Raw genomic sequence first — 108954 nt, forward strand, 5'->3', positions numbered from 1 at the left:
CAGAACGACGTAGCCCTTTAGTAAGCACAGAAGTTTCTAGTATCGTGAAACCCACGAGAATATGTGCGGTGGGGACATTTTTTTAAAAAAAACCTAACAATGGATTCCCACGGAAAATCTAGGGGCGACTCCTAGAACCTTCACGGCGACGCAGAACAAGCTCGGAGCCTCCTGGGGGGGCTGGCGCCCCCTTCCGGATTGCTCCTCGCTTGCGCACGCGCACTCCCGTCCGCACGCAGAGTATGCGCACATGTACGCGCACGTTCCTCCCAGACGTGGGGACCGAGGCGTGTGGGAGTTCCTCTCTGTAACCCAGTTCCCGGCTCGGCGCGGGGACATGCGCACACTTGAGCGCCGGACGTGCGAGCCCACACGCAGACGCGTGCGCTCCCCCGCCCCTCCGTATGCTCCGATCCCGCCTTCCGTGCGTGTAGACATGTGCGCACCGCCCCTCGGGAGAGTGGGTCCCTGCGCAAGGAGCTGCGCAGAGTTCCAGGGAGGCGCGGTCCCCTAGCCCTCGCCCGCTCACCGTGACTCAGCATCCCCGGTGCGGGCTCCTTCCGGAACAACTCGTGAAAGCCCATCGTTGTGGATCGCCTCGCGCCCGACCTCCCGTGGGCTTCTTCAGCTCCGGCTCCAGAACTGCCCCGCTCCCGTCCCTCTTCCACCGCCCGTACCCCCTGATCCCCTGGTCTCCAAGCCCTGCCTGGACAGGAAGCCAGCGGTCCCAAATTAAGGCCTGGCCTACCTAAATGGTCATGCCTCAGTTTCCTCACTGGAGAATAGGGCTCTTGTTTGGAACTCTGCCTGCCACAGGCCAAGTAAGTGCTAGTTTCACAAATACTCAGTGGAAGTCAGTTGGTTTTCCAAGGCTGTGCTAGGCTCCAAAATTAATCTTTATCAAGAGTTAAGACTGTCCCTGGACTTCCTAATTCGCCTCTGCAGTCAGGTCCACCATCCAATCCACTCTCTCCGGGGCCAGGCTTGCTGAGGGCACTTGAAGTGCCCGGCGCTGAAGCAGGGTCTCTTGAACTTTTTGAGCCAGGTTTTCTTTCGGTTGTGGTTAGTCAGCCCCTGGTCTGGGCACATACGACCCCTTAAAGCTTCACTGCCCTCAGGATCCCCGGATTCGGAACCCTATGCTCTAAGACCCGGTTTAGCACAACACACAGTGCGGATTGCGGTGATGGTGGTAGAAAAAGTGGGTTTAACTTTTGTCAGAATGTAAGATTACCTTACACTGATACTTTTGCAAACTACAGACCCCACTCCACTCCCCAGGATTTTATGAGATACCACCCTTACATTCCAGTGACTAATCACGATCCCTCGTACTGCACTTTCTCTGGTGGGTTTCTTTCTACTTCCCTACAAAGATCCTGAGACCCGGGTGCTAATGCAGTGGCTGACTTCTAACTCTGCCTTTGCCTTGTTGCTGTCCTTCCCGTTTGAGATGCCATTCTTGGCCATGTCCACTTGTAAAATTCTACCCGGTCAATCAGACTGAATTGATGTTAAAAGAACGGGAATGATGGGGAAGAGCCAGGAAATGGCAGGCAGGACAGGGTTTGATTAAGAAGAGTGCTTAAAAGTCACAACGGTGGATGGATTTTCTACTTAGTAGCAGAGTGGCTGGTTTTAGATTACTTAACCTCTCTGTTAAATGGAGAGAACAGCAGGAACTCCCTCATGGGGCTGCTGTGAGGGCTGCATATGAGAGAATTTAGCACAGAGCTCTGCAGAGTAAACTGGCAGGGGTAGTAACCATGTCATTTGGATGACAAAAAGCTTTCAATTAATAACCGTCTTCCTTGTTCTACTTGGATTTTTCTCTCCTTAGCTGCTGTGATTTAGGACCTTCCAGGTAGGAACCTAGTTTTCTGCTAATGTAGATAATCCATGTAATTTGGAATTTCAAAGTACAGTGTTAAACCTAAAATACTACAGGGGGAAGTCTGGAATAATTGAAGCCACGGGGAATCACAGAGGCCACACTGCTGAAGGTGTGTACATTAAAGAAGGTCAAAAAGATGAAACTTTCAAACAGGAAATCATCAGAGGCTTCTGGTGATTCTAAGCTGCTCCTTTGGGTTTTGAGTGGACAAAAGAAGATACTGGAGAACACATTGTGGCGGTGGCCAGGTGAATACCCATAAAACATTTGGAAAGACATGGAATTGTAAATGACAGTGCAGCTCAAAACAACATCAGCACTAAGAGAAATCACTGATTCGTGTACCAGCTGCAGACAGAGGAACTTGGGCCCTGTAAGGTTCACTCTGGCATCTCTGGGGTCATTCTCTCCATTGTTTTTCTTGAGACCAGGGACTGAACCACAGGTTTGTCCTTTCAGAAAGGGAACAACACTACAAAAAGCTGAGTAACTGCTGCTGGCACCAGAGTCCCAGAAAGAGACCCCATTTGGCTGGCTTAGGTCATGTACTTATCTCTGATGCAATCAAAGAGGCAGAGAAACACATGGGTGGGAGGTATGGTTTTGGACAAGACATGAGATGTCCACCCTAGTCACAAAAAAGAGCCTACTAAGAAAAAGGAGTCAGTGGCTAGCGTTGGGCTAGAAGTCATCCAAGGAATCACAGTATAAGTAGATGATGGTTCAGTGGCTAATGAGACTGGCCTTCCTGTTGGAGGAGATTCTGTTCTGAAACACAGGATTTAGGTGTGAGAGTGTTGTTCTGTGCAGACAAGTAACTGGCTTGGATGGGAAACTCTGGTTGGAGAGTTTCTCCAGCAGAACAGAGGCTGTTCAGCTCTGTCAGAGTTGTGCTGGGTATGGGAAGCTCAGTTAAATATCAGAGTTGATAGTTGACCCAAAACTCCTCTGAGTAAATAAGGGCCACGTGGATGGGGCTGTTCCCTGCAAAGTCCTGTGACCACTCATTTCTTCAGTCTTTAGCCCCTCCCTAGTTTCCTTCTTCATCTTTAGGACCCCAGATCATTCTGGGCAGGGAGAGAAACGCCAGTTGCAGAGGCCAGTGGTGGCATTGAGTGCATGGAGCTGGGAGGTGAGAAGGAGGAAGACCTAGGCTTGGGACTGCAGCAGCACAGGGCACCCTGCTGGACAGCTGGGGGAACAGGGTGATGGAGAAGCTCAATCTGAGTGCCCAGTTTTTGGACCTCTTCTCCTCTCGGACTATATTCACTCCCTCATCCCAACTCTCATCTAGAGTCTCACTCAAAAGCTGTCTATTCACTGATGACTCCCAAGTTTTTCCTCTAGCTCGAACCTTTTCTCCAGACATGAATACCTAACTCAACACCTCCACTTGGATGTCTAATAAGTTTTGAAAACTTAACATGTCCAAAAACAAGATCATGATCTTGCCCCAAAACTTGCATCTCTGCAAGATGCAGTGATAATTCCATTTTTCTAGGAATTCAGTTAGAAAACTGGATGTCACCCTTGACTGTTCTTTATCTGTCTCTTACCAGGAAATTGTCATTTCTTCACTCAAAATAAAAATATATTCACCATGCCCAACTCTTACTATCTTGACCCAAGTCACCTGCTTCCCTGGCCTCATTCTTGTAGCCTCTTATCTGCTGTCCTTACTCACATTCCTGCTGCGTTGTGGATCTGATCCTTTGTAAAACATGCCAGATGACATCCCTCCTCTGCTTAGAACCCTTCGGTGGCTTCCCATGTCTCTCTTGGAATAAAAACCCAAGTTCTCGCCATGACTTACAAAGTCTATGTGATCTTGGTGCCTTCCTACCTTCTCTGACCTCATCTTCTAGCATTCTGCCTCCTTCATGCCACTCCAGCCATCTTGCCTCCTTCTGCTTCTGAAACATCTCAGCATGCTGCTCTTGGGAATTTCGCAGTTGCTCTTCTCTTTGCCTGAATACTTTCCCGCCAGATATCCCACTGGCTTGCTTCCTCACCTTCTTTAGGCTTTTGCTCAAAAGTCACCTCATGAGTGAGTTTTCCCTTGATCATTCTATTAAAAAGTGCAACCCCCACTCCCAGAGCCCTTTCCAGCTTTCCATTTCTCAATAACACTTAACAGCATCTGATTTACCGTATATTTTGCTTATATATTTGCTTATGTGTCTGCAGCGTCTGGAACACTACCTGTAATATGGAAGGTACCCGAAGGAGTTGTGTGAAATGAATGAATGAACGAACGAATCAAACACACCGGGGCATGGGGATCTCGGCCTCTGTCCACTAATCACTCCCAGGCAGAGGTCGCAGACGGCAGCATAAGTGGCCGCCTGTGGCACGGCGAGCCCAGCGGAGGCCCCGGAGCCCCACGGCTGGCAAAGTCGCGGGGCGGGTGCTGAGGGCGGAGCCGGGCGGGAGGGGAGGGGCGGGGCCGGGCGCCTGCGCCATAAAGATCGCTGCTCGGGGCGAGCTTTCTGCACGCCCGCGGTCCCTCTTCCTCCTCAGCTCACGACCCAGCCTGTGCACGCTGCTGCTCTCGCCATGGCCGCACTCACCAAAAACCCGCAGTTCCAGAAGCTGAAGGAATGGCACCGCGAGCACGGCTCTGACCTCAACTTGCGCCGCCTTTTCGAAGCGGACAAGGAACGTTTCAATCACTTCAGGTGCGCGCGGGGCCAGAGACTGGCGGGACGTGGCAGCCGGGATTGCGGTGCGCGGGGCCGCAGCTCAGGGTGTGCAGGGCCAAGGCCGGCGGCCGAGCCGGAGGTCCCCGGGGGCCCCTGGCCACGGATCGGGCTTAGGCCGCATTTTGTCCTTGACGCCTCCTTGAAGCAGCTTCCTGGGGACTTGTCGGGGGTCCGGGGCCGGCGCTGGCTGCTTAGTCATGAGAAGTGGGCGCCTTCATGGCTTTCCCTCCACGGGGACATGTCTCTCACCCTCCTCTCGTCTCCACCCCTCAGCCCCAGCGGTTTGAGAATGGACTCCTTCCGCTGTTGTGCGGAGGGGCCCTCGCTGACGCAGCAGGAGGGGAAGGGCTGTCTCTCCTTCCACCCCCTGCCGGATGAGAAGGGGCTTGGGACCGTCTGCGGGATGCGGTCAAAGTGGGGCAGACCCGGGGGATTTGCAGGGAGCCTGGTGTAAAGGGAGAGATGTGGGGGCATGATGCCTTCCGGCGACCTGGGAAGGACCAGGAAATGGAAGGGAGTCTGTCGGAGGAAACCTTGGGGGGCGGGAATGGGGCCGAGCGTGCTCTGGGCACTGGTACAGGTGTGTTGGGGAGGAGAGGTCTGTGGCTCCGGGCTGGAAGCCCTCGATGGCCAGCCCTGTCATCTGGGTCCTTCCCTGAGGAAGTTGAACCTCAGGGTGGAAGCTCTGGGAGGTGATGGTCACTCCCTGGGCTAGGCTGGGGCGGTGCACGCAGCTCTGTCTTCCCGTCCTCCGGCTCAGTTTTAGCAGAGGAATGGCTCCTCACCCTGAGGCTGCGTCTCCATTCGGAGAATGGCCTTTTTCACTATGCTGTTGCCGCTACAGGTCAGCCTGGTGGACAGGCAGGTAACAGACACCACCGCCGTGTTGGGCAGCTGAGGCCTGTTTGGGGTGTGGCACAAGGAAGATTTTTTCCTGGAGGCAGGTCTGATCAGGGAGCAGCAGGCTGTGGGAACCTGGGGGTGTGGTCAATGCTTCTGTCATTTTTCTGCAGCTTGACACTCAACACCAACCATGGGCGCATTTTGCTGGATTACTCCAAGAACCTTGTGACGGAGGGTGTGATGCAAATGCTGGTGGATCTGGTAATGTTCTCTTGTGGGAGGCTTGACCTGCGACCCTCGGTGTGGTGGGCAAGCTGGGCTCCTGGGAGCCCCCGTGTCCTTGAGCATCTTTATACTTCCTTCTTTCTGTGGACCTCAGCGACTGCCTGTGTGCCAGTGCAGGGCTCTGAGCTCCTGGCCCTGGCTCAGGTTCTGAGCAGACCCTTCCCTAGGCAGTGGGGGAGGGCGCCAGGCTGCAACCATCAACCCCGCTCAGGGCTGCACTGAGCCTTGTGCATGGGAGCTTGGCTTCTTGGGGCCAGGCCAGTGTGGGTGGGACCAGGCTTCAGTGTTATATCTTCTCAGGCCAAGTCCAGGGGTGTGGAGGCTGCCCGGGAGCGCATGTTCAATGGCGAGAAGATCAATTTCACCGAGGTGAGCAGAACTCAGCTGGTCTTGCAGGACCTCTTCCTTCTCTTTGGTGTTCATCTGACCGTTAGCCCCACCATTTCTTCACCCCTCCTCTTAGGCAATGCTTTTGCTTAATGAAGGGCCTGAAGGCCTATTTCCTCCCGTGGGTTGCAGGGCCTTGGGATGTGTCTGTCTTCCCCAAGATTGGCAGTCTGGATCTGGTGAGCGTGGAATGGCTCCCAGTGTCTGCCTAGGGAGAGCACATCTCAAGCCTGCAAGGAGAAAGCTTCTCAGGGCACATTTGGAGACCTTAACTCAGATCTAGCTTTGCTGCAAGTTTTATTAGTGAAAAGAAGAATCTTCTGTCAAAAGATCAACCTCTTCGGTGGTTGGAGTCAGTAAGAAGCAGTGGTGAGGCCAGGACTTAGGCGTTCCTGAATTGCTGTGGAAGCCGGAGACGCAGTAATCACTGTGCACTCAGAGGCTCCTTCTCATGATGTTATCATCCTCCTTTTACACACAAGGAACCTGAGGCTCAGAGGTCCCAGATGTCATATCTGTAAAATCAGAACCAGGATTCAAACTCAACCCGTCTTGTACTGCTGGGCTAGGCTGAGAGAGGCTGTAATCAAGGAGGGCTTCCTGGAGGAGTGCATTTGCCTATGGAATATGGAACAGGAGTGGGGTCAGACTTGAAGCTTTCCACCTTAGGGAACCTCTCCCTGGGTTGGAGTCCTGAGACCATCCCTTTCCTGCCCACCTGGCGTCTTTAGACCGGTTTCCGTCAAGGACTCCTCTGCCGGCTGCAGCTTGATGGGACGGTTGCTCTCACATGACAAGGCCAGCAGCCTGGCACCTATCACAATCTCAGGGGCTGGTTGGTTTCTGGCAGTTGGTGTGATGGGGCCACTGGAGGGAAGCTTGAGTTGCCTGCTTTGCTCCACATCCCAGGGGCCGGGGGGCACTTTTGAAGAGATGCCAGCAAACACCATGTATTTGCATCAGGAAGATGAGACTACGTTAGGCTGTGTGAGGCCTCGTCCTCTGAAGCCATTTATTGCGTGTCTCTGACCTGGGTTGTCACCACTCTCTACTTTTGCTCGCTCTGTGCTTCTTTCCTTGGCTTTCCAGACTCTAAACCCCGATGGGCCCTTGGGACCTATCCTAGGCTGATTCTAGTCTCCCTCCCCTTGGAACTGACCGTCTGCAGCACATAAGGGAGTGGCACATGGCTTGCCTTCTCCCTGGGGCCTGGGGTAGCCCCTACTTCCAGAGGCACTTGGTAGGTTCTCAGTATGAGACCATGGTACTGATGAGCCCTCAGCGCCTGCACGTCCAGTGTCTAGGGGTTGAGCTGACTGCACCACGCCCAGCTGGGAGTGTGGCTGCCCTGGGGCGGGAATCTCCTCATTCTGTCGCTTGTCCCCAGGATCGGGCAGTGCTGCACATTGCTCTGCGGAACCGGTCAAACACACCCATTCTAGTGGATGGCAAGGACGTGATGCCAGAGGTGAACAGGGTCCTGGAGAAGATGAAGTCTTTCTGCCAGGTAAGCAGCTACTGGGCTGGACTTCCCTTTAGCCATATGTGTGCATGTATTTGGGGATCTCGGGGCCCTGATGGGCCAGCCCTCCACTTTCCTTGGAGAGGACTCAGGCCTCACTGAGTGGGGGGTGATCTAAGCTGGAGGGTGACCTGTGATTGCGGGCCCTTGGGGGGCTCTGCTACAGCACGAATTTCCCTGACCCTGTTCTAAATGAGCCCACAACTGGCAGCAGTGGAGCAGCACCCTTCCTGAACTGTAGACTCCTATGGGCTCCTGGTGACAGTCTGGCCAGTGGCCGAGATCTGAAAAGTGAGGCTCCTGAGGGATGGGACAGTGGGGGAGAATCTTGCTTTTTCTAATCTCTTTCGTCGTATCCCCTTATTGCCTAGTCTAGAACTAGATAAGTGTTTTACAATTTCCTGGCCCATACCCCCACAGAACTGCATGTACTAGCATACGCATACATCTGTCATCTCCTTTTTTGAAATATACACATGCCCATGCGTATACGCAAACACACGGGGAACATTTTTACCTGCTTTTCTGCAGCTTATTTGTACTTCCAATATGTAAGAGATGTCGTTGTGTCAGCGTCAGTGCGCTTAACTTTCCCGTGTTGGGCTGTAGGGGTTTAGCCTTAGACCAGCGAGAGATTGCCCCACGTCAATCGCTGTTGCCTCATTTCTGTCCCAGGGGATATTCTGCAATGGGTGGCGGATGGCCTCAAGCCTAGAGTACAAGGGTGATTTCTGTGGGCTTGTTTGTCTGTGCGGGTGTGTGCACACCTGTATGTATGGGTTATGTGTGCTCTGGGAGTGATCACCTGCGCTCTGGTCAGCTTGTCCCTGAGAGCAGTGGTCCCCATGTGTCAAAACTGGTCAAAGTCTGGTTGCTTTGGCTAAGAGCCATTTGCAGACCTGAAATGACAGGAGGTGATCTGGTCTGGCAGCTGAGGGAGTAGGACTTCCTAGGGTGAGGAAAGCTTGGGATCCTGATGGGAATCTGGATTCCAGATGTGCCTTACCAGTGACCAGCATGTGTGATGGGCCTTGGGAGTGGGGGGTGGGGGTGCATTTCCAGCCGTCTGCTGTGAGTGGCAGAGCTGACATGCTCTGTTTGATCAACGCTTGTGTGCTCTGGCATGCCATGTGGAGAGTGTGCCACTAGCCTTTGGGGAGCTGTTTCCAGGAAGGCCTGGCCTTACGGCTGGCTTCTGGAGTACCTGACTCAGACAGATGGGGTATTTATAGTTCAAGAAAGCTGCTGAATGGCAGCAAGTGCACGGTGAGGAACACTCCCCATGACTGCCCTCTTAAAAGTTCTCCAAGGTTAGATGAGGATGTTTGCCATGACTTGGTTGTAGTGGCAAAAACCGAAACAACCTGAGCTTATTTATCAGAGGGGACTGACCGGGGAAATCATTGTATGTTCAGGTACTGTACTACTGGACATCATTAAGAATTAGGGGACTACGGCTGCATCGACCTGCCATGCTGTTCAGGATATACTGTGAAGTTAACAAAAGGAAGTGACATCATTGGCGTGTGTCGTAAAACTGTGACCATCTGGCCAAATAAAGTCTGTGTTATGTTAAAGATATACACATTTCCTCCTCTGAGATGCTTTATTATATTAAAATTTAATGGTTAGATTGAGGAGACGGGCAACTTATTTCCTTTCCGTATTGATGGAAAATTTTCCACAGGTGGATTGCTTTATTATTAATACACAAAGCAAAAATAAAAGTTGCTGGGTCTTCAGATGACTCCAAAACTTAGCAGCTGAACACAACCAACATCTCTGTGGATTAGGAATTTGCAATGTCTGCGCGGGGTGGTTCTGCCTCGGATCTCATAACGGGTTGTAGTCAAGTTGTTGGCCCAAGGTTACACTCATCTGAAGGCTTAATGGGAGCTGAGGATCTGCTTCCGAGGGGCTCACTAACAATTATTTGGGAGCCTTCGGGAGCCTTCGGTTCTACCCGGTGGACCTCCCTGCAGGCTCTTTGAATGTCCTCGTGACAAGGCAGCTGGTTTTCCTCAGAGTAAGTGATACAACAAAGAGAAAGGCAGAGTGCCTCCAGGTCTTTTATGAGGCAGCGTCAGAAATGACACTCTTTGATTTCTGTAATACCCATTGGTTTTACAAGTAGGCTCTGATCAGAGTGGGAGGGGACTACAGAAGGACATGAATTCCGTGCCGGGAGGTGAGGATCGTTGGGAACCATCCTGGAAGTTGGCCACCATAGTCTGCCCTCTGGCTCCTTCCACAGGCAACATACCCCACTCACCTTCTCCTAAGGTGCTATCCCATCGCAGTATCGGCTAGAAGTCAACCTCATCCTCTAAATTAGGTACAGGGATAGTCGTACCTGCATTTCCTTTAATAATTACAGTTCCTTTTGATCTGAGGACATGTGAATTAAGGAGACAAGTTATTTACCCCTCACACACCCAAAGACAAGAGTGGAATAGGCATAGGAGAGTGGATACAGCATAATTCCTTTGCAGAAAGGGGAAAAGTGGGAGGCATTACACAGGAGCCATTGGTCCGAAGCACTTCTGAAATCCAGCAGGACACATGTCAGTTGCTTGGCTAGCACTCAAGCCTGGGAATCATTCCTCAGGGCTTTTGGCTTTGTCTTCATTCATCTTTGCACAAGAAAGGTAGCCTTGTTTATCACTGCATAGTTTTCTGAGCCTGCCACTGCCTTCAGAAATGTGGGTATCTAAAGTCTTCTTTTCTCGATGTACCATCTCTGTCCCTTTTATTCCAAGCTGGTGGTCTTTCTGACAATGCAATTATCTTTAAAACCTTTGTGGGCCTCCTATGAAGCTTATGGGGGGGTTCACTTCATTAGACAAAAGCCACACCCACCAGGTTCTTCAGAATAAGGCCCTTTCTACCACTGCTTCTGAGACCACAGAGACAGTATCCTTGAGCTTCGTAGAAGCCTCCAAGTTTCTCTGTGTTACCGCCTTAGCTCTTTCAGAGATCTTAATAAAGGACTTTGCAGCTATTCTCCGCTTTGTCTTTTTACTATGCTTCTGTGAGTGCCCTGCATGTGAGCGTTTGCCAAGGAGCTGTCTCTTAATTTTAGCTTCACTTGTTGCCTGGAGAGGCTGGGAATTTTCAAACCCAACAATTCCTGGCCTCTTTTTGTTTAAAAGGTTTTCCTTTAACTTATTTCTTTCTTCTTGCATTTTACTGTAAGCACCGAAAAGCCAGGCAGTTGCTTTAACCCAGTGAAAACCTCTGTAGCTAGATTATCCGGATCATAACAGCATCTCTCTTACTCTCCCTGTTCATGCAGGCAAGGGTTGTTAAACTTTCTGTCCCTACATAAAAAGGATTCTTTTTCCTCCCATTTCCAAGAATGTTTTCCTCCCTTTTCTTTAAATCCACACTAGCAGCCTCTTTGAGGACTATCAAACTGTGCTAACAGTCTCTCCCAGTGTTTTTTTTTAGGTTTTCACTCCCTCCTCGAGGTTCTTTCAGCTTTGTCCACAAATTTTTGGTTTCTGTTACAGCAATACCCTACTTTGGAAGGGATTTCTGATACCAAAATCTGTGTTAGTTATTTGTCATTATATAACAGATTCCACCCAAACTTGGTTTAAAACAACAGTAAACATTTATGATCCCACCTAGTTTCTGTGGGTCAGAAATTCGGGAGTGGTTTAACTGGTTGGTCTTTGTTTGGGGGTCTGTTGAAGTTGTGGTCAAGATGTTGGACGGGGCTGTGCTTATCTGAAGGTTTGGCGGGTTCTGGGGGTTCCCATTCGTGAATGGTGAAGAGCTGGCAGCTGGAAGAAGAGCCCTCACCACATGGGCTTCTTCATGTGTCCTCACAGATAGTGGAGGGCTCCCCCCAAAATGAGCGACACAAGAGAGCAAGGCAGAAGCTGCAAGGTCTCTCAGGACCCAGCTTCTGAAGTCATGCTCCGTCCCGTTTGCAATATCTTCATGGGTGTGTAGGTCAGCCCTGTTCAGCATGGGGGACTATACGGGGTGTCACACCGGGGGCAAGAGCCATTGGGGTCCATGTGGAGGTTGCCTGCCTATCTGACATTCCTGTCCCAGAGGTTGGCATTTCACATCTCTTGGTCTCTGATGTATTAGGTTCTTCTGAGTGTTCACCCTTGTTATGTCACTACTGACAATGTTACTGTGGGGGGGGATGTCACTCCACTTTGCTAATGATGGGGTAGTTGAGGGTGAGTGTGGCAGGGAATCTGCCACCTACTGATCCACCACTCCGTAGGCCCCTGTGAGGGCCTGAAGGTCGGGACTGAGATATATGGATGCGAAAGGGATGTGTTTGAGTAGCAGCGTATCCTCAGAGGGTGCACTTCTCACATGTGCCTGTCTCTGCCAGCAAGTACGAAGCGGTGACTGGAAGGGATACTCGGGCAAGCCCATCACAGACGTCGTCAACATCGGCATCGGCGGCTCGGACCTGGTGAGAGGATGGCCTCGAGCTGGAGGGAGGGCTCCCATCCAGGGCCTTCGCTTCCCCAACAGTGGGACCTGGCTGTTCCCACCTCTTGTGGGCCCTGGACTCTTGTTTTCTGATTTCACGCCTCCCTACAGGGACCCCTCATGGTGACGGAAGCCCTTAAGCCATACTCCTCAGGAGGTCCTCGGGTCTGGTTTGTCTCCAACATTGATGGGACCCACATTGCCAAAACCCTGGCTGCCCTGAACCCCGAGTCCTCGCTGTTCATCATCGCCTCCAAGGTACAGCCTGGCTCCCCAGCCCTGTGTGCTGGGGGGGGGAGGGGCAGGGCGGGCCAGGTGGATGCTTTGCCACCGCCCTGGGCACGCGACCCTCCGCATCACTTCTGCGTGAGCTGTGCTTTGTGGATCAGGTCAGCACAGCTGCCCTCAGGCTGTTCCCTGTCTGGGGGCAAACACTGTTCACCTGATAAAGCCCGGACCGGTCAATTTGAACCTTGGTCTTCAGGCCGCACTTGCTCGCTTTGTGGAATCTGCTTAGCCCGGGACTGTTCTCGTCTTTCTTAGAGATCAGTCCCTTGTGTCTGCTTTCGGATCCCAGAGCCATATTCAGATGATGTAGGGTTTTGTTTGTTGTCATTTATGCCCTGTTTACTCATGTTAATACACATAAAATATTAAGAATGCTGTCTGAATTCTGAGATACAGCCTAACCTGGGCTGAAGGGAGCCCGAGGCGTGGCCGCAGCCCCTCTCCTAGAAGAAGCTCTGGCCTTTGACCTGTGGCAGGGATGGGGGTGGACAGAGGGGGTGTGGCTCTTACTGGGATTCCCCTCCCTCTGGTCATGGAGTCCTGGACTCAGGATGACACCGCTACTTCTAGGCCCCTTCCTGCCCCAGACACAGCCACTCGTCATGGCTTTGTGGACATGTGGGTGGAGGTTATGTGAAGTCACTGTCATTGACCCACATGCACTGCTCCCTGTGACAACTGGGTACCCACATGGCCTCTGCTGCTAAGTCCTTGCTGGAGGCTGCACAGAGCACGAGCTGGGACTGACTGCTGTACTCTCTGGCTGCAGACCTTTACCACCCAAGAGACCATCACGAACGCAGAGACAGCAAAGGAGTGGCTTCTCATGTTGGCCAAGAATGTGAGTGCTGGGTGGGCGGTGGGCAGTGCGTGTGGGCCCGGAAGGGCAGGGTGGGGCTGCCCATCCCCCTGAGTGCCCAAGCCTAGCCCTACAGCCCTGTTTCTGCAGCAGGAGGCAGCCTCTCTGGTGCCCGACTTTTTTGGTTGAGATACTTGGTTTTGCTAGCCCCAGACGCACCAAACATGGCAGAACCTGCTCGACTGGCTGAGGGCACTTTCTTGAAGGCCCCTTGGTCTTGTGTGAGCCTCTCTACCCCTGGCCACACCCACTTTATAGGGAGGGCCATTCCTGGGCCTTGTATGTGGTGAGGTAGCATGGGCTCGCTGGCCTCTGGGCCCTCTGTCCTCTCGACCTTGATGTGGGGCTCCTCCAACAGCCTCAGAACCGAGGACTGGGAACAGTCAGTCCCACCCAGGGCCTTGGTTTCTCTGGAGATGGGAGGATCGTTACCCGGGGGTGGCCCCCCAGGATGGGTTTGGTGTAACTTGGCTCTGTCTCTTGTAGCCTTCTGCAGTTGCGAAGCACTTTGTTGCCCTGTCTACCAACACGGTAAGTGCCCATATGGGCCGCAGACTACGTCCCTGGGATGGTTCAGGCCACACAAGGTCATATCTATTCAGAATATACGCACCGATGTGTGGCTCACAGGTTCGGGGAGCTTGGCTCCACTGATTGAGTCGGAGGGTGGGGAGCCTAGGAGGGATGTGAGCTGCAAACCCTCCTTGTCTTTTCTGCATTTTCCCATCAAGTCGCTGCAGCTCCAAGGAGGGGCTTGCAGTCAGGGAGATCGTGTCAACCCCATCCACCTCCCAGGGCTGACTGATGTTCAGAACACCCCACACACATGACCTCCCTCGGCCTCCGCAACCCTGTCACTGGCCTCTCCCCAAGTGGGACTGGGGTGGGGGCTGCATCCCAGTTCTCACATGAGGATGTTGGCCCCAGCGAAGGATGTAACTGTTTGCCCAGTGATTGCTCGGATTAGAATTCGAGTCACCTGCTTGCCAGTTCTCACAGTCTGCCTGGCCTGAGTTTGTGCAAGGTGTGGCCAGCGGGGCCAGGTGGGGCTGTGCTCCAGGAGTAACAACCACGGCAAATCTTGGGAGCACTTGCTGTGTGTTGGGCTTTGTGCTGGGCTGAGTCAGAGCTGGAACCACACCCAGGTCATCCTGACTGCTGCCTCCCGCTTCCACCCCTTCCTGCCTCCAGTACCGACCTGCCCCATGGGGGAGACAGGGCCATCTTAAGGCTGGCTAACCATAGTACCACTGTCCGGCTCCTGCAGGTAGAGCTCAGACTGGTTAGTAGGGCGTCTCCTCCTATGGGGACGGGGTAAGGGTTGTGACCCTGTCTGCCTGGGGGACTGGAACACATAAAGGCTTCCTGGGGCAGAGTCATCCCAGATTTTGGAAGGGCTGGGCAGATTTCCTGGCTGTGTGGCACCTGGCCTGGGAGGTGGCCCCTGCCTGAGCTCAGGTTCATGTCCCAGATGTCCTTGTGGGGGGGCGTTTCTGGTACCCCAACAGGCCCAAGAGGTAGCCCTTTTCTGAGCAGCGTGTGGACCAGGTCCTTACCCTGGGTGTGCTGCCCTCTCAGCAGGAAGGCTTTACAGGTGCCAGTCCACTGGTGTGCTGGCTGCGAGCTGGGGGGCGGACAGCTCTTGTCCCTGCCCTGGGCTCATGAGCTGCCTCAGCCCTGGCCTGTCTGGGGCTCTGCAGAAGGCGGGGGTGCTCCCACAGTTCAGGCAGCGTGCCTCCTTGTACCCTGGAGCTCCTGTTTTTGTCCAACTAATAACATGCTTCCTTCTTCCCCTCTCCCTTTGCCCATTTTAGACCAAAGTGAAGGAGTTTGGAATTGACCCTCAAAACATGTTCGAGTTCTGGGATGTAAGTAAAGGCACTTCTTTGTGCTGCATGAATTATGTGTCCTTTGTTAAATCATGACTGGACTGTTGAGCCACAGATGAGGGACCGTGAGGTCAGGTCAATGTTTATTGAGCACCTGCTACATGCCTGGCTTCGAGAAAAGCTGGGAAGCCATCAGGGAGGCTTGGGCAGGAACAGCCCAGTCAGGATGAGTGCTCCACTTCCACCAAGGGTGGGCCAAGCTTGCAAAGCCAGGGTGATACTCCCCTGGGTGCCTGCCAGAAGCACCCACTGTGGGGTAACCGGAGCTGCCCTTACCCGCTTCACTAAGCCAAGGTTGTGAGTTATTCTCAGTGATGACCTTTTTCCGGAAATATAGCCACAATCTGAAAAGGCCAAGGGGCGGGGGTGAGGCAGGAGGTATGACCGAGCAGGCCTGGAAAGGAGGTGCAGGAGCAGTTGGAGGGTGGCAGAGAGGAGGCACCAGGCCTGGGGCCTGGGTGGGGCCGTGGCAGAGCTTCAGGCCACTCTAGTGACAGGTAGTCACATGAACTTATCTCTGCTGGAGCCATAGCTGGTGCCAAGCAATGGGCTGGAGCTTTCTCTGCAGCTTGTTTGAGTGCAGCAGTGGTGTGAGAAGGGCTCTGACTGGAATGCAGGGAAGACGTGGGGTGCAGCGTGTGGGGTGGGTACTGTGAATGCAGTGGGCATGGCTCTAACACGTGACCCGTGCAGGCTCACCAGAGAGGGCCTGGTCCCATCGGACTGGAAGCTCCTTGCATGGCACAAATGGAACCTCCTTTGAAAGGTCTCCTGTTCCTGAAGTCTGGGAGAGAATTAAGCCCTATCCCCCAAAGGCACCTATTGTGTGTAATGAGTTAACCTCTTTCTACAATGGGACTAGTTATATACCATCCTGGGAAGAACTGAGAAGAGGCACTCAAATCGTTTTCTGCATCCAGTGGCTCAGACGAGGAACCCCGGTGGAGAGAGACTGCAGCTTCTGACAAATGCTGCATGCCTGATAAGGAGGGGAGGCACCTTCCACCTCCTCCCCGGGATCTGGAGCCTGAGCAGGTGGTGGTGTGGGACGTGTGGGTGCTCCTGCTAGCCAGGGAGCCCAGCAGAGCAGCGTTGTGTCTCAGTCTGGGTTTTCATCGCCTTAAAGGGCCCAGCATGCAGAGACGAGTTGGGGTGTGGCTTAGGGAGAGGCCTGCGTCTCCCAGGTAAGGCCTAGGAATGGCAGTTGAGCACAGGAACGTGGGGAGTGAGGCTTGAGTGAGTGGCCAGGCACCATGGGGGCCTCCTGGGCCACGCTAGACATATCGCATGCCACAGTAGCTGGAGGACGGACCTGCCTTGGTCACTAAAAGTATACGTGCATATTGCTGAATATGAGGAGCCAAGAACAGGGACAGATGAAGTTTCTGGAGCTCGGGTTTCTCAGGTGAGAAGGAGGAGTCAGGACAGACATAGGGACACTGCGTTGGCTCTGAGGTAGGTCGGAAGAGTCCAGTCTGGCAGAGGTACGTAAAGTGGGGCGGCCCGGTCTGTTGAGGTCGGTCATGGGACAGCCTCGAAGGCTGGGATCAGGGGCACGATGGTAAATTGTGGGGTATCTGAGAGGTCAGCCAGCGTCAGCACACCTTGGAGAGCTCATTTTGCCTGATGAAGTCTAAAAAGGAGTCAGGACAGGTACAGGTGTGTTCTAGAAGGAACCAGGACAGGTAAAAGTACAGGTGAGGTCTGTGAATTCTGGAGGAGACACAGGTATTTAGAGGTGGTTCTATCAAGTAAGGTCTGAGGAGCCAAAGTCACATACAGGTATTTAAGCCTGGATCTGTGGCTTGAAGTGTAGGTGTCTGGCTTGGGACAGGTATATACACATTGGGGTCTCTCTGATCAGGTCTAAAAAGTCAGCATCAGGTGGGTGGCTGATCACTCAAATAAGGTGATCAGAACTCAGAATTAGGGAAACATAAGTAAGTCCCCTGAACCAGGTCTCTCAGCATCCTGACCAGGTGTGATGGGCAGAGCTAAAGGTGCTGCAGAGGACTCTGAGGATCCATAATCAGTCCAAGGCATGTATGTGGCATTGGGTCTGGCTGGGGTAGCGTTTGAGGAGCCCACAGGATGGAGAGGTGAGGCTGGGGACTTGGGCAGGTGAAGAACAGACAGGTGAACCAACCACGGAGCTATGTCGGTAAGGTGTGGTCTGAGAGGCTCTTAGTAGACAAAGGTCTAGAGACCCGTGTCTACAGGATGAGATGTCCAAGGCCCACGTCCCTCAGACACTGTTCGGCACCAGTGGGCTCTTCCCAGGCTTCGGTAAGCAGCCAGGAATCTGTCACTTCTGAGCGAAGTGTCAGGTCAGCTTAGATTTTTACAGGAGACCACCCTTATCCACGGGGATACATTCCAGGACCCCCAGTGGATGCCTGAAATCACAGAGAGTACTGAACCCTATACATCCTGTTTTTTCCTATCCATACATACCTATGATAAAGTTTAATTTATAAATTAGGCAGAATAAAAGACTAACAATGATCATTTAAGATTAATAACAATAATAATAAAGTAGAACAATTATAAAAATGTACTGTAATAAAAGTTATGTGAACGTGGTCTCTCAAAATATCTAAAGGTACTGTACTCACCCTTCACAAGATTTTCCTTCTTCACCATTTCATGGACAGAAGATTCATTATTACTGTAGATCTTAGCAGCCTCAGCATATGATTTTTCTCTTTCTTTATTAAGTGGAGAACTTTCCTTTTTACTTAAAAGAAGCACTCTTCAGCTTCTCTTTGGCATATCTGAATTGCCAGCATCACTCCTCTTGCGCTTTGGAGCCACTATTAAGTAAAATAAGGGTGACTTGAACACAAGCACCATGACAGTCAATCTGGTAACAGACAGCTACTAAGTGACTAACGGGCAGGGAGCCTCTACAGCATGGAGACACTGAACAAAGGATAGTTCACATTCGGGGCAGGATAGAGCAGGATGATGCAAGATTTCATCACCCTACTCAGAATGGTATACAATTTAAAACGTGTGAATTGTTTATTTCTGGAATTTTCTATTTAACATTTTTGGACCATGGTTGACTGTGGGTAACTGCAGATCATGGGTGATTATCGTATAACGGAGTCACCCGGGGTGGTTATAGAGCCACATCTGTCTAAGGTCTCGGGAGCTGGACTCGGACAAGGTATGTGTAGCTAGGTTTCTTAAGGAGACCTGAGGAGCGAAGATTAGGCACATTTAGGTAGAACTGGGTTGGTCAGATAAGGACACGGGAGGCAAACAGGCACAGAACTGAGTCTGACTGGTGAGAACTATAAATCCATGGTCCGGTCCAGGTCAGAACTGCATCCTCAGGTGATGTCTGAGCAGTTCTGGTGATGCACAGAACTTATGGTCCTGGGTCTCCTGGGAAAAGACTGACAGCTGGAGTCAGGCCAAGGGATGTAGAACTGCATCCATCTGGAAGGTTCATGAATTCTGGGTCTGACTCAGGTATGTAGAGCAGGTTTGTCAGGTGAGGTTTGAGGGGTTGAGGTGAGATAAACAGGTTAGCACTTTTGGGTCTTGAATAAGTAAGGTCTGAGCTGTTGAGATCAGATCCTTGTTTATATTCCACATCTGAGGAGCTGGAGTCAAGCACAGGTGGGTAGAACTGAGTTTTTCAGGTAATGTCTGTGAAACCAAGGGCAAGCAGAGGTAGATTGACCTGAAAAGCCATCACTAGGTTCATTCAACTGTCTCCCAGTTGAGCTCAGACACAGGTAGGTAGAGCAGATCTGTAGGTGAGGCCTGAGGATCCAGGGTTAGGCTCATCTAGAAAGAACTGGATCTCTGAGATGACCTCTGAGGATATGAAGTAAAGACAGGTGATTAGAGTGATGTCTCCCAGGTGAGATCTGAGGAGCTGGGATTGGGTACAAGTGAATAGATCTGGATCTTCCAGGTAAGGTCAAGAAAGGCAGGGAGAACTGCATCTGTGCGTATCTTCTAGAGATTTCATATAAAGTTGAGGAGTCATGGCCGGGTACAGGTATATGGAATTGAGTTTCTGAGGTAAGGTCTATGGAGTCTGTGTCTCGCACAGGTTTGTATCCTAGGGTTGTCAGTGTGAGTAGAGCAGGGTTTGTCAGGTAAGGTCTATAGAGCCGGGATCAAGGCAGGTTAACAAATTGGGTCTGTCCAGTGGGATCTAAAAAGTCACAGTCAAGCTCAGGTAAGAACCAATGCCTTCAATGAAATTTAAGCAGATAAGATGAGGTATAGGTAGGCAGAGCTAGCCTTCCAGGTACACTTTTGGCAGCCAGGAGCAAGCACAGGTAGGTAGAACTGGCCCACCAGTTGGAGGAACCAAGGTCAAGCACAGGTCGGCAGAGCTGGCCCACCAGCTACCCTGTAATGAGCCAGAGTCATCTGTAGTTAGAGAGCTGACCTGCCAGGTTCAGTCTGAAGAACGAGGGCCCAGCGCAGATAGGCAGAGCTGGCCCACTAGTTACAGTATCGGGAGCCAGGGTCATGTACAGGTAGGTAGAGCTGGTCCACTAAGTGTGGTCAGAGGACCCAGGGTCAAGTACGAGGGAGATAGAACTATCCCACCAGGTGTGGTCTGAAGAGCCATGGTCAAGTACAGGTAGGCAGAGCTGGTCTGCCAAGCGCTGTCTGAGGACTCTGGGTCAAGCACAGGTAGGTAGAACTGTCCCACTAGCTGTGGTCCGAGCACCCAGGGTGAAGCACAGGTAAGCAGAATTGGCCTGCCTGGTGTGTCTGAGGATCCAAGGTCAAGCACAACTAGGCAGAGCTGGCCCACCAGTTAGGATTTAATGAGTCAGGGTCATCTATAGGTTTACAGAACTCGCCTGCCAGGTGAGGTCTGAGGAACCAGGGGCAAGCACAGGTCAGCAAGGCTGGCCCGCCAGGTGCTTTCTGAGGACTTAGGGTCAAGTATAGGTGGAGAGAATTGTCCTACCTGGTTTGGTCTGAGGAGCCCAGGTCAAGCACAGGTAGGCAGAGCTGTCCTACTAGGTATAGGAGCCAGAATCATATACAGGTAGGTAGAACTCCCATCAGGTGTGTTCAAAGGAGCCAAGGTCAAGCACAGGTGGACAGAGCTGGCCCACTAGGTACAGTACAAGGAGCCAGAGTCATGTACAGGTAGGTAGACCTGGCCCACCATGTATGGTTAGAGGAACCAGGGTCAAGCACAGGTAGGACTGCCAGGTACTCTCTGAGGAACTAAGCTCAAACACAGGTAGGCAGACGTGACCCTCCAGGTGTGGCTGAGAGCTAGGATCAAGCACACATAGGTAGAACTGGCCCACTAGGTACAGCTAGGTATAGCTGGCCCATCAGTTGTAATCTGAAGACCCAGAATCGATCCACAGGTAGGTAGAGCTGGCCCACCAAGTGTGGTTTGAGAAACTCGAGTCAGAGGCAGATAAGCAAAGCCCATTTGCCAAACACGCTGTCTTATGAGGCCTAAGGAGTTAGGGTTGAACACAAGTAGGTAGAGTTGGCTCTTTCAGATGTTAGATTCAGGGGAAGGTATGTACCTGAGGGGAAGGTATGCCCCTGGGTCATTCTGGTGAGGCGTGAAGAACCAGGGTACAGCCCGAGTGGGTAGACTGGCCTCCCAGGTCAGGCCCACAATGCTGGGGTCTTCTTCAGGTAGGCAGAACACGGTGGGGCTTGTAGGCGGTCTTTGGGCCTAAGTTAGACACAAGTAGGTAGACGTCTCATGCAAGGACTGTGGAGCCAGAGGTATGTATACCCGGATCTTGCAGGTGAAGTCCGTGAAGCATTGTTGTGGGTCAGGTATGTTGACCCAGGTCTTAGAGATGAGGCCTGGGGAGCACGGGTTAGTGACAGGTACGTAGAACCACATCTCTCAGTGGGGCGTGTGGGGCACAGATATGCAGAGATGTTCATACCTGATGAAATCTGACTCCTCAGTGAGGTGTTGGTGCCCAGGTTAAGCTGGGGTTGTTAGTGTTGGATCTGTTCACAAGATGTGAAGAGCCGAGTCAGACACAGGATGGAGACTTGGGTCTCTCAAGTTAGGCCTGAGAGCCGAAGTCAGGCTCATGTTGATAGAGCTGGATCTCTCAGGAAGGTGCGAGGAGTCTACCTGGGTCTATAGGTTGAGATGCAAGGGTCAGGCCCAGACAAGTATGTGAAGCCTGGTGCATCAGCTTAGCTGTCTGACTCCTGCCTCTGACACGTGTGTAACCCTTCAGTATGAGGTACTGGGGTAGGACACAGACAGCGCTAACCTCCCAGGGGAAGCCACTGCATCCATCCGATGCTGGCTTTGTCAGTGAGTTCCTGGATCCAGGGTCACATGGGAAGAGGTGTATAAACGTGATCTTAGGTGGGTTCTTGCCACATGGGTTTAGGTACAAATTGGCAGCCCTGGGCTTGTTAGGGGAAATGAGTAGGCGAGGCAAGTTCTAGCCCAGGAATGCATAATTAGTGTGGCAGGGAAGGCCTGATAAAGTAGGTCAGACACAGGTGGGACCTTCAGGGGCAGGATCGGACACCTTTAAATGGGTAGTGTGGGCTCTGACCACGGGAAAGACAGAGTCATCCTAGGTACGTGTACCTGGGTCTGCCTGGTCTTGAGAGACCTTTGGATCAGGCAGGACAGAGAATGCCCTGAGCCAGGTCAGCACCTGATCAGGTGTGATGGGCAGAGCTCTGGGTATTACAGAGGCCTGGGGATCTATAACTAGTCCAAGATGTGGTCTGCAGTGTTGGGGTCTGGTTGGCATAGGCACTGAGTCCCCTAGGTGAGGAAAAAGATAGGATTATACCTGGTTAGATAAAGTGAGCTCTGGGGCACGGGCAGGTGAGGCATAGAACGTTGAACTGACTTGAGGAGCTACATCTGTGAGGTATGGTCTGCGAGGCCCACTGTAGGTACCAGTGAGGTCTAGAGACTTGCATCTGCAGGTTGAGGTTTCAGAGGCTCAAGTCAGACACTGGCATTGCTGAGCTCTCCAGAAAAGGGAGGTCTGACGACCTGGCCTCAGCCGAGCTCAGAAGCCTGAAATCTGTCGGTCTGAGGGCTGGCTGTCTACTCAGTTCAGTTTCTAGAGTTGAGTCTGTTAGATGAGATTTGAGCGCCCATGTCAAGCATGGTATGGCCAGCGGGACTGTATCTGTCAGGTAAGGTTCCCCCAAATCTAGACTCCTTCCGGGAGAAGGGCCCCACCATTCTTTTCATTACCCAAACCAGAGACCTCTGGTCCACACTTGGTTCTCTCCTCCGCATTCATCCTGTTTCATTGAACCTCCCGAATCAGTCCTCTGCACTCCCCAGCGTAGCCTCATTCTCTGGATGACCACTGGGGTCCTAAGTGGTTTCCTGCTTCCATTCTCACCTCACCCACACTTCTTGGTTCTCCAGCCTTGCCTCTCAACTGCTACCCTCCTCCAATCCTCAGTTCTTCTTTCATCTTCTCGATTGTGCTCCCTCCTGGCCAGCCTGTCTCAGTGGGCTTCCAGCAGAGAATTAAGCCCCAATGTCCTAAGGCATCCATTGAATATAATGAATTAGCCTCTCTCCTTTGCATCTAGAAGGGAACTAGCCTCGGACCATCCGTTGGAGAACTGAGAAGTCACTCCAAGCATTTTGTGTGGGGATTAATTCTCTATTGAGAAAAGCTGCTCTTGCCCCAGGACTTTTGCTTATGCTGTTCTGGCTGCTGTAATGCTTTTCCTCTCGCAGTGCTTCCCTGGGTAATGCCTGCTCGTTCTCAAATCTTAGCTCAAGCACCCCTTGGATTCCTTTTATAATTGGTTTCAGTACTATATTTCCTTTCTCCCACGCTCTTATATCTCTTTTTCATATTAATTGGCATGATTGTTTCATTTACCTCTTTGTCTCCCATGGACTGTTTCTGTTGCCTGTGCTAAGAATGTGGTAGGTGCTCCATAAATAGCTGGAAGATGTGAATGGAATGCTGAGGTTTCTGATGATACAAAGTGGAATGTGCAAGATGGCATGAAAAGGCCCAGTGCGAATAGTAGGCCTCGGTGTGTCTTGGGGCGGAGGCTGAGAAGATCAGTGAAGCCCAGCTATGAACCCCTGGGCCTGTCAGTGTCCCAAGAGTCAGGCTAGGCACAAGTATAACGCACTGGGTTTGTCGGTCCAGCCTGAGGAGTCAGGAATGAGCCCAGGTAGGAGGTGCTGGGTCTGTCAGTTTCAGAAGGGGCCAGACCAGGCCCAGGTAGGAGGCCTTGGACCTGATAGTCTGAGGATGCAACGTATGGCACAGGTACGAGGCGCTGGGTCTGTCGGTGTCCCAGGGGGCAGGACCAGGCACAGCACTGAGATTCTGATCTGTCAGTGTCTAAGGAGGGGAGCTAGGCAGAGGTATGAGGCGCTGGGTCTGTCGACGTCTGAGAAAGTGGGGCCGCACAGTGGGCCTGTCAGTGTGTGAAGATGCCTGGCACAGATATGAGGCGTGTCCCAGGAGGCACACCAGGCGCAGGTGCGAGATGCTCAGGTATCATTGTCCGAGGAGGTGGGCTGGGCACAGGTACAAGGGGCTGGGTCTGTCGGTGTTTGAAGAGGCGGGGCCTGGCACAGGTATGAGGCGCCGGCTCTGTCAGTGTTTGAAGAGGCCGGTCCTGGCGCAGGTGCGAAGTGCTGTGTCTATCATTGTCCAGGGAGGTGGGGCCTGGCACAGGTATGCGGCGCCGGGTCTTCCGGTGTGGAAAGAGGGCAGCCAAGGGAAGGTGTTCAGCCGAGTCTTGTGCCCCTGATCAGGCCCACGTGTAGTCTGCCCTGTTGGTCAGCCCAAAGCGTGGCCAGCGCCTAGCCTGCTGTCTTGCTTCCCAGAGGTGGGTTGGGCCCAGGCCCTCTGAGCTGCACCTGTGGAAGAGCATTACTCTCAGGGGGCAAGTTTTGTGGTGGGGGGGTGGGGGGCGGGTATGCCCACCCTTCCTCAACACCTTTTCCTCTCTCTCTTAGTGGGTAGGAGGACGCTACTCGCTGTGGTCAGCCATTGGACTCTCCATTGCTCTGCACGTGGGTGAGTGTGTTTCTGTTTAGGGAGGTGATGGGGAAAGTCTAAGGTAGGGTGAGTGTCTCCTGTCCCTGAGCCCCTTCCTGTCCTCACAGGCCGCTGGCCTCTCTGCCCTTGACTGGAACATTTCTTTCAGGTCAGGAGGGAAGGCCCGAGTTTTCTTTTCAGTTTGCGGGTTACCCTTTCTCTCTACCCCGCCCATCTACAGTCCTATTTGTTTCCCATGTGAGGCGGAGTTAGGCCCACCTCTGAGCTCAGAGCCAACTCTGATTAGAGAGGCTTTCTGCAGGCCCAAGTCTTCCAGGTCCGATTTCTTCTGGCTCCACATCCAGCCTTTCCCTGGTTCCAGAAGAAGCTGTGCCCACTGCCAGATGGGCATAGGGCACGGCCATTTCTGTTGACGCTGCTTTTGTGTCGCAGGATTTGACAACTTCGAGCAGCTGCTCTCGGGGGCTCACTGGATGGTAAGTGCTGAGGCTTGTGTTCTCTGCCAAGCGCTGGCCAGAGGCATGTAGTTAGTCCGGCTTCCCCACCCCCTCCCCCCTTCCCTCCCTGGCAGCAGCTCAGCTCCCACCCACCCTGCTCTCATTTCAGGACCAGCACTTCCGCACAGCACCCCTGGAGAAGAACGCCCCCGTCCTGCTGGCTTTGCTGGGAATCTGGTACATCAACTGCTTTGGGAGTGAGACGCATGCCATGCTGCCCTATGACCAGTACCTGCACCGCTTTGCTGCCTACTTCCAGCAGGTACCAGCCACCAGCCAGGCCTTAGGGTCAACAGGGCCTATGGAGGGTCTGGGAGGCCCATGAACCCAGGTGCCCAATTTCCTGCCCCTCTAGGGGCCTTTTCTCCTTTCCCCTTGGGCATGACCCAGGCCCACCTCTGCTCCCCATCTCATGGTGAATCTTTGCATCCAGGGTCTGTTTGATCTGAGTTTGACGACCATGGGAGGGGCATGGCTGGTTATCATGGTGCCCTGGCCGGTCAGACCCTGGCTTGGCTCAGGGCATGTTTCTCAGCTGGGTCATTTCTTCTATGGACATCACTCCGTGTGCCTGCAATAGGGTGGGGTCACAGGTCGGGACCCCTATGGCTTGTACTGCCTTTGTCCCTCCAGAAAAGCAAGTTCGCACCCAGTCTCTGGTGCCTCTTTGGGCTATTCACAGCCCTCTGCCCCCCTGGAATCTCCAGAGCCTCCACTCCTAGTCCGGCTTCTGCTTCGGGCAACGCTTCCACATTCATCCCTGCTTTTATTTAGCACAACCCAGTCCCTGGCCTGTAGCCCTTGGGTCGGCACAGCAGACTTTCACCCAATACCTGGAGGTGAATCCTATGATTGAAGGAAGGGCAAAAGTGCCCTAAGGCCCACATCTAGTTGAGGTGACAGCCCTCAAAGGCCATACACTCTGGATGCCAGCCTGCTTCTCCCTTAAGAAATCAGTTGAAGATTTTGTGACCAATTTCTGCTCTTAAGGAGGTTCTCATACCCACCTTCTCCTGGTCGTGGGTCCTTCCTGCAGAGTGGTCTAAGCTAGAAACCTTGTGAGCCTATGTCCTCATGGATAAGGGGAGAAAAAAGAATTAAGGACATCTCATAGTGCCAAGACAGGGCAGGTATGCCTGGTGCACCCCAGGCAGGATTTGGGCACAGTACATGAAGGAACAATACTTACAAATAAGAGGACTGGGTTTCTGTCCCCATTGCAGGGTGACATGGAGTCTAACGGGAAGTACATCACCAAGTCCGGCACCCGTGTGGACCACCAGACGGGCCCCATTGTGTGGGGGGAGCCAGGGACTAATGGCCAGCATGCCTTCTACCAGCTCATCCACCAAGGTAGGGCCCATCTGGCCTGGGCACAGTTGCTGCTGGGGAGGGAGCGGGCTCCCCAGCAGAGGCTTCTCCATTAGGAGAGCTCTGACCTGTAGACCATACTGTGGCTCCCACGGGAAGACGCCTGGGTGACCACAGTGCCCTTCACAGGCACCAAGATGATACCCTGTGACTTCCTCATCCCGGTCCAGACCCAGCACCCGATAAGGAAGGGTTTGCATCACAAGGTAAGAGCCCCCGCCCAGACCTCCTCACACTTCCTTAGGCTCACATTACACCCAGACATCTTAAGACCTGATACATTCATGAGCTGGCAGTTAGACTAGTTTTCTATTCCTGCCACAGCAAATGACCACAAAGTTAGTGGCTTAAAACAACACCCATTTATTGTCTCAGTTTCTGTGGGTCTGAAGTCCAGCGGCTCTGCTGGGTGTCTGCTCAGGTTAGGACCAAGGTCCAGTTTCCTTGCTGGCTGGCGATGCGGGGGTCACTCTCAGTTTCTAGAAGCCGCCTTAGCTCATGGTCCCCTCCATCTCAGAAGCAGCACTGATGGGTTGAGTCCCTCTCAAGCTTCGATTCTCTCCGCTCCTGTTGCAGCTCCCTGACTGACTCTTTTGCCTTCCTCTTCTGCTTTTAAGGGCCCCCGTGATTACATGGGGCCCACCTGCATAACCTCCTGATCTTAAGGTCTGCAACCTTAATTCCATCTGTAAAATCCCTTTTGCCGTGGAATGGGACATACACGGGCATAACAGAAGGGGGCAAAGATCATGGAGCCAAGAGCTTGCCTAGCACAGCAGCACACGGGAAAACCATCCAAGTCCTAACCTGACAAAGTCCTAGAAGAGGCTTGATCACACCTTATCTCAGTGTGCAGAGTAGCATGGGTTACTGTGGGCACCAGCTTTGGACTCCGAGACCTGAGTTTGAATTCTGATTCTTCCCCGCTGTACTTCTTGGCTCAGCGCTGTTGAATTGAGGACACTCATCCTCCGCTAGAAGAGAGACATGATGCCTCTCCCCACAGGATCTTCCTAGATGTAGTGAAGTTCTTAGCAGGGCCCGTGGCAGGTAGTGCATATTCCTTAAAGGGTAGTTCTCGTTGTTACCTCCTGTCTGATGTCATCCCATGTGCCCTGCTGTCCGCTCTTGCTCCAGCTGAGCTCCGGAGTGGGGGCTGGCAGTCTGGCCCAGGCTGGGACTAACCACAACTAGGAAGTCTTGTCCTTCTGCCTGAAGCCCAGACAATGCGTCCCAGTGTAACTGGGTGTCTCTTGTCAGATCCTCCTGGCCAACTTCTTGGCCCAGACGGAGGCTCTGATGAGGGGGAAGTTGACAGATGAGGCCCGGAAGGAGCTCCAGGCTGCAGGAAAGAGTCCGGAGGATCTTGAGAAGCTGTTGCCCCACAAGGTCAGCCCTTCTGTAGTGGGCTTTGGGGGGCATAGTGGAGATGGAAGGGTCAAGTTGTGGGGCCAAGGCAGGGGCTCATGGTGTGCCTGGCTTGTCCTACACAGGAGGAGGGGCTGTCTTCACAGATCCTACACATCCCTGCCTCTGGGGCAGGGTGTGCTTCCCTTCTGAGGATTTAGGGATCACAACTAACTGGGGGACATTCCTGGGTGTTTTCTGAAGGTCTTTGAAGGAAATCGTCCAACCAACTCGATTGTGTTCACCAAGCTCACACCATTCATTCTTGGAGCTTTGATTGGTGAGTGGGGAAGGTCCCGCCTTGGGTAGGTTGTGCTGAGCTGCTGGAGCCCTAACATTGCCGTCTGTCACCTCTGCAGCCCTGTATGAGCACAAGATCTTCGTTCAGGGCATCATCTGGGACATCAACAGCTTTGACCAATGGGGGTGAGTGCTGACTCCAGGGGAAGGTGGAGAACGCCTGTGGTTTGACTTGTGCATTTCACTAGCAACGCTGGAACCTTCCTCATGCCATTCTTTCTCTTCTTCCTGGCAGAGTGGAGCTGGGAAAGCAGCTGGCTAAGAAAATCGAGCCTGAGCTTGATGGCAGCAACCCAGTGACTTCTCATGATTCTTCTACCAATGGGTTGATCAACTTCATCAAGCAGGAGCGTGAGGCCAGAAGCCAGTAAACTCATGCTGGGCTGAAGTCCCTAACGTGACTGTCCTTGTCCCTCCTCACCGGTCTGCACTGCATGGTCCCGCCCAAAGTACCTTCTGGTCAAGGGCTCAGACCACAAGCCCTTTGGGGGAAGCTGGTCTAGAATTGCCTCCAATCCCTCCGTGTCCATGCCCCCCTGTTTTACAATCAGTTGAAGTGTTTCAGTGCAGCTGATTTTTTCTGCCCCACGTTCACATTGTTCATATCCCAGATAGAAAAATAAAGATGCCACAAAGGAGGTGTAAGCTCAGCCTCGTCTTGTTTCCTGAGATGGTGGGTGCTCTTTGCAGGAGTTAGAGCACCCTGTAGAAGCGGTGATATGCCTCGATTGAGGCGTGACTATAAGTGGTGAGCAGGTCCAGAATGGAGAATGGTCCATGAGAAGAATGTGGGTGGAGCAGGGCACACTCAGTGTCACATGGGCACCTTAGCCTCTGTAATCAAACCCCTTCCCCATTTTCTTCCACTCCTCACCTCTGTGACTTTGCAGGAATTGTATCTACTTCTGTTCACTGGGTGGTGTTAAATACCACATTGAGATTACATCTGTTTTGGGTATATCCCTGGCCCAGATCAAGGATGCTTACCATCTCCTGGCCAGGTGCCCAGGTAATTCTTTTCCTTTTATAAGGTAGACATTGAAAAAAGGATTTTTTTTTTTTAATTGGGGAAGGGGAACAGGACTTTATTGGGGAATAGTGTGTACTTCCAGGACTTTTTTCCAAGTCTAGTTGTTGTCCTTTCAATCTTAGTTGCGGAGGGTGTCGTTCAGCTTCAAGTTGTCCTTTCAGTCTTAGTTGTGGAGGGCGCAGCTCAGCTCCAGGTCCAGTTGCCATTGCTAGTTGCAGGGGGGCGCAGCCCACCATCCCTTGCGGGCGTCAAACCAGCAACCTTGTGGTTGAGAGGACGTGCTCCAACCAACTGAGCCATCCAGGAGGCAGCTCAGCTCAAGGTGCCGTGTTCAATCTTAGTTGCAGGGGGCGGAGCCCACCATCCCTTGTGGGACTCGAGGAATTGAACTGGCAACCTTGTGCTTCCCACAGAGCACACTGGCCTATGTGGGAATCGAACCGGCAGCCTTCGGAGTTAGGAGCATGGAGCTCTAACCACCTGAGCCACGGGGCCGGCCCAACAAAAGGATTTTTGAACAAACTACCCTTTTATCTTCTAGTGAAGATATTAAATAATATTTCTGGCCAGTTGAGCAGAAAAGGAATTTTATTTAAAGAGTCAATGGGCAGAACTGATGGACAGGCTAGTGGCTGAGCTTTCAGGACCTACCCCCTTGACCAGGATACAGAATCCAGATGGGGAACCTGCTGTCCTTGACCCTGTCATCCAGGCTGCCTTCACCCCATCCTATTCTGGGTCACCGACTTCTGAGCAGCACTCTGGCTTGGTCACATGTCTTCCTTAAGACGGACAGCCAGGATTCATTGTTTTCCCCCTATAAGGAGAAGGCAAACCGTACCCACAAAGGCTCAAAGTGAGAAACACCCTAATTCTAGAAAATGACCATACAGGTGCAAATGTCTATTTAAAATGATACTTAGAGGTGCGGCTGGTTTGCTCAGTTGGTGAGAGCGCAGTGCTCATAGCACCAGGGTCACTGGTTCGATTCCCAATAAAAAAATATAAAAATAAAAATAAAAAAACAGTAAATTAAAAAGAAAGGATGATAAAAAAAATGATACTTAGAATTGTCAGCACTGCTCATCTTTCTGTGGAAGTGGGTTTCTTCTTTTCATTCCCATTTCTCTCCCCTCCTTTGTAGCGGGAAAGATATTCTTTGATAGTTGAGCTCTGTTTAGACCCCTGTGGACCCACTTCCTTTCTTAATGTAACTGATTAAAAATGAAGGCCTTTTCCCATTAGAGCCACTTCCTCTAGTACAAAAGAGCAAGCACAAAAAAAAGTCTGCAGACTGGGAGGAAAATCCAAGGTGGCAGATCCTCTCAGGCTAACTTGGCTTCACGTGAAGGATCTCTTAGCAGTGGGACCGCTGGCCAGCTGCTAGGTGTCATGTCTTCCCTTATGCAGGGGGAACTGGCACATGACAGTTGGCCACATGTCCCTTGGCCCTGTCCTGTTCTGCTGTCCCTCATGACTGCCACTGTCATCACTTGCAGATTCCTTTTGCTCCATGGCTGCCTGTAGTTGCAACTTTGAACAGTATGTTACAGTGCTCCAGAGAAACAGAACCAATAGGGCATATAGAGAGGTATTTAAGAGGAGATTTATTATGGGAATTGGCTTGTGATTATGGAGGCTGAGAAGTCCCATGATATGCTGTCTGCAAGCTGAAGAACCAGGAAAGCCAGAGGTATAACTCAGTCTGAGTCTGCAAGCCTAAGAACTGGAGGAGACACTGGTGTAAACCCCAGAATCTGAAGCCCTGAGAACCAGGAGCTCAGATGTCCAAGGGTGGGAGAAAATGGGTGTCCCAGCTTAAGGAGAGAGAATTTGCCCTTCTTCCATCTTTTGTCCGATTCCAGCCCTCAGTGAATTGGATGATGCCCGGCCACATTGGTGAGGGCAATCGTATTTACTCAGTCTGTTTCAAATGCTCTTCTCTTCTGGAAACACCCTCACAGACAATCCCAGAAATGATTTTGCCAGCTATCTGGGCATCCCTTAGCTCAGTAAAATTAACGATCACAGATAGCTCTTCAGTGTGAGATTGAAGCAGCTTTCAGTACCACACACACATCACAACTTAATGATTTATGTGTTTGTCAGGAGGTCCAAACCCTACAAAATCATGAATTAAGTCATATACTTCAAACTTCACACATATAGGCAGTTTTTTGTTACATTGTTCCAGGGACTCCATGATGATGGCAGTGTAAACTTTGATGTTGAATTGCCTCTGGAATTCCAGAATGTAGCAGCAATTAACATCTTGAAAATTTAAACCTTCATCCTGCAATCACTTCAATCAAGAAGTTGCAAGAGGTAGTGTCATGATGTAAACAGATGACTCATGTTGGAGACCGCTCAGTAACTGTTAGAGAATGTCTTGCTGTGTTAGCAAGAATAAGAATTTTGAAGTTTGTTTCTTCTTGCTATAATTTAAAAATATATCCTGGGGAACAAATAAAATAACAAACATCTGCCAAGTCACCCAGTTCTTTGGCTAGACCTGAAGTGAACACCAAGATCAGACTTTATAGTGCCTTTTAAAGCTATCAGATTGGCTGTGATAAACCAGGTGTAAACTGGTTTTTATCTCCAGGCCTTCTCTGGGGCTGGAGCCAAACATTGTGAAGCATCTGTGTCCTCTTTTGAGGTGTCAGTCCGTGAGAACATTCATTTCCTTTGCACACTATAGTATGAAGCCTGAAATAGTGCTTTTGCAACAGGCATTTTTTTAAAAGTCCAGTTTATTGAGATACAATTTACATATAAAATTCATTCACTTGGCATATAGTTCTGAGTTTTCACAAATGTATGCAGTCATGTAACCACCACAATTGAGATACACAACAAAAAAGTTCCTGACAGCCCTTTGTGGTCAATCCCTACCACCTAAACCCAAACCCTGGAGAACATTGATCTGATTTTAAAGTTCACCTTTTCCAGAATGCAGCCTTTTGTGTCTGGCTTTCACTTACTAGGATGGTTTTGAAATTCATCTGTGTTGTACCACAGGCATTTAAAAAACTATTATGGAAAATTTCAAACATAAAAGTCAAATAGTATAATAGACCTACATGTGCCTGATACCAAATTCCAACAATTATTAACTCATAGCCTTATTTCATCTACTCCCACCTCCATCATATTTTAGCAAATCACAGCTATTTCACTTACGCTTTTTTTTTTTTTTTTTTTTTTAAGGAGGTTGCAGCTCATAATGGCTCATGCCCGGGATAGAATCGGCAACCTTGGTGTTATTGGCACCACGCTCTAACCAACCGAGCTAACTCGTCACACCCACATCTATATATGCATGTTGAAGTGTATCTCCAAAAATTAAGGGCTTCGTGTTTTTTTTCTTGTGAACGATAATACCATTATCCCGCTTATTTCAGGTTAAGACTTTATGGCAAGACTCCTTCTTAGTAGAGGGTGCGTACTTCCTACCACAGCGCATTAGGAGTCAAATAATGCGTGGGGATCCCGGATTTTGAGTTGACCACAGGAAGGAACTCCAAGACGTCGTCTTCCCGGAGGACCTTAAGGGGGCGGGGCCGACTCGCCGGTGTAGGCGGTGCGCGTGCGCAGGGGCAGACCATCTCGGCCGCCGTAGTTCGCCTTTTCACGTGGGTGCCCTGTCGTCATGGCGGCAGTTCGGAAGCCGGTGTTGCTCGGGCTTCGAGACGCAATGGTGCATGGCCACCCCACCGGACCCGGCGCCTGGACTGCTAGCAAGCTGGGAGGTCTTCCGGTGAGATGGGGCGCCGGAGTCGGTGTCGGCGAGTGCTAGTGAGGGCTACGGGGTGAGGAAGGGGGCGAGGTCCCGGGCAGAGGCAGGGTCTGAAAGCCTCCCCTGCCCTCAGGACGCCCTGCCCACCGTAGCAGCGCCGAGGCCAGTGTGTGAACGTTGCCAGCAGTCGCTTGCCTTGGTCGTGCAGGTGTACTGCCCGCTGGAAGGTTCCCCGTTTCATCGGCTACTGCACGTGTTCACTTGCCCCCTCCCCAGGTGCGGCCGCGGCGGGGCGCGCAGGTAGGTGGGGCGTTCCGGAGCTGACCCCGGGATTTGCTGCCGAGTGGGCGGGAGCGGGGTGCGGCTGCCGGTGTACCGGCACGGGGCTGGCCAGCCGGCTCGCAGTCGGGAGGGAGCCCTCACGGCCGTTTATCCTTGCCCTGAAGCTGGAAGGTGTTCCGCTCCCAGTGCCTGCAGATACGCGCGAGAGAGGCGCCGGACGCTCAGGTAACGCGGTTGTGACGAACAGTACGATTTGCTGTGAGTGGGGGGTATTTTCCGGAATATCGCTTAAGACAGACTTGAAGCTGTGTTCTTTGAAGGACGTTGGAGTGTTGTGTGCTCTTTTCTGAACCATACAATGCTATTTCCTTAAGGTTTTGTCAGTTGTTTTAATGTACACTGAAGGTCTTGAGGCCCATAGCTTACCGATTTTTCTTTTTTGGGGAAAAGTAGGGGTATGTACATATACACGGTTGGGTGTAATACATGTATGTGTTTATAGTAAATATACTTACTGTGATAGGCATATAACACATTTAGTAAGAGGAAATCTTACGTTAATCAAAAAGTCAGGCAAGTTGGTAGCTGCAGAACAAAATTCAGCCTCTGTTTGTCTGTAAGTGTTGTTTTATATACAGAGAGTGCCAAAAAAAGGTACACATTTTAAGAAAGGAAAAAACGGGCGGGGGGGCAGCCGGTTAGCTCTTAACAACAAGGTTGCTGGTTCCATCCCCACATGGGCCACTGTGATTGAAACAACTACTTGACTTGGAGCTGATGGGTCCTGAAAAAACAGATTTAAATAAATAACAGTTAAAAAAAAAAAAGGGAAAAACTATTAAAATCGTAATAATCAATATATACCAATAACAAAAGATGAATATAAGAATACAAGTCACGTTTGATTTCTGCAATTTCAAGCGGTGCTCAAAGTGGTTACCGTCAGCGTCCAGACACTTCTGATTACGGTGAACTACTGCTTGAGCATAGATAACATCTCTTAAAATGTGTATACATTTTTTTTTTTGCACCCCTGGTATATATGCTAAGTTCTTAATGTGTGACAGGCATATTACTAACAGTACCGGGAATAAAAAGATGGTAGTGGTGTCAGCTTATATTTGTCAGGGTTCAACTGCAGATAATAGAAAAGCACTTGGACTTTTTAAAGGTGAGACAGACTTAAAATTGGGTTTTTGCTACCCGATTAGACAGCGTGGAAGAGGCAATTCCAGGAATGACCTCCAGAACCACACCTCAGAATTGGCCTGTCAAGGAGCTACTGCGCCTCCTCTGCTGCTGGCCGGACATTGAGGTGTGGTCTGGCGAACTGGAAGCTGCTCTTGTCAGAACTGTTGCCCCCAGAGCCTTGCTCTGTCTTCATTTACAGACTGGCTGCCTTTTTTGCTTCATGGCATCTTTTTCCACTTCACTCTGTCTCAAGTTTGTGTATCTCTCTGGTGGACCTGATTAGCAAGCCCCTGATCCTATCTGGACCCTTAGCTCAGGAGTCCGGGATATGTAGTTCTTTCTTGCCAGCTTCTGCAATACATGAAGCACAGCTGAAAGAGTTTGGAACAGATGGTTGAAGAAGCCACTGTGCTACATCTGCCACAGTGCCCGTGAAAATGAAAGGCACTGTTTGTCACCTTTAGTTTTTTTTTAACTAAACGGGGTCCAGGAAGTGAATCAGAGTGTGCCAGACTGGAAGTGGCTGGTGTGAAGCCTCCCTCAGGAAGGTGGAGGGATGGGAAGGCCAGTGGAATAGGTGAGATCACCTACGTGTGCTTGGACCTCATTGACGGGATATTCTTCCAGCAACAGGAAAATGGCCTGGCAGCCGAGGATTGGTGTGAAGGTGCAGACGACTGGGGAAGTGACAGTGAAGAGGCACCTTCACCACAGCTGTCCTTGAATTTTGGAAACAATTCTAACGGTGCCAAAGACGGAGACTGGACTGCCCAGCTCCAAGAGCTCCACCTGCAGGATTCTGTCCTGGGCGCTGCTCTTCCTGTGCCTCCTGGAGAAGGAGTGGCCTTGCCTTCTGTGGTGCCACACTTCCTACCCTACTACATCTGTGTCGTAGACGAGGACGATTACAGGGATGTTGTCAGCCTAGATCACGCTCATAGCCTTCTGAGGGAATATCAACAGAGAGAAGGAGTTAATGTGGAACAGATGCTTTCCCAAAGGTGAGAATGCGCGTTGCTGAGGTTGGGAGGTGACTTGATCAGGAAGCTGCCACAGTACAGACCCTTTGGTTTCACCCTATTACCTGGGGAGACTTTTTCAGGCAGAACTTGTGTATGTCAGACCTTTCTGTTTCACTCCTCTTGGATGAGAAAGTGAGGCAGAGAAGGGGATTTTTATCAGTCGCCCTTGAGTTAGCTTGAAAACACTTTGCCCTATATATAAGGACCCTTAAGAAAAGGAACAAACAGTAGTTAGGGATGTCACGTATTTACAGAAGAAGATGTGTTCACTATCTCTTTAACTTTTTTTGTTTTTGAATGTATAGCAGAGACAGGTAAGTTAGAAAAATGCCATTTGTTTATTGACTCAAGAACTGGCCCAGGACCTCAGAGACCCTTCCAGAGCCTCAGTTGTCACCTGTAAAATGGGAATGATATTGATACCTATTGTCTGTCTGATGAGATGGTTTTGAAAGTCAAGCGAGAAAATGGGTCTTGAAAGGCCTTATAAACCAGAGCCCTCTATAAAGATGTAAGAATGATCATTTTTGCTATTATAGTAGAATTACAACAGGAAATTTAGAGAGATGATTTGGTTCTTTACCAGAGCTGTTGCATTCATAAGCTTTTTTCAGAATAATGTGGGTTGCAGCAAGATGTGTTGGTGTTTGAAAATAATCCACAGTGGAGAAAGAAATGGAGAGAGTCTTTCTCTACAATGGAGAAAGAAATAGGCATGATGACTTTTTAAATTGCAAATAATTATCCCAGAGTTGAAAATGGGTAAGGAGCACAGCTTGGGAGAATAGTGGGCAGAGGATTACTGGTATACATTATAAGGTATTAAATTTGTGATATTTAAATTGTGTGCATATGTTAACTTTGGTAAAATTTTTAAAAATTATCCTGTTTTCTAAATATTCTAACTCTCTGGATATAGAGACTCAGAAGTATTTTCTGCTTCTCTTTTTAGTCTTCCTAGTGATGGTAGTGAAAAATATGAGAAGACCATAATTAAAAGTGGAGACAAGACATTTTACAAATTCATGAAGAGAATTGCTGCTTGTCAGGAGCAGATTTTGAGGTAAAGGCACATTTTCTTTTATTGTTTCTCTTGATTATAAAAGTAATACATGTTCGTTTGGAAAACATAGGAAAGTATAATGAGTTAACCAAAATCTACAATATTCCTCAGACCGAGAGGCTAAGATTTTAGTATATTACTTTCGCTTATTTTTTTATAAATTGGGATGCATACATGTATGTCGGTATTGTGTATTTAAAAAAAAAAATTGGGGTTCATAGAGTATTTATAACTTTTCTTTTTTTCAATAAACAATTGGTATTGAGGGTTTTCTTGTATATTAAAAATTCTTAAATGTTTTCTCTGCTTTTTTAAAAAAACTTAAATTTTTAATAGGTTATGTATTCCTAACGTTCAAAAATATATACCTATGCATATATGTATAAATACAATAAAATAATTCCTTTCCTAATATCCCTAGTCTACTGAGGTAACCACTGTTGTTAGTTTCCTATGTGTGTTACAGAGTTTCTTTATGCATTTGTCAGCAAATGTAGTTACTATTACTTCCTTTTTTTTTTTTTACACAAAGGGAAACATTCTAGGCACATTCTGTATTCTGCTTTTTTAACTCAGCTGTATCTAGGAGTACTGCATCTTTTTAGTACATTGAAAATTTTATTTTTTTAAAAAAGCTTTATAGTACTGTAGTCCCTTGTTCACTTTCCTTGATGGACATTTAATGTTGCTTCCAAACTTTTGCTATTACAAATTATGCTAATGACCAGTCTTGCAGCTGTGGTATCATGCGTGTGTGCAAGTACATCTGTGGGATACAGCCCCTGAAGTGGCATAGTGAAGCAAAAGGCTGATGCAGTTGTAGCTTTGATAGCACCACAGTGACTCCCATAGGACTTTAATTCCTACTGTCAGTGTAAGTGTCTGTTTCCCTATAGCCTTGCCAATGACGTGAGCTTCATGCTTTTGTATTTCTCCTACTTCAAGGTGAAAAGGGCGTCTTGGTGTAATTTCACTTTGCTTTAGTTTCTTATTATTAGCACCTTCCTCTATGTTTTTGAATTATTTCTATCTATATCCTTTATCCATTTTTCCGTAAGTTCTTGGTCCTTTTGATTTTTAGGAACTCTTTGTATGTTAGGGAGATTAGCCTTTCATTATGAGTAATTTTCTTGATTTGTTTGTTGTTTGACTTTGCTTATGAATATATCATTGGGTATGTAAGAGCGCCCATCCAATTTCTTTCACTTTTGCGGAGTTTAAGTGTTGCATTACACCTATCCTTCATAAATCTTAGAATTTTTTTATGATTCCCCCATAATCTAGTTCTAAAAGTGAAATTCAGGATCAAACGTTTGAAGTTTAAAAGTTCTTGATATATATCGTTAGACTATAGATTTTACTACTTAGTACCAAGTCAAACTTTACTCTTGATTCCTGCATCCTAATTTTATTGGTGAAAATCCAGTTTATTTTGTTTCTCCTTGTTTTAATTAAGAATGGCAACTAGAGATCTCATAATACACATGGAAACTGGCCCAAATTATGATACCTTCAATAGAATTTTCAGGTTAAACAAACATTTTTAAGCATGTGGCACCTCAGTAGTGGCAGTGATTCTCAGCTAGAGACCACTCCCTGGAGGGACCTCGTCACCAGTGAGACTCATGCCCGCAGGGAGCCCCTGATGCTAAAGGGGTGAGTTATTGTGTGCTGGGTGAGAGGAGGACCAGTAATCACTGCCCGATGCTGGCCACAAAAATACCTTGTCTGGTCAGGGAGGCAGCCAACACTGTGCTATGACAGGTGCCCAGTGGAGCTGGGAACAAGTATGCAGTCAGACACAGAGGAGGGATGAAAGCCCCATACCTGGCTGCTTCATGCTGGAGAGACGGACTTGGGCCCTGAGCCCTGCTGGAGGCACTAAAGGGCAAGGATGCTCCAAGTCACAGAGGGATCACCAACTAGGAAAAAGGCAGCCACGTGCCTAGCGGCGGGGCAGGGGCAATTCAGTGAGCTGGATGCCGTGGGGTCTGAAGTGACACCGCTTGATTGAAAGACTGTCCGTTCCCCTCTGCTCCTACAGCTCCATGCCTTGACTTCCTGTAGGACTTACTCCCTTGTTGTCTTTCTTCCTTGCCAGACTGGGTGCTCCACATACTTGGTACCTAGTATTGGCAGGGATTGGGTGTCGTCTGGTATGTTTTCAACCCATTTCCTGCTAAAGAATTTATACTTTATTCCATGGCCAGTGGTGCCAGGGAGGTGTGTGATCACTCAGATTAGAGAAAAGGAATCCGGGTGAGAGATGGTGAAAGGGTTTGGATCAAGGCAGAGGATATGGGAAGGAGGAGTAAATTTCAGGGATATTTGTATAATGACAGGTCTTGGTGACCATGGATATAAGAGTGAAAGATTGGAAGACAACAAAAGTGCTTTTGAGGTGCTGGCTGGTGAAGTTGGATGATGCAGATACTGTTTTGGAGATGGGGTTTCAGGAGGCCGTCATCTGGCATGCAGGAGTCGTGATTTTGTTTTTTGGGTTTTTTTTGGACTACAGAGTGAGTCCATTTGATTTGTATCTTTATAATTAAATCTTTGTTATTTAGAATAGTTTTTATTTTATTTCTCTCGTACATTCTACCTTAACAAGTTTCATAATTAAAGACGTTACTTTTGTAGTAACAAGTGCTCATAGGAAATTGAACCTGAGGCCTTGGAAGCTCAAGGCCTAGGTCTTCCATTTCTAGTTGTGAATCCTTGGGCAAGTCACTTACCCTTGTTACCCTCAGGGCCTCATCTCTAAAATAAGGAGGATGCTACAACTACCTATGTCGTAGGATTCCTATGAGAATCAAATGAGGTGATGAGTGAAAATGCTCTGTAAAACATACATAAATGCTAACTTCTGTTTGAAATCTATTCTGCATTTTTAGGGAGGAAGGGATCTGTTAGGATCTCAGTAGTATTGGTATATTTAGGAATTCTTCATGATCTTAGGACAAGAGTCTACTGAATTACCTGATATCTGTAAAGTCTTTGGCAGTGAGGAAAGTATTTAACTTGTGCAAAGCACAAGTAGAGGAACTGACAGCTATGCTTGGAGAAGAAGAAAAGAACAGACCTCAGATAGGAGATTGACAGGAAACCAGTAAGAAACCTCATTCACCGTTTTGGAACAAATAGATGGTCTGAACAGCGTTGCCCCCCTGTAGGCATGAGCTGGATGAAAAGGGACATACCACCCACATCATCCTATTGTGGGCAATAAAATTAAAGAAATGAATAGTACATGCAAAAATGAGCTGAGAACTGTGGCTGGAAGAACACATAATTTAAGAATTCCCAGCAGATTTACAAAATATAGGAGAATGAATTTAATAAAATCAAGAGCTCAAAGGTGAGAAAATAAAGTAACTATGAAATGTTAAGGGAAATTGAGTTGTTAAGGAAACCGAGCCACACAATATGATGTATCTAATAAATTTAGAAATAAGGATCATAATAGACTTGGCTAAAAATCACAGTACCGCTGTGGAGGAAGACTTGAGATAATCCAATGAATGCAGGAAAAAAAGACAAGCGATCAGAAGATGTCTGTGGAAGACGAATAAAGATAACTACTGTAAGGATAATTGGTGTCCAAAATAGAGAACCCAACAAATGGATCAAAAACAATATTCAAAGATGAACAGGAAATTTCCTCTAGATGAAATAAGAACTAAATCTACAAATATTAAAGTACACTGAGTACAGTTTCTTTATCCATTCATTCAGAGATGGATACTTACATTGTTTACGTATCTTGGCTAATATAAATAATGTTGTAGTGAACATGGGGTGGGTGTGCATGTATCTTTCTGAGTTAGTGTTTTCATTTTCTTTGGATAAATATCCAGAAGTGGAATTGCTGGATGATACAGTAGACCTATTTTTAATTTTTTGAGGGACTCCCATACTGTTTTCCATAGTGGCTACACCAATTTACAATCCCACCAACAGTAGTACACAAGTGTTCCTTTTCCTCACATCCTTGCTAACAGGTGTTATTTCTTGTCTTTTTAATAATAGCCGTTCTAACAGATGTGAGGTGCTGTCTGCAGTGTTTTTCTTAAACAGCTTAATATATGGGTCTTGCCTTTTTTAAAATACAGCTGTTTGCCCCTTAAATGGAGTTTTAGTCCATTTAATGTAATTATTGGTGGTGTTGGATTAATTTTATCATTTTGGTATTGGCCTTTTCCCCTTTTACTTTTTTTTGCCTCTCTTTTCCTTTATGTTTAACTTTTGCAGTGAATTGAGTATTTTTAGTTTATGATTTTATCTCCTTTCGTGACTTTCCGTAATAGCTGTTGCCTTTTTAATGTTTGCTTCAGTGATTATAATGTACATGTCTGAGTTATTGCCGTCTAACTTCACATAGTCATTTACTACTCTACGAACATAAGAACCATCCATAGATTCTCATTACCTTCCCCATCTTTGTGATCTTGTTTTCATATATCCACTTCCATGTATGCTGTATACTCCATAACACATTATTGGTTTTGCTTGAAACAATCAAGTTTTTAAGAAAAACTATTATATAGCGGGGGTGCCAAAAAAAATGTGTTCACATTTTAAGAGATGTTACTATTTATGCTCAAGCAATAGTTCGCTGGAATTAGAAATGTCTGGGCGCTGATGGCAACCATTTCGAGCACCTCTTGTAATTGCAGAAGTCAAACGTGACTTGTATTCATCTTTTGTTATGGGTGTATATTGAGTATTACAATTTTAATACAGTTTTTTCCTTTTTTAAAATGTGTATACATTATTTGGGCACCCTCTGTATATATAAAATGAAATAAAAATAACTATCTGAAGATCTTCTATATTTATTCACCTGTTAACCCTTTTGGTGCTCCACATTCCTTCATGTATTTCTGAGCTTCCATCTGGTTTTCCCTTCAGCTTGAAGAACTACTTTTAATTTTATTTATTTATTTATTTTTTATTGGGGAATTTTGGGAAACTGTTTTTCCAGGATGTCAAGTCGTTGTTGTTTTTTTCCAATCTACTTGTGGAGGGCGCAGCTCATTGGCCCATGTGGCACTTGAACCGGCGACCTTGGTGTTATGAGCACCACACTCCAACCGCTGAGCAAACCGGCCGCCCACCAGCGGCTCAGCTCCGAGCTCAAGCTGTTGTTTTCAGTCTAGTTGTGGAGGGGGCAGCTCACTGGCCCATGTGGGAATCGAACCAACAACCTTGTTACGAGCTCACGCTCTAACCACCTGAGCCATCCAGCCGCCCCTTTAGTTACTTTTTTGAAGTGCATTTGTTGGAGACAGTCTCTCAGGTTGTCTTTCTAAAAACGTGTTTATTAATATTTATTTTAATGGACATTTTCATTGGATATACATCGTAGTTTTTACTTTTCTTTTTTTCAGCACTGAAAAGATTTTTGTCTTCTTGCCTTTATTGTTTCTATTAGAAATTAGCTGTAATTCTTATCGGTGGTGTTCTGTATGTATGTGTACTTTATGTATGCTAGTGTGTGTATGTTTTAATTTATCCTCTTTGGGATTTGCTGAGCTTTTTGGATTTGTGGGTTGATGTCTTTTCATTAATTTTGGAAAATTTTTTACTATTATCTCTTTAAACATTTCTCCTCTCTTTCTTCTAGGACTCCAATTAATTGTAGTTAGACTATTTGGAATTGTCCCATGGTTTTTAAGTGTTCCTGTTCTTTTTTTTTTAATTTTTCACTTTTTGTGTCATTTTTGGATATTTCTTCTACTTTCCTCGCATTCACAGATTTTTTTGTTATTTCCAGTCTGCTGTTAACTTTTATTGAATGAAGTTCTTTATTTCTGTTATCACACTTCTGTTTCAGTCTCTTATAGTTCCCATTTCTGTGCTAAATTCCTCATCTGTTTATGCCTGTTCACCTTTCCACTAGATTATTTTACATGTTTATTATTGGTATTTTAAAGTTTTTGTCTGATAATTCCATCATCATCTCTGTGGGTCTTCTTGTATGGACTTTTCTTATGGACTTTCCTTCTGCTTTTTATATGTAATAACTTTTAAAAAAATTGTTTACCAGAAATTGTATGTTGAAGAAAGATGGATACCGAAGTAAATATTTACTCCTTAGAAGGGCATGCCAGTGCTGTGGGGGTTTGAGTTCATTTGATTTTGCAGTTGGGCTTTGTGGCAGTTTTAGATTCCATTCCACGTTGGCTTTATTGCCCTCATCCAGACTTTGAATCAAGCATTGATAAGTGTTTTGGGCCTTTGGATTTTCTTTTTCTCTGGTTTACTCCCAGTACTCTGCAAGAAAGAAAGTTTGCAAAGCATGGTCTTAGATGTTAGACTGTGACTTGTATGTGGTCCTGATTCTGTTCTTTGTTTCCTTGTCTTAGGTATTCCTGGAGTGGAGAACCACTTTTTTTGACCTGTCCTACATCAGAAGTCACTAAGCTCCCAGCCTGCACCCACTGTGGAGCCCAAAGGACGTTTGAGTTTCAGCTTATGCCAGCGCTGGTCAGCATACTGAGAAGTGCTAATTTAGGTAATAAGCCCTTTATTAATTTGAGTTTGTGAATTTCTGGCACTAATTTCGAATTATTTTTAAATGAAAGACTACTTCATTTTTGTTTACTTATAAAATATAAGCATATTACAGAAAATGAAATTGAAATTATTTTAAGGAAATTTATAAGCCAACCAATCTAATGCAAACACTGAGAGCGTTTTCGTTAATTTAAGGCCACGCCATTTTCTGTCCTTAAAACTATTTTCATCACATTATTTTATAATGAAAATGTATTACTCTTCTAAAAATAACTTTTACATGATTATAATTATCATTTCATAGTCCTTATTTTTAGAATTTTTTTAAAGGAAAATGAAAAGTTTTTATAATAAATGTTACACATGTGAAGCAAGAGTCAAACAGTGCAGAAGTGTGTGCAGTAAGAAGTAAGGGCCTTCTTAATGTCAGTTACTAGAGGGAACTTTTTTAGTGGCGAGTTTATTTTTCTATACTTTCCTGTAAACATGTTTTATGTATACACACATGAATATACGTGTAAAACATTTTTTTGGACAAAAATGTGCATTCGGTCTTACAGCCTTTGTTTCCTTCTCATATAATTGGAGAATTTTTTCCATGTCAGCATACTAGAATTTTTTGCAAATAGATTTATTAAGATGTAATTGACATATAATCAACTATAAGGTGTGATCAAACAATACGGTAAGTGTTTAAATTTAAAAAATTTATTATAGTAAAAGACATATTGCCATTATTCCGCCTCAAAATACTCCCCCTCACTTTGAACACACTTATCCCATCGTTCTCTCTGAAGCAGTTCTGAAAGTCCTCTTTCGTGATTGTCTTTAGTTGTGCTGTCGTGGCTGCCTTCATGTCCTGAATCATTTTGACTTTGGGGAATGGCCAGAAGTCGCATGGTGCCAGATCCGGGGAAAAAGGTGGATGAGAACACACTGTACTGCTCTCCCCCACTTTCTTCCGCCTCCCTCCCCACTCCAATTCAAGCCGTTATTTCTCAGTCTAGTTGTGTAGGACACGGCTCCCTGACCCATGCTGGTATTATGGGCCTTGCGCTACCCCCGGCTAAGGCAGTCAGTCGCCAGTCATCGGTCGGCTGCTCACGGCAGCTCTTGCCAGCTCTCGCCAGCTGCCGGCCACTCAGGGCAGCACACAGTAGCCCATGGAGAGCTGTTGTTCACAGTCTTAGCTGTAAAGGGTGCAGCTCCCTGGCCCATGAGGGTATCAGACCGGCGATCTCAACGTTAGGAGCACGGTGCTCCAACCACCTGAGCCACCGGGCCGTCCCAGTAAGCATCATTTCAGTCATTATTCCTGACAAATACAGATGGAAAGTGAGATGGATGGTCGGATGGCATGAAAAATTTTTTTCTAAAAGCAGAAAAATTCAGTACATACTAATTAAAAATATTAGAATACATTTATACAAATTTAACATAAGGAAAACAAAGTGTAAGTTAAGTGGCTGCTGGACTTTAGGTAATGGAATCTTCACTCAAAAGGCCCTAGTTTCTAAAAGATCCTTCGGAAATTAGGAGAATTACATTCATTCCATGATTCAATTGTAGGTAGTGTGCATGTGGCTCCTTACTATAATAGATACAGAAATTTATACCCTACTCTACCTCCAAATATTTTAGTATCATTTTTACTTTAACCAAGTTTGTAAGCCTGCATTTTTAACCATAATTCTCCAGCTTTTTAGCCTTAGTTCTATGTTTAAATGATTTCAGTGCTCCTACACTATTAACATTTTATCTTTACCATACCTCAGTCCTTTATTTTGATTTTTTGTTGGCAGCTAGGTTCTGTCAAGTAATAGCCTCAAGGATGACTTATAGGGATTGTTCTTATTTCAGAATGTATGTGCTAGTCTACCTTGGTATTTGAAGGACAACCCATGTATAAAATTCTTACGCCCCACTTTCTTCCTTCAGAACATGGTAGACCCCATGCTGTCATCTTACAGTAAGAGCACCGCTGGCCCTTTTATTTGTTGCCTCTTGTCATCTCCCGTGGCTGGGTCTCACTGAGAAGATTTTTCTGAAAAGCCCTGACATCTTTCACTTTTATATAGATATCTTTTTACCACTGAATGTTGCTATGTAGAAGTCTGAGGGTGGCCCGTTTTCCCCCATTGTAACTAACATTTATGTTAGGATGCCTGTAGAATTTTCTCTATTAGTGAAGTCCAGTCACTGAATAGTTATGTCTTGCTGTCCCATTGTTATATACTCCCTTTATTGTGGGACAAGACTGGTTTTTGGACCTACATATTTAGTTTTTCTTCCTTTTTATTTCTGAGTATCTTTTTTGTTGTTGTGTTTGTAGCTTTTCTACTGAACCAACACCAGTTTCTTTAGTCTCCTTTCTCCTCTCATATCCATGTTAACATCTTTTCCCTTTACCTCTGCATTCACTGAGATTCTCTCAAGCCTTTCCTTTCTACCTGTAATTAGGTTTCACCTGTCCTTTCTGTTGTTCCTTTTGGTTTCTGATATTTGTCTTTAGATGTGTAATGAGGCTATTTTGACCTCCATGTTTCCTCTTTCTCCTACCCCTTCCTTACTCCCCACCTGTGACAGGTCCCTCGGCTCAGGCCTCATGTACAGTCCTCAGGTACTTGGTATTTTATTCCATTGGAGTTCTTGTACCACCTTCTTTTCTATCCTGGTGGTTACTAGTTCTGAGGCTCCAGCCTTCTTCCGTCCTCTGCAAACTGCCTGTTCACATTCTTGTTAGAAATTATTTCAAATTCACCAGGATGTTTCTCCCAAATCAGCTCTATTTTTGCCTTCTCTGTTCAGTCTTTGATCATTTTCTTTCCTACATTTTTTTTATTTAACTACAGTTTTTAAATTATCTTGTAGATGTTTTGTTTGTTTTTTCTTTACACTTTTTTTTTAAATTAGTTTCAGGTATACTACATTTTTAAAAAATTGTTTTTCCGTGGCTTCTTCAAACCAGTTACCCTTCTCATCCTATTGTCCTGTCTTCCTGTTCTGATATTAGTGGGACTTCTCGTAGCTCATGTTTTCTTGGTACCATTCTTCATGGCTTCATCCATCCATAAATTTCTATAAACTCTTAGTATTTATCTTCTGTTTTGTCTGTGAATCCTTTTTTGGAGATAGTGTGTACTGTTAGTGGGATAATATTTTTAAATGATTTTCAGTGTCAGATAGTCTAGACAATTGTAATGAAGATTTGTTGAGATTTTAATTTATTTTTAAAGTATATTTTCCTGTTAAATCAGCTTTTCGTCATCAGTGGTCACTTATTGTAGGAAAGAGTATGACTGTATTGTGAATGAAAGCTAGTGAGCACTATTTTTGCTTTACATAATTATTTTTTTCAGCTTGTAAGGTAAAATTTGTTAAGTTTTGTCTTTTTGCATTTTAGATAACGTATCTTTGAAGTGTCAGAGTAATCTTTTCCAAAAAACTACTCCTGTAGGAACACTTGCTGTAGCAAGTTACCCTGATGTTGGGCCATCTTTCTCCTTCCCTTCTATTATCGTCTAATTTCTTTACCTCTTTGTTTTACAGTGAACACGTAAGATGTGCCAGACTCTGTTCTAAGTATCTTACATAGATCAGTTTATTTCATTCCCCTCCCAACAAGCTATCATCAGGATAGATACAGTCATTATTACAGAGAGGCGAAGTCACTGGCTTAGGGTTGTAGAGCTAGGATCTGGGCTCTGTGTACTAAGTAAACTCAAATACGGAGTGTATCTCATAACACTTTCTCTTTGCTGGAATCCTGAATATGTTATATTTTTCAGGTCTTTCTGCGGAATTTGGAACAGTTTTAATTTACACATGTGAAAAGAGTTGCTGGCCTCAAAATCAGCAGACTCCCGTGGAAGAATTTTGTATTGTACAAGAAGACCCAGATGAATTGTTATTTAAATAGAGCATTTCCCTTTATTTATATAAATTAAAACACATTTTAATATCCAAATTTGTGTTTTTAACTTCACTTTGATTCACAAGGTATTCACTCTTGTTTTTGAGTGGTGGTCTTTTTGCTTTTTGGCACCTGTGCTGGGACTGAAGTGAGAGTTAGAACCTCCTGGCCGTGGGCTGGCCGACCTTTCCAGAGTTGGTGACCTTTCTCCAGTGGCAGCTCGGAACGTGTCTCCTCTGCCACCCAGAGGGCAGGTGTTCTCTGCACAGGCAGCTTGCTGGGCATTCTAGGAGGGAGAGCAGCTGAAGAGCCGTAAGCCAGCAGTCAGCCCCTCTACCCGTGCTGCTTCTGCCCTTCTCTGTACTCTGTTGCCGTCCCTGGATGCTGACGGATCAAGCCATCAACTTTCTCCAGCTGTTTCAGGCTCCCCGCCCTCACCCATTCCTACTGTGGACAAAAAAGGGGCCACATACTAAACCTGACAAGCTCAGGTCAGGCCTGCATGGCGGGCCTTACAAACTCAGAGACCGAAAGTAACCACATAGGATGGTCTGAACCTAAAAATTCCTAACTAAAAGCGGGTCATGGCAGGTAGTCATGTCCTAGGCCTGTAGCTTCCTTGGAAAAGGTCACTCTTTACCTTAACATTTTCTCTGTGACATTCATCAGTAGTCGAATGATATTTCCATGCTGCTGACTGTGGTGTTCAACTTTACCCCATGAGCTCAGTGTTCTAGAAAGGAAGTTTAGGAAAGTAGATGTACATTTTTCTATATTTTTGTGTTTTTCAAGAATGAATAACAATAGGAAATTTTTATACTTTAAAGTAATCATTTATTTTAATGTAGCACCTTAATTGTATTTACTTAAAAATACAAATATTGTAATTATTTTCTGTGGATTTTGGACACATTTTTGGGGAGCAAATGTGAAATCAACTCCGTGAAAAGGTTAAGCCTGTCTGTTGTCTTTTTGCATCTAAGATAACATACCTTTGAAATATCAGAGTAATCTTTTCCAGACCCCTTAAGGCATAACCACTGGCACCAGAACACAGAGCACAGAAGCCCTCATTGTTCCCATGTTCCTTGAAGACCATCTCTATGTGCTATAAATGTTACTTATTAACTATCTTGTACCCATCAATATAAAAGACCTACATATCTTCTATTTTGCCTTTTTATCCAACCTCCCCTGCTTTGCTATCTCCCGTCTCCTTAATCTACCACTAATGGATTTCATGTACTCCTCCTTACTTCCCCTCCTTTTATTCTAATGTATAAAATAAGCTGCAAAACTGCCATTCTCCGGAGCATTTTCTCATCCATTGATATTTTGCTTCCCAGCAACTGTTGTCAGTTTGGCTCAAATAAACTTATAAAAATTCTCTACATGTTTGGACATTTCTTACCTCAAAACTGCCTTCTGCCACAGGAAGGGGGCCCTTACTGAGTTTTGGATATTGTCCCTCCATCCAGCCATCCACTTTTCCAATTTCTCCTCCATTCAGTTTTGTTTGTTTGTTTGTTTGTTTTTTTAAGATTTTATTGGGGAAGGGGAACAGGACTTTATTGGGGAACAGTGTGTACTTCCAGGACTTTTTTCCAAGTCAAGTTGTTGTCCTTTCAATCTTAGTTGCAAGGGGCGCTGCCCACCATCCCCTGCGGGACTCAAGAAATCGAACTGGCAATCTTGTAGTTGAGAGCCCGTGCTCCAACCAACTGAGTCACCCAAGAGGCAGCTCAGCTCAAGGTGCCGTGTTCAACCTTAGTTGCAGGGGGCACTGCCCACCATCCCTTGCAGGATTCGAGGAGTTGAACTGGCAACCTTGTTGAGAGCCCACTGGCCCATGTGGGAATCAAACTGGCAGCCTTCGGAATTAGGAGTACAGACCTCCAACTGCCTAAGCCACCCGGCCAGCCCTCCATTCGGTTTTTATGTTATTAACCTCTCCATTCTGCTACCCTTTGACAGCAGTATGAAAACACTCCCACCAGTTACAGACCTGCTCTTTGGCTGCATAGATGAAGAAACTGGGTATAAACAATTTGGTCTGCTACTCTGGTAAATATCACATTAGGCTCAGATTATCATGACATGGGGGTTTCCTGAACAGTGTGTGTCTGGTGAACCTCACCTGATTCTGTCTCCGGGGCACCTGAGGAAAAGTGGCTGGCTATGTACAAACAAGGTTTGGTGACGGAGGCTTGAGGCATGCTGGGCTTTGTAGAGGAGGAAAAATAATTTTCCCTTTTGCCTTTCTAGGTTCTTGGCTGAGGCACTCCTTCTCCACCCATAATTTAAAGATTAACAGGAGAAAAACATTGGAGCTTAATGACACATATATACCTCCCGTACGTACACATGAGAGACCCAGGAAAACTGAGTAAGTGCCAGAAATGGTCTAAGCCATCACCTGAAATACCTTCTTCAGCTAAAGACAAAAGATGTTGGGAGTTGAGGGGGCAGCCAGTTAATGAGAGGTTATCAGTCAAAGCACAGTAAACAAGGGTAAGGTGGTTACACATTGTTAAGGCAGAAAGATGAGAAAAGTCCAGTGTGAACCCACTTAAATGTAAAACTCGACCCGCTTGACTTTCAGTTTTCACTTCCTGCACGTGTATCCTATTTGAATTTGGTGGGCAAGCATTTTACATTTAACACACACACACACACACACAAACACACACACACACACACACACAAGCAAAGGCCTTCAGAGCCCAGTGTAGGCCCCCCGTGAAGAAGATGGAGGCAGGAGAGAAGCCAAGGAAGGTGGCTCCCATTCATTGAGTATCTAGCAAGAGAAGTAAAGTTAGCATTCTGTGGAGGGCCTCTGTTAGGTTTAGCTGCCGGGGTGGGGCCTTTGTGAGAGCCAGCCCCATAGGAGGAAAGGGACATCAGCAGCCCACTATACAGGGGTGCCCCCCCACCCTTATTGAGCATTCTGACACTTCCTTCACCTCATGCATCAGGGCAGCAGCCTAAGTATTCTCATGGACCAGCTTGGTGTGTGGTTGGTGAACCAAGTAGCTGATGACAAAGACCACAGAAGTCAAAAGCATTTTTCTCTGTTTTCCATCTTTCCCTTTTTTCTTCTAACTTTTTAAATTGAGTTTATTTGTCATATAATATCGTGTAAATTTAAGGTATACGATGTATTCATTTCATAGAGGGATATGTTGTTAAAATGATTGCCATCATAGCGGTATTTAGCACCTCTATCACATCATTATCTTTTCAATGGTTGGATAATATTTTTTTTCTGATTTTCAAATTAACATTTTCTTTGAGGAGCATGAGCATCTGAGAAATACACAAAAGTTTAAAGAAGAAATACAAATTATCCACAGTTCCACCACACACAAATACCCAAAAATATTAACTGTGTTTCAGAGTGAGGCCGAGTTGTTCCAAGATTTGTGTGTGAGAAGTCACAAGCCCAAAGAACACACCAGGTGGCTGAGTGCGAGACATAGTTTTATTGAGACTTACAGACCCGGGAGAGCCTCCGGGGGCAGCCGGCTGGAGCAGTAGTGATCCGCACCCACGCAGGCAGAGAAGAAGCAAGATTATATGGGTACAGCAAAACAAAGAGTGTTCCCTGGGAGAAATCATTTGGCAGGCCCTGAAACCTGCTCCCAAGCACACAGTGTCCCAAGAAGCCAGGAGACCTTGACTGCCTGCTAGCTTACCTGCCTGTGGGCACTGGTTTTCTTGTTTTTTAAATGTCAAAGGTTCAGAAATAGCCAAAGTAAAACTAATGAATCACTGAAGTAGTAATTGATAAAAATGTATTGTGCACACACCAAAACGAATTTGCAAGCTGGGAGCACTCAGGCCAAAACAGGCTCAGGGGTATACTGTTACAAAGAAGCTTATAGGTGAGAAAGTAGTGTCTTCACAGTGATGGGTAATTAAGCTAAAATAAGGACTAAACTGGTTTTATTTGCTCAGGGAAACTCCAAGGTTGGTCTCCATTTGCTTTTGATTTTAACATATTTTTTTGCTTTTGTTTTTATAAAATGTAATCATACAAATGGTTTTGTCTTTTTCATTTAACATTGAAAGCATATGCCCCATCAATATTTGCCCACGACATAATTTGTAATTGCTGCAAAGTGCTTTTTTAAAATATGAAAATATGTGATTTTTTTTGGCCATTTTTTTTTTTTTTTTTTTTTTTAAGGAAGGCACAGCTCACAGTGGTCCCTGAGGGGATCGAACCAGCAACCTTGGTGTTATCAGCACCATGCTCTAATCAACTGAGCTAACCGGCTTCCCCGTGCTATTTGTTTTTTCCATTTTTTGTTCTTGTGATGGACATCCCTATGGCTAAGACTTTTCTTTTTGAATCGGTGGTAACTGCCACAGGACAAATTCTTTGACTTGGAATGAATGAGTCAAGCTATGCACAATTGTAGGGTTATTTTGTTATTAGTTTCAAGTGCACAAGACAAAGTAATACTTAGACGTTTATCATTTATATCCCTCACACTGTGTGAGCCCCCCTGCCCCCACCCACTATGCCTCTGACATCGCACACAGCCATTACATTTCCACTGTCTCTATTCCTAATGCTGTACTCCACTTGTAAGGATATACATACACACACACACACACACACACAAGCTTGTAGTTGACATTCATTATTGTTCAGCTTCAGCTTCAGATGTACAGTGCAGTGATCAGGCATCTACATCATCCCTGAGGTGGTCTCCCTGATGAGACAAGTGTCCATCAGATACCCTACAAAATCTTTACAACATTATTGATTACATTCCCCAAATTAATTTTCAAAACCCCGTGGCCATCTTGTGGTTACTGACAATTTGTAGGGTTTTGAATCATATTTCTAAATTACCTTTGTTAAAAAAAACAAAAACAGGCCTCAAATGGAGTCGCTTATGCTAAGCCCCCATCAACAAATTGAGACTTAATTATAGTTTTGGATCTCCCAGAAATGGAATCTTAAAACGTCAGTCAGGAATCACATGATCAGCACTGGTTAGGTAATCTGCCTGATGACCCATCATCCCAAAAAGGAGAGTGACTTTGCAACAACCAACCCATTTTTTGCCTTGTATAACCTTCTTGATCCCCCTCCCTTCTGCCTATAAAAGTCTTTCGGAACTCCTTTCTATCTGCTAGATTGGGTGCTGCCTGATTCAAATCGATCTTTGCTTAAACAAACTCTTAATGTTTTTAATATGCCTCAGTTTATCTCTTAACACCCTCTAGAAAAGCTTTGCTGTAGAATCCGTATCTGCAGTGTATGGAAGTGCTTGTTTCCCTAGCCTTTGACAACACAGGGTGTTATACTTTTCCTTTATGCCTTTTAAAAATTTTTTTCAGTTACAGTTGACATGTAATATTGTATTCGTTTCAAGTGTACAACATAGTGATTATGTACCTTAGGAAGTGATCCCCCCCAAGTCCAGTATTCATCTGACACCATACATAGTTATGACAATATTATTGACTATATTCCCTATGCTGTATTTTACATCCCTGTGACAATTATGTAACTGCCAATTTGTAATTCTTACTCCTTTCACCTTTTTCATCCAGCTCTCCAATCCCCCTTTTTGCAGGTTTACTAGGTGAAAATAATTTAAACACAATTTTGTATTTCTTTGATTAAATTTGAATGTGGTTATTGACTATATTGTCTATTTGTCAGTGCCTGTTCACATCTTTTACCTATATTGTTTGGGTGCCATTTGTTTTCTTCTTAATTTGTTAAGAGCTCTTTACATATAGGAGCATTTGTTTGACAACGTGTAAGGAAACCTTGGCTGGAAGTTGAAACCCCAGGCTACAAGGTGACCCTTAGGCTTCTTGAGCCTGATGGCGGGTCTGCGGTCGCCAGGGACGAGCACGACTAGGCAGGAGTCCACCCCAGGTGCGAGAGGCCTTGCGCTCGCAGTCCACCCGGAGACCCAGGCCGCCCGCGCCCGGCGCCGACTGGCGGCCGCAGTGCGCAGGAACGGAAGCTGGGCCGCCCTTCCCCCACCCGCTTCCGGTTGCGGCTCAGTTCTCCCGCCTCCGCCTCCGTCGCTGCTCGTGGTCGTCCCGCCATGGCTCTGTCGCGGGGTCTTCCCCGGGAGCTGGCCGAGGCCGTGGCCGGGGGCCGGGTGCTGGTGGTGGGCGCGGGCGGCATCGGCTGCGAGCTCCTCAAGAACCTCGTGCTCACCGGCTTCTCTCACATCGACCTGGTAAGAGCCAGCCGTGCGCGCGGGCTGAATGGCGGGCCGTGGTGCCGGGGCCCGGGGGTCGGGACCCAAGTTGGGGGGCTGTGGCAGGCCTGGAGACCCCGGGGTCCTGGCCGAAGACAGGGAGCTCTTCGGCGGGGATGGAACGGGTCTCGCCGCACGCTGGGCCCGCTGAGGACGCCGAGGAGGCCGCGCGGGCCCGGGTCTTCCTGGCGTCCCGCGGCGGGGCGGCCCCCGCCTCCCGGGCAGCGCCAATTTGTGGCGGCTCCAGGGTGTGGAAGCTGCCTCTCTTGTCTTTTCCCTTTAGAGCAGTTCCTGGCTTTAACGGGAGGCAGGAGGCGACTGAGTCCCTAGTGGATGTTGTGACTGTTGAATTGAAGTGTCCCTTAACTCAGAAATAATGATCCAGAGCAGAGGGTGGCGGTAGAGCATCCAACTGAGCGCTTGTCCCAGTCCCCGCGAGGGTCTGAGCGGTTTCCTCGCGTTAACACATAATCTTCACTCCTACTTGTAAGGTTGCAAACGCTATTTTCATCACATCTTGTTTTTAACAGATGGAAAGAAAAGTGAGCTGCAGTGGGGTTTAGTAACTTTACTCTGGGTCCCGAAGCAAGTGGAAGCACTGTTTTGGGGGTCGCGCTTCTCTGTTCTGGGTACAGTCTGCATGACTGTCATTGTTATTACCATAGATAATACTCTCGCTTATTTGGCCAGAAACGTTAGTTAGGGTTTTAACTTTTGCATTGGTGTACAGTGACTAATTTTAAATCAAATTATTTCCATTAAAGTAAACTTTAGAGATTGGAGATGTTGCCTGGAATTGGATGTGAGTTTAAAGTGTCTTAAGGTGTAGTGTGGAAACATGAAATGGAAAAAAATGTCGAGGTGGCTAACTGAGTTAATAAATGAATGATTGGGGGAACAGAATTTACACATTTTTCCTTTGGTTTTTGTAGGGTTAGTCTTTCCACTCAACTGTGTACCACAAATCTAAATATGATTGTGCATTAGCTGAAAACTAATATTGAAAAGAACCGTTTTGTAATCAACAAGACAGTGAATTTGGGCACCTGAAAAACAAATGCTGATCCTTTTTTATTTGGTTTAATTTTTGTTGTACATTTAGAAAGTACAAATGTTTAGGTGATTAGTTATGTTTTGATGATTTTCACAAATTACAACCAAAACCATGAGGATGTTTCACAATTAGAACATTTGACTGCTCTTCATATAAATTTATTGAAATGGAATGAAAATGGCTTTAGTCATTATTTTCTCCCCTTATATTTACTTTTGAGCAGCAATTAGATTTAAAACGTGATAGTTTTTAAACTTGTATAGAAGTTCTTCACAGCCCTCAGGAAATAATTGTAAATGAAATTGTGTGTGTGTGAAGACTTTTGAATGAAAGAGATTAGCAAAAATTCAATAAATTGGTTTGCCAAGTATCATTTAAGAAAAAGAACAGGGCACGGTTAAATCCAGTGTTGAATTCAAAAGAGTAATTAATTAGATTGATAGGTGAATTACATAATGTATTTTCAGTAAATGCACTTACAAATTTAGGCCATCTAAGGAATTTCCTAACATATTTGCCAGGATGATTGAACAACAACAAAAAACATCCTTTCTAAAATATTTTTTAGGAAATTATCTCTGAAGTTAAATCTTGTTTTTTATTTTTTTAAATATGCATTAGATTATTTTAACAATTTTGGTATTATTGATCAAAAAGTATTTTCTCTGCTAATGTAGCAAATATCAACGGTTCTGGGTCATGGATACTGAGAACAGTGATATTGCTTAAACATACCAGAAAATCTGTGGTTTATGTGGGGCTTATGCTTTTGTAGATTGATCTGGATACTATTGATGTCAGCAACCTCAACAGGCAGTTTTTGTTTCAAAAGAAACATGTTGGAAGATCAAAGGCCCAGGTAACTATATTTCCCATACCGTTTCTATTTATTCACTTATACTTCTACCCTTTCATGGATCTTCTATATTTATGGTATCAGGTTAATTTGGACTCTAGTAGGAGGAAAAATATGGAGGAAGCCATCTCGTTTTAGCTGAGGGATTGGACGAGTAAAAGGGATTTGTTGAGTAAAAGACTCAAGACGTCCTCCCTTTTTGATATGCAGAGGAAATGGCAGTGCTTTGCCCCGTCCTGTAAATGGTGTCCCTTACTTGAATTTATGATTGTTTGCTTAGGATGAACCTTTTGTTCCTACATTCCCTAGAGTAGGAATTCCCTGCTGTGTTTGGGGGCAAGAGAAGCTACAGCCCTTTTGTTGTTGTCCCTTTTAAAAGAAGACTGCATCCCCTGAGGTTCTAGCTTCTAGCCACCCTGACCTTTCTTTAGTTCCTTGAATGTTCCATTTTGATTCAGGGTCTTAAAACATCTTTTCCCTTGCTTTTTTGCAAAATCCCACGCTTTTGTCCATGTGGCTCTCTTGTCCAAGGGTACTTTCTTAAACCTCTTAGACTAAATCAGATCTTCCTGTCATATAACAACCTCTACTTTTTCTGTGTATCATTTATCATAGTTTGTGGTTATATTTACATAAATGTTTATTTGATTAATGTCACTTTTGCCCCCCAAGTGCCTTATACAGATCCTGGTACATAGAAGATGCTCAATATATATTTGTTGAATGAATGAATGAATGACACTTGGTTACTGTATTTTATATTTTTGCTGAAGCTTTCCATTCTTGTAGAAGTGTATATGGGAGTGGAGTGGCTCTCCTGTTATTTTATAAATATGTGTATATAGCTTAATTTTAATGAAGTTTTGTCACATTTTAATATTTATTTGTTAATACCAGTGAGATATTATGTAAGTAGGTGAAACCCCAGTATTGTCTGCCATAAATGGATTTGAAATACAGGATTAGATCGTTGTAGTAATTTAGTGTCGATTAGAAACGTTGTAGTAATTTAGTGTTGTTTATTTTTCCAGGTTGCCAAAGAAAGTGTACTGCAGTTTTGCCCGAAAGCTAATATCGTAGCCTACCATGACAGCATTATGAAGTATGCTCTAATTATTATGTTGCAAAATTGTTTGTTATGGATTTTTAATTAAACTTTTAAAGTATAATGTATTTTTATTAGCCAAATATATGAGCTTGGAGTCATTCTGCTTTTTTAAAATGATTTTTTCTAGAATACTTAAAGTGTAGTTTGTGCCCACATAAGTTAATTGGCATTCTGTAACAGTTATATATATATATATGTGATTTGAATTATGTAGGTAAGAGGTGAGATATTTTAATACTTTTAATAAATAAGTTACTTGGAAACTTAAAGGATCTTATATTGTTTTAAATAAAAAGATGTTCTAAACTATGAAAAATCCTTACATGTGATGATTCAGGCTTTTCTAAATATATTGCTCTTATTCTGATTGATTTCAGCTGTGATCTTTTTCAGTTTAAAAGGTTCTTTCCCGAAATAATTTGTTTTTTAGGACTGTGACTTCTGTAATATAACACTGGGAATTGTGATGGGGTGGTAGTTTTGACAGTATATAAATATGCTCTGATCTCAGTAAAGATAAATAGAGTAAATATATAATTTTGGAAGTGGTGGGGCAGAGGGCCTCAGTTATCCTTTATCTATAGTAGTTGTCTAGCTCACAAGTAAATGGTATTAAAAATAATGAGTTCTTATTTGAGGTCTGGAATTAGAGAAAGTCTTATACTTTCTCAGGAAGTTTGTATCTCCATCCTTTTTATTTTCTGGATGTTTGCTCTACAAGCCTGCCTATAGCCCTGTAACCCCCTTACCCTGTGTTGCTTTCCCAGTGGTGCTAAAAGCGGGGACTCTAGGGGCCTGAACCCTGCCTGATCCTAACCATGTGAGGTGAAACCAGAGGCCAGGCAGATCCTGGGAATGTGTTCTTTGTGTGTTCCCAGGCACTTGCTGCCCGGACAAGGCCTGGTGGGACTAGTGAAGTCATGCCATCTTTCTGCTAGTTTGAAATGTTGCTATGTGCCCTAGGTGGCTGACCAGCAAGGATGTGTAGCCACTCGTAGGGACTAGGGGAAGTAATTTCTTTAAAATCTGCTATGATGTTTAGAAAAAGTCAAACCTATCTAAAGGGTAAAGACCTCTAATATATCAGTTACTTTTGCACTGTTACTTTAATGTGCTTTTTATGGTCCTGTATTACAATGTGAAGATCATGTGGAAGGCTAGTTTTGGTGACCTTTTTTTGTTTTGCTTTGTAGCCCTGACTATAATGTGGAATTTTTCCGACAATTTATATTGGTTATGAATGCTTTAGATAACAGAGGTGAGATTATTTTAATACTTTTAATTTCTAAGTATTTTCCTTCCCCCATAACAAGGATGTTTATACATTTAGTATTAATCAAAATATTTCCTTACGACTTAGAACTTAAAGACCTAAAGGGAAGTAAGGTCAGTTTTATATCTTGCTAAATGATTATAATTTTAACTAGAACTGGTTCCAGGCAGGAATTTAGTTATCATACTCTGCAGTTCTACCAAAAGATGTGAATATAGGGGAACTTAAAACACTCAGGAGTGTGACAGCATAGCGTATGTGCATGGGTGCTTGTTTCAGATTATCCCAGCATTTAAACACTGTCACTTCCTTGATTTATGTGGAAATGTAAGAAATATCAATGCCCAGATTTTACCCAAGACCACTTAAGTCCGATTCTGTGAATGGGGCCGTATTTTTTCAGAGTTTCCCAGATGATTCTAAAGAGAATTCAGGGCTGAAATCCACTGTTTCGAGAATGAGGCAGCAGGGTGCCAAAGTTAATATAGAAACCATGGCTCTTGAATTATTTTAAGTATAGCAGTCTGGTGTATAAGGTATCAGACTGGATTCTATTAGATGTACACTATAGACCATTTAAGCTTTGCACAATATGGGGTGGTGTTTTATATAATCTAGTATTGTATAACCAGTTTTGTTAACAGATCTGTGTGTCTGGAATAAGGGATGAAAACACTTAATAATCCTTGCCTGTAATTCTTTCTCCTGCGTAAAAGTACATCTGTCAGGTGGGTTTGTAACAATTTTGGGCCAGAGATGCAAAAAGAAAAAAACATGCAATATAGCATGAGAAAGGGTCAGAAGGACTCTTTTAACTGGACTCATCTTCTTTCCCCTAGCCTTAAACTGCCTTAATACTTCGAAGTTAATATTCCAGTCTCCTAACTTCCACGTATAACTTGATAATTATATTAGGAAAACAGCAAGTTAAGTACTTGAACACACTGAAACAATGTTTTAACCAAGGTTAATAGAGTAGGCACAGGAAGAGTTAAAAAACCACTTTGAAATTTTAAAATTACGTATAGAGGTGCTTTTCCACGGGTAAATTGGTGGTATAAATTCTTTTTATTTGAAATTTTACTACTGAATGTTTCTTAAATGTTTGTAACAGTTGTATTACTCTGGTCGTAGCTGTAAGAAAATTGGGCATAAAATAAAAAGTTTGGGTAAATGTCATCCTAATTAAAGGTAACTAATTTCTTTTTTCCCCCATAAACTGCTAACTAGTATTTTTCTTACAGCTGCCCGCAACCATGTTAATAGGATGTGTCTGGCCGCTGATGTCCCTCTTATTGAGAGCGGAACTGCTGGTTATCTTGGACAAGTAACTACTATCAGAAAGGTAAAGGACTTTTTTTTCCGCTTCTCCTTTCCACATACTTATTTGGGGCCTTGAGGATAGGGGAGGAAGTAAGCTTGGATTTGTATATTGGATGGTCAGCACCCAAGAGAGAGACAGGGATTTTGTGTCCCTGTAGAACTTAGGACACCGTAAAAGTACTCAAAAAGAGGACAGGCAGAGATCTTTTATCTCTTGGCTACTTTGGTTCATTTAGCTTGTATATTAAAATCCTTGACTGGTAGGCATAATAAACTTGCATTTTAACATTTTTTGTAGACATGAGACATGTCATGCTATAGTTGATATATGGTAAACCAGGCTTTTAAAAAAGTTACTTTCTGTGTAATGAAGTCTGGATGTATAGATCTGAAAAGTACGTTGAAAAAATTTTTTGATGTATGTGTGAACTATTTAAACACTTAGCTAAAACTAGAGAATAATGGAGCAAATATCTGCATTATGATTTATTTACTGTGCAGTCTTTATTTCTTTTAATTCTTTCAAAAACTTAAACATAGATACATTGGAAGAATGGTTTTACAGATTTTGAAACTAAAAGGAATTACACTTTACTTGAAATTGGCTGTTTTTGTTCATTATTTGTCAGTTTACCCATGTTGAAAATTGTGGCTCTACTTCATTTGTTTTAACTGTTAAATATTACTCTTGGAACCTTATTTAGTCTCATTCTACAAAGACTTGTAAATATCACTGTTTATTAAATTTAGTTATTAATAAATCAGTGGAGGTCTTTAGGATCTGTTGATAGGTCAAGGCAGTACTCTTTTTTCCCCACTATGACAGGAGTAACTGCTTGCCATATGACCACCCCCAAGAAAGCATATTGGAAGGACCCCAGAAATGGTATTATGAAGAAAACCCTAGATATGCTGCAATTTATATTAAAACAATATTTGCAAGTTTTAGTTCTTTAACCATTATTAGAAAGACAATTCTCATTACTATGATCCTGAAATACTAGTATGTATTAAGACTGAGGTTGAGAATGGCTGAGATGAAGAATATTCCATGGTTTTAAAAAATTGTTTCAGGTGTTGTAGACTTCTTCTAGGGATTCCTTACAATGGAACGTAAAATGTGACTCTGTCGGTAAAATGAAGTGTATTTGGTTTGGTAATACCTAGTATTTTCCTATGTATCTAGATAGTGCTTGAAATTAATAATTACTTTTAGTTAACTTAGTCTTTAGGAGATTATATAAGGCTGTGAATAATAGTTAAATAATTGAGTTTCACAACTTTGAGAGGTAATTGGTTAGAAAGCTGCTTGTCTTTCTAGTAGTTTTTCTTTCTGTTTAGTGTGATCAAGGTAAACTTGTATTTGATATTTATGTGCAGTCACTGTTATTTGGCTTTCTGTAGATGGTATTCAGTGGGCCAGGAGTCAGAGGAGTCCTGGCTTAGCCTTCGCTGTAACTATGGTTGATTTAATTAGTTTTTATATTGTAGTTCCTTCTCTGTAAAGTAAGGATTTTGGAGTCACTAATATTTTAAAATATAAACCCAGTTGGAATGTAGGTGAGTGAATGAAATATTTATGATTATACTGTCTTATAATTTTAAGAAACCACCATCAGGGGTAAATGTTTTTCACATATTTTGACTTCGCAGGGTATCACTGAGTGTTATGAATGTCATCCCAAACCAACCCAGAGAACTTTTCCTGGCTGTACAATTCGTAACACGCCTTCAGAACCCATTCATTGCATTGTTTGGGCAAAGTATTTGTTCAAGTAAGAGTATATATATTTCTGGGCATATTTTCAGAACTGATATGGGAAATGGGGTCATTTTTATTTAAAGTCTTGGAGAGATTGTACTTAATGATGATTGTTATTTTAAGTATGATGAGGGGACACTTTAGTATACTTATGATATTTCTTGGGTTAAATGAAATTCTGCCAACATTAAATGCCTGTCTGGTGTTTGTCTCATAATACTGTGGTTATGGGTCATTGGGAGACAGCATGTAACTAAATGAATACATATCTGTGTATTTGGGAGTATAAAAACATACTTATAAATAATTCATTGTTTAAAAAAGAAACGATGGAAGTTAATATTTTGCAATAATAGTGAAAATACATGTGAAACTTGTAGGATGCGTTGAATGTGGTAGTTGGAAGAAAAGTTATAGGCTTCCATACATAGAGAAAGGTGAACATTAATGAGCTAAGGATCCAACTTAACATTAGAAAAGAACCACAGAATTAACTCAGAAAAATTAGAAGGAAGGATATAATTGAGATAAGAGCAAAAAGAAATAATTGGCAGGTATGATCATGAAAAAGAGGAGGTAAGTAACTAAATGGGGAATGTAATTTCAGATAGCACAGATGAGAATGATAAAAAAAGAAAATCACAGAAGATTGTCAATACATTTAAAATTTTAAAGATCTAGTAAATTCATTTGAAAAAAACATGCAAGACCAACTCAGAAAGAAATAGAAAGCCCAAAGGTCCTATGCCTTAGGGAAATTTAATCAGTCATTTAAATTCTTGTGAATAATGCAGCAAATATATATGAATTTACAGGTGATTTCTATTACATTTGTAAGGAATATATCATTCTAATTTTATGTAAACTCTTCTAGAGATTTTTGTAAAAATTGAATACTTAGTTCATCATGTCTTTGATAGAAAACCAATAAAAGGCCATTATGGGATAAAAGGAAAATTATAAAACATTCTCATTCATAAATGTAGGTACAAAAATCCCATACAAAATATTAGCACATAAATTTAGAATTGTATAAAACAAAGTATACCATGACCAAGTTGTATTTATTCCAGTAATGCAAGCATGGTTTAACACTACAAGAATCTAGAAAGTCATTTATTAAAAAATTAAAGAGACACAGCCATAAAGAAGAAAGAAATCTTAACCATTTGCAACAACATGGATGGACCTAGAGAACATTATGTTAAGTGAAATAAGTCAGACAGAGAAAGGCAAATACCACATGATCTCACTTATATGTGGAATCTAAAGAAAAGAATAAGTGAATGAACTAATCAGAAACAGTTTCGGAGACATAGAGGAAAAACTGAGGGTTGCTAGATGGGAGGGGGGTGGGTATAAGGGGGAAGGTGAGGGGATTAGAAAGCAGCCAGTAACCACAAGATTGCCACGGGGTTACGACAGTCAGTTTGGGGAATGGAATCAATAATGTAAAGATTTTGTAGGGTATCTGATGGACACTTGTCTCATTAGGGAGACCACCTCAGGGATGATGTAGATGCCTGATTACTGCACTGTACACCTGAAGCTGAAGCTGAACAATAATGAATGCCAACTATAATTTTCTGTGTGTGTGTGTGTGTGTGTGTGTGTGTGTGTGTGTGTGTGTGTATACTTACAAGAAGTGGCGTACAGCATTAGGAATAGAGACAGTGGAAATGTAATGGCTCTGTGCGATGTGAGAGGGATAGTGGATGGGGGAGGGGGGCTCACACAGTGTGAGGGATAGAAATGATAAACGTCTAAGTATTACTTTGTCTTGTGCACCTGAAACTAATAAAAGTAAATAAATAAAAAGAAAAGTCTAATCTAAAACAAAAAAAATAAAGAGAAACTGTAATCTTAATAGATGTAGAAAAAGCATTTGGTAAAATTTAGCAAAAACCTTTTTTATGAAAAAATTTTTAGTAAAATAGGAAGACAACTTTATCAACCTGATAAAAGGTATCTTAGAAACCTATAGCAGACATTGGTTTTCTTTATTTTTTGATTAAGGTATAATGTACATGTACTCAGAAAAGTACACATATAATGGTATAATGAGAAAATTTTACAAATACACTTGTAAGCTTTATTTATTTGACAAACTTGAATGACCTTGATGGTTTTAAGGAGTACTGGTCAGATATTTTGTGGGATGCCCACTATTGAAATCTGGTGTTTTTCTCATAATACTGTGGTTATGGGTCATTGGGAGGAAGACCCCTGAGGTGGGTTGCCGTGGTCGGTACATCATATGTAGGGTACATGTTCTCAACATGACTAACGACTGTTTATGGTGGCCTTGATCACTTAGGTAGTGTTTGTCAGGTTTCTCCTGACAAACCAAGTTACTCTCCCCGTCTTCCTATACTCTACTGCACTTTGAAAGGATTTCACTATGTGGAGCCCAAATCTAAGGAGTGGGGAGTTGTGTTCCACCTTCTTGAGGGCAGAATATCTACATAAATTATTTGGAGTTCTGCCTGAAAGATTTGTCTCTTTTCACCATTTACTAATTTATTCAATCATTTATAGCAATATGGACTCCTTGATATTGAGTGTATTTTATACTTTGCGTTGTAATCCAACACTATTTTGTGCTCCAGTTGTTCCATCTTTGGCCATTAGGAACTCTCTTCAGTTGGCTCTGTGTTCGTGACTGGGGTTTTTTGGAGCATCAGTGTCTGGGGTTTTTTGGAGCAGTTAAACTTACTTTCTGATACTACTACAAGATGCTCCAGGCTCATCTTTTCTATTTCCTGCCCCAGTCCTAGAATCAGACATTTCTCCAAAGAGCCCTGGTTCCTTTTATTAAGGAATGGCATTAGAAACCAAGATCTGAGTGCTTAGGCATGCCACTGGAGTGTTGTTTCTTTTAGGCCCTCTTAGCTGACACACCAAAAAATAGATTTATACTAATCTGTGTGTATATACAAATCTGTAAATATTTCTGTATCTAACCATCCTTGTCTATATTAAGCTAAACATGAATCATACTAATGTCTCCAATTCTAATCTATTACCACCTGGATCATTCTAGCTTCCTACCCTTGCTTATCTGTAAACTCCCACTCCAACAGTCAGAAACCTGACTCTCACTATTTGCCATCCATATACTTAATACGGTCATTTTAATGATAAAAATTTTAAAGCATTTCCTTTGAAATCAGGGACAACATGAGAATGCCCATTAGCGCTCCTTGTGTTTGGTGTTGTAATGAAGTTCCTAGCCAGCACAAGACAAGAAAAAGAAAATACAAGCTTAATTACCTAACTATTATATTGCTTTGTACACGTGAAACTGACTTTAAAAAAGAGTCAAAAAGAAAAAAAATACAGGCTTAAGAATTGGGAAAGGAAAAAATAAAACTGTTGTAGTTTGCATACAATATAGAAAACTTACACAAAAAACTCCAAAGAATCTACAAATTATAGAAATAATGACAGTTTAGCAACATGGCCAACTAAAAGATTATAAAAAATCAGTTGCATTTCTAATCAAGCATCAGGCAGGTAGAAAATATAAAAATAGATAACTCACTATAAAAGTATATAACTATAAAAGGTAATTAAATATGAGGCATCAAGAAGTATGAAATAACTGAGAATAAATCTTAAGATATATACACCTCAGAAAGTTAGTACTATTGGAACATAAAAAGAAGTACCAGATAAAAGCAGTGTGTGAATCAGAAATCCCAGTATTGTCAGCATGTCTCCAAATTGATCTATAGACTGTAAGTCCAATTAAAATCTCATCTGGGATTTATTTGGAACTTGTTTAACTGATTCTAAAATATGGAAGAATAAGGCCTAAGAGGAACCAACACATGCCTGGAGAAGAATAAGCTGAGATGACTTGCTCTAACAGATGTCAAGGTTTAATATAAGCTAAAAATAATTTAGTGTGTTGCTGGTTCAGGGATAGAAAAACAGACCATTGGGACAACGCAGAGCTTATTACTGAGGTTGCACAATAGAACCCAGATGAAAGAAGGGATTAAATAAAAGGACAGTTCATTATCAATGTGAGAAAAACTATATTCTCCACTTAAGACAATATATAGAAATTAAGTACAGATACAGTATTTAGATGTGAAAGGTAAACTAAATCTTTATAATATAGGAAGAAATCTTTATCCTCAGGCTTAGGGGATGATTTCTGAAGAGACAAAGAGTGCTAACCATAAAAGAAAGGATTGATACATTCAAAGTCATCAAATAGCTCTTGTCATCAGAAGACATTAAATGATGTACAAATAATAAGCCGTTATATGGGAGAAAATATTTGCAACATATATCATATAATCAACTAAAAATTGATCTAGACTGTATTCCTACAGTAAGAAAACAACCTGACAAAATAGTACAAATGGGGATTTTTTCACTTAAAGGGAAACCCAAATAGGTAATAAACAAATGATGATGTGTTTAACTTTATGACTAACTTGCAAAATTAAGAATAAAATCACAATAAGATAGTATTTTACACCACTAGTTTGGCAAAACATTAATTCTGGAGAGGAGGTGAATTGATAGGAATTCTTACGTGCCATTGTGGGGTGTGGAATTGGTACAACTTGTTAGTTGTGAGGAAAGTTGGGAAAGTAAGCAGTTGTTCATAATATTTTGTTGTACATAAGTATTTACTACTTTTAAATTATAGCCAGTTGTTTGGGGAAGAAGATGCTGATCAAGAAGTATCTCCTGACAGAGCTGACCCTGAAGCTTCCTGTGAGTAAACTATTTGAGATAGTTTTCTTATTAGTGAACACTACCTTTATTTTGCTAATTTAATATTGATAGCTTAAAAGGGGGGAAATGCCGTTATGTTCTAGATACTATATTATATGCTTCAGATGTTTTATTTTTCAAACAGTGGTTTGAAAATGGATAATCCCATTTTACTGGTGAAGAAATCAAGGTGCAGAGAAATTTCACAAATCTAGTAAATAGAGCTGGGAGTTATTCCCAGATCTGATTACAGATTTATACTTTGAATTGCTCTACATGTGGCCTTGAGAAACCGAGGTAGAATAAAGACGCTGATGAGCACGTTATTTTCCTTTCTCCTTGAACTTGGAGTGTGTCATGTGCAGGTGACTTTTATGAGTGAGTCTTTTTTCCCCCAAAGATGGATGAGAGCTTAGTTCTACATTTATTACAGTTGGAAATAAAAATGGTGCTTGTTTTGTAGGGGAACCAATGGAAGCTGAAGCCAGAGCCAGAGCCTCTAATGAAGATGGTGACATTAAACGTATTTCCACTAAGGAATGGGCTAAATCAACTGGATATGATCCAGTTAAACTTTTTACCAAGGTAGATTTACTTTATAATTGTAACTTGATTTGGTTTGTTTTAAAGTAGTACGTGAAACTGAATTACGCTTCTTTTTATGCCTGATGCTGTCTTAATAAATTGATGTACTCAGGATAAGCAGGTTTTGAAACTTTGGCATCTGTACTAAATCAGTGCAGTGTCTTTATAGGAGGTAAAAAACACTCTTGGTTGTCTTTCCTTCCCTCACTTTCATTGAAATTCTTGGTTTTCCGTATAACTAACCTTTGGGTCTTGCTGTTTCTGCTCTCTTTTCCCTTTCCTGCTTAAGTCTTCTATTGGCAGTTTGGTTGACATGTTTTGAATTGCTCTTGAATCTTGAAGCCTCCTGTTCTTGGCTGAATCCATTTTCATTAGTATATATTCTTTTCCTGCTGAATATTTCTAGAGAAAAAACACAAGTCTATAGTGTTACTGTAAGGGGAGAGAGGTTATGTAGTATACCATTCTAGGACCTGATATTCCTGTTGTAATAAATATGGGGCAGTGCCTTCTGGGGCTGTGTAGTGCCAAAGTAGTATGAAGGACAACCTCTGCATTCCCAGTGGAGTGTGGAGGAGAAGTAGTCTCAACAGGACTTAGGCTGTCTGAGATTAGGAACAGCGAGGAATCTATACCTGATTTCCTGCTGGGCAGCAGGATGAACAGAGGTACCAGTCTCTGAGGTAGGAAGCAGATGTGTTGTGTAGGAATTGAAGGGTAAGGGAAGGAGATTGAACCAATTTTGCGATTCATATAGAATATTGGAGAGATGACAAGTGATTTTACAGGTAAGTAGAGAGGTTTAGACTAGATGTGTATTTCGGATTCATCGGTTTATAAAAAGGGAAAAGAGTGTGAAGACAGTTCAGTACAAAACCCTGAGGGACTCCCAGTATTTAATAATTGGATAGAGAAGAACATGGAGCCCGTACATGGGAAACCTTGCTAATACCCCATTACCTAGAAGGCTTTTCAGCCAAGCACTGAAGGTTCTCTGCAAAATGTCTCCATCCACATTAGTGGCCCAAATCATACTCAACTCCTCCTTCCTTGCCTGTGTACCCATTTCAGGTGTTACCATCTCCTTGAACTTTTTCTTCATTTCTTAGACAGATGCAAAATTCCCGATAGTATTCAAAGCTATGTGATTTTCACACTAAATTGTATTCTATTTATTTGTATATTTGGCTAGTTTCCAAAGATTAAGGATGCTTAATATTGATTGAATTGAATATATTTTGATAGAAATAGTTCTCACTTTTTTTATTAAGCCAAATCTAAATTCATACCACATACATACAATAAATCAATCAACAATAGAAAAATGCAGCTAAGGAAAAAGTAAAAATACTAAAATTATCTGCAATTCTGTTAGGTTGGTGCAAAAGTAATTGCAGTTTTTGCAATTTTTAAACTTTTGAACCGCAATTATTAGGTTGGTGCAAAAGTAGTTCCAGTATAAAAGGTTAAAAATAATTGCAAAAACTGCAATTACTTTTGTACCAACCTAATACATGGGGTAGTATCGTACATGTGACAGTCTTTCGGTCTACATTCAGTAATGTTTTTGTTTTTGAAATAGTAATTTTTTTTGTCTGTTTTTTTTTTTGTTGGGGGAGGACACCTTTCAAAGATGTTTCAGATGGTTAAGAAATTCTGGTCTTGAGCACTTTGAAAATGTGTATTACGCTTTATTGGTATGTCCCCACAGACTTGAATGTATTGCTGACTGGTGTCTAGGCTTGATGACTGTTCAATTCTTGCAGAGCTGATGTGTATTTATTGAGCCCCTTGATTGGTGTGATTATGCTTCAGACAGATACTTGGAGCTTTAGGGGAGCTTCTAGGGAGGGTACCTGGGAGGCTGGGTTAGTCAGCACAGTTTAGAGTTCCTTACTCTGCTTTCCTCAGTTTCAGTTGTAGGGGTTCTGTGTAAAATTTCCTTTTACAAAAGGCTTACGTTTTTTGTTTCCTTAAAAATTGTTAATCTACTGGCGTATGACATCTTTAAATCAGAACATTTTATAGTGTAAGAGTGATCGTAAATAAGCAACAAAACTTTGTTATAGGGACTGGAGGGTTCATGGAATTGATCTTTTTTTTTTTTTAAGCTTTTTAAAGATGATATCAGGTATCTGTTGACAATGGACAAGCTATGGCGGAAAAGGAAACCTCCGGTTCCTTTGGACTGGGCTGAAGTACAGAGTCAAGGTAAAGGACACACTTTAGTCTTTGGGATCCCCAAATTGGAAATTCCCTCACCTAGAGTCTTCAGATAGCTGCTGTTTCTGGACAATGGTATACGGTCATGGTAAGAAGTTCAGACAATTCAGAAAAGTGTGAAGAAAGGAAAATCACTGGAAATCTTATCACCTAGAAAAACAGCCACTCTTAACACTTTAGGAAATGTCTGGTAGTCAATTCTATGCACATTGACACAGGCAGTTGTGTATGCACTTCACATAGTAGAATCGTACTATTCATATACTCTGACTTGCTCTTTTCAGTAAATAATACTTAACTAGTTTCTTATCAGTTAACATTTAATTGTTTCATATTTTCCATGAAACAGTGTGTGATGACTATATATGTACATACATCTTTGTACCTTTTTGTGATTATCTCATGAAGGCTTAATTTAGGAACGTATTTAATAATTTTAAATGTGAATAAAACTATTGCAGTAGTGACTACTTCCTCATCCCACTCCCCCTCAACACATTTGTGTGTCTACTTTACCTGAATTGTATTGCAATTGATTTATGCACAGCAATGGTCAGCACTTGGCACTTACAGGGTCCCAGGAGATTTGGGGTGTCAGCTCGGAGCAGTTCTCTACAGTAATGGATACTTTACGTACAGACCAATTGAAGTATGGCTCTGATAGCTTCCATTTACTGAATGCTAACTGTGTGCTGAGCATAATGCTTCTCGTCTCATCTACATTATATCCTTGAATCCCCCAATAGCCCTACGAGGTTCTGCGGCAGCCTTGCACCTTTCCCATCTCACTGTTAGCAGTCTTCTTTCAAATATATGCATCATACTGATAATTATTTTAATGGACTTCGTTTCATTCTATTTTATTTTCTTATTGGTCAGGCATTGAATTGTTAAAAAAAAGTAGAGGCATGATGTTTAATAGTGAAATTTCTAATATTTTTTCCCTTAGGAGAAGAAACCAATGCATCAGATCAACAAAATGAACCCCAGTTAGGTCTGAAAGACCAGCAGGTTCTAGATGTAAAGAGCTATGCACGTCTTTTTTCAAAGAGCATCGAGACTTTGAGAGTTAATTTAGCAGAAAAAGGGGATGGAGCTGAGCTAATATGGGACAAGGTTCGTTTTGAAAAAGTGGCAGTTATATCAGATGTATATTTTAGTTCTTGAACTGTAATCGGAAGCTAGTAATTTTTGGATATTGTTTATGCTACCAGATTCCAAGGACATAATGTTCTTTTTGTTTCGATGTTTTCAATCTCTAATTACTACATTGCATTATGGATTTTCTCTACATGAATTCAGGCAATATTAAAACCTCATTTTAGATTCTAGTGATGTGTTTATGGTTTATAATTATGTTGACTGCAGAAATAATTGTGAATGTATTGGAGTAAAATGTTTTACTGACTTAAGAAAACTTCTTGTGTAATACAGATTTGTTAATAGAAGTCATAAAATCTTTTGGAGACAACAGTGCATGGGCCTAATTCAACCTTGAAGTAATAAAATTGCCTTTTCATTGAAACAGCTATAACTTAGAGGTCTGAGACCTCTCAATACAAAAATGAGATGTAATTATTCTTAGAAGTTAAAATAATATTTAATAGTATTTTGCAAGTAGATGTCATTTTAAGGTTTGATGAGAGGTAATTTTACTCACTTTTAATTGTAGTCAGTATCGTCTATGGCTATAAGTGATATATCTGATCAAGTATATGTTCCTATGATGGTAAAGATTTGCCATGAGTTTTAAAGTAAGGGGGAAAGTTTGGTCACTTTTAGCAACTAAGATGATAACTTGATGAGTGCAAATTTTGGAACTGGTTGAATCAGACATTTAAAATATAGCTAGTAAATTTAGATTTGGGGAATTCTTGTGAACATTAGTCTCTTAGGTTTATGTGGTATAAGGTGTAACTATTTTAAAAACTTTTCATTGTTATTGTTATAATAGAGATTTAGGAGGTTGTCATCCATACACCACAGGCTAGATAATGAAATCTTGGAAGTGGGAATTGTTAACCTATGTGAGTGAAATCTATCCCTAGTGGGTGTGATAAGCCAGTTGCCTAGGGAAGTACTTAATGGACTCTGTTTAATAACCACAACCATGTGAGATGTTTATATCATTTTCCCTGTTTAACAGATTAAGAAAGTTTGTGTTGGGGGGAGGTTGATTTGCCTAAGGTTACACAGCCAGCCAATAAGTATATAAAGAACCCACATCCTGTCAGTGCTTTTTCTTTTATATTTTGGTGCTTCTGAATTACAGGGTAGGATAGTATATTCTCAGACAGCAAGAAGCCTTGCTGAAATCTAATGAAAGAGACTAGGATATAGTCTCAGGAAGAATATAAATTGTCGGGGGAAAACTTTTATTGTATTACCGTATCTGAAAAGAAACAGCAAATAATAGGAGAGAGGTGTCTGTGAAGGGAATCTGGGGAAGGAAAGCCAGAATGAGTCATCTGGGTTTTCCTGAGGTTTTAATGAAACATCTTTCTCAAAAAGCCTCCATTTCTTCGCTTGAAATTTGTGCTTGTCAAACAGCCTTCTCATTACAGGCATACCTTATTGTACTTCGCTTTATTGCGTTTCACAGATGTTGTCTTATTTACAAATTGGAGGCAATACCCTCCACCAGCTAAAGGATTATGACTTGCTTTATTGCGGTGGTCTGGAACTGAACCCGCAATATGTATCTCCAGTGTATTCCTGTACTGTCTAATGGACCCAGGAAAGGATTGCTGTTGTCAATGAATGGAATTAGTGTTTTGTTGTTTACACTTAGTCTCCAGTGCATTTGTTTAAGCAGGAGTGAGTTCCTAGAAGCCTGGTGGCTCTTGGCATTCTTGTCAGATTACATTCCTGGGTAAGAGGAGCTGATGATGCGACCCTGTCCCTTACCCATCTAATCTCTATGCTGCTGTAAGGCTTGACCTCTCCTCAAGGTCGTCTGTTCTAGGTGACTGAGTACAGTGTTATAACAAACATGCGAAAGTACAGTTCTGAAAGTAGTATTAAACACTTTAGTATATTTGTGGGGAGACTTGTTAAATTATTTAAATCATTGACAGGATGACCCATCTGCAATGGATTTTGTCACCTCCGCTGCAAACCTCAGGATGCATATTTTCAGTATGAATATGAAGAGCAGATTTGATATAAAATGTAAGTTTTGTACTCCAGTTGTATCACCTAAAGCATTAAGTTACCCTTTTTAACAGCTAAGCATATTCATCTTTCTAATTTTGTTTTTAGCAATGGCAGGGAACATTATTCCTGCTATCGCTACTACTAATGCAGTGATTGCTGGGTTGATAGTATTGGAAGGATTGAAGATTTTATCAGGAAAAATAGACCAGTGTAGAACAGTGAGTATTTCTATTTGCATTTTTTATTCAACCTCTTCTTAAAGTAATATATTTGCAGGGAAAAAATAATTTCTAAAAAACACATGAAACAGACAATTAAAAAAAATGAAAACAATAAAATTGGCTTTAAAGCACTGGAGAAATAATTGTTCCAGTTACCTTGTCAATGCATGCTTAAGTAAGCTTCCTGGAAATTACAACAAAAGGGCAAACATATTTGCTTCCCTTATATTTGTCTAAAATAGAAGCCGAAGCTAGTTTGCTTCTAACTTTTCCAGTTTTACTGAATTCTTGGAGGAACTCACTGTATGGATTCTTACATTAAGTTTTTTTCAGTTTTTCAATTCTAAGAGTTCTTTATGGGTTTTAAGTTTGGTGTGGTTGTTTTATAGTCCCCTCTTCTTTAGTCATTATTTCAATTTTCTTTTTTATTTAAAACCTATTTTATATTCTTTGATAATGTTGTCTAATCTTTATGAATGATGAATGAGTCTACTGTCATGCCTGCCAGATCTTGCTCATAGTATTTTGTTTGTGTGCTATGTAATTCATTTTTTGTTTTTGTTTTTTTTAACTGAATTAGTATTTGTTAAAACTGTATCTGTGATAATTCTTTAAGGACCTATTGAAGGTATATTTCTTCAAAGAGGATTTGTCACCTCTGGGTGTCTGGGATCCTACCAATCTGGGACCATTTTTAAACTCTTCAGTTTTTCAACCTGTATATATTCAGACAGCAGATGTGCTTGAGCCCTGTATTATTGTAATGAATTATAAAGGAAGGTTTTTCCCCTCCCCGAAGCTCCACGGTCAAGATAATTTTTCTTGTTTCTGTGGGGAAATGTTTTTCTCTTTATTCTCCTCCCCTGGCAGGTCGTTGCTTTATGTAAGGGTCTCCTGTTATAAGAGTTCCTACATTAGTGAGGGATCGGCTAGGTTTATCTCTTAAGATTAAAGCCACGTGGCTGTTCTCCTTGGATTCTTGCTTTCATTCTGTATTGAGTTTGTGTATCTGGAGAAGCTTTGTTTTCTTACCAGCTTAGCAATTCAAAAGAACTCCTTAGTACTATTGTAGCCAATATTTTTGTTATTTAGGTTCTCCTTTTTACTATAATGTTGAAATAAAAGGACCAATGTACTTACAGGAATTTCTAAAATATATCTACTCTGAGATGGTACTCTTATTTTTCAGTGCCATTATTGATGCAGTCTTAAAATATCTTACTGTTTTCATGAAATTTCAGAGTGAAGGAATGTAGAATCATTGCCAACCTGCCATCTTGTTTTAGTTTTTTATTTAAAATATTTTTGCTATTATCCTTTTAATTTCTAACAACTCTATTTTTTGAATTCTACCTTTTTATAGAAGCCTGAATTTATCCTATGGCTACAGTATCCCTTTGAGCTCACAAACAATACTAATTATTGGATTTGTTAAAATGTCTTCTGTTTGCTATAACACCCTTCTCGTTTCTTTGCCTTCTCACCTCTATCCCTGTCTTAGGTTAATGATACTTATGTCTGGATTTTATTCACATTTGTAAATGAATTTCAGGATAGATTAATAGTGTTAGCCTGGGTCTTGGTAGTGTTGGCGGTTGTTTTCATTTCTGTCAATTTCCCTCAGCACAGTTACCTTCCCAGGGAAGCCCAAGATCAAACAAATCTCTTCCCCCCTTGTAACCTGCTTCCAGACCCACCAGTATGATGATTAGTACCAGTAATACTGTTACCTCAGGAGATCTCTTCCTAGCACTTACTGCCTGTTGAGGGATTTACTTATTTAAGCTTGGGGGCAATCCATGGGTTCCTCTTTAGAATTATTGCATCTTAGCAAACACCACTGCACATGGTAGTGACAAGATACGAATTTGTGTATCAGCTTTTAATGTTGTCCTGACGTTTGTATTGAATCTGGCTAATAGTATGAGGTTGGGGCCTTTTTAAATTTCAGGGCAGTTTTTTCAATTTGCCTTGGTTCTTGTAATTTTTTGGGGGGGGGTTATTAGGGAAGTGGTAAATAGGAGCTTAGAGTGGCAGAAGTACATTATTTTTTTCTCTTAATTATATAAATGTCAATATCATAGTCATAGAAAACTTAGAAGAAAGGCAAGCACATTGGTTCCATACATCTGCGAAAGCATGATCATTACTTGGAGATATTAGTGTATTTGTCGTGTTGAGAAGTTAGCTTAAAATTGATAAGAATAACCACTAGTAAGGCACCCAGAAACTGATTTAATGATACCAGAGATGAGTATGGCTAGTCCCCTATTCTTGCTAAATGAATTTGCAGGATAGTCTACAGTCTTCAATAGAAGGAGATTTCAGTAAGCTCAGCCTTTCACTTACTAGCTAGTTTGGCAAATAAGCCTCTTATGGTCATGATTTTCCTTATCCTTTTTGCCGTCTAGAAGGGAATATTTAAAGTCATTTTTTGTTGGTTGTACAGTAAACACGCCAGTAAACTTCAGATTGTATGGTATATAAAATTGTAACTTGAATTTCTGATTTCTGCTTGTGTTTTTCCTCCTCCGAAGATTTTTTTGAATAAACAACCAAACCCAAGAAAGAAGCTCCTTGTGCCTTGTGCACTGGATCCTCCCAACCCTAACTGTTACGTGTGTGCCAGCAAACCAGAGGTGACGGTGCGACTGAATGTCCACAGAGTGACCGTTCTCACGCTACAAGACAAGGTAATCCAGAGGCTGCTTCTCCTCCACAGCTTTGTTCATTTTCCTTTTCCCAGAAAAACCCCCAAGTTCCCCTTTGCCTTTTACAGTGTTACTGCGAAGCCAGCAACAAACTAAAAGCCAGAGATTACTCTAAAAGACTGACTACTAAAGTGTGTTACTCTGATATCCTGGGTTGCTTTACCATCTGGGATCCTGCTGGCTTTTCTCTCTGTGGTTCCAGAATATGTGCCTCACATCCCAGGAAGGAATTGGGTGTATTTGGCTAGAAAATGCATCCCAGGTAGTACATAGGTGGCACAGTGTCTTGGCAAGCAAAGAGACTCTTTGTTTGCTCTTTGTTTCCCAAATAGTATGTAAATTCTATATTTTTTGGCAGGTAGGAGATACCCTTAAATGGTCTGGTGATGGTCCTGATTCTGGTGTGTTACGTTAGTCCCTGAAGAGATGCAGCATTTGTGCACCTGCATTTACCTGTAGAGCTCTGGAGTGAGGGAAAATGGGGTTTAGGATGTGGGCTCGTTCTGTGGCCTGGTCCTTAGGTTCCTCCTAAACCAGCTAGATTAGTTTCTTTATTAGGAAAGATATCAAAGTGGCCCTGATGGATGTCAGTTCCCACTTTTGGGATCACTCCAGATTGTTCTCTAATTATATCCATCATCGTGTTACATATTTATATACCTCCTAGACCTTCATGGTTCTAAGGGCTGCTTTAGAGGGAATGTATATCCATTTCTTGTAGAAATGGATATATCTGGCAGGTTGATTTGATCTTATGTTTTGGATGGGGATGCAGCAGGACTTGGAATACTGGCCAGTAGAGGGTGGTTGCCCCACCTTCTTTCTTAGGAAATAATTATAGTTGGTATCTACTCATTCTTGATCTTAAAGGCAATTCCACTATTTGTAGGGTAAACAGACCTTTATAGAGTTCCCTTTCTTTAGGAGCAGGTAGATTTGACAGAATATTATCACTTTTGACCCGTCTTGGAATTTAAAGAGAGATGGAACTTGGGAAGGGGAAGACTATCTGAGAATAAGTTAATGAGAAAATTTGCATCTATAAAACATCTGCCAGTACAGAGTTGTCACCCAGACTGAGATAAAATATTTTTATGTGTCTAGCTCAGTACCTAATCTGCAAGGGAGGACAAAATACCAAAAGCCAAACAAGGAGTTCTCAGTCCCCCATTTAGAGGAAGTTTTATCTGATCTTTATCGGTGGTCAAACATGGGGATGGAACGAGGGCATGAAATAATTTGGTGGTTTCCTGCTGCTGTCTTGTTTGCCCTAAGATATCTTAGAACAGCTTGGCCCCTTTCCAGTGGAAGGGGAAAATAGAGCCTTTATGGAAAAAAGTCTAGTTTTTTTATGGTGTTTAGTTACATATATTAATATTTTGAATCTTTTTCCTGTAGATAGTCAAAGAAAAATTTGCTATGGTAGCACCAGATGTCCAAATTGAAGACGGGAAAGGAACGATCCTAATATCTTCAGAAGAGGGAGAGACAGAAGGTATTAAACATTGTATTTGTTCACTCCCCTCATTTGAGTGGAGACTGCCTAAATGAAAGAATGCACATTAATGTATCCATTTGCTCTATATGTTTCTCAGTATCTCCGCTGAAAGGGGCAATATTTGGTCACAGAGGTGCTCTCCCAAGGTGGCATTGCTTTGATGGGATCCCACAGTTCCAGATTTGGGAACTCTGTGTTGTCAGCGTGTCTCAGGGAATATTTTTTAATAACCCAGTGCACAGTCACCATTTACAGTGACTCCAAATGTCCACTTGGAAGGAACTTGTCCACTTGGTAGGAACTGTCTTGCCTGTATCATTGATCCTGGGACCTAGATGGTAATGAGAAGATGACTCTGGTTATTAGATCATAGTAGGTAATCTAAGCCTTGATAGCCTGCTCCTGCTATAGAGCAGAAGGTAGTGCTGTAAATCAGTGCCCAGTTTGGGCTTTCTAGACTTTTTATTTTTCACGTTCAAACAGGCCATCCCTTTTGTTAATGCATTTGTTATACAAGGTACAGTGCATTTGATTCTGTTTAAACTTTCTTTGTGAGAATTGGTTCTGGTTCTGGTTCAGTCTACATTAATCAATCTGATTGGACTTAAAGTTTTCCCACCTTTTCTGTCACTTTGGCATCACATTTGTTGGGTTATTTTAGTTGATTTCTCATTTTCCAAATTTTGCCATTACTTTCAAAATCTAGGGGCATTGTTTTCCCTTTAAATTGACATTTTATTCACTTATTTGTTCAGTGGTCATTTATTCAGTACATTTTGCCACATCCTGATGGGGATTCACATGTCAAGCCTTTAAATTAAAACTTAAGTGTTCGGATTCTTGACTATAGTTCCTGTCTAGAAATTGTTCGGGGCGGTAGGTCATGAGTAATTGGAGACCATGTTTTGGCTGGGTAGTAGTCTATTTTAAGAGTCGTCTAGTTGAATATTTAGGCCCATTCTAGCCAGCTGTCTTAAAAAAAACACTAAAAAACGTTTTTTTATGACTAGATGCTGTCTTTAGTTTTAGCCAGCTCTTTCAGATGCTAGGACCTTAAAAATAGAAACTGAACAAGAATCTCAGTGGCTTAAATGTGGTCCTTCTCCACAAAATACCTGTGCTGCTGAGGATGAGATGGCGTTTATTAAATACGTGAGGAGTCCTGTGCGAAAGGCATGATCATGGGTGCTCACAATTCAAGGATGACTAAGATAGTAGTCTCTGGTTTGAAGTTCTTTATAGCCTGGAAGGAGAGTTTATCAGCAAGTGGATTTAGTACAGTCTTAAGAAATACTGTGGAAAAAGAGTGTGTGAAGTGAAACTTTGTTAAAGAGGCGGGAGGACGGTCACAGGAGAAAGAGGACTATTGGGCCAGTTTTTGAAGAAGTAAGGACCCTCTGGGCAAAGAAGGGAGTGTCTGCATTTGGACAGAATGAGCAGCGTCTACAAAGGCATGAGTTAGAAAACAACATAAGAGGCTTTGGGAATGGCCAGTTGTTTTGTTTCAGTGGAAGGTGGGGTGCTGTGGGGTTGGCCGTGGTGGTGCACTGGAGGTGCACTGGAGGGTTTCCATGGTGTGCAGGTAATGTTTGTTTGTCTTCCCCTCCCCCGGTGTCTCACTCGCTTCAGGGCTAAGCACTGAATTAAAGGGTTGACCTTCCAGTGTAATTTGCACAGGGTGAGTTAAGGGTGCGAGAGTGGAGGCAGGAGCCAGTTAGGGAGGAAGAAAACGCAGGGAGTGGCAATTTTTACTAAGATAGAAGCAGATGACAAATTTCAGATTTGCAATGGGAGACTTCCAGGCGCAGGTGAGGAAGAGTAGCATGGTTCGGCCTGCCCAGAACTGCTGCCAGGACTCGGGCTTTACAGAGGATGCTAACTCACCAGGATAGAATGCACAGTATCTGTTTTCCTTTTTGCTGTATCAGGACTGAGGAGTTGTAAGTGGGAATGTGTGAAAGGTCTTGGGGATGGAAGTCTGAGTGGGAACTAATCACTTTTGAAGGACATTTCAGGTAGATTAAAATGTTAAATATGTAAAAGAACTGGAAACTATTCTGGGTTTCCGGGTCAGGGTAGGGAGATACTTGCAAAGCATTTTCCTTACGAGCAATGTGAGAAATAATAAAAATTAAAGAAAAAGATTGTTTGGTTATATAGAAAATTACATACCATATTTTGCCATGTGTAATGTACTCCTGTGTATAATGCACACCCACATTTTTGGCCCAACTTTCAGGGAAAAAACTTTTGTTTTAACTTCATATTTTTATTTGTATACATTTAGGTACTTATTTTTTATATTATAAAGGAATTTTAGCATTTGTTTTTTTAACATTATGGTACAAGAAATTTTATGTAACAAATAATTATAAAACACAGGAACAGATACAAGGCACAAGAAATTTCATGTACCAGTAACAAATGTACCATATTTATGCACCATTGAATGGCAAGAACTCTTCATCGGTGCAAGATCATCGTAAGTTCAACAAAACCGATTATCGTATTCCAGGCTACTATTTTGCATACGGATATTGTTATTGATTTCTAGAGTTACACTTTTAACTCATAAGAATAAATAAAATAATTAAAAACATTTATATCGATACAAGAACTAGTACAACCCATGTATAATGCACAACCTTATTTTTCCTTCACAAGTTTGGGCCAAAAGTGTGCATTATATATGGCACAATACGGTAAATTTAAGCATAATAAATAGAATTTAAAATATAGTTTACTTTGTATGTGTCAGGCACTGTGGAGACAGGCCAGCAGGTTCTGTATGTCTGTGCCCCTCAAAGAACAAATATTTAATAAAAAAGTGGACTGAGTGTTGTGAGGAGGGAGTGTGACTAGGGAGCAAGATGAGGAAGCAGGGTTTTTCTTTTTTTTTTCAAAGACTTTATTTTTTATTAAAAAATTTTTTATTCAATTACTGTTGACATGCAATATTCTGTTAGTTTTAGATGCACAGCAGTGATTAGACATTTATATACCTTACAAAGGGGTCGCCCCAAGAAGTCTGGTACCCAGCTGACACCACACGGTTACTACAGTATTATTAATTATATTCCTTGTGCTTTAGAGGATGCAGTTTTGTAGATGAGACTTGAGTTCTGTTACAGTTTAGGAGAGGAGCATTTGAACATGCAGTAGAGAAAGGATAATTGAGGCAGAAAGGCTCTAGAATAGGTAGGAAGTAGTGACACCAAAAGTTTGTTGGATGGATTGTTCTTCATTGCAGTATTTATAATCCATGTAGCAAAGGTTTATTGAGTGCTAACTGGGTGCTAAGCACATTCTACATACTGGGGATATTCAGATGAAACAGAAATGACGTGGAAGATAGAACTAGGTTGGAGTATTTATTTTTGGGAGGCCCCACTAGCTCTTTATGGAGAAATGTTGAAAATTTATGTTGAGAAATGAAAATTTTATTTCAAGTTTCCTCATGTTTCTGAATTGTAAAAATTGCTAAAAAGCAGTTTGTTGAAGTTGTGGATAATCTCTTCACAACATAGAATATATTTTGAACTCGAAAAGTTGTGTTTGACTTCTTTAGGATTCTAGATTAATTTGGTTTGAATGGGAGACGGTTCTCAGAATTTCCGTTTGGTGCCCTTGAAATAGTTGTGGTAGTTGAGTGTTCAGGGCTGAATTCCTAAGTGCCTAATATTTTAGTGGATTAGTTTGCTAGGGCTGCCATGCCAAAATACACAGATAGGGTGACTTAAATAACAAATTTTTTTTCCCTCATAGTTCTGGAGGCTAGAGATCTTAAAGTGTGGACAGGTTTGGTTTCTCCTGAGGTCTCTATCCTTGGCTTCTTGTGAAGATACCAGATGGGATTAGGGCCCACCGTAAAAGCTTCATCTTAACTTAAGCAGTTCTTTGAAAAGCACTATCTCCAAATGCAGTCCCATTCTGAGGTACTGGGGTTAGGGCTTCAACATAAGAATTTGAGGGGACACAATTCAGCTTATAATAGGGGAGTAACCTTTTTAAAACTAACGTGACTACTCCAAGGAGATATAACTAACGTATCCAAATTCCTTTCAAATTTCCTAGCTAATAATCACAAGAAGTTGTCAGAGTTTGGAATTAGAAATGGGAGCCGGCTTCAAGCAGATGACTTCCTTCAGGACTACACTTTATTGATCAACATCCTTCATAGGTAGGAACTAGTAATATTTTAAGTATAAGAAATTATTTGAATATACACACTTAAGAAAAAGTGGATGGAGATAAAATGGGTTTTTTTTACCCTTAAGCTCTACTGTTCATTTGAAACTGCACAGTATGTTTTAACTGCACAGTTATTTCCGAATTCCCTGAGATTCGACCTACAGAAAAATTTGGGAATTCAGAAATAAAAGGGATAGGCAAAAAATGTTTAAGGTAACTGGTCAATGGTGGGTGATCAAAAAGAGGGCATAAATCTAGATGTTTGAAGTTATAATAATCAGAGGTGAGTTCATTTTGAGAATTAAGCTGGAATAAAACCTCCAATTGTTTTTAAATATTTATTAGAAGAAATATTTGTCCCATAAAACAAATATTTCATTTGTGATCTGGAACAATAACAAGAGAATATTTTGAATTACCCCATATAGAATTCTAAGTTGTATTTTTCTTCTTTGATTTTACATCCTAAATAAAAAGCATTCAAAGTGCTTGCATGACAGAATATTTGCATATATATAATAAGTAACATACAGGTGGTCCTCCACTTTGGTAATTTTATCTGTTGAACCAGATGCATTTTTGTGCGTGTTCATTGGTATCCTAAACTGCACCCTGGCTTAGGACTACTGGGTACTTATCTAACCAACATAAAGGGTTGCCAGCTGTATCCAGTTGTTTTGCCAGTATCACCTTCTCTATGCAAACATACAGCTTGTGTAGTTGTTTGGAGAAGATTGTATTTTATATACTTGCTTTATAAAAAGCATAAAATGACAGGAAAAACTGAATGTGGGTGATTAATAATAAGTGTAATCAGTTAGCCCATTGAGGCAAAGATAGATCATGCTGAATGATCTCTAGCCTCAGTTAGACACCAGTTGGATGTCAGTGGTGTGTTTATGTTCAGGTGAGAAAGAAAAGACAATGAAAGGACATGTACAGTAAAAGGGAAGTACGTCAGATGGTGTCTAAAAGAGGAGGCATAATTGGGGGGCTGGTTAATCATATTGTTTGGCTCTCTGGGAACAGAACCCCTCTTATAATGTAAGACTTTTGTGTGACATTCATGCATTAAACTTTCATACATGTTTTTGAGAACTCATTATAAAGGCAGGATGCTGCCTGTGAAGATGGGGGGACATCCAGAATCCATGTAATCCTACTCCTAAAATACCAAATTACTTTCTTTAGTCAAGATTAGAATAGTGTGTAGAATCTTTTCTCACAGTAGCTAAAGAAATAATACCACAGAGTTGCATTGAGCCATAGAGTTTTTGGGCTCAGTTTTCTGCTTTAGCAATAAGTTATTTCACACTTAGAAACCCTTTCCCTGATTTGAAGGTATAGTGGTATTGACCATTTGAGAGTTAAGAGTTTTGAATTACCACAGAAATGTGTTGTGTACAGTCTTGTTTTTTATTTTAGCTCTTTGAAAAGCAGAGTCCAAACATTTTCGGATGTACATAGTGTGCACTCGGAGCTCTGAGGAACAGTGCACCTCTGCTTTTGTGAATAGTCATAGTGGTGGTCCAGTTTTATAGTGCGTGGTTCTCTTACAGCGAAGATCTAGGAAAAGATGTTGAATTTGAAGTTGTTGGTGATGCCCCAGAAAAAGTGGGGCCCAAACAAGCTGAAGAGGCTGCTAAAAGCATAACCAATGGCAGTGACGATGGAGCTCAGCCTTCCACGTCCACAGGTGAGTCATGGCCCCAGCCTGCAGGTTGTTAATTACCCACCAAACAAGACTGTATAGAAACACTGATTATTTTATGAACGTCGACCATAAAGAAGAATCTACAGGACTGGAGGTGTGTGTTGGTTTGGCATTGATTGTTTTCATGGAGCTTTGAATGTATGAACTATGAAGACACTTAAAACGGGGGAATATTCTTAAGGAAAATAGAAATACTTTGTTATTTTTTGTTTGTGGGTTTTTACAACTGGAAATTTCGGTGAGTTTAGTAGTGCATAAAGACGTTCATTCTTAGTAGTAGTAGTTTTGGATTTTGTATGCCTGTGTTTTATTTAGGGGCAACAGATCAGTGCATCTGACTATTTTGAGTGAACAGATAGATGCTTGGTAAGTAGAGACTTGTAGCATTTCACAGTTTTCTCAGAACCAGTATGTCTTTGGGAAAATGCATCAGAGACTTTGTTTCCCTGGGTGGTCAGGTCTGGTGTTTGGTGCTTCACTGCTGGATTTGGATGTTTACTACCCCCCACCCCACCCTGCCCCACCCCCCAGTGCACATACACCTCTTCATTCTTTTAAGTCAGGAAACGAAGAAAAGTTACTGATTTTTTTTACTAATCTGTTTCCATTTCTTTGACCCAGTGTTTTTGGTGTTTTTTGGAATGTGGTTGTTCTTGGTTCTGATGTTCTCTGTGAGTTTTAAAGATGAACTTTGAGACTATGTAGAGTTTAGCCCAGAGTTCATGACTTTCTTTCCTTCTAAAAATAGAGAGGTCCATTCATTTTCCTTTGAGGAAGGGACTATGGTAATTTTTTTAAAAATCATAATTTGAAATGTGCAGTTACTGACACCCTACGGTGAGTAGGTTGCGGAGGCTGTAGCAATAAGTAACGTAGGTACTCTGCCTTTGAGTTTGTGGAATAGGGTGGAGGGGCATAAAACCAACTGTAGTGTTAGGTTAAACGCATGTACTACAGAGCCCACTGCTTGGGTTTGAATCCTGACCTCATCCTCTGCTAATGTGGGACCTTGGGCAAGTAAGTCAACCTTTCTACCTCAGTTTCCTTGTCTGGAAAACGGATAATAATGTTCTTTATAGGGTTGTTGTGATGATTAAATGAGTTGTTATATGCAAAGTGCTCAGAACAGTTCCTGGCACATTGTAAGTGCTATGTAGACATTGTTTGTGACGATGACGATGGTGTGATTACTACCAGTATTAGCATTTGTACCTTCCCCTTTTCTGTTGGGGAAATAGAAACAAGGAACTGTAATAATTCCTTTGAGTTATATAATGCTTATTACAATTTTTTGTTTTGATTAGAAAAGAAATAAGCACTTGTTACGGAAAACATTAAAACAGTACAGAAATACGTAATGTATAAAGCGAAATTTCTCTAAAGGCAGCCATTCTTAAGTTTGGTATATATCGGAAGAGTTAGCTTTTCACTTACATAAGATATTAGTGAGCCACTAGTAGCTCCCACACTTTTAACCATTTTTTTCCTTTTTTTGAAATAAGCACAAGAGCAAGATGATGTGCTCATAGTTGACTCAGATGAAGAAGGTCCTTCAGATAATGCTGACATTGGTGCAGAAGAGAGAAGTCGCAAGAGGAAACTAGATGAGAAAGAGAATATCGGTGCAAAGAAGTCACGCACAGAACAGACAGAAGAGCTTGATGATGTCATAGCATTAGATTGAACAGAAATGCCTCTGAACAGAACCCTCTGACTGCACTAGGGCATCTGGCAGACCCGGGTTATTTGTTATGTCCTTTGTTCCAAAGGGGAAAAAAATTGACCAGAGACTTGAAGATGATTGTGCTCTCTTGAAAGCATTCATTTTGCTAGAACTATTAGACACATTGCGGTATGCCTTGTGGGAAGTAGGAAGATAGTTTTAAAACCCTTTGAACAAAGCGTTTGCATAACCAGTCATGAGGTGAAACACCACAATGCATGTTGCCTTTTTAATGTAAATACCCTTAGGTATCATTTAATAGTTTAAAATATTGTGGTTTAGTAAAGTTGATACCTGGTTATAAATATTATGCCTTTATTTTTGGTTAGAAGAAGAATTATTTTTAGCCTAGATCTAACCATTTTCATACTCTTAACTGACTGAAACAGATTCAAAAAAGTATCAAGTGCTATGCATTGAAGCGTGTTTTTAAATGTTACCTGGCACTGTATATATTAATGTAAAACAATGTTAATTTACTCAAGTTTTCAGCTTGTACTGCCTGGTATGTCCATGTAAGAAGCCAATTTTTGTGTATTGTTACAATTTCAAGTTATTTATATTTGATGTTTTGTAAAACTCAAATAAAGCTATACTGTACCTATGGACCAAATAAATGGCATCTGCATACTTGTTATACATGCCTGCACGGTTCACGTGTCTGCTACTTTGTTGGGTTTATCCATCATATTTACTGCAGCGTGCTCAATTCTTTCCTTTTAAAAAAGTAACTTGTAGTAGATGTCAGGGTTAAAAGATCTCCACTTTCTGCCATAGATGAGTACTTTCTAAAATACAGCTTTTAGTGGCAATGTTGCTTTTTAAATTTGGGTTGTAAATAGTTGGCCTTTTGTTGAAAGCATTTTGAGTGATCTTTGGCCCAGCCCCAGTAACGTGGGACCATGGATTTGAGATTCCAGAGGGGGAGAATCTTTCCTTCATTCTACATTCTTCTCTGACTGCTTGCTCCCTCAGTTCATTGGAGTCCCTTCTTGAGTGTACCGTTCAAGGTCCCACTCCAGCCCACAGATGCGGTGGGTCTGCACTCACATCTGTCCTGGACCCCAGAGGTCCCTGGTCGTACGGTATTCTCACACAGATGTGCCTTGAATTTGCAGATAACAGAAACCCATGAAGCTCTTTCCCCAACTCTCTGCCTCTGCCATCGGTGTTACTAGCCACAGTCAACTAAATTTCAAATTGACAATTGGTTATACTGTCCCACTTTGTGTAATTCTTAACTGCCACCCAGCTTATTAACTCTTACTCCTTGTTTTGGATCATTTGTAAAGTCAGCATGTAATCAAAGCCTTCAGAAAAATCTTGAACAAAACAGCCCTCAGGAGCCAGCTGCTCGATGCCTCCAGGTGGGCTGGCTTCCAGCCTCTGATACAGCAGCTGTGAGCAAGCTGGACCCCTACCCATCTGAGCCCGTGAGGTTCACGTGGCCTTTAGATTTTTAGAAGGTGTTCCATTTTCCTCCAGGAAAAAAAAAAAATTTTTATTATAGAACTATGTGACAGATAAAAATGAAGTATCTTGGAATGCCACCTCTCAGAGATAAGTTTCGGTTAACTGTTAATCATTTCAATTTTGAAATCTGCAAAGCTCCAGAAATTTGAATTTGGAAATTTTCTTCATTCCTTAAAACCTCACCGTGCCTTTTCACCCTCCATAATTGTCAGCAGTGTGTTTCTGGCATTTTGTATGTGTTCTTTTGTTTTCTTTCTCGTTTGAATGTACATGGCAGTAAATGCCAGTTTGATCTGTAGAGGTGTGTTTCTGTTTTGGCAGACCCGTGGTTTTATCTCAACAACTCTTAGCCTTTTCCAGCAGTTTCTGTCCATTTTCTACCTATTTTCTAAAATCAGGGTTTAAACCATCAGCAAGGCAAGTCTGACTATAAGGGTCTTGCTCAACTAGACTTAACAGATCCAAACTGCCTTCGTGAGCTTGGAGTGTGGAGACACTTTAGATCTGGCCGTGTATTTATGGTTTTCCCATGTGAGTTGTCTTCTCAGTGGGGGAACTGAAAGTAAGACTCCTCAAGGTTGTTTCCACAGCAGCTTCAGCCTGAAATACAGCCTGACAAACCATCCTCTAGCCTCATTGGGAGCAGTCTGGCAACAGAAGTTTACCTGGAGAGTCCATGGTCCCAAAGATCAATCTACATACTGAAGGCTGAAATGGAAATTCTTCATTTGTACTACAAGGATTCAGTGTTTTAATGTAGACCCTGAACCCTTAATGAAATAACTGACCAGATGAGAATCATCAGTGGATGCCAAAACCTTTAACAAAGAGCACCTAGGCAATCAAAACAAAACACCAAACCTGAATCTAACCCAGCATCTAGACTTAATTTCCAGCTGACAGGAAATAGAGGGGTAGAGGAACAGTTAAACATTAAGAGGGAACAACCAGGTAAGTACAGAATGTGGGTCATTCTAGAACTCAAATGCAAAATAAATGACTAACAATCTGTGACAATTGGAAATTTGAGAAGGGGATAAATTAGGTGATAATGGGATTTTTTATTAGGTGTGATAATCTTATGTAGGACAGTATCCTTGGAATATTAGGGATGGAGCTTTGTAATACCTACAACTTTTAAATGGCTCAGCAAAATAGGAAGAAAAAAGCAAAATTTGCATCCAGTCTAGGTGGAGCCTATACACATTACTCATTGTACTATCCAACTTTTCTCTGAAAACTTTAATAATAAAAGTGGAGATAATATGGTCTGTATTTTCCTTTTGTGCCTATGTGACTTTTTCAAGTTTTGTACTGAGTACATTCTATTACATGATTGAAATCAGAAAGGCAGTAAACATTATTAAAAATACAAGTTGGCATGAGAAAGTTATAGCGATTCCCGGGTCCAACCTTGAAGTCAGCTTTACTCATCCTTGTTGCTAGGCTGTGACTTAGGAAGAATTCTCATTTGAGCCTTCCGAGAACTAAGAAGAGAGCCAAGTTGTTACCAGGAGATTTATTAGAAGCTGCCAGAAAGGATTTGGTTAATAAAGGTGTGGCTGTTCCTGAAAATTGACCATTGGTGGCACACATGTCTGAAGTGGACTTGCCCTATGGAATACGGGCAAATTGATGCTTTCTACTAGCCCTTTTTAATTTACAGAAAGTGAAAACTATTAAAAATGTTGACAGGTATTTGTAGTTATTGTGGCTTGTAGAAGTGGTGAAGGCTTCCCATTTGCATGTGCCAGTGTTCCTAAGGTTCAGAATCCCCATTTGACCGTTTTGTAGGAGGATATATTTAGAGAAGTATTTTGACAGAAACTTTCATACTGGGAATACATTTGCATTCTGCACACAGAGGGAATCTCTCTCCCCCTTACATCTAATTTAAAACCTAGCCAGAAACGAGAAATTTGTGAACTCGCACTAAATCAACTGAGTTAACTATAGGAGTATGACACCGCTGTGCAGTTTGATTATATATTGAAGGCAGTTACCTCCTGGTAAAATAATGTTTTTGGAAGTTTTGCTAAATTTCTGACTCACTTTAAAGTTTAATCTTGCAATGAGTGGTGATTTACTACATAGGGAAAGGCTCTGAGCAAAAATTGTACTAGAATGTACAAGGTGCCAAGAAGGTCCTCAGGTTTTCACTGTAGAAATCTTCAGTTCATTTGATTTTCAGGAAATTAATCAATCTTAGAAAAATGTAGGCGTTGTGCACACTGTATCCCTCTACATCCCTCTTCTGCACTGCTGTGTTGCACTTGGAAAACCTTGCCAACTTTGCCAGCCTACGTAGGAACCTTTGAAAGCCCTAAGACATTAAGGGCTGGTGTGCAAAGAAACCCAACTTCTCATCTCACGGTAGCAATAGGTGGTGGCATGGGGATCTGAGGACCCACGTCCTATGTGTTGCCACGCTTCTCGGTTGGCCCCAGTGGCAGCGTCCAGCATCACTGAAACACGCTCCAACCTCAAGCCCAAAAGTTTGATCCGGAAGCTGTAGGATTCTGCCTGCCCCCTTCCCTCCCCCAATAGCTCCTTCCCATGATGCTGCAGTCTGGCTGGGGTCTGCCTCGTACAAACTTTGTGCATCAATTCCCATTCCTGAGTGCAGGATAAGGTCCCAGGGCAAGAAAGTGAAGGTTCTTCCAAGATTGGCACTTGATCCCTGATGAAGGAAGCAAACTAATTATCAGATACTAACCCTAATTTTTAGATTGGGGAACCAACCTGTCTATGGCTTCATCTGTCAATGTTTTGAAACTGCTGTGCCCCCAGTGAGGCCTAAGAGGATACCAGGATCAGGGGAAGTTGGATTCAATCTGGTTGAAAGAGCTGGGCCTCAGAGAAGAAGGGATGGAAAAATCCCCTTGGGCACAACTTCAGTAGACGGCCTCCCAGTGGGTCAGACAGAAAATGCACCTTGGGTCTGGTGCTGTGTGTTTATGGGACACCAGCCCCTGGGAGCTGAGCTAGGAGAGGTATAAAGTACTTCAGGTGAAAGATTCCTGCTGCTATCCCCAGGAAAAATTAGAAGGGTAAAGACTGCCTCCGCCTGAAGGGAGGGAAGGAAGTGTGGATCCCAGCAATTCCTCCACGTGGACTTTGACCGCATGCCATCCCTCTTTAGTTAACCTAAGTTACGCAGCCACTGTTTGATTAACATCTGAGTGTATCTCATGACTGTGGGAAAACCCCTGAATTGTGTCCATCATTGGGGTCCAGACACTACAGACTGATAAGGGGGTCTGATGGAAACTAGATTACAAGGAGAGACTCGGGGATCTCTTTAAAAAAACACCATTAGTGTGGACAGAGTGGGTAGGATCAGCCTCTGGGGCCTTAAAAGGAAAAGGTGGTAGTTTATAGGACCTGGTGTGAGACTATTGAACCTGTGTGTTCCGGCCTCAGAGTGTCCATTTGCTTAGACAAAGGGAAGTTTCTAGTTAACTTGAGAGGATGATAGATGTAGAGGCCCAGCAATTCTTTTGTGAAACCTTTCCTTTCTCCAACGGTGGGCCCCTGGCAGTGGTAGTCGGAGCCAGCTCAGACTAGCTTTTGAAAGCTGATTATACCCATTTCTTCCAAACTCTGTTCAGTGACACCATATTGGTAGTTTGAAATTGATCATGGTGGTATTGGCAAATGTTATACACCAGGGCTCCTGATTTGTACCAATCTCCCCCAGAGCACCGGTTATTGGACATTTACCAACACACCACTGGCCCCAGGAAGAAGGCCAGAGAGAGGTGAGCACAGAGAACATCCCTACATCAGTGGAGGACAGAGAAGGCATCACTGGCGGCTGGGCAGCGAATCCATAGATGATGCTCCAAACCCCGGGAGGCAGCCCTTGTGTTTTCCTTCTCCCCCACCGTGCTTCTCAGAAAGAGCCAGCGTAATGAGGGTACAAAAGAAGATGGGGTCTGGGACACATCCAGGTAACATAGAGATAAGACCACACAATTTTAAATACTACCTTGTATCCATTTAGATGACAATGGTATGATTCCCAACACCATGAAATATTTTTAATGTATTTATAAATTGCTTAATGTATTTCCCACTTCATGGAAGTACTTTGTTCTAATGTTGAACAGGGAACATTTAATTACCTTATAATTAATTTAAACAAGATTTGGCCAATTTTACTGAAGAAAAAATTTGCATGATTTACTCTTCACCAGTCTGTTCTGTTCTGCTTCTGATGATACCAGAATCACCTGAATCCATGACAGCCAGTGTGTATACTCTGTAGTGTTTTCTATCGTCTGTGCCCAGTTCAGTATTATTGCCACAGTGGTGATGGACACCAATATGGGCCAACATAGCGTAGTACTCTCTTTCAGATTTCCTCCAGGCTGGGAAGATGTCTAGAATGACCAGACTTGCTTTGTCTTGTCTGATCATCTTCAGAGTCTGCTTGTACCCCAGCAGTACTCTCCACTTTTCACACAATGAGTTGGAGCCTAGAGCTGATGGTCTTTGTGGCCACCATCTTCCTGTCTTGGGACAGCCACCATCTTCCTGTCTGGGGACAGCCCGCCGCTCCCTCCTCCCCCCAACCAAGAATAGCCACCAAATGGCCAGGAATGAGAAAGCAAATGTTTTGGGTTGTTTCTGTTTCTGATTGTGGGTTTTTGTTGTTGCTATTTATTACTATTAGAGTGAGTAATGTGTTTTAGCTCACCCGGACTCCAATATATTGTTTAAATCTTGGAAGGGCTAAGTGGGGAAGATGGGATGGAACATTTAAGAACTATCTCAGAGGCAGAGAGCTCCCTCTGAACTCCTTATCTGAAGGCTGGAGATGCTAGGACTGCATAGATACATAAATATGATAAACACTTTTGTGCTTACATTGTTATCTGCATGTTGGATCACTTTCCTAGAATAGATTCTTGGAGCATTACTGCTTATAAGAGTGTTTTTGTTTGTGAGGATGTTAATAAGACCAAATTGCTCTTCCTGATAGGCTGTACCAACTTATACTCCTACCAGTAAAATATGCGTAGGTAAGTTTCACCAGTCTTGTCAATGTTTCCATGTTTAAATGGTAGAGAATGTGGTATCATTGTTGATTTGTCTTTTTCTCAGAGCAGATCACTTTTCATGAGATGGCTCCTCTGAATGTTTGTTCCCCAAAAGACTTGCCTCTGCCTGTGCCTGCCCCCCTCTCCCTGAGCATGGGGGCGAGGACGTTGGAATTCCGCAAGCTCTGGGAGGTGCTGGGGAGGAGCAGTAGCTGCTGGGTAGAATGGGCAGTGTTGAGGGCAGACACCCCGGTCATTCTGCACCAGGACAATTCCCTGTCCAGGCTCCCTGATCCTTGAGACATGGTGGATGCCTTGCTGGGATTCCCTGAAGGTGTGGGGCTGCAAAAGAGAGAACTCGTCCACTCAAGGTTGTTTTCCTGGATCTACCAGGTCCTGACGGATAATGGTTTGTTTTTCTTCCCTACAAACTGAAATGTATGACAAAAGCGTGGCAGCTTGTGTTTTTGGGGACAAAACTCTTGTCACCTCTTTTCCTCTTCCCCCCACCCCACCCGTGGCCTCCAAGGCCTCTCATCCCAGGACCTGTGGCAGCGCAGGGGCTTTCAGGAGCCTCCCCTTGACCCTTCACCCAAGATTCTGAGGGCAGGTGCTGGAAAAACTGGAGTCCTCACATCTCTTGGTGACTGACTGCACTTGGTGCTCACAGCTGAGGTTCACCGGCCAGCACCGGCTCATAGTGAGGTCTGCTTTAGGCCTGGCCTGGACTTAGGGGCCTGCGCACAGCGACCAGACACAAGGACCAGTCCCCAACCAACCCAGGCTCCTAGCACGAGGCGCCTTCCCCACCAGGCATGTGGGGGCTCCTGAAACCACTGCTTAACCAGATGGCCCAGGGACGGGCTGGGGCTCGTGGCGTCACGCGAGGTGCTGGAGGCGCATCTGCGTCAGATGCACAGTGTTCTCCAGGGTCCCGGAGCGGGCGCAGCCCTTCACCCCAAGGCTGAACTTGTCCCGCCAAGAGCCTAAGAGTCTGAAAGTGTGGCGGCGCTGGGAAGTAAGATGGGGGAGGATGTGGGAAACGTTTGTCAACTGCTCCTATTTCTCCGGACCGGACTGGGAGAGCCGCCTCTCGCTCAGCCCGCGGGATTCCGAGATCCTTCCAGAGGCCCGACGGTGCAGGCGCACAACGGCGGCCACGGCTCGCCGCTGTACCACCCGCGGGCCAGCTCCGAGCAGCACGCGCGGCGTCCCGGCTCGGCCTCCGCGCCCCTCCACGCTCCCGGCGCCGCCGCCGCCGCCACTCCCCCACATTCCAGAGGCCGCAGCGCCGTCTCCTTCCTCGCATTCCTGCCCCCACAAAGGAGTCCCTCCGCCCCCGCGCGGCCGCGGGAGGAGGGGGCGCGGCCCGGCGCCTCCGAGCGCACATTCCTCCGCCGCGCGCGCCGCTGAGCGGAGCGCCGCGGCGTCCGGACCGCGCGTGGCCGGCGGAGCGACCCCGGCCCGGCGCCGGCCCCGCCCCGCCCCGCGCCCAGGGGTCCCGGGGCGGGCTCCGGGTTCGGGCGGACGATGCGGCGGCGCGGCCGGAGCGGCGGCGGGAAGCCGAGGCGGAGGTGACGCGCGAGGGCCGGCGGGCCGGGCCATGCAGCGCTCCCGGGCGGCCGCGGACGAGGCGGCTCTGCTCCTGGCCGGGCTGGCCCTGCGGGAGCTGCAGCCCGGCGGCGACTCTCCGGGCCGGGGGCGGCGGGTGCCACGGCCCGGGCCCGGAGATGAGGCGGCGCCGGCGCTGGGCCGCCGAGGGAAGGGCGGCGGCGGCGTCGCTGAGGCCGGGGCGGACGGACTGAGCCGTGGGGAGCGCGGCCCACGGCGCGCGGCGGCCCCCGAGCTTAGCGCACAGCCGGCGGGCAGCCCGCGGGCCAGCCTGGCAGGCTCCGACGGCGGCGGCGGCGGCGGCGGCAGCGCCCGCTCCAGCGGCATCAGCCTGGGCTACGACCAGCGCCACGGCAGCCCGCGCTCCGGCCGCTCGGACCCGCGCCCCGGTCCCGGGCCGCCGTCGGTGGGCAGCGCCCGCTCCAGCGTATCTAGTCTCGGCTCCCGCGGTTCGGCCGGCGCCTACGCCGACCTCCTCCTGCCCGGCGCCGGCCCCGCGCCGGCTCGCTCCCCCGAGCCTGCCGGGCCGGCCCCCTTCCCTCTGCCTTCGCTCCAGCTGCCCCCCGGCCGAGAGGGCGGCCCGAGCGCGGCGGAGCGGCGGCTGGAAGCGCTGACCCGTGAGCTGGAGCGGGCGCTGGAGGCGCGCACGGCGCGGGACTACTTCGGTGAGCGGGTCGGACGGCCTCCGGGTGGCGGCCGGCTCGGCCCGGGACTGTGCGGGTGGGCCGGGGCTGGGCGTTGTCGAGGGGCCGGGATGGAATCGGGGAGCCGGCGGCGTGTTTCGCAGAGAGTGTGCGAGTGTGAGCCGCCGGCCTCACCTCGAGGTCTCCCGGCCGGAGAAGGGGTTCTGAGAAAGGGAGTCAGTGCCCTGTTCCGAACTGGGAGAAAAAGTCATGTTAATAGGCAAAACCAGCCATTTCCGGATAATTTCTTCTTAATCCTTGGCACTTGCCTCCTACTAGATGCTCTGTGACCAGCGGACGGCCGACGTTATGTAGGGACCCGCCCTCCCGGTGTTCCCCCTTTCCCTCTGCAGTCTGGGGTGTGCACAGAGCAGGGAGGTGGAGCGGCCCAGGTACCACCGGACCGCGCCTGACCTGAGGCTTTGGTGATGGTAGCTGCTGCAAGGAGAACGTGTGGAGGAGGGGGAGTCCACCCCGAAGGGGAGGGGACCAAGCCGGTCACACTGGGCTGTCCTGGCTCGGGGCTGTGCTGTGTATGTTTCAAAAGGGAATCCTGCTTGACAGCATTTGTAAAGCCCACCAGTCTCTGACAGATGGCATTTCCCATCTCTCCCTGGCCCCCCGATCCCTATAAGTCCTTTGGACAACTCGTAGGACTCTTAGCTTGAAGTTCTGAGAGGAGGCCTGGGGAGGGGGCTTCCGTCTCTCCCTAAGTGACGAAGGCTGAGGCACGGGGCTTTGGAGGGCGCTGGTGGTTATATCCTCCCTGGGACTGAGGCTGTCCTGGGGTTTGCATCTTCCATGCATTCATTCTAGCTAGCAGCTCAGGACCGCCCTGAACTGGATCTAGAGAGAGGAGGAGGCTGTATTTGACAGGCCAGACGGGGGCATTCCAAGCGGAGGGAAGAATGTGGGCAAAAGGAGACAAGTAAGGACGAGGATTGTTCCACATAAGTTCTCCAGGGTTGCAGCCCAGGAGGGGTCAGGTGGTCAAAGGAGTGTGAGGGCCAAAGGGTCAGCCTGCCTTTGGGAGGGGGAATGGTGAAGGGTTTCAGGCTCATCTCGGAGCATCAGGGTGAGACTTTGTGGTGTGGCTGCTGTCACAGGGCTTGGGATCATCCTGGGAGCAGGGAGGTGCGTTAGGAAGCTGTTGCCTCTCATGCCAGGCAGGTGCCAGGGGCAGAAGCTGGGGCTGTCTTCTGAAGAGAAAGACTTTCCATTGCTCTTCCCAGAGGAAGCTGTTCGTTTTCCTATCCCACACACTGCAGAACCTGGGCGAGGGTTTATTCTGTGGGCTCCCACAGCTTCTCCGGCATCTTTGTGTGAAGCTGAGGTGGCCAGACCCAGGCAGGTAATTGGAGAAGTGAGGGGGCCATGGCAGGAGACCACAGGGGACGGTGGGTCATCCTTTGTAAAGGGAGCTTCGGCTCAGTTCCCGCCCATTGGAGCCACGTGGGCGGGGGAGGTGAGTGATGATAGATCTTTGGATTGTTCATGAGAAGCCAGATTTAGGCAACGTTTTCCTGATTTTAAAAATTATGGGTAATATGGGCAACTATTTACTTGAGCTACTATTTTACTGCTGATATTTGATCTATAAAAGTGGCAACTTCATCCAGTGCAACCTGAGCAATACAAAATTTTACACAAGGAAGTAGCCTAAGCTCAGATGATTTCTGATAAACCTCACCCTCAGGGTGTCTCTTCCTCTTTGTGTCATCCCTTCCTCTGCTTCACCTTGGTACCAGCTGACCTCCTAGTCCTACTGCCATTCATTGATGTTTTTGGAACTTTCCCATCTCTCCTCACCAAGTTCCGCTGCCATTAGCCAGCCAACAGCCTCAGGCTTCCGGAACCTCTTTAGCTTCGGTGACCTCTCTGCCTTCTCTCCAGCCACCCACTCCCAGAGCCACACCCTGTTTTTGCTGCCGCTCGGTTCTGACTGTGGCCTGTGTCTCACCAAGACCAGCAATTCCTCTGATCACTGCCTGCCCTGCAGAACCCTGAGTCCACGTCAGTGTGCATGCACCCCCTTTCCTGCTGTAAGTCGGGACAGATCAGGGGTCTCCTGGCCTCCATGGTGCCATCCGTCACCCTAAGCCTTGGTCAGTTCCCAGCTTTATTCCCTTAATAACCTTCCTCTCTTCTGGCCCTGCCCTGACTACTTTGCTGAGAAAATTGGGGTCAGCAATTGCTGTCTTCCCCGGTGGCTTTCTGTTCCTTCCCCGCAGGCTCTCAAGTCCACATCTAGATCTGAGGACAAGGGTCCTTCCGTCTCCAACTCCACCTTCTCCATCTTCAGCTTTCCTCTTTCCACTGCACTGGCCCTTTTCCTTTGGTTGTATGGACAGGGATCGCTCATTAAAAACAAAAGCCCCGAAGCTACAAGGCCACAGGTCTGTCTCATCGGCCCTTTCATGTCATCTTCTCATCCCGGAGTCTGGTTGGCACCGTCTTTGCTTCTCTGTCTCTAATCTCCCCTCAGCTCCTGCTGTCTCCTCTCACTGGGCTGATCCAGCTCCTGCACAGGACCCTGGTGACTCTCCAACCCCAGCTCCCATGGGTATTTGCCAGGCCTCGTTGGTTGGTCTGGATCTCACTGCTACATCCTACATGTAGAGTCAACTCTCAAAATATTCTGCTCCCTGAATTTCCGAGGTACCTCATGCTCCTAGTTCTCCTCCTTCAGTGTATTTTTATGAAGGTGATGCAAGCCTATGTTTAGAAAAACAGCAAACAGAACCAAAAACCTAATGATACAAGATTGTAGCCCCTCCTCCTCCTTTCCTGCTTCCCCCAGGCAGCCACCTTCTTTCTATTCTTTGCACCATGTAGTCCGGTAACTTAGAGAAGTGACAAGGCCAGGTTTTCAAAGTAGATGGACAAGAGTGAAGGTGTGAGAGCGGATCATTTTCACTTTGCAAAGATAAGTCGGCCTGCAATTTTGTGGGTGGATTATTGGGGGCCAGGCTGGGACACCATAAGGAAGCTGTTGAAATCACTGTTGGGATGAGAATTGATGATGCTGAATCAGGCCAGTGGGAGTGAGGGGAGGAAATGAAGTCCAGATTAGGGCACACAGGAGCTGAGATTCGGAGTTGGAGGTGAGAGAGGTTAGACTGGATGCTCCCAGAAACCTGGCTGAAAAGAGTGCCGTTTCCTGAGCAGAAACCCAAAGGCAAGAACAGGTTTGTGGGGACCCTGTATTCCTGTTTTGGACCTGGAATGGTCTGGGGCCATCTGGGAGGTGGAGCAGTGACTCATGAGAGAGGTCCGGGCTGGGGCTGAGCCCTGAGCAGGTGGAGCCGTTGAGGGGATTGGTCTGCATTTGAGGGAGACCTGCAGACATGGTGGTTCGGCTTCTGCATTTTCAAAACATTTAAGTTAGCAAGTCATTTCAGTATGGGAAGATTTCACGTGCAAACCTCGATAGCTAGGTTTTCTTTAAAAATTAGAGTCTTTAGCAAGCTGGGCCTGCATTCCCACCTAGTAGCCATTAGTGGAGCTGAGGCGTGGCTGCGATTTCTGGTGGCCATGACTTTCTTCTCTATTCGCTCGGAACCCCACTAGCAACCTTTACATTCCTGCCTGGGTTTGAGGACAAATGAACTGGTCCTCCTTGCCCCTGGGAGACCAGGCATGGGTGACCCAGGACAGAGTAGGGGAATACCCACCAGAGCTGGGAAGGGAGAACCAGAAAGCCAGGTGCAGGTCAGACCCTGGAAACCAAAGAGAAGTCCCCCTTTAGCAAGATCAGAACAGGAAGTCCATGGATTAGCACAGTTAGGAGATGACTGACTGTGGACTAAGCTTTCTTTCTAGGAAATGGGGTGGCTGATGGGGAAGGAGGATTTTTTTTTTAAAGATGGAAGAGGCTTGACCATAGTTAAATGTTTAGGAGCGAGACCTGGTTGAAAGCAAGGAGAGGGTGAGGGCAGCATGTCCTAGAGCAGCCAGAAGATTTCAGAGTCAGAGGGCGGATGGAGTGCGTCTTCATGCCCTCTGAGGCCTGAGACACCCCGGGTAACTCTGAGAAGGGGACTTCTGAGGCCTGGGCTGGCCGCCTACGGGCTGGGTCTCCAGGAGGCTGGTCAAGGAGTCCCTACAGCTAGTGCTGGGCTTTGCCCTGACATTGCTGGTCACTCCTCTCCTGACCACCCCTCCCCTGTCTGCTGAGCACCCTACCTTGTGCTGCCAGGGGTGTCCCTAATTCCAGCCAGTAATCCCAGAGGCCTGCAGCTTCCCTCCCCCTCATTTCTTAAGACCTTTGCACAAAGATTAGCTTGTCAGCTTGTTACTATGGCCTTCTCTGACCACCCCACCCTATTTAAACATAACACACTCAAACATACTTTTTTTTTTTTAAGATTTTATTGGGGAAGGGGAACAGGACTTTATTGGGGAACAGTGTGTACTTCCAGAACTTTTTTCCAAGTCAAGTTGTTGTCCTTTCAGTCTTAATTGTGGAGGGCGCAGCTCAGCTCCAGGTCCAGTTGCCCATTGCTAGTTGCAGGGGGCGCTGCCCACCATCCCTTGCGGGACTCGAGGAATCGAACTGGCAACCTTGTGGTTGAGAGCCCACTGGCCCATGTGGGAATCGAACCCGCAGCCTTCGGAATTAGGAGCACGGAGCTCCTAACCGCCTGAGCCACTGGGCCGGCCCCACTCAGACATAATTTTAATCAGCCTTATTTTCCTCCATAGTACTTGTTTCCTCCTGAGATATTATTGACCTGTTGTTGTCTGTCTCCCTCCATTGGAATACAGGCTCCTTGAGCGGGGAGGGCCTTGACTGGTGCACTGCAGAATCTCCTACACCTGAATGTGCAGGGCACGTGGCAGCCAGCGCTCAGTGTGCTGACCGGACAAGAGAATAAATGAGCCTTTTGGTAGAGCTGGGGAGGGGCAGTGACAGCCCTGGTTGTGCCTGTGTGGCCCTCGTTCTTTTTGGTTCATAGACAGGTGAAAGAATTTTCCCTTAGTCCGAGAGCAGCTCATGGGTGAAGGGGCTCAGAATGACTAAACATGTCATCATCTTGATGGTGAGGACAGCGTCAGTTAGCTCTGACTGTGCCAGGTGCTCTGTGAAACAACCACAGCAACAAGCCCTAAGTGGTGGGTGCCCTTGTCCCCGTGTTAGCCATTTGTAACTGCGTGATAGAAGGCTCGGGAAGTTCACTTGCCCAAGGTCAGGCGGCTGGGCAGCCTTGGGACTAGGAGTCGAATGACATCCATCCAGCTCCACAGTTACGGCGCTAACCACTGCTCTCTCCTGCCTCTCCTCCATAGGCATTTGCATCAAGTGTGGGCTTGGCATCTACGGAGCAAGGCAAGCGTGCCAGGCAATGGGGAGCCTGTATCACACTGATTGCTTCACCTGTGACTCCTGTGGTAGGTAACTGCTTCCTGGTCCCTCATGCACCATGGACCCCCTCGCACCTGAGTGCCAGGCAGATGGACCACCCGGCTCTGGCCCAGGCCGGGGTGTGGAGGAGGCTAAGTTGTGGCCTCTTTCTCTCTGGGCCTGGCCTGCTTGAGAGGCCCAGGCCTCTGGGAATAGCTACTGGGCCTTGGAGAGGGAAGCATAGAGCCACGGAGGAGCCTTTTGCTGGCGGTTGGGAAAAGCTGTCCCTCTGGCCCTGGGCTTTGGAGGCTCCGTCCTGTGGAGGGTACCAATGTCTCCCGGCTGCCTGGGTGCCGTGCCTTCTGCTTGCCTGGACGTGGGGCTAATATTTCTTCTCCTTGCAATTTATTTTTTGTCCTGATTTTATACACAACATAAACTGTAAATGTTATCATTTAACCTAGACAAAGTTATAAAAAGAAAAAAGTAACTGCAACCCAACCAACCTAATAAGTCTGCGCTCTTGATTTTCCTACTGCCCTGAAGCAGACATTTTTCATTTAGTTATACTACACATTTTAATTTTATTTTATAAAAGTATAATACCTGCACAGTGTTAAGTCAAATCATTCTAAGAAGCTGTTTTTGCAACAGCAAAAAAAAAAAAGTTTCCTTTCTAATACTGGCCTCATTCCTCAGAGGCAGCTACGGAACATTTTTGAGCAATTTCTCCTAGTAAGATACCTCCGGATCTCTAACAAGCATGCACTACCGTTTCTTTTAAAAAAAGAAAAATTTTATTGAAGTATAGTTGGAATACAATGTTATATTTGTCTCCAAAGTACAACATAGTGATTTGACATTTATATACGTTATGATGTGATCACCACAGTAAGTCTATTAATCATCTGTCACTGTGCAAAGTTCTTACGATATGTTTTACTATATTCCCTGTGTTGTACGTTACATCCCCGTGACTTATTTTTTTTCTAAACTGGAAGTTTGTACCTCCTATTCCTCTTCACCTTTTCCACCCTTCCCCTTATTTCCCTCCCCTCTGGCAACCTTCAGTTTGTTCTCTGTATCTATAAGTCTGTTTCTATTTTTTCCCCCATCAGTAAGAAATTTACTTGTTTTAAAAAAACCGAAATGCTGGCATTGTCCAGAAAAATTTAGCAGCTTTATTTATAGTTATTATAAAGTTGAACTGCTGAAACTTACTCACTGAAACATTGACTAGCATTAATACTTTATGTCCCTGCATTTGTATTAAAAATCACACACAAACGAAAATGGGAAAACTGCCAATACCTGATTTCTGTCCCTGTTTTTCCACTTGCAGTTATATACTTAGGTACCTTTTGACCCCATGGGGGAAAAAAATCTAACATTCAGAACTACAAATAACATGAAGAGAATTTTTTTTTTTAAAGAATGAAGTGTTTCCCATCATAGCAGATTCTTAAGCACATTCTTCACGTGCTAGCTGGATGTCATTTGGCATAATTGTTAGACGTTTGGCATGGATAGCATACAGGTTGGTGTCTTCAAAAAGGCCGACCAAGTAGGCCTCACTTGCCTCCTGCAAAGCACCAATCGCTGCACTCAGGAAATGCAGATCTGTTTTGAATTCCTGAGCAATGTTTCGCAAGGGAAGTTTGCGAATCAGAAGTTCAGTGGACTTCTGGTAATGTCTAATATTCAGCGAGTGCCACAGTGCCAGGTCTGTAATGGTGAGGTTTTTTTCACCCCTCTAATAGAGGGCGCATTCTTGCTAGCTGCTTTTGTAGCCAGTTGCTTCCTCAGTGCTTTACACTGGTGGATTTATGGACAGTTTGCTTGAACTAGCCACACTTACTTACCAGTGGAAGCTGCGAACACAGTTGAGTCTGTTTCTGTTTTGTATCGTTTGCTTTGTTAGACATACAAGTGAAATCATATGGCATTTGTCGTTCTGTCGGACTTACTTCGCTTAGCATAATACCTTCTAGGTCCATCCATAGTGTCACAAATGGCAAGATTTCATTCTTTTTTTATTGCTGTGTAATATTCCATTGTATATATGTACCACATCTTTATCCGTTCATCTGTCAATGGACACTTAGATTGCTCCCATCTTGGCTATTGTAAATAATGCTGCAATGAACGTAGAGATGCATATGTCTTTTCCAATTAGTGTTTTCAGTTTTCTTCAGATAAATTTTACCCAGAAGTAGAATTGCTGGGTCGTGTGGTAGTTCTATTTTTAATTTTTTGAGGAATCTCCATACTCTTTCCCATAGTGGCTCCGTGTTTTTTGATGTTTTAGACATACTTTCTGTTGCTGTGATAGATGAGGAACAGGTTCTTATACTGCCCGTTCCCCTTCCATATTCTCAGTGTGTTCATGTCATAATTGTGGTTAAGTCAATAAGCCAGGTTTAGATTACCATGACTATATAAATATTATTCACTGCAGAGCCAAGAATTATACTGTGATTACCTGCCCCCCCCCCCCCGTAGTCTTTTTCTGGAGTTCTTTCTTTACTAACCTTTTCCCCCACTTGTGTTGTCTTGCTTATCATGTCTTCAGTCCCCCCTGCCCCCCAATGCTCTATTATATGAGGCATTCTATTAAGTCCCCACAGGGAGCCCCTGGCCTCTCGTCAGTCGGAGCCAGTTGCTCTCTAGGTCCCTGTGGAGGGCTCACTTAGTGCCTTCCCATGTACACTTCCTGGATCGAATCCACTATTTCCTGGAAGCTTCCAGCTGCATATAACAGAGGAGCTACTGAGGAGGCTCAAACTCTAAGAGTGTTTCTTGACCCCGTGGACTGGGAGCCCAGAGATAGGGCTGGCTTCAGGCTGAGATTGATCTAGTGCTTCAGACCTTATGAATAGCTTGGCTGGATTCCCCTTGGGTTTGGTTCTTTCCTCAGAGCCATTTCGCTTAGGGTGGTGAAATGTCTGAGGCAGCTTGAGACATCTGTTGGCATATCACTGGTCTGGAGAAAGAGGGGGCATCTCTTCTGGTCACGTTTTTGGAATGGGGAAACTTCTTTTTCAGAAAACACCTAGCAACTATCACCTTATATGTCATCGGCCAGATAATCTCCCACATTCATTCCTGAACCAATCCCTGTGGCTAGGGGAATGCTGTGATTTGATTGACTGGGTCTCTGAATCAATACTGTAGTGAGGGAGGAAGAGGAATTATCTTTATATTAATTAAACCCACCTATGGGTAATGGGGGTAGATTCAGGTTTCCCTTAAACACACCTGCTGTCTGAGGTAAGATTGGATACTGAACACAGCTTGGAGAAGAAGGGAGGAATCAAGGCTGTGAAGCAACCAAAATGACTCCACCATTTTACTATAGTTATTTAAGAAAGGGCATGTGGGAGGTACATTTTCTGAATTCTGGTATGTCTAAAATGCCTTTATGTTACCCTCACACTTAACTTATAGTTTGACTGGATAGATTTCCAAATTGGAAATGATTTTTACTCAGCGTTTTGAAGTCATTCTTTTATCTCCCAGCAGCCACTGTTGCTGTTAAATTCTGATGTCATTCTCATTCTCATTTGTATGTGGATTTGTTTTTTATTTTTGGGAGCTCTCAGGAAGAGGGCTGTCATGTTACACAAATCCTGGCTATAGTGGCCTCTGGAAAGGCTGTGTACTGTGCCCTTCCAGAGGGTGACATTTACGTAGGTACAGTGGGAATGCTGCTTCTGAAGTTGTGCAGTGCAGAAGCCTGACTTACGGTAGTTTATTATTATATTTGGTGTAGGCTTTTTGCCATTGGATGTGCTAGGCACGCACAGAACCCTGTTAGACGGGACATTTTCCCCCCAGTTCTGTGAGTTTTTCTTGTACTATTTATTTTATTTATTCCCTTTTTCTTTCCTGTGGAACTGAATTCAGCCATGGATAATCAAGATAATATATTATGACCAACTTGAGTTTATCTGAAGAATGCGTGGGTGGATTCACATTAGAAAATTCATTAATGTAATTCACCTAATTAAAAAATTAGAGGAGAAAAACTATACAATCATCTCAATAGGTATAGGTAAAACAGTCAGTAAAATTCAGTATTCATTAATGATAGAAATTCTTAGCAAATGAAGAATAAAATGGAACTTCTAAAGCTGATAAAAGTTGGTTACTAAAAATCTATGAAAACATACTCAGTGGTGAAATATGAGAAGATGGACCTTTAAATGAGGAAGACAAATGATGCCTGCAATCATGTCTTTAAAATTGTACTCGAGGTCCTACTCATTGCAGTAAGACAAGAAAAATGTACCATAGTCATAGATAGGTATATTCAATCATGTAGAGACGTCAGCTTTTTTCCAAATTGCCGGCCCCTTTTGCCCATTTTTAAATTAGGTTGTTTGACTTTTTCTTGTTGATTTGTAGGAGTTCTTTACCCATCTTGGATAAAAGTTCTTTGTTGGATATATGCATTGTAAATTCTTTATCCTATTCTTGCTTCATTGCTTTCGAAATGCAGTCTTACGATGAAAAGCAACTCTTAATAAAGTACAGTTTATCTTTTTTATTTGTTCATAGTTATTGCTTTTAATGTCCTGTCCAAGAAATCTTTGTAGTCTCATGTTTTAGACATCTGTTTTTATTTTGTAAGCATGTTAAGTGCATCTATTCTGTATTTTGTATTTAATAATTCCAATATCTGATGTCTTTTGAAATCCTACTTCTATTGTTTATTGTTTCTCCTCACTCTTGGTCATGATACCTTGCTTTTTCACGAGTTTTGTAATTTTCAATTGTGGAAGTCTGTCTGTGGGAATTCATTGTGGTCTACGAGTATGTTGAAGGTACATTTCCCCAGGGAATGTTTGAAAGCTTTCTAGCTTTTTGTCTGATCTTTTTGTCTCTCTTCATTCCAATATTACACTGTCTTGATTACTACAAGTCTTAAAATAGGAGGTAGTTAAAATTTTCCAACTTTGTTGATCTTTTTCAAGATTATTTTTGCTATTCTAGGGTTCTTTGTGTCTTTAAATAAATATTAAGGAAAGTTTTAAACTTAAATGAAGGAAAATGCATATTTTTCTTTTGTGAGTATTACATACTTACAGACTTTTATTCATGCAGTGTATTGCAATACAGTCATTATTCCTTTTAATGCACAAATTGTCTCAACCTTGGCCAGAGGAAGTCCCTTCCAGTTGGCTTCTGTGCCCTTTGACGTGTACCCGTCATTTTCTGAGCATTTCTGTACTGTGGCACAAAATGTTCTAGATTTATCTTTGTTCTCCTTCTTAATTGAGCACAATTTATATATAGTACAGCAAACAGATCTTAAGTATATACTTAAAAGATTTTGGATAAGTGTTTATAATTATATAACTCACACCCCTAACAAAGATACAGAAAAATTTGAACACCCTAGAATCTTCTATCTTACCCTTTTGTAGTTGTTCCCCATATGCTCCCCCACCATATTCACCTAACCAGTGTTCTGATTTCTACCACCATAGATTAGTTTTGTCTGTCCTAGAGCTTCATATAAATGCAGTCATATAGTATATACTATTTTTGTGGTTGATTTTTTTTTTTCTTCTAAGCATGCCTTTCTTTTTTTTCAGTCCATGTTGTTACTTACATGCATCAGTAGCTCACTCCTTTCTTACTGTGCTGTGAATGTTGTTGTACAGGTCATTTGTGGACAAATGTTTTCATTTCTCTTGAGTAAATTCCAAGAAGTGGAATTTCTGGGTCATAGGCTAAGTGTATGTTTAACTTCGTAAGAAACTGCTGAACTGCTTTCTAAAGGGCTTGTACCATTTTATACTCCTATTAGAAATATAAGAGAGTTGGGTTATTCTACGTATTTGCCAACAGTTGGTACTTTGGTCTTTTTAGTTTTAGCCATTCTAGTGGGGTGTGAAGTGGTATCTCATTGTGGTTTTAATTTGCATTTCCTTGAGACTGATGAGGTTGAACGTCTTTTCATCTGCTTCTTGACCATGCATATCTTCTGTTGTGAAGTCTGTCCAAGTGTTTTGCCCAGTTTTTTAATGGGAAGTTAATTGTCTTTATTGTTGTAGGAAAAAATATATATATCTTCTGAGTACAAGTTCTTTTCACATGTGTGGTTTGTGAATATTTTTTTCTAGTGTGATTTTAAAAAATATTTTTAATGATATATTTTTGAATAAATTTTAAACTTTGACAAAATCCAGTTTGTCAATTTTTTTTTGTTTTGTTTTATAAAGACAATCTCCTATGTTTTCTTCTAAAAGCTTTAAGTTTCTCATTTTTAAGTTGATAACCCATTTCATATTAATTTTTTTTGTATGGTATGAAGAAATTGAGTTTTTTTTTTCCATGTTGATAATCAGTTGTTCCACCACCATGTGCTGAGAAGACTTTGCTTTGCCACTTGTGTGTTTATTGAAATATTTGTGGATCTATTTTGAACTCTGTTCTGTTCCACTGATTGTTTTGTCTCTCTATCCCAACATTGCACTGTCTTGATTACTGTAAGTTTTAAAATAGGAGGGAGTATAAATTTTCCCACTTTGTTAATCTTTTTCGAGATTATTTTGGCTACTCTAGTTTTTTTGTGTTTTTATATAAATATTAAAATTGGCACGTCAATTTTCACATAGGAAAGAGTAAATGCTAGAATCTTGATAGGGTGGCATGGAAAGTATAGATCGGGCCTACCTGGTGGCTCAGGTGGTTGGAGCGCTGTGCTCCTAACGCTGAGGTCACCTGGGCCAGTGAGCTGCGCCCTCTACAGCCAAGACTGTGAACAACGGCTCTCCCTGGAGCTGGGCTGCTGTGAGCTGCTGCGGGCTGCTGTGTGCTCCATCCAGTGAGCTGCTGTGAGCCTGCCCAAGACCAGCGACCAGCTGCCTCAGCGGGGGGTGGGGGTGGGGAGGTGGAGGTGGCGGTGGAGGTGGGGAGGTGGGGAGGTGGGGGGGTGGGGGGCGGGGGGGGGTGGGGGGGGGGGCGCAAGGCTCATAATCCCAGCATGGGCCAGGGAGCTGTGTCCTACACAACTAGACTGAGAAACAACGGCTTGAACCGAAGTGGCGGGTTGGGGAGGCTGAAGAAGGGGGAAAAAAGTATAGATCAGTTTTTGGGGAATTGATATTAGACCGCTTGAAGCCATGAAGATAGTTGTCAGGAACTGTGCAGGGTCTGAGATTTTTCCCTATTTGCAAGCTGACAAGTGAGCCTGTGGCCATTTCACAGATGCTGACTGAAAACATGAACCTCCTGCATGAAACGCCATTTTCACATCAGTTTATTTGCTCTCCTGAGTCCCACCACAGTGGCCTAGGTGGATGCTGCACACACAGTAGATGTGTGTCATGGCTGAGGAACCCTGAGTTAGGGAACCCCAACATTTTGTAATGGACATTTTATAATGGGCTGCCATCAAAGCTATCTGACCCTTGTCCTGGAGGAACATGTCTTTTTTTTATTATTGGGAATATTGGGGAACAGTATGTTTCTTCAGGGCCCATCAGCTCCAAGTACTTGTCTTCAATCTAGTGTGGAGGGCGCAGCTCACACTGGCCCATGGGGGAATTGAACCAGCAACTCTGTTGTTCAGAGCTCCCACTCTTAACCAACCATCCGGCCGCCCCCCACATGTCTTTATTGTACTGGGCAGCCAACAAACCTGCCCTTGCTTCAGGGGGAGATGCTATCACCGTCTTCTAAGCAGTTTGCTCCACTAATGTCCTTGGAAAGATAATCCAGAATGAAAGCTGCCAGCTCTCCGTAAGATACGCAGAAATGTGAGAGATCCAGTGCAGAACTGTTTTCCAGCAGTGGTATATCAATGTAGATCTTTAAATTTTCTCTCACCAAAGTTTAGTTTTGCAGAGTAAAGTCAGACACATCTATTATTAATTTTATCCCTCAGTATTTATGGGTGGTTTTTCTTATGCTATGTAAGTGCAGTTTTAAAAATTGTACTCGTAAGTTCATTTTCCAATCATTTGTTGCTAGAATATAAAAATGTATTTGGTTTTCATATGCTGACCATGTAGCCTACAGCCTTGATACACTCACTTATTAGCTCTAGTAGTTTTTTCGTAGAGTCCTTATGATTTTCTACATAACACAATCGTGTTATCTGTGTTTAAAAATAGTTTTATTTCTTCCTTCGCAATCTTTTATTTTTTCCAACTGTCTTGTTGCTGTCTAGGGCCAGTGTTGAATCCTAAGGGGAAAGGGATTTACCATTTCACTGTTATGTGGGGTCGGCTGTGGCTTTTCATGGATGCCCTCATGGGGGGTGGGGGGGGAGGTGCCCGCTTGTTCCTAGTTAGGCGCTGTGTCCTGCTCCCGACTCGCGACTCGCGTAGGTCTGTTGGGCTGTTGTCTTGACAGGGACACCTCTTTCCTCTTGGGCTCCTTTACCTGGTGAGAGTTGTACTTCTGATGTTCCTGGAACAAGGAAGTTCATTCTGAAAGTCTGCTCTCAGTTCAACTGTAGTGCATGTGATTTAAAAAAAATTAATTGGAACATCATGTACACTTGGCAAGTTCTTCCCATATTTGCTTTGACAGTCTCTTAACAATAGTTCTGTTGACATATTCTATTTAATTAAAAAATATTAGTATAATGATAATAACATAACATTAATGGGAAATTTTAAACTTTGTCTGTGATCTGCTTCTCGTGTTGGAGGGGGGTGCTGAGAAATGGCAGCACGGGCCCCATCCCGGGATCCCAGCGGCCCAGGGACCCCCTTCTTGACCCTCTTCCTTGCAGGGAGACGACTGCGTGGGAAGGCGTTCTACAATGTGGGCGAGAAGGTGTACTGCCAGGAGGACTTCCTGGTGAGTCAGCTATGCCCTGGCTGCTGCCATGGGTGGGAGCAGGGGTAGGGACCCTCCTTCTGATTCACATGGAGACCTGAGGCCAGCAGGCAGGTGCTGGCTGGGCAGTGAGTGCCCCTTTGTCACATAACATCCTGGATCCTGTGTCCCCTCCCAGTACTCCGGGTTCCAGCAAACGGCTGACAAGTGTAGCGTGTGTGGACACCTCATCATGGAGATGGTGAGAACCTCCCCCAGGCTCCTGGAGCCCCTTGGACATGGGCAGACTTAGGACCCCACCCTTTTCACCTGTTGCAGACCTGCCAGGGGCTCAGAGCCAGAGCCTATTCCGGGGGCTGTGCTGAGCCTTCCACCTGCACTGACCCTTCAGTGCCTCCCACCCCCAGATCCTCCAGGCCCTCGGGAAGTCCTACCACCCAGGCTGCTTCCGGTGCTCCGTGTGCAATGAGTGCCTCGACGGGGTGCCCTTCACTGTGGACGTGGACAACAACATCTACTGTGTCCGAGACTATCACACGTGAGTAGCCGGCGTATGGAGCGGCTGTGACTCCCGCTGTTTCTTCTGCCTCCCCTGGACGCATTTCTCTGGTCTGCCTGTCAGTGTTCTGCATTCTTGGTCTTTGCACTTCCGGCCTCCCCTTGTGCTCAGTGGTTGGTTTAAGGCATGATCTCTGCCGTGAGCCCTCTGTCTTGGGTGGTTCAGCCACCAGCTCTCTCTCTCCTCTCTCTGCCTTTGCCTGCATGCTTCCCTCCTCCTAGTGCTGGGGACTCTTCTGGCTGTCCCACCTAGCATCTATCCCTCTGTCCCCAGGGCCAGGCTAGGTTTCTTCTGCTTGGGACGGGGGTCTCTGCAGTGTCTTTCTCCTGCCTGTCCGGTACCCATTTGGGCAGCCAGTCCATTCGCCTTTGCTCTGACTCCAGGCCCAGCCCTCAGAGCTCTGGTCCTGTGCTGCTGCCTTGCGTGGGGTTGGTGCCTGGCACAGGTCAGCGTGGAGCCAGGCTCTGCAGGCATCTCAGCTAGAAGGTGGCCCAAACCTGGACATTAGGGGACAGGGAACTTGCAGGAAGCATGAGGGAGAGAGTAGGGTAGAACCTGAAAGCCATCCTGGAGGAGGTGGTGGAGTCAAGGTGAAGTGGGGAGTCAGATAAAAAGCCAGTGCCAAGAAGGCATGGGGAGTTGCTCCCACCCTGGCTTGTCCACACAAGGAAAGGGGATCTGTAGTTCGGGCCACGTCATGGGGCTGCTGTGGATGGCCCTGCCCTTGTGCCCTTGGCTTCTGGTCACTCAGCTGGTCACTTCTGGTTTTCTTCATTTCTGCAGGGTTTTTGCACCAAAATGTGCCTCCTGTGCCCGTCCTATCCTCCCTGCACAGGTAGGAAGCATTCACCTGGAGATGATCAGGTGCTTGGCCCAGCCTGGCCTCTGCCTGGTCCTGTCCAGGTCGGCCCCAGCTCTCGGGCCCCTGTGGGAGGGATGAGCAGATGCTCCTGCCCCATATCCCTCAGGGCTGAGGGGTGTATGTTGTGTCCGTGCTGCAGGGTGCAGAGTGCCTGCATGAGTTAGAGGGAAATGCTGGCCTCTGCTGCTTGGCCGCCCCACTGCCGCCCTCAGCTCCATTGCCCATCGATGGAAGGACTGCTGCCTGGGTCTGTTAGCTCTGCAGACAGAGCTGGCGGGGGCAGCAGACGAGACGAGGGCACGGCCTGTGCAGGAGACATCCTTGCGGGGTGCAGACCCTCAGGCACTGAGTCTTCCACACATGCTGGTTCTGTCCCAAGCTGGGGAAGCAGGACTGACCTGTGTGACGGCTCTCGTGGCCACGCGAGTGTGCTGTTGGCTGCAGTGTGGGAGAGTGCCTGAGGCACGTGCACAGCCATTCGTGTGCATCTACCGATGCTCGTTCCGGCCCCATGGAAACCCCGAGGGCAGTGCTCAGATGGGCGGGAATACACATCTGACACGACAGTAGCACAGGGTGTAGTTGTGTGCACCCACGCATAATTTACCTTCGTCCCCAGCTTGCTTATTGTGTGCGAACCCCCTCTCTTCCTCCAGGGCTGTGAGACAACCATCCGTGTGGTATCCATGGACAGAGACTACCACGTGGAATGTTATCACTGTGAGGTGAGCCCGGCCCGCCCGGAAGGCTGGAGGCTGGGGCAGTCCCCATCCACACGGGTCTCCTTTTCTCTAGTTGTTCTGTGAACCCCCTCCTCTTGTATGAGTCTTACCTATTCTACCTGTCCTCCCCCCGTGAGTCCTTTCCCCAAGATATGTTCTCTCTCAGCCCATTTCTCATTCAATCAAGTATTTACTGAGGATTTTAAGGTGTGGGGTGTTGTGGATGTACATAGAATAAAGACAGTCTCTACTCCCGTGGGAGAGACACGTACTCAGGCTGGGTCTACACAGGGTCATCATTGCTGTCAAGGGGAGTTTTCAGAGCACATAGGAGGCCTTGGAAAATCAGGGAGGGCTTTCTGGAGGAGATGACACTCTAGCTAAGATTTGAAAGATGAATCAGAGTTAGCCGAGGAGGCAATGAGAAGGGCGGTTCCAGGCAATTGAAGTACAATGTCCTTAGGCATGAAGGTGAGTGTGTTGTTTTGTGTCACTGGAGAAGTTGGCAGGAGCTAGAGATGAAAGGCCACATGAGCTAAGGAGTGTGGATTTATCCTGAGGGCAACAGAAGATGAGCAGAAAGGATGACACCACGGCCTTCAGATTTTAGAAACTCAGCTATGCAGAGAATGAATGGAGGAAGAGGTTTGGGGCTGGGGTTCTCGGAGGAGCCTGGTAGAGTCAGGATTATGGTCCTGGGTTCAGGGAAGTAAATTGAGTTGAGTGGTGATTAGGTGGTAAAAGGGACGGGATTTAGTCAGTGACGAGAGGTGGGAGTTTGGGGGTTGGGAGGTGTCACCTCAGGAGCGAATGAGGGTGAGAGGAGGAGGGGATGAGATGCTCTCATTTTTGGTAGCCGGAGCCACCTAAGTGGAGATGTCCAGGCTGCAGCTAGGAGTTCAGAGATCTGGCTACAGGTGTAGGAATCTGAGAGTCACTGGCACATACAGCTCTCTCATCTCTAACACTCTGCCCTGTGGTTTCTAGTCGCCTTGGCTTCCCTGAATTCTCAA

At 44.6% G+C, this 108954-nt stretch overlaps 4 protein-coding genes across 7 annotated transcripts in view; all 4 read left to right on the top strand.

Moving 5' to 3' along the window:
* Positions 1-4348: 4348 nt before the first annotated feature.
* Positions 4349-28355, top strand: GPI (glucose-6-phosphate isomerase). The gene is made up of 18 exons (XM_033127249.1): positions 4349-4572; positions 5610-5700; positions 6025-6093; positions 7499-7618; positions 11994-12077; positions 12209-12355; positions 13155-13226; positions 13731-13775; positions 15059-15112; positions 24093-24153; positions 24568-24611; positions 24742-24894; positions 25856-25985; positions 26133-26209; positions 27264-27392; positions 27615-27690; positions 27770-27836; positions 27946-28355. The coding sequence occupies exons 1-18, from the start codon at positions 4451-4453 to the stop codon at positions 28079-28081; spliced, it is 1677 nt and encodes a 558-aa protein (XP_032983140.1). The 5' UTR covers positions 4349-4450; the 3' UTR covers positions 28082-28355.
* Positions 28356-32342: 3987 nt separating this feature from the next.
* PDCD2L (programmed cell death 2 like) lies at positions 32343-49128 on the top strand. 3 transcript variants are annotated; one of them, XM_033129501.1, is made up of 7 exons: positions 32343-32500; positions 32613-32779; positions 32926-32986; positions 34580-34953; positions 35927-36037; positions 42406-42554; positions 48735-49128. In XM_033129501.1, the coding sequence occupies exons 1-7, from the start codon at positions 32393-32395 to the stop codon at positions 48857-48859; spliced, it is 1095 nt and encodes a 364-aa protein (XP_032985392.1). In that variant the 5' UTR covers positions 32343-32392; the 3' UTR covers positions 48860-49128. The 3 variants fall into 3 exon arrangements, with proteins under 3 accessions (XP_032985392.1, XP_032985391.1, XP_032985393.1); XM_033129500.1 differs by lacking the exon at positions 48735-49128 and adding an exon at positions 46345-47856; XM_033129502.1 differs by lacking the exon at positions 48735-49128 and adding an exon at positions 46345-47856 and having other exon boundaries at positions 32344-32500; positions 32688-32779.
* A 3350-nt stretch (positions 49129-52478) lies between these two features.
* UBA2 (ubiquitin like modifier activating enzyme 2) lies at positions 52479-83480 on the top strand. Its single transcript, XM_033127607.1, has 17 exons — positions 52479-52687; positions 54538-54621; positions 55650-55720; positions 56920-56984; positions 58244-58344; positions 59976-60097; positions 64754-64821; positions 65285-65406; positions 67518-67617; positions 68579-68745; positions 70707-70800; positions 70891-71003; positions 73544-73699; positions 75116-75212; positions 79290-79395; positions 80966-81102; positions 82623-83480. Exons 1-17 carry the CDS (start codon positions 52550-52552, stop codon positions 82802-82804), a joined length of 1923 nt encoding a protein of 640 aa, XP_032983498.1. The 5' UTR covers positions 52479-52549; the 3' UTR covers positions 82805-83480.
* Positions 83481-90964: 7484 nt separating this feature from the next.
* WTIP (WT1 interacting protein) overlaps positions 90965-108954 on the top strand; it is a 21701-nt gene continuing 3711 nt past the window's right edge. Inside the window, exons 1-7 of one of the 2 annotated variants that reach the window (XM_033127608.1) lie at positions 90965-91637; positions 96945-97046; positions 105752-105819; positions 105977-106039; positions 106206-106336; positions 107141-107192; positions 107876-107944. In XM_033127608.1, coding sequence (XP_032983499.1) covers positions 90965-91637; positions 96945-97046; positions 105752-105819; positions 105977-106039; positions 106206-106336; positions 107141-107192; positions 107876-107944 — 1158 coding nt within the window. Of the gene's footprint in view, positions 91638-94129; positions 94314-96944; positions 97047-105751; positions 105820-105976; positions 106040-106205; positions 106337-107140; positions 107193-107875; positions 107945-108954 lie in introns of those variants that run through there. The other variant, XM_033127609.1, reaches the window with a different exon arrangement.

The sequence above is a fragment of the Rhinolophus ferrumequinum genome, chromosome 15 (genome assembly GCF_004115265.2).
Source record: "Rhinolophus ferrumequinum isolate MPI-CBG mRhiFer1 chromosome 15, mRhiFer1_v1.p, whole genome shotgun sequence".
In the NCBI taxonomy this organism is placed as follows: Eukaryota; Metazoa; Chordata; class Mammalia; order Chiroptera; family Rhinolophidae; genus Rhinolophus; species Rhinolophus ferrumequinum.

Bases quoted from the DNA above. Each gene is read 5' to 3' on its own strand.
- GPI (XM_033127249.1), top strand. From the start codon at position 4,451: ATGGCCGCACTCACCAAAAACCCGCAGTTCCAGAAGCTGAAGGAATGG. The intron at 24,612-24,741 runs GTAAGTGCTGAG...CTCTCATTTCAG, and splicing joins TCTCGGGGGCTCACTGGATG to GACCAGCACTTCCGCACAGC. The intron at 27,393-27,614 runs GTCAGCCCTTCT...TGTTTTCTGAAG, and splicing joins AGAAGCTGTTGCCCCACAAG to GTCTTTGAAGGAAATCGTCC.
- PDCD2L (XM_033129500.1), top strand. From the start codon at position 32,393: ATGGCGGCAGTTCGGAAGCCGGTGTTGCTCGGGCTTCGAGACGCAATG. The intron at 32,780-32,925 runs GTAGGTGGGGCG...CTTGCCCTGAAG, and splicing joins GGCCGCGGCGGGGCGCGCAG to CTGGAAGGTGTTCCGCTCCC. The intron at 34,954-35,926 runs GTGAGAATGCGC...TTCTCTTTTTAG, and splicing joins GAACAGATGCTTTCCCAAAG to TCTTCCTAGTGATGGTAGTG.
- UBA2 (XM_033127607.1), top strand. From the start codon at position 52,550: ATGGCTCTGTCGCGGGGTCTTCCCCGGGAGCTGGCCGAGGCCGTGGCC. The intron at 65,407-67,517 runs GTAGATTTACTT...TTTTTTTTTAAG, and splicing joins CAGTTAAACTTTTTACCAAG to CTTTTTAAAGATGATATCAG. The intron at 71,004-73,543 runs GTGAGTATTTCT...CCTCCTCCGAAG, and splicing joins AAATAGACCAGTGTAGAACA to ATTTTTTTGAATAAACAACC.